This window comes from Triticum urartu, chromosome 1 (assembly GCF_003073215.2).
Source record: "Triticum urartu cultivar G1812 chromosome 1, Tu2.1, whole genome shotgun sequence".
NCBI classification, from domain to species: domain Eukaryota; kingdom Viridiplantae; phylum Streptophyta; class Magnoliopsida; order Poales; family Poaceae; genus Triticum; species Triticum urartu.
Window position 1 is genome coordinate 294,804,822 of NC_053022.1, and position 144,179 is coordinate 294,949,000.

At 46.1% G+C, this 144,179-nt stretch overlaps 1 protein-coding gene across 1 annotated transcript; it reads right to left on the reverse strand.

Annotated features, from left to right (window-relative positions):
- Positions 1–43,760: 43,760 nt before the first annotated feature.
- Positions 43,761–46,374, reverse strand: LOC125508559 (E3 ubiquitin-protein ligase WAV3-like). The gene has a single exon (XM_048673306.1). The coding sequence runs from the start codon at positions 46,303–46,305 to the stop codon at positions 44,299–44,301; it is 2,007 nt and encodes a 668-aa protein (XP_048529263.1). The 5' UTR covers positions 46,306–46,374; the 3' UTR covers positions 43,761–44,298.
- Between the last annotated feature and the right edge of the window lie 97,805 nt (positions 46,375–144,179).

A 144,179-nucleotide genomic window follows, 5' to 3' on the forward strand; every position in this document is an offset into this window, starting at 1 on the left:
CGACTTACTCTTATTATTCGCCTTGCTATGTGGGATGGTAAATCTGAGTGACTTACCTATAGTAGAGAGACGACGATCAAAACCTTGTTTAAGCCTTAGAATGGTATAGGTATTTTTCCCTTGTACAAGGCAGCTTTGCCAACTGTAGGTTATACGGTGAGGATCAACCAGACCCATTTCGTGCAGGAGAAACCCTAAATTGTTAACCACCATGAGATATCGATAGTTAGTTAGTATTGGCGCCAGACCCGTCGGCTAAGAAGACCCAATCTCAGAATAACCTTACCAAGAGAAAAGGACAGAAGAATTGAGGAAAAGGTTATGTCACTACCGGAAGAGCCCAGAGAAGGAATTATCCTTATGATCTGAGAAGACCGACACTGTAAAGAATAAGGATGGAGTATATGAGTTTTGATGGAACCGTAACCATGCTTCTAAGGGTGGTAGCACCCCGGACCCCGGTGATGATTGATGGATTTTGAGGAGACCCCCAAACCCTAACCTTTTCTTGCTAGCCTCTCCGAATCTCGAGGACGAGATTCATTTTAAGGGTGGTAGGTTTGTAACATCCCAAAAATTCTAAATTTTGGAATGTTATATTAAATAGATAGATTTGATTGATTGACTGAAAGTGAGTGAATTCGAACTTTTTGAAAGTTAAATGAGAGGGAATAAAAGGACTTTCCCAAACTTTCATTTTTTCATTTATGATCTTCGTGAATTCAAATTCTTTTCAAATACAAAACCCTAGAGAGAAGATGACATGACTTGTTCCATTTAAATAAATGAAAAGGGTGTTTGAAAAATATTTGAATTCCATTGGGAAATATTTTCCAATTCAGAAACTTTATGCAACTCAATGATTTTCATGAGAGAAGATAAAATGACTTCTTCAAATTATGAAATATGAGTTGGGAGTTTCAAAGATCACATTTAAAGTCCTTTTTGAATTTATTTTCAATTTGGAGTTGTTTGAGTTTTATTCAAATTATTTTTCTCCAAAAATAAAATATATGGAAAATAGGGTAACATGATTCCCTACATCAGAAAATTGGAGATAAATAAATTTGAAATCATTTTGGTATTTTAAAAATGTTTTTAATTGGATTTCAATAGGGCAGTAGCACTATTTGAATTATCTGAATTAGTGTGGATTTTACTTGGCATTATAAAAATGTCCATGTTGTAGAAAATCTTTTTCTGCAAATTTTGGTATATTATATGCCTATATAATACTTTTATTTCCTTTTGTTTTTATTTTGGAAAATGTTTTGAAAAAAAAATTCGACCGCGCGTCAACTAGGCCGGCCCGCCCTGAGCCAGCCAGGCCCAAGATCCCGCCGCCGCCTTCCTCCTCCCGTGCTCCACCGGGACTCGCCGGAGTCCGAGCGAGCCACGCCGCCGGCCGCCCCTTTCCCCAAGGAAAGCCGCAGCTCCTGGCCCTTTAAAAGGCCGAGGCCCCGGGCCCTCTCCTCCTCGCCGCTCGCGCCGCCTTGCCTCGCCCGCATCTCGCGACGCCGCTGCAGATCCGCCGCCACCGCCGCAGCGCCTCGCTGCGCCGCCGCCCGCTGCTGCTGCACAGCACGCCGCCCGCGCCGCCGCACCCCTTGCCAGCGCATCGCCGCCGCCGCCCCGCGCCGCCCTGCCTCGCCGCGCTCGCCGGAACCATCGCGCCGCCTCGCCTCGCTACCGCCGGAGTTGACCGCCGACGCCGGTTCGATCCACCGCCGACCCGCCTGAACCGTTAGGAACCGCCCGGTTCGCCCGGTTTTCTTTTAGTAGTTTTAGTTTTGGTTTTCGACTTAAAACTGTTTTGTTTTGTTTTACTTATTTAGAGTTCGTTCATTCGTTTATGTTTTTCAGTGAATAGATTCGTCAGATAGGTTCTGTTAGCAAGCGTCCGCTCGATAGGATTTTTCTTTTTATTTTAGTTTTCGGCCAGGGACCTATTCGTGATAATTTTCTTCACAGATTAGTCCATGTACTTCAATCGATCACAACTCTTTACTCGTTTGTCCAAATCCAACGAAACCAACGCCCACTTCTTCGTTATGATCCCCTCTATCCAGTAAAACAACTTAAACATGTTTTTGAAAAGTTTAAAATTTGAATTAGATCAGATTTGAATTCAAACTTCGTTTGATCATAACTTGAGTTCCGCAGCTCCGTTTGAGTTGATTCTTTTTGCAAATCGAAGCTCTTGACCTAAACTTTCTGATAAGGCCAAATTCACATAACTTTGGTACTGTTAGAAATTGTTTTATGTTGCAAGAGCTATTTGCTTGGTTTTGATGTTTTCCGAATCGACTTCTTCGATCTTTCTGGTCTTTTGAGTGATTGCTTATGTGTGGTTATTATTGCTTGATTATGATAGATTGACCGGAGTGTGACGAGTAGAGATATCAAGATTTTTGAGTGTGAATCATCTTCATCAACATTGCAGGCAAGTTCACACTTTGATCATATCCCTTTTCATACCCAGTTTTTATGCATTAGTCTCAACCCTCAAACATTGCATGAGTAGCATTGATAACATGTGGGTATTGGGAAGTAGTTGAGGTAGTACCTATTACCTATTTATTATCAAACCTTTGGGAGTTACTATTACGTTATGCTTATAGTGCCATGCTATGCTCGTAGACGTGGATTGGGTTTTGAGAGTATTCCTGACAGATGTGAGATTGTTAATTAATGGTTTACTTAAGGTGGCAACTTAAACACACATCTGGGTGGATTGAGGTACTTGGGTATTCCAGGATTGCCTGTCTATGCACCTGGGTAGACCAGGATTGCCTGTTTTTTTATGGACCGCCACCCAGGCTCAAAGGGATCATGAGATTTTTCATACTAGAAACTTCCGTGTGCAGCCACAAGCTATTATGGGCTCTAGCATAGTTGATTAAGTCGTGCGAACTCTTATAGGGTAGACTAGCATATGTAGGGGAAAGTAGGTGTAACGGTCTATCCATCGTAAGGTGCTAGCGCTTCTGAAAGACGTCTCGGTCATCCGTCTTCTCAAACACCATGTAGTGCGAGAAACCAAACGGAGGCGATCGAGTATTGTGGGGAAAAGTGCGCAAACCTCTGCAGAGTGTACAAACTAATCATGATTAGCCGTGTCCCCGGTTATGGACGTCTTGAGTATCTAGTACCTGGATTATCATGTGAATCTCATCACGTTACTTTAAATGAATATTGTTGGGTTTTAATGATGATGCTTAATTGGGATTGAGAATGCTGTCAACCATTCTCAATGTTTAACAACCACCATGATAGTTAAATAAAATTTATTCCTTTGCAGTAGGGAAATTGGCTTTTCGCAAAAACCTTATAACCCTAGAGCCTTTCCACCAGCCAAATATGCATGTAGTGATAGCCATTGTTCATCATTTCTCTATGGTGTGAATTTGCCACTACATTCAATGTACTGACCCTTTGTGGCTGCAACGTCTCATGTTGCAGGATTTCTTACGACGAGTAAGCGATACGTTAGGGTTATGATTTCTACACTCAACTTTGCCATTGGTGTTGATGGGAATCCACAACCTTGTTACTTCCGCTGTTTGGATTGAGGTAATAGTATTTACATTACTTTTACATGTGATTTACCTCTGTTATAAATCCTCGAGTACTGTGTGTGTCAGCATACCGATCCAGGGATGACACTTAAGCACAGAGACTTGATCCATTCGGGTCGGGTCGCGACAAGGAGCTAGTCGACGGCTTGATGAAGCTACTCAAGATCAGCAATGCCTCGATTGACAAGGCGACCAGTCTCGTCGAGCAACTCATGGGTGACAATGCGAAGCTCCTCAAGTTGCTCACCGAGAAGGAGGAGGCGGCCGCCGACTGGAAGATGCTGCATGGGCAGAGCAGTGGGTCGGAGATGACACTGAAAGCGTTCGTCGAGGAAGTGATTGGTGGCTTGAGGAAGCTCCGAATCAAGCACGAGCAGGAGGTGGAGGAATCCATGGCTGCTTTCAAGCAAAGTCGTGAGGAATTGAATAAGGAGCTGGAGGATTTCGTCGCCCGGCGATCCATCGAGGAGTAGAGACAGTAGCGACCTAGATCGTTGTCTGCAATTTCCTTCTTCTCTTGCCCCCCTGTCTTCCGGGTTTTGCCGCATGTGACATTTTAAATTATACGGAATATGTAAGACAATTATTGTCTGCGCCATTGTAAATTTGTTGTCGTATTATCCGTTGCCATTTTATTTGTGGTCGTATTATCCGTTGCCCTATGTGGCAATTTAAATTAGGGTGGAATACGAGTTGAAAACACGAACAAAGCAAATGCTTCCATGGGATCACAAGCAAACACCCTCCGTCCAGGCATTTTAATTAACCCATTAATGGAGAAGTTGTGAGCGAGGCGGGCGGCAGCTGGTGCATGGAGGTCAAAGAGCTCACTTCCCGGTGAGCATGGGCAGCCTTGCTGCTCACACGTGTCCCGTCGAACCTGCGAGGTGGACAGGATGCACGCGTCCCATCGAGCCTGCACGGCAGACTGCTCGCATGCGTCCCGTCGAGCCTGCATGGCGGACTTCTCGCGCTCATCCCGTCTAATCAAACAGTTGCACGCACGCCACCGAGTATGGTTAATTTTTGACACGGTTAATATAATACAACCATTTGTGATATTAACATGTCAGCTTTTTGTTTCAAAAAGGACTTCGTTGGCTACTAATGTGTGCGCCTCTTCTCAAACTGGACGATTTTTATTACCACGGCATATATGTGCCATGTCATGAAACCATGCCAAGTTTCATGTTTTTTGGGTGAGTTTTTTATTTACTGGGATTTAAAAACCAAGATTCTCAATGTTTCAGGACGACGACAAGTTTGTAATTCATTCCCATTCCTTAAATGAGACCTAAACATGCACCCAATGACACATGTATGATTTCCCACCCATTTTGCTTCAATGGAGCAAGTGCTTGTAGTTCAAATTTGAATTATGGACTACATTAAATGCGTAGAAAACTTATTAATTAGTAATATATAAACAATGGCCAAACAAACCCAGAACAGTTTCAAATTTCAGCCCGACACTCTTGTTATTCTATGTTGCCTATAGAAAACAAAGTTCAAGGCGAGAAGAGGCAGCGACTATCGTTTCGCCCACAAGAGGGGCATGTTTCCCTACCGGAACCATGAGGGTTGCGACAGGCTCCGGTTTGTAAGAGGCTTGTAATATAGCTTCGCCCAAATTGGACAATTATATGTACCATATAGTGACACCATGCCAAGTTTCATGATTTCCTAGTGAGTTTTGGATTTACAGAGATTTAAAAACCGAGATTCACAATGTTTGTGGCCAAGCCAGGACGGCGAGACAGTTGAATTTGTTCCATGGGACCTAAACATGCACTCCAAGGAAACATGTACGTTTTTTCTAGCCATTTTGGTGCACTGGAGCATGCATTTGTAGTTCGGATTTGAATAATGGACATTAAATTGCCTAGAAAACTCAATTAATAAATAAAAAGGTCAAATGAACCCTGAATAATTTCAAAGTTCAGTGTGAATCTCCCGTTGTTCCGTGTCGCATGTAGAAGAAAATACGAGGCTAGAAGAGGGAGTGATTATCGTTTGGCCCACAAGGGGACACGTTTCCCTATCGAAACCACGAGGGTTCTTGTGACAGGCTCCGGTTTGTAAGAGGTTTGTAATAAAGCTTGGACCAAATTGGCAATTTTTTTACCACGACATATATGTGCCATGACGTGACACCATGCCACCTTTGATGACTTTTTGGTGAGTTTAGGATTTACGAGGATTTAAAAACTGAGATTCCAAATGTTTGAGGACGAGCCAGGACGCGGGTACGGTTGTAATTCATTCCCATTCCTGGCATGGGACCTAAACATGCACCCAAGGACACATGTATAAATTTTCTAGCCATTTTGGTGAACTAGAGCATGTATTTGAAGTTTAGATTTGAATTATGGACATTAAATGCCTAGGAAACTCAATTAGTGTATAAAAAGACCAAACAAACCCTGAATAAGTTTAAATTTCAGCACGGATATCATGTCGTTCCATGTTGCCCGTAGAAGAAAATACAAGGCGAAGAGAGGCAGTGATTACGTTTTGCCCGCAAGGGAGACACGTTTCCCTATCGGAACCATGAGGCTTCTTTGAGAAAAGTTCGGGTTTGTAAGAGGCTTGTAATAAAACTTGCGCCACAATGGACGAAAAAATTCATCAACATATAAGTGCCATGTCGTGACACCATGCTAGGTTTCACGATTTTCATCTTAGTTTTGGATTTACGGGGATTTAAAAACTGAGATTCTTCTCACAAAATAATTTCAAATAGCACATGGTTCACTCACGAAAGCCGATATTCAATGAAAACTTCATGGAAACCATATTTTAAAGTTTCATAAAAATCTGGAAAAAAAATGTGGGGTGTTAAGAAGGTGATGTTTTATCACAACACAAAATTTCAAGTTAAAAAACATTACGAGATGCGAGCTATGAAAAAGACAAAATCAGCATTGAATAGTTACTATTCAACACTTATTTTGCCTTTTTCATAGCTCACATCTCGTAATGTGTTTCAACTTGAAATTTTGTGTGGCAATAAAACATCATCCTCTTAACATCCCACATTTTTTTCAAAAAAAAAATCAAACTTCAAAACATCTTTTTCTCGTGGTTTTCACCGGTTTACACCGAATGTTGGTTTCCGTATGATATTCTCCCCCCTGCTACGCGCGCGATCTGAGTCGTGCGTTCTGATTGGCCAGAATCCAAACCCCACGGATCGTACATGTGCACCATTGGATGCTCCCAGATCGAACGGCGACCCTGAGCCCTTTCGACAGCACATGCAGTACATGGGTAAGCATTGTGCGCATGCGTCGTGCTAGCTCACGCTTCCTTATCTACTAGGTTTTCAATACAGGCTACCATTTCTCGCCACTCCTCTCATCGGTTTCCCGCCTCTTCTGCCATCGTTTTCCCGCTACCAGTGTCAGTGCTCATTGAAGGTTTGAGTCATATATGCATGATGTAGATGTTCGTTTAATTCTTATAGTTCATCTCATCCAAAAACAATTAGTTTTATAAAAAAATCTATTTTAAGATTCATTGAATTGTGCATTGTAAAGGTAAAAACAAAAAGTGACAATTCATTTAGAAAAAAAAGTTTGGGCGATTAAGATATGGAAGATTCTAGAGAAGAAAGGGGAAGTGCTTGTGTTTTGAGGTTTGTGCATTATGCTTAAGTTCAACCATCGAGTCTTCTAGATTGTACATGTGGCAGAATCTAGTGGAATGTAGATGATATCCAACGGCGAGTAGTGCTCGGATTTGCCATCTCTGTACCGTCGCATTGGCTTCATCCGACCAACTTTCAAAGTTATTCGCACACTATATAGGTGTATAGATGTATAGATACATATAGATGTGTCCCATGCTAGACCAAATAAAGTTTGAGCGCATGCGTGGGATGACCCCCCCCCCCCCCCCCCCCCCGCCTCCTCGAAGTTGGGAAACTGACATCGTACGTATTGAACCAGACTTGGAGTCGGGTACGGTGTTCGGTTTGTAATGTAGTTGGTGCCCCATCGAAGTTGTGCATTTGGGATTTAAACACATCATACACCACCATACCCATACATATTTTCGGGCCACATGCAGTATATACGGGGTCTTCTAATCGACCACGTCTCCCTTGTGTGGTTTTTTGTGACGACATGCATATCTGTGGGCTCCCCGAGTGTATATATATCATCGCTTTGACCGATAATGAGGGGTATGTGTTGGCCATGAATGGATTCCTCCTAGTTCGTGTTAGGGTCGGTCACCATCACATGTCGCTCAACCAAAGCTCGAGCTCATGCATTGTCAGGATTCCCTCCCACATGCTCGGATTGCTGGGTTCGACCTACATCAAACCCTGCGTATCTTGTCCTTAACTACCTTGCCTTCATGGTTGTTGTCTGTATCGAGAGGTAGGCACCACATCTAAATTGTACATTATTCTATATTGAAAACACACATCACCCCTTCCCAACGTACATCATTTTGGGCCGCATGCAAGAGGTGCTGGTTTTGTGGTCCCTCTCGTGCGATTTTTATGATGGTTCAATCTATTGGCCCAAGCGGTTTACCGATAACAACAAATGTCGTTTGACCAAACGATAGATTCATTGGTCCGTCTTATGGTAGGTCATGGCGACATGCATGTATGACCAAAGTATCGATCATTACGTGCATCCGCCCCACTAACGCAAAGTGGGAGGTGGTGGGCCAAGCATCCTAGCTAGGTATGATATATATATATCCAAGGGTGATTTCGGGTTTACGAGGCAGGTGCCACCAAAGTTATGCATTGTGTATTTAAAGTTTTAAACATCCCCAATATTCCTACATATATTTGGCCACTTCCGGGTGGTTCTTGACTTCTGGCCCCTCTCATCGATCTTCGACGACGCGCCCAACCGTGGGCCCGCATGGTCAAAATTGTGCATTGGAATTTTGAACATCATAGACCATCCTTTTCACTCATATATATTGGGGCCACATGCTCATGTGGCTGTCTTCAGACCCTCTCTAACGTTATTTTTTGCTGCAAAGACTCTGATGACGCTCAACGGACACGGGTATAATATCTTAACCGTGTGCGATACAAGTGCGCTGTGAATCATCACGCCTGTGCAAGCGCGAGCAAAGGTGGAGGTACTGGCTCAACCGTGTGCGATGCAAGTGCGCTGTAAAATCACCACGACCACGCAAGCGCGAGCAAAGGGTGGAGGTACTGGCTTAACCGTGTGCGATGCAAGTGCGCTGTAAAACCACCACTTGTGCAAGCTAAAGGTAGGTAAGTTTATTTGGAAACTAGGACGAACTGTGTGCGATAGACCAGCTAGCTAGAAATATAAAAACAAACTACCCGCCTTGAGCATTGCAAAAATTGGCGGTTCCACGCTAGTTTTCCTTATTATCATACACACATATTGTTATTGGACCGTGCGCGATCTTGGGCACTCCCGCCTCGCATCAATTCCTTTACCCAAATTTTAGTAGACGTCGTACTTCAACCGTCGCCCACACTCCTCCAGCACCGACCTTAGAGTAAAATTGCAGTAGCTGAGGCATTTGAACCGTCGCCCTCCCTCATCAACCACCATATCCACCCACCATTACTAAAATTTTCAGTAGCTGTGGCATATCCTCAAACACCAACCCCCCTCCACATTCCTCCACCCGCCCCCTCCCCCCCCCCCACCCGAACCCTAGCTCGCTGCCGCCGGCGCCGCCGCCAACCCCTGTCGGTCTGCCCGTTCCTCCTAGCTTAGATAATAAATTTAGGTTACCCATCGATTCCCATACCGTCGCCCCACTCCCCTGAGTTTTTAGATGAGGCCTGCAGTGTCCCTCCCTGCCAGATCCACATCCCCTGTGATACGTCTCCAACGTATCTATAATTTTTGATTGTTCCATGCTATTATATTATCTGTTTTGGATGCTAATGGGCTTATTTATACACTTCTATATAATTTTTGGGACTAACCTACTAACCCAAGGCCCAGTGCAAATTGCTGTTTTTTTGCCTATTTCAGTGTTTCGCAGAAAAGGGATATCAAACGGAATCTAAATGGAATAAAACCTTCAGGAGAGTTATTTTTGGAACAAACATGATCCAGGGGACTTGGAGTGGACGTCAAGAAATAAACGAGGAGGCCACGAGGCAGAGAGGCGCGCCTGCCCCCTGGGCGCGCCCCCACCCTCATGGGCCCCTCGTAGCTCCACCGACCTACTTCTTCCTCCTATATATATATATATATATATATATATCCATATACCCCGAAAACATCCAGGAGCACCATGAAACCCTATTTCCACCGTCGCAACCTTCTGTACCCAAGAGATCCCATTTCGGGGCCTTTTTCGGAGCTCCGTCGGAGGGGGAATCAATCACGGAGGGCTTCTACATCAACACCATAGCCTTTCTGATGATGTGTGAGTAGTTTACCTCAGACCTTCAGGTCCATAGTTATTAGCTAGATGGCTTCTTCTCTCTCTTTGGATCTCAATACAATGTTCTCCTCAATCTTCTTGGAGATCTATTCGATGTAACTCTTTTTGAGGTGTGTTTGTCGAGATCCGATGAATTGTGAGTTTATGATCAAGTTTATCTACGAACAATATTTGATTCTTCTCTGAAATCTTTTATGTATGATTGGTTATCTTTGCAAGTCTCTTCGAATTATCAGTTTGGTTTGGCCTACTAGATTGATCTTTCTTGCAATGGGAGAAGTGCTTAGCTTTGGGTTCAATCTTGCGGTGTCCTTTCCTAGTGACAGCAGGGGCAGCAAGGTACGTATTGTATTGTTGCCATCGAGGATAAAAAGATGGGGTTTATATCATATTGCTTGAGTTTATCCCTCTACATCATGTCATCTTGCCTAATGTGTTACTCTGTTCTTATGAACTTAATACTCTAGATGCGTGATGGATAACGGTCGATGTGTGGAGTAAGAGTAGTAGATGCAGAATCGTTTCGGTCTAGTTGTCACGGACGTGATGCCTATATACATGATCATGCCTAGATATTCTCATAATTATGCGCTTTTCTATCAATTGCTCGACAGTAATTTGTTCGCGCACCGTAATACTTATGCTATCTTGAGAGAAGCCACTAGTGAAACCTATGGCCCCCGGTCTATTCTCTATTATATTAATCTCTCGTCAACTAGCTATTTCTGGGACCGTTTATTTTGCAATCTTTATATTCCAATCAATATCATAAAAATATTTATCTTATTATTATCTCTATCAGAGCTCACTCTCGTAAGTGACCGTGAAGGGATTGACAACCCCTTTATCGCGTTGGTTGCGAGGTTCTTATTTTTTTGTGCAGGTACGAGGGACTTGCGTGTAGTCTCCTACTGGATTGACACCTTGGTTCTAAAAACTGAGGGAAATACTTACGCTACTTTGCTGCATCACCCTTTCCTCTTCAAGGGAAAACCAACGCAGTGCTCAAGAGGTAGCAAGAAGGATTTCTGGCGCCGTTGCCGGGGAGATCTACGCACAAGTCAAGACATACCAAGTACCCATCACAAACTCTTATCCCTCGCATTACATTATTTTCCATTTGCCTCTCATTTTCCTCTCCCTCACTTCACCCTTCCCGTTTTATTCGCCCTCTTTTTCCGTTCCCCTTCTCTTTTCTAGTTCGTCTCTTTTTTGCTTGCTTCTTGTGTGCTTGTGTTTTAGATTGTTTGCTGCGATGGCCTTACCAAAAAGTTTTGATCCTCACCTTAGAAGGTTGGAAGAAATTGAAAACAATGTTAGAAGTTTTATGTCCTTGCAGTTTGAGCATAATAATTTCTTTAGAAACGAGCTTAAAGAATAGAAAAGTTTTATGGGGTACATGAATAAAGAGCTTGATGATATGTCTAAAGAATTTTATGGTCTGAAATCTCAGTTCGCTCATTTTGAAAACTTAATAGCCCAAATTTCGGATAAGCAGGTCACCTTAGTTAATAAGATGGCCGCCAAAATGGAAGAACTTGATGATAATAAGTATGAAGATCTAAAAGTGATTGTTGTGTCCCCTATTAAATCTTTGTTTTGCAATCTTGATAATGATGGGACAGGAGATGAGTCAACTTTAGTTAAAAGGCGTCCCAATGATTCGAAGTTTCTAGATCTTGATGCTAAAATTGGTAAAAGTGGGATTGGAGAGGTCAAAACTTTACATAGCAATGAACCCACTATTTTGGATTTCAAGGAATTTAATTATGATAATTGTTCTTTAATATATTGTATTTCCTTATTGCAATCCGTGCTAAATTCTCCGCATGCTTATAATCAAAATAAAGCTTTTACCAAACATATCGTTGATGCTTTAATGCAATCTTATGAAGAAAAGCTTGAATTGGAGGTTTTCATCCCTAGAAAACTTTATGATGAGTGGGAACCCACTATTAAAATTAAATTAAAGATCATGAATGCTACGCTTTATGTGATTTGGGTGCTAGCGTTTCCACGATTCCAAAAACTTTGTGTGATGTGTTAGGTCTCCGTGAATTTGATGATTGTTCCTTAAATTTGCACCTTGTGGATTCCACTATTAAGAAACCTATGGGAAGAATTAATGATGTTCTTATTGTTGCAAATAGGAATTATGTGCCCATAGATTTCATTGTTCTTTATATATATTGCAATCCTACATGTCCCATTATTCTTGGTAGGCCTTTCCTTAGAACGATTGGTGCAATTATTGATATGAAAGAAGGAAATATTAGATTCCAATTTCCTTTAAGGAAAGGCATGGAACACTTTCCTAGAAAGAAAATTAAATTACCTTATGAATCTATTATGAGAGCCACTTATGGCTTGCATACCAAAGATGATAATACCTAGATCTATCCTTGCTTTTATGCCTAGCTAGGGGCGTTAAACGATAGCGCTTGTTGGGAGGCAACCCAATTTTATTTTTGTTTCTTGCTTTTTAGTTCTGTTTAGTAATAAATAATTCATCTAGCCTCTGTTTAGATGTGGTTTTATGCTTTTAATTAGTGTTTGTGCCAAGTAGAACCTTTGTGAAGACTTGGGGAAAGTCTTTGCGATCTTGCTGTAAAAAATAGAAACTTTAGCGCTCACGAGATTTGCTGCCATTTTTTTACTGGAGAGTGCGATTAGGTTGATTATTTTGGCAGACGATTAATAGATAAATTCCTCACGTCCAGCAATTTATTTCAGAATTTTTGGGGTTGCAGAAGTATTCGAAACCTACAGATTACTACAGACTGTTTTGTTTTTGATAGATTCTGTTTTCCGTGTGTTGTTTACTTATTTTGATGCATCTATGGCTAGTATCGGAGGTTATGAACCATAGAGAAGTTGGAATACAGTAGGTTTAACACCAAAATAAATAAAGAATGAGTTCATTATAGTACCTTAAGTGGTGGTTTGTTTTCTTATACTAACGGAGCTCATGAGATTTTCTGTTTAAGTTTTGTGTTGTGAAGTTTTCAAGTTTTGGGTAATGATTTGATGGATTATGGAATAAGGAGTGGCAAGAGCCTAAGCTTGGGGATGCACAAGGCACCCCAAGGTAAAATTCAAGGACAACCAAAAGCCTAAGCTTGGGGATGCCCCAGAAGAAATCCCCTCTTCCATCTTCTTCTATCGATAACTTTACTTGAGGCTATATTTTTGTTCACCACATGATATGTGTTTTGCTTGGAGCGTCTTGTATGATTTTAGTCTTTGCTTTTTAGTTTACCACAATCATCCTTGATGTACACACCTTTTTGGAGAGACACACTTGAATTGGAATTTATTAGAATACTCTATGTGCTTCACTTATATCTTTTGAGCTAGATAATTTTGCTCTAGTGCTTCACTTATATCTTTTTAGAGCACGATGGTGGTTTTGTTTTATAGAAATTATTGATCTCTCATGCTTCACTTATATTATTTTGAGAGTCCTTTAGAACAGCTTGGTAATTTTTTTTGGTTATGAAATTAGTCCTAATATGATAGGCATCCAAGATGGGTATAATAAAAACTATCATAAAAGGTGCATTGAGTACTAGGAGAAGTTTGATACTTGATAATTTTTTTGAGATATAAAGATGGTGATATTAGAGTTGTGCTAGTTGAGTAGTTGTGAATTTGAGAAATTCTTGTGTTGAAGATTGCAAGTCCCGTAGCATGCACGTATGGTAACCGTTGTGTAACAAATTTAAAACATGAGGTGTTATTTGATTGTCCTCCTTATGAGTGGCGGTCGGGGACGAGCGATGGTCTTTCCCTACCAATATATCCCCCTAGGAGCATGCGCATAGTGCTTGGTTTTTGATGACTTGTAGATTTTTGCAATAAGTATGTGAGTTCTTTATGACTAATGTTGAGTCCATGGATTATACGCACTCTCACCCTTCCATCATTGCTAGCCTCTTCAGTACCGTGCATTGCCCTTTCTCACCTTGAGAGTTGGTGCAAACTTCGCCGGTGCATCCAAACCACGCGATATGATACACTCCGTCACATGTAAGCCTCCTTATACCTTACTCAAAACAGCCACCATACCTACATATTATGGCATTTCCATAGCCATTCCGAGATATATTGCCATGCAACTTTCCACCGTTTCATTCATGACAGCTACATCATTGTCATATTGCTTTGCATGATCATGTAGTTGACATCGTATTTGTGGCAAAGCTACCATGCATAATTTATCATACATGTCACTATTGATTCATTGCCCTTCCCGGTACACCGCCGGAGGCATTCATATAGAGTCATATTTTGTTCTAGTATCGAGTTGTAATCATTGAGTTGTAAAGAAATAGAAGTGTGATGATCATCATTAATAGAGCATTGTCACAAATAAAAAAGGGAGAAAGGCCAAAAAAAGAAAGGCCCAAAAAAAAGAAAAATAAAGAAAAAGGGACAATGCTACTATCCTCTCTTTTCCACACTTGTGCTTCAAAGTAGCACCTTGATCTTTATGATAGAGAGTCTCTTGTTTTGTCACTTTCATATACTAGTGGGAATTTTTCATTATAGAACTTGGCTTGTATATTCCAACAATGGGCTTCCTCAAATGCCCTAGGTCTTCGTGAGCAAGCAAGTTGGATGCACACCCACTTAGTTTCTTTTGTTGAGCTTTCATACATTTATAGCTCTAGTGCATCCGTTGCATGGCAATCCCTACTCCTTGCATTGACATCAATTGATGGGCATCTCCCTAGCACGTTGATTAGCCTCGTCGATGTGAGACTTTCTCCTCTTTTTTGTCTTCTCCACATAACCCCCTATCATTATTCTATTCCACCCATAGTGCTATATCCATGGCTCACGCTCATGTATTGCGTGAAAGTTGAAAAAAGTTTGAGATTACTAAAGTATGAAACAATTGCTTGGCTTGTCATCGGCGTTGTGCATGATGAGAGCATTCTTGTGTGACGAAAATGGAGCATGACCAAACTATATGATTTTGTAGGGATGAATTTTCTTTTGCCATGTTATTTTGAGAAGACATGATTACTTAGTTAGTATGTTTGAAGTATTATTATTTTTATGTCAATATTTAACTTTTGTCTTGAATCTCTCGGATCTGAACATTCATGCCACAATAAAGAAAATTACATTGAGAATTATGCCAGGTAGCATTCCACATCCAAAATTCTGTTTTTATCATTTACCTACTCGAGGATGAGCAGGAATTAAGCTTGGGGATGCTTGATACGTCTCCAACGTATCTATAATTTTTGATTGTTCCATGCTATTATATTATCTGTTTTGGATGTTAATGGGCTTATTTATACACTTTTATATTATTTTTGGGACTGGCCTACTAACCCAAGGCCCAGTGCAAATTGCTGTTTTTTTGCCTATTTCAGTGTTTCGCAGAAAAGGAATATCAAAGGGAATCAAAACAGAATAAAGGAGCTGTTTGGAATACAGCCGACGAGCGCCCTACCAATTCTTTGGCGTTGACTAGCAAGACGGGCAGCCGTTTGGATTGGAACCGCGGCGGCAGATTCCTTTGCTAATTTTTTGGCGAGCCCGCTATTAGCGGGGCAGACTGGGGCGTGATCCAAACAGCCCCAAAACCTTTGGGAGAGTTATTTTTGGAACAAACGTGATCCAGGGGACTTGGAGTGGACGTCAAGAAATCAACGAGGAGACCACGAGGCAGGGAGGCGCGCCTGCCCCCCCTGGGCGCGCCCCCACCCTCGTGGGTCCCTCGTAGCTCCACCGACCTACTTCTTCCTCCTAAATATATCCATATACCCCGAAAACATCCAGGAGCACCACGAAACCCTATTTCCACCGCCGCAACCTTCTGTACCCAAGAGATCCCATCTTGGGGCCTTTTCTGGTGCTCCGCCGGAGGGGGAATCAATCACGGAGGGCTTCTACATCAACACCATAGCCTCTCCGATGATATGTGAGTAGTTTACCTCATACCTTCGGATCCATAGTTATTAGCTGGATGGCTTCTTCTCTCTCTCTTTGGATCTCAATAAAGTGTTCTCCTCAATCTTCTTGGAGATCTATTCGATGTCACTCTTTTTGCGGTGTGTTTGTCGAGATCCGATGAATTGTGGGTTTATGATCAAGTTTATCTATGAACAATATTTGATTCTTCTCTGAAATCTTTTATGTATGATTGGTTATCTTTGCAAGTCTCTTCGAATTATCATTTTGGTTTGGCCTACTAAATTGATCTTTCTTGCAATGGGAGAAGTGCTTAGCTTTGGGTTCAATCTTGTGGTGTCCTTTCCCAGTGACAGCAGGGGCAGGAAGGCACGTATTGTATTGTTGCCATCGAGGATAAAAAGATGGGGTTTATATCATATTGCCTGAGTTTATCCCTCTACATCATGTCATCTTGCCTAATGTGTTACTCTGTTCTTATGAACTTAATACTCTAGATGCATGCTGGATAGCGGTCGATGTGTGGAGTAATAGTAGTAGATGCAGAATCGTTTCGGTCTACTTGTCATGGACGTGATGGCTATATACATGACCATGCCTAGATATTCTCATAATTATGCACTTTTCTATCAATTGCTTGACAGTAATTTGTTCACCCGCCATAATACTTACGCTATCTTGAGAGAAGCCACTAGTGAAACCTATGGCCCCTGGGTCTATTCTCTATTATATTAATCTCCTGTCAACTAGCTATTTCTGGCACTGTTTATTTTGCAATTTTTATATTCCAATCTATATCATAAAAATACCAAAAATATTTATCTTATTATTATTTTCTCTATCAGATCTCACTCTCGTAAGTGACCGTGAAGGGATTGACAACCCCTTTATCGCCTTGGTTGCGAGGTTCTTATTTGTTTGTGCAGGTACAAGGGACTTGCGTGTAGTTTCCTACTGGACTGATACCTTGGTTCTCAAAAACTAAGGGAAATACTTACGCTACTTTGCTGCATCACCCTTTCCTCTTTAAGGGAAAACCAACGCAGTGCTCAAGAGGTAGCACCCTGCTCTAGAATGTTGCAGCCTAAGCCCGACCATGTATCCCGAGGAGCCCGACGAGAGTTTGGCCAAGAAGAGGTTTATCATGGCCTCTCCGACGGACGTTGGCGAGGTGGCCGCCGTTCGCCTCGACATGTCGATCTCGGAGCAACACGTCACTGCGGAAGCCGACGAAGAGGTTGACTACATCGCCATGCCGAAGGCTTCATGTCAGCGGGCTAGCATATTACTGTATCTTGGGAAAGCTGGCTACGACATCAAGCTCATCCACATCGACGGCTTCACGCAGGCCATGTCACAGGTTAAGTGGTTCATCCCCAACCCCTCTGGTTCAACCGCCACCGATCTCTTCGACGGCCCTGCGGCTGATTTCCTCCGCCAAGCGGTCAAGGATTTGCGAGCTTTATACGCCATCGAACCTATTTTGTCATTTCTGATGGACACGTTCTATGGCGGCGGCTTGGGATCCTCAATTGCCAAGTCAGATCTCATCGACCACGACCATGAGGAGGGCACCCACGAAGGTTCTTCCAAGGTGAAACGGCCCATCTGTGACATCAGAGAGCGCACCATGGGTCTGTGCTCTTCCAACTGGAAGGATCCCATCCATGAAATGTGAGGCAACATTCTATCAGCAAATCTTACCTTTTCTATCTTGCCAACCCGTACCCTTTGTTGTAGTAGCATTTGCCATGCGGTGCTTTAACTGTGCCGTGTTTAATTATTTCAGTTATACAAAAATGTATTGTTCAATAGGGCTATGTGATGTTTAAGTATGAATTGTCCACTTCAGTTTCATGAATGGCTATATTTGGTTATTTATAGTGAGTAGGTGCCTTGTTTATCTGTATTTGGTTGTTAGGTTCGTTTGAGTGAGCATTTTTTCAGTTATCAAGCAGATGCCTTGTTTATATGTATTTGGTTCTTAGTTTGGTTGCAGTGAGCATTTGTCTAGTTATCAAGTAAATGCCTTGTTTATCTGTATTTGGTTGTTAGGTTGCTTTTTTTAGCATTTGTACAGTTATCAAGCAGATGCCTTGTTTATCTGTATTTCGTTGTTAGGTTGCTTTTTTTAGCATTTGTCCAGTTATCAAGCAAATGCCTTGTTTATCTTTATCTACTTGTTAGGTTGGTTGCAGTGAGCATTTGTCTAGTTTTCAAGCATATGCCCTGTTTATCTGTATTTGCTTGTTAGGTTGGTTGCAGTGAGACTCTGTCCAGTTTTCAATGGCTATATTTGGTTATTATACTGGTCATTTATGCCTTGTTTATTTCAGTCATTCACAATGTGTTGTTCATTACGTGCAAGTCGGAACTGTGCAGCTCGACTACATCAATACCAGTTTGAACAGCTATATTTGGTTCCAGTTATTCTTGGTGTAGTTAACACATGCCCTTTATTTCAGTTTTACACATTTATCCAGTGTGATGTTTAAGCATTACCTACGTTCTATTCATTTTCAACAATACCAGTTTGAATTGTGATATTTGATGGTTGATAAGCTTGCTGTCGGTAACATTGCCTTCCATTTTATATCTGCTTTAATAGCATGCTGAAACCAACACATACAAGCTATCATTTGGAGATGATGTTATTTACCTTTGCTATATTTGTTTGGTGTTAAGGTTGATGTACTTATCATGCCTTTCCACTAATGCAGGACAACAACGGGAGTGGCCACCATTTTCCACCGAGGTTAGCTTCATCCCTCGGCTTGTACTCCCCCCATCATTCCATAATGTGGTGCATATAGATCCAGGCCTGGACACTTGTTAGCTTCTAATAGTGATTTGTTGCTTGTAGGTACATATGCCCTTGGCAAGGATCCACGCATCGACCCTTTTTGCGTATGGGGCAATGAGATATTCATGAACAAGCATCAAGTGAGGAAACTGATAAGGATTATTAGCAAAAAGATGCAAATGGTGGCAAGCAAATTATTTGTTTATGCTCTATCCAACACAACAGTGAGCTGTAGGATGGTAACTACAAACTCTGCAGCCTTCTCTTTTTACTGCCCATAATGAGTTGTTAGACAACAATGTCTGAATCTTTTTCGTTCCCAATGGTTCTCGAAGCAGTTCACTCAAGATTACCTCGTAAAGTACATGATTGGTGTACATGCAATGAAGGTTAAAGTATTTCATCCAGACTACAATGAGCATCGAGAAGTCGTAATGAAGACAATGAAGGATGGACGGGCAGCCATCACAAGGGGTTGGCCTAGAGTCGTGCACGCATTAAGCATGGAGGAGGGCACAATATATGTGGGCATTCCGCTTCACCATCTACAGCAACCAGAATGTCTTTCGCCTCTCTCTTTACAGTCTTTAGTACAACTGTTGTTCATCATTCTTTACTTGGTGCTTCTGTAGTTCTTCAGTATATGTACTTGTGCATCGAATTATGCATTCGTGGTTGAACCTATATTTGTAATAAATATGGTTGGATATGAAATAAGTGATTGCCTACTTTCAGATTCAAAACATGTGATTTTTAAATTAGGGATTACACTGCACACGGTTTGCGAAAACAAAACGTCTGCGATAGACGTGGAGATCAGAAACGTTTCTAGGATCCACTACGTGTGCGATCAATCTCCACTGCACACACGACATCCTCTTGAAACTGTTTGCGTTAGCCCACCTTGGGCAAACGTTTACCACATAAAAACTGTGGGTGATGGACAACCTTTGCCACATAGTTTCTTCTACAGACCGTGTGTGATGCATTCAATAATGCAAACGATAAAATTGTTAATATCGTGTGCAATGGCAACGCTATCACAAACGATTTAACGGGAAAAATTGTGTGTGATGTACTAGTGAACGGAAACATTTTCCTTGGAATGACTGTGTGGGATGTACATATGAACGGAAACGTTTAGCGGGGACTGGCTGTATGGGATGTACTTGCGACCGGAAACAATTTCGCCTGTATAGTTGTACTTTTTAGCTCTACTATATGTATTTCTGTATTTGAGCGCTTGCCAATCGCACACGAACTCATTTTGTCGAGCGTGTGTGCCAGGAGGGCCATATCCCTGACGGTTTCTGGGTCGTGTGGGAAGGACCCCCTATCACCATCACCCACTAGGCGACGGTTCCAAATGCCATCGCGGAAAGGGGTTTAAAACCGTTTGTATAGCACCGACGCGTACTAGTGCCGGTTTCAATGTCTATTAAGCATGTTGCAATTAACAGTCCAATCCATTTTTAAACAGTTGTATTTCAATGGCTACAAACTTACAAAACATGACTTAGGATGTTGTTAAGCCTGTTGCAATTAACAGTTGTATTCATTTTTTAATCTATCCATTTGCTACCATGCGACTCTCCGCAATGAAGATATACTAGAGATGCTGCCCATTTGCTATTTTTGGTGGATGCTAACCCTGTTCTACTTAACATGCCTGTCCATGTACTTACGCAGGGTCATAACGGTCGATGATGTTGTTTACCGTCGAGGTTAGCTGCATCCCATGTCTTACAATATTTCACATCATTTGTGCAATTGCAGTTTAACTTCTACCATTTACTGGTTGCTTGTAGGTACACATGTTAGTGTCACTGATCCACGCTTCGACCCAGAGGAACAGCTCGCCTCCGCCACCGCTGACTTTGGGCGGGCTCTGGCCAAGATGAAGTGCCCCAGCAACCACCTCTCAGGACTTACCAAGTATGTACTCACCAGTTCAATCTTACCAATACCAGTTGCAATTAATGGCTATGTTTTGTACGGTCGATGTAGTTATGCCTAACACGTTTTAGCCATTTCCCTACCTTTTTATAGACAACTTGGCCATTATCTGCTCTAGCAGCACCTGCCCTGTGATGTTTAACTCTGTCAATTGCATTTTTATCAGTACCGGTTTCAATGGCCATTAAGCCTGTTGCAATTAACAGTTGTATCCATTTTTAAAGAGTTGTATTTCAATGGCTACAAACTTACAAAACATGAATTAGGATGTTGTTAAGCCTGTTGCAATTAATAGTTGTATCCATTTTTTAATCCGTCCCTTTGCTACCGTGCTACTCTTTCGCAATGAAGATATCACTACAGATGTTGCCGTTTTATTACCATTTGCTATTTTTGGTGGATGTTAATCATGTTGTAGTTAACATTTGCTTTCCATGTACTTACATAGGGCTACAATGGGCGATGTTGTTGTTTGCCGTCGAGGTTAGATGCATCCCATGTCTTATACACCATCTATTCCTAAATAAAAGTATTTTTAGAGATTCCAATATAGACTACATAAGGAGCAAAATGAGTGAATCTAGATTCTAATCTAAACTATATCTATAATTCTATATACATCCGTATGTAGTTCATATTGAAATCTAAAAAGAGTACTTGTACATAGGAACATAGGTAGTTGTATTTTACATCATTTGTGCAATCTCAGTTTAGCTTCTAACATTTACTGGTTGCTTGTAGGTACATATATGAGCGGTACTAATCTACGCTTCGATCCCTTTTGCGTATGGGGCAATGAGATATTCATGAACAAGCGTCAAGTCAGGAAACTAAGAAATATTGTTAGGCGAAAGAAACGGGTGATTGGAATTAAGCTCTTTATTTACACTTTGTCGAAGACAACAGTGAACTTTAGGATGGTAAGTAATGTGTTGCCTTTTCCCCCTGCCCACAACAAGTTACTCTATTATACCTCTGTATCTGATATTGTTCTCTTTTCAGTGGTTTCCGAAGCTATTTACTGCTGATTAGCTTGCAAACTACATGACCGGAGTGGAGGCAACTAAGGTTAAAGTATATAATTCATACTACCATGATAATGCTCTAGAAGTCTTCCTGAAGGCGGTGAAGGATGGGCGGGCTATCGTCAAAAAGGGTTGGACAAAAGTGGTTTGTGCCTATGGCATGCAGGAAGGCACATTATGGGCATTCCGCTTCTTCAACACTGTCGGCAGTCAAAATGATTTACACTTGTCTCTTCACCTTTATCGCCTTTAAATATTGTGGTTCATCATAGTTAATTGCTGCATAATCCTGTAACTGTTGAACATACTGTACTGGCAATTTTATTTATGGATTCATTGTTGAACCATTGTGCTAAGAATTTAAATTGCGCGTTTGATATTTCAAAATTTCCAATTCAAATAATAAATTACAAGCAAAAATAAAAAGAGAACAGACGGTCATGGAACTTTGCAAACGGTTCTGGCAGTAAAAGCGTTTGTGATGGATAGCCCAATGCCACATAGTTTTCTACATCAAATCGTGTGTGATGTAGTTCATAAAAGCAAATAGTTAACCAAGGCAGAGCGTGTGTGATAGTTACACCTTTCACACACGAGCGTATACATAAAATTGTGTGGGATGTACATACGAACGGAAACGTTTTCCCTAGATTGACTGTGTGGGATGTACATAAGAATGGGAATGTATTCCTTGAATTGACTGTGTGTGATATACATACGAACGGAAATGTTTTTCTGGGATTCACCATGTGGGATGTACATACGAACGGAAATGATTGGGTTTCGATGCCTCGCCCGATCGCACACGGCCCTTGCTTGTGTCCCAGGAGGGCCTATCGTCGACAATTTCTGGGTCATGTGGGAAGACCCCCCTATCTCCCACGCTCACTTGGCGATGGTTCCAAATACCGTCGCGGAAAGGAGTTAAAAACCTTTTGTATAGCACCGATGCGTACTAGTGCTAGGCCTTGTTTTCAAGCATTGCAATACCGTTTTTGCTCACTTTTTTTACTAGTTACCTTGCTGTTTTATTTTTTTCAGATTACAAAAACCTATATCTACTATACATATTACACTTGTATCACCATCTCTTTGCTGAACTAGTGCACCCATACAATTTACCATTGTATTGGGTGTGTTGGGGACATAGGAGGCTCTTTGTTATTTGGTTGCAGGGTTGTTTGAGAGAGACCATCTTCATCCTACGCCTCCCACGGATTGATAAACCTTGGCTCATCCACTTGAGGGAAAATTGCTATTGTCCTACAAAACTCTGCGCTTGGAGGCCCAACACGAGTCTACAAGAAGAAGGTTGCGTAGTAGATATCAGTCAGCGGCTCCTCCTTGCCATGTGCTGGTGATTGTGGCGACGGGCCCATGTGATGAAGAGAATGCTCCGTCATTATCTCGATCTGCCGGTTGAATTCTTCGTCTGTCACTGGCGGCAATGGCTGGTCCTCGTCGGAGGAGGAGATGACAGTCTCCTCCTTGCTGAAGGATCCAGACTTCTTGTATGTCGATGGGCCCGCAGAGCGAGGGCGGTGGCGCCAAGAACCATCAGATGAAGAACTTCCACCGCCTCCACCTACTGGCGCGGAGAACTCGGGCTTCGGCATCGTCACTGGGCTCGGGGAGGAGGAAGGGCCCAGGGAGGGGAGGGGAGTGTTACTCTGTGCGTCGTCGGTGTACGACTTAAATAGTCACGGCTAGGCCAAATGAAGGGGTGGTCAGCCTGCCTCATTGTGCACAGCAGTTGCAGTTGGTTTCTTGGGACACGTTGTCTGCATTGAAGCGGCGACGCCCGAGAGGTCACATCCGTCAGCATCGCCCTCTCGTCCGGTCAAATCATGGGCATCAATGCTGGGCGCTACATGCTCTGGGCTGGCATGAATGCGGAGCGGCAAGCGGCATGGGCGTGCAATGAAAAAGCGCTGGAGAGGCGGGTGGTGTTTTTTGGTGGACCAGGGTAGTTAGACGTGGGGGTGGCAACGGTCCGGGTACTCACGGAGCCCCTCACTTTGTCTCCGTTTTGCTGGGAAAAACACGCCCGAACCAGCAAGCGGACCGATATAGACCCACGTTGGATGGCAGAACATGTCTAGACCGCTCGGTTCAAATGTATCGAACGGTTTGAGGGTCGGTGTTGGATACGTCCTTGCATTGTCTTTCTTGACACCAACCTAGTAACCTACTCGGAGGAGTTAATTAAGCATAGACATCTCATAGAGGGACCCAGACTGAGATCAAGTGACATGCCATGGGCATTTCATCGATAAGCAATCATTGGTACAGCGAGGTGCGATTCAAATGGTTTTTAACCCCTTTCCGCGGAGGCATTCGGAACCGTCACCTAGTGAGTGACTGCGATAGGAGGGTCCTTCCCACACGACCCAGAAACCGTCGGGGATATGCCCTCCTGGCACACACGCTCGGCAAAATAAGGTCATGTGCGACCGGCGAGCAACCAAATACGGTTATGTGTACCGTAGTGCTAAAAATACAATTAGATAGGCGAAATCATTTCCAGTCGTAAGTAAATCTCACACAGTCAGTCCCCGCTAAACGTTTCCGTTCGTATATACATCCCACACAGTCTCTCCAAGGAAAACGTTTGTGCAAGGTGGCCTAACGCAAACAGTTTTCAAGAGAATGTCGTGTGTGATTGTTCATTGATCCAACACGGTTTATTCCTAGAAACTGTGTGTGTTCCCTGAGGTCATCGCCCATAGTGTTTTCTCAATAACCGTTTGCAATAGGAAAACCCAATTAGCAGGCTAATTGCCCTATTATTAATAATCCATTTATTAATCTAATTGACATTCATATTAAGCACATAATATATTTCATTTCCATATTAAGGAAGCGGGATTTCATAATTGAAATACATCCTAGTACAACATGATATAGCTTCAGCACTCAGCTACCCCATTACACAACTGCACCAGCACCAAGTTTCACATGCAACATCTAGAACCTTTCGAAATTAGCATCATAGACGGTACATAGACAGATGCATCTCATCTGGAAAACTGCTGAAGCGGAAGGTGAATATTGAGCCTTCATTCATGTTGAAGGTCTTTACAACTTTACGCCAGTGCCTATGGATGATTGACCGTCCATCCTTCATCCTCTTTAGGAACACTTCAATATTAAACAGTGGGTGTTGTATGAAAACCTTTCTCGCCTCCTGACAATAGAGGTGGTTTGAGAGGTAATCATCAATGAACTGCTTTGGATAGGCCTGAAAATAAGGATGTGCATAAATATCTTCTCTATATTGGAAATGGGGCAAAGGAATAAAAAAGGCAATGTATAAAAGTTAGTACCTTCTTGTAGTGAACTGATATCTTCTTCATTGTGCAAACAAAGATTTTGTTGTTTTTTGTCGCTAATTTCTTTATCCTAACAATCTTTCTGAGTTTCTTGACTTGATTGATATTCATGGACAACTCATTTCCCCATATGCAAAAAGGGTCAAACAATGGCCCAAAACCTCTGGCAGAAGGACCTACATGTGCAAGACCAAATTGTTAAAAACCTAAATATTAGAATGGTTCCTGTAATTGCACAATAGTGTGCTATTAGACAATGAACCATGCACGTGCTAACCTTGATTGTAAACCTCAGTGCTTCCCATTGTTTTCCTGCAACACATATATATAAGGTAGTTAGTCATCATGTTAAGTAAGGGTTCGCGTGCTTATCAGTAAAATATGTTGATGAAAAATAAGCACATTGCAGATTCATCATATTAATTCAAGCCACATGGAAAAATAATTTATCCAAACCAAGAATGATTAAGAACTAGAAAATATAGCACTTGTATATGTTTCTCATGTATTAAGTGCAGCCAAATTCGATTTATTCCTCACATGCACAACAATACAGAATTCTACCCACGACAATTGGACATCGCATTGCAGAATTGAACCAAACAGTTAACTAAACACCACAACAAATGAACCAAACGTTAACTGAGCACCACATTGCACAATATAACATGCTCCTAATAGAAGATCAGACAGTTAACCAAACCAAGCATGCTTAACAACTTGGAAATATAGCAGTTGTATTTGTTTCCCATGTATTTAGTACATCCAAATTCGATTTATTTCTCACGTGGTATACAATAACCGAATGCACCCACAACAATTGAACATTGCATTGCAGAATTGAACCAAACAGTTAACTAAACACCACAACAAATGAACCAAACATTAACTGAGCACCACATTGCACAATATAATATACTCCTAATAGAAGATCAGACAGTTAACCAAACCAAGCATGCTTAACAACTTGGAAATATAGCAATTGTATTTGTTTCTCATGTATTTAGTACAACCAAATTTGATTTATTTCTCACATGGTATACAATAACAGAATGCACCCACAACAATTGAACATTGCATTGCAGAATTGAACCAAACAGTTAACTAAACACCACAACAAATGAACCAAACGTTAACTGAGCACCACATTGAATAATGTATAACCAAACCAAGCATGCTTGACAACTTGGAAATATAGCAATTGTATTTGTTTCTCATGTATTTTGTAAAGATAAATTCGATTTATTTCTCATATGGAAGACAATACAAAATTGCAGCCTGAAGAATTGAACATCACATTTGTAGAATTGAACCAAATAGTTAACTAAAGACGACAACTAATTATCCAAATAGTTAATAAGTGAGCACCACATTGCATGACATATAGAACATATACACTAGAGCAACAGATTGCATGGTAAAATTAGATAGAACAATTCAGTAGAATTTGTTAAGGAAAGGCAGGAGCAACACACGCAACGGGTAAACCAAGCATGCTTAACCGGCGTAGCTAGAAAAAGGCAAGGTGCTCCTCCAAGATCTGGGGATCGGCACGAATGGCAGCCATCGCGACCTCATCCGCGCGTGCGGCCGCGATTTGCTTCTCCGCTGCCAAATGCTCCTTGAGCTCCTGGCTATATTGCATGCACCATGGCTTAGGGCGGCGCTTATTTGGTGGAGGGGTCGGTGATTTGGGTGGAAGGTGTCGCACCGGCGGTCGGGGCATGTGGGATGTGGAAGGAGGAGGAGGATGGGGGTCGGGTGTGGATTACCTGCCTGGATAGACGAGGTCGAGCAGCGTGAAGGAGGGTCACCGGCGAGGAGGCGGTGCTGCAAGCAAGGAGTGAAGGTTTCAACTTGAAAAGGAAGGTGGAAACAGGGGAAATGTGGCTTTGATAAGGGGGTGGGGGCAGGGAGGTAGATATTTCTGCGGAAGCCTAAAATTTGGAATCGATTCAGCGAAAAAACTGGCGCGCAAAGTGTTATCAGACACGGTCCCTTATTCAGAACTATGTACGATATGTGAATATCACAAATGTTTCAGATAGCTTAACCTGTGTGTGATGAGTTTGAACGTCAAAAAATTTGGTTCGAATTTCCCTGGTTACAGTGGTCATCTACGTCATTGCATAATTTGGGTACACAAAGGAGACTACAGCACACCCACACTTCTTAATCGAGCAAGTTCAACAATTAAACAGAGCTAGTTGACCTAAACATTACTCTAACAAATTAATGACCGGCGCTCTTAATTAAACAAAACAAAGAGTACTACTATGGCTGGTTCTCATCGATCTCCGTCGCCTCCTCCATGTCTAGCTCGCGCCCGACGATCTCCTGGGGAAGAAGGGGCTCCATGGCATCCATCGTACCATACTCGGCAAGCATCTCGTCATCCGCATCCACCATATATTTGGAATAGGCCGCCATGAGCTGGGCATGGGCGGCCGCGATCTGGGCTTTAGCGGGCTCCGTCATGGCAAGGTATGCCACGTAGGAACGGACGGTTGTTCGAATGCTCTCGGTGATTGCCAACTCTTCGGCCGTGGGTTGCCGACCGTTGTTGGAGAAGCTTCTTTCGATTTGTGAGGTGACCACCATGAGCTGGGTGTGGGCGGCCTCCATCAGGGCTAAGGCCGCCGCCGCAGAACGGATAGCTGCTGTGCCACTCTCGCCAGTTGCTATCCCCGAGGCAGATGTTGTTGCCGCCGCCTGGGAAGCAACAACGGCCGTTTGGGCTGCCTTGGCTGCCCAGTCGCAGATTGCGGTCGCCCTCACGAAGCTTGTTAGCACGCTCCTGGCGGCTGCGGCTGTGCTCCCGTCGGAGTGGGCCGCCAAAGTTGCCCTCACGACGCGGGTCCACGTCCCCATCTTTCACCGGCGATGATTGAACAATGAAATGATATTTGGGTAGCAAGCTAGTGTGCTTGACACGCCGGCTGTGGACTATAGCCGTCGCACCTTCTCGTCTAAGTCGTATGCGTACTATACTCCGACAGTGCTCCAAGATATTTTGTGCTATATCTCACACGGTTGGTGATAATAAACTGTGTGCGGTCTACTTGATTTTTTGTCTTGATTTGAATTATATAATGGGGCCACAGCTGCAATGGACGATGTTTGAATTGTTAGAACTTTTATCTGCAGTGAACATGCAACTATAGGTGTATCGTCAAAAAATTGGAATTATTCAGGGTTCGTTTCGACATTTTTATACATTAACTGTGTTTTCTAGGCATTTCACGTGCACAATTCAAATTTAAACTACATGCACATGCTCCGGTGCACCAACAGGGGTTGAAAAAACAAATCTGTGTCCTTGGGTGCATGCTTAGGTCCCGTGCAAGAAATGAGGATGAATTCCAAACACCACAGCACTGTTGATTGCCTGCAAAATGTTGAGGTACTTTGTTTTTAAATTCTAGTAAATCCAAAACTCGTATGAAATTCATGAAACTTGGCATGCTATCATGGAGCGGCATCAACATGTCGTGCTAAAACTTTTGTCCCATTTGGGGCAGGTTTGGGTATAAACTTCTCACAAACCAGATATTCTCACAACAAGCCTGATGGTTTCGGTATGGAATGTGCCACCTTTGGGGACAAAACGATATCCGTTGCCTCTTATCGCCTTCAAAAAATTTATAGTGTCAACATAGAATAACAGGAGTGTTGTGTTAAATTTTGGAATTATTTAGGGTTTGTTTGGACGTTTTTATACATTAACTGGGTTTTCTAGGCATTTTAGGTGCACAATTCAAATTTCAACTACATGCACATGCTCTGGTGCACCAACATGTGTTGAAAAATCAAATTTGTGTCCTTGGGTGCATGCTTAGGTCCCATGAAAGAAATGTGGATGAATTTCAAACACCAGGGCACTGTTGATTGCCGACAAAATGTTGAGATACTTTGTTTTTAAATTCTATTAAATCCAAAACTCGTCTGAAATTCATGAAACTTGGCATGCTATCATGGAGCGGCATCAACATGCCATGGTAAAAAAATTGTCCCATTTGGGGTAGGTTTGGGTATAATCTTCTCACAAACCAGAGATTCTCACAACAAGCCTGATGGTTTCGGTATGGAACGTGCCACCTTTGGAGACGAAACGATATCCGTTGCCTCTTATTGCTTTCAAAAAATTCCTAGTGTCAACATAGAACAATGGGAGTGTTATGTTAAATTTTCGAATTTTTGGGGTTTGTTTGGTTATTTTTATATATTAACTGGGTTTTCTAGGCATTTTATGTGCATAATTCAAATTTGAACTACATGCACATGCTCCAGTGCATATAAATTGGTTGAAAAAAATCAAATATGTGTCCTTGGGTGCATGCTTAGGTCCCATGCAAGAAATGGGAATGAATTTCAAACACCAGGGCATTGTTGATTGCCGGCAAAATGTTGAGATACTTTGTTTTTAAATTCTAGTAAATCGAAAACTCGTCTGAAATTCATGAAACTTGGCATGCTATCATGGAATGGCACCCGACATGCTGTGGTATTTTTCTTATAAATTTTGAGAGAAGGCGCACTCGAATAACAGCCATCAAAGGCATTTAGAAAAATAGCCGCCGCTTTAATATCTCAAACATTTGTATAATTTAAATTGTGTGTGTTCTGTTAACCATTCACGTGACACCACGTGTCTTGGTTTTAATGGCTATATGAGGTGCCGTGCGGACAGCTGCTTGACTAAATGGGAGGCGTGGGAGCGCAGTCCGGTGCGCAGGCTGGCCGAGAGGCGTGCAAGCTGTCCTCCAATGCGCAGGCTCACCGGGAAGTGTGCGAGTTGTACGCTATGCAGGCTCACTGGGAAGCGAGCACTTTGACTTCCATGGCCGCCCGCCTTCCTCTCCATTAATGGCGCCCGAGTCGCTGTTTAATACGGGCGGCCTTACTGTTCGCCTCTCATTCTCCTCCCTCTCGCAGACCTCCACCAACGCCATGGTGCAGAATGATCATCTGCCACTAGTCTTCAAGTTTGGTGAAGTCAATTCTGAGCCGGAGGAGATATAAAATAAGGAGGAATGGGGCCTCATGGACATGGCCCAGAACGAGCTGGCCGCGGCGGTTGCTGCCCCAGCTCCCATCCCCGCGCCCGCGCCAGCGGCCATTCCCGTAGCATTCAGGGGCTGGTTGCCGAGCACTATCATAGAGCTGGAAGCCGTGGGTGTCAGCGAGGTCTCCGCGGACTCGTGCGAGCTCATGTACATGCCAGCGCCAGTGCTCGTGCCCATGCGCGCCCCTCCACCCACCGCGGTGCCAGTCCCCGTGCGTTTGGCTGCACCCGCCGCGCCCGCGCCCGTGCGCGCCCCTGCACCCACCGCGGCGCCGGTCCCCGTGCGTTTGGCTACACCCGCCGCGCTCGTGCCAGTGCGCGTGCCCCCCTCAACGGCATGGGACGCCGCCATGGACCGCTACCTCTCAGCGCCGCCAATTGCCGTCCTCCCCCCCCCCCAACAACGGCGTCTTGAAGGACAACAATAACAGCGACAGCGACGGCGTGGCACGCCACCTCCGCCGCCACCGGAAATAGTTTTTTTGGGTTTCATAATGTATCTCGAATTCTCAATCATATGAAAGCTATGGTCTTCCCCCTTAAGTCAAGGGAAAATTCGCAGCGCTGGATTTGTGCATCCCTTCAATGCAAACGGACGTTTTGGATGACCCGTGTGCAACCACGTAGAAACAATTTGGTAAGATTTGCATATGTCATATTGGGTATGTTGCCATTTGTTAAATTGGAAATATTGACATTTGTTGATCTAGTAACATTGTCATTTCTCAACCTTGTAACACTGCGATTTGTCAAAATATACAGCTAAAAATCACTAGTACTATTTAATTTTTTCAACTAAGATCACTAGCACTGTTCATATGCAAATGCACCATTCATTACATACAACAAGCCATCAACACACAACAACAACGAGGATACATGCTGGATTATAGATTATTTCCAACAGAGCATTCTAGTAAATACTAAAGTTTTTCTCACACAACAAATAACAAGCAATGAAATGAACTTCAGCTCGACCAATCCTCGGCGTTGGAAACGCTTTCTTTGAACCATAGGTAAGCCTCTGGGAAGGGTTTAAACCATAGTGTGCTATTGTCAATCTCGAGACCAACGCATGACTGATCATCCAGGCTGAAGCGGCCTATATCAGGATGCATGTTGTGATAGCCACGGTAGGGAACAATAGCAATGTCCAAGGTATAAGATGCGGTTGCTTCTCATAAATGGTAGTAACGTTGTGTCAACAACAGCTGGATCACCTTTCACCGTCATTGGATAATTTTGTTCAAGGAAGAGCGAGTTTTGTCCAAGACTATCAATACTGAACCAGGGAGAAGGTGTTGGTGCTAGCACACTAGTATCCATCCCGAATACCCTTCAACAGATGTTGGAATAGGTCCGGAGAGTGCGACCATGGGAGACAACACCTGCTTCCTTAGTAACATCAGCAGTGCCCTGTATACAGACAGGAAGAGGCGATCCATCGGAATAAGTTGCCAGGCGCCACTGAGTATATAGGTCCTGCTCGTCCTCATGCTCGTGATCATCACCATCGTCATCTCCCCCTTGGTTATAAATTTTTTCAAGTATAGGTGGTGGAATGTTCACATGACCTTGGAAACACAAGAAGGTTAATTAGTAAAGGGAAACTAGCTAACCCGCATGCATGTGGATGAAACAATTATAATTACAGTGGAAGACAAATGTACCGAAAGTATCAGGATTCCATGCAAAAACAGTGCCACCAGTGGTGGCACCAAACACAAGAGCCTCGTATTGAATTGCATCAGAGTACTCATCCGTGTACAAAAATTGATTTTTGAGCAATATCCATTGAGGCGTGGAAGTAAGGACGGCAACAAGCTTGTCGAAGATAGAAACAACTTCATAGTTCTTGTAATCACAAGATCGGTTGGGAACTCGACAAATTGCTATCTTCCGTAGACGACAATCACCATGACCGTATTTGAACGTACGTAGATGATCTGTGTGCTCAACCTCAGGGCAGCCTGTGATTTTTGAAAGTGGAACTCGGTGATGAGTGTACACATTCACAAGTTCCCACTCGCAGTTATACCCAATATAAACAACTCAATCTCCATTTGCGCCTGCCCAAGCCTTACCCTCAAGCGACGGCATCTTAACATCACATGTATCATTATCAAGCGGCATCAACTTGCACAAGACGAGACTTCCGTCATCCCCACGCCGGCGACCAGCGTCATGCAAAGAAGATGGGGGAGATCAAAGCGCTCCTGAACCCTTGGGTTCTTTGCAATGATGTTATTTGTTGATTGGAGAATGGACTTGAACGAATCTGCCATGCTAGCCGAGGTGATGACGTTGCACCGATCAATGAGTTCCTCCACCACGTCATCTTTCAGATTGGGACAAGAATAACAGGGTCGTTTTCGGCCTATTCCCTCCATGGAGAAGACGATCAAACAATGACAGAAGGAAGGGTGAAGGCAAATGGAGGGAGGAAAGCGTGCGACAGCAGTTCCAAATCGAGAGGAAAAGGCGAAGAAGCGGTGGACGGTTGCCACGATACATGAAGAGGCTAGTGGGGAGCGAACGGTTGCCACAGAGGTCACACACTAATGACAAGGCCGAGTGAACTGCATGCCATATATCACACACACCTTGATCTGGCTGACCGTTTCTTTTGTGTTGCCTAATCACAAACAGTTCATCCGTGTGAACCGTATGATATATATCGCACACACCTTCATCTGGCTGCCTGTTTCTTTTGTTCCTCCTCATCGCAAACAGTTAATTGAACTGAACTGTATGTCCTGCATCGCACAAGCAACTAAAGTCCGAACCGTGTTTGATGCATCCGACATCGCAAACGTTCTGCACCTTTTTTGACGGGTTTCTTATACCACCGTTTGCGATTATTGCATCGCACACAGTTTCGTCGAAGGGCCTCTGATCGTAGTGTCGCGTTAGCAGTATCCTGCAATACTGAGTACTGTAACATGCCCTCCTTTTTCAGCCATCCGATTGAGAATCAAAGGCCAGATCAATGCAAATAGTCCCCGTGCTACAGTACATGAATAGTGCCCGTGCTACAGAGTCATTGCTACAGGATGCCAAACAGGAAAAACCCTATTTGACGCATTTTGCATCAAACACCTAGCGAGCTATTTGGGCCGGCCATCCGTAGCCTACGTACAACTTTCATTGTACCGTTTTAAGGAACCTTCTAGATGATTCCCAGCCGGTTTTTACTGGTTTTGGGAACCTTCCAAAAGGTTCCTGGGCCTTTCTTTTCCTATCTATTTTCGTTTTTCTTTGTCTGTCCTTTTACCTTTTTTCGGTTCTTTTTAATTTCTTTCATTTTAACCAAATTTTTAGAAACTCACAAATGTTCGTGTTTCTTAAAATTTCTTCAATTTTTTAGATCTTGTTCCTGTATTTAAACTTTGTTCAGAAATTCCATAAAAGCTCAGTATTTCAAAATTTGTTCACTTCTTTACAAAAAATGTTCGAAAATTTGAAAAAGATTAAAAATTCAAAAAATTTAGTATTCCCGAATGTTTTCACTTATTTTAAAAAAATGTTTGAAAATTTGAACAAATTTAAAATATTCCAAAAAATATTTTTTGTAGTTTTGTTCACAAATTCAAAAAATGTTTGAGAATTACAGAAAATGTTCCTATTTTCAAATTTAGTTCTCAAGTTCAAAAATGTTCAATCAAAAAAAAAGAATCACAGATTCAATTTTTGGGGAATTTCATAAAATATTTGATTTTTCTAGAAAATGTTCATGTTTTTAAATTTGTTCAGAAATTCAGAAATGTTTATGTTTTTATATATTTTTCGCACATTTAAAAATATTTTGGGCAATTTTCATAAAATTTTTATGTTTTTCAAAAAAATGTTCATGTTTTCAAAATTTGTTCTCAAAATCAAAATTGTTCATGTTTTCATAATTATTTCAAAAATTAGAAAAATGTTTGGGTTTCCCTTTTTTGTTCAAGTTTTGGGGAAAATGTTCACATTTTCATAAAGTTATTAGTACTTTTGAAAAATGTACTCATTTTCAATTTTGTGCCTTTTTTTCAAAAAATGTTTGAGATTTCGAAATAATGTTCGAGACTTACAGATTTTGTTTGACTTTCAAAAAATGTTTAGACAACAAAAATTCCGTTCAAAATTTCAAAAAAGATTAAATCTTTCGCTGCCTGCACCTTATATAAACTGAGCTGCCAGATTTAGACAACAAAATTTATGTATTATGGTGGGTAGGGACGTTGTTCACTTACATTAGATCGTGTGTTCGATCCTACTCATTCACATTTTTTTGGGAGTTGTTCTTTATGTTTTGCCGCTGCAGCTTGTTTCTTTACTAGTCGCGTTGTTATATGTACACAAAAGTGACCGTGTCGCACTGGCTAGTAGCTTTAGCATCCTGATGCAGAACGCGTCACATAGGACATCCCTGCCAAACAGTACACGACTAACAGCGTTTTCTGCTACAGTATGTGATCTGGGCTATTGATTTTCGACCCAACGACCATGTTACGGTGTACATGCTATGAACATGTCACCGGATAGCGAAAGCTATAGTTTTACGAAAACACTAACGCTCATATGTGTGGCAACATTGCAACTCGTCCACACGGTTGAATTATCATCCGGTTAAATTTGCATAAATCTTGACACACCGAGGCAGTTTTCGCGTGACACGTAGGACAAGGCCGGTGTATGGACATTGAAGAGGTCACCCACACGCCCAACAACACGTGGTTGCCAGCTGCGCTGCGTGGGCGAACTAGTGTCAGCCCACACAGCCACACGACAGTCGTACGTTGTTGAATGGCAACTGCAGTTGCGTGTACATGGCAACTAGGCAAACACACATGGTAACTATGATTCGTTTGCTAGACGGCAACTGCAGTTGCGCGTACGTGATAACTACATCTGCCATCCCGGATGGCAACTAAATCGTCATCCCATGGATACCTAATGTAGCCGCGCCAGGACGTGTGGGCATATTTGCTTCGTGCCACACACGCGGGGTGAGATTGAGTAGTACTTGTTGAACGTGTGGCACGAAGTAGCTGCGTCCACACGTGTGGGCAATTCTACTGTTCGCCCACACACGGCCCGTGTGAGCTACTCCTACTCATGCCACACACGGTATGTGGGTGAATGCTTATTATGCCACACGTGTGATGCATATCGGCGTCTTAGTTTTATAGTCTTGCTAAGTCTCGGTCGATGCTATATCCATGACATCTTATGTTGAGATCCGTGAAAAAAAATTGATTTTTTGTTTTCTTTTACATGTTATATGTCACTTTACTGTTAACAAGTCAGAGTCATGGTGCCACCGGGAGAACCCTGGTCGTCCTGATCGACCGGCAAGGTGAAGATGCTGGATGGCGCCACCGGCGTCGAGCGGGTCAGCTCCTCGACGGCCTCGGGCAGGAGCAACTGTGACCGATGCAGCATGTCCAACATACCGGGCGCCTAGTAGGTGTGGGTGAGGCCGGCGAGAACCCCCGAATCGCCGCCGCTTGCCGTGACGCACTGCCACGGGTGAGCGTTCAGGGCGGCCAGTATGTACGCGCGGCCGGACCGCTTGTACCGTTGCCTTGTCCCCAACCTGTCCTGGAACTCCCTCAGCTCGGCGACCAGCGCTAGAGTCGGCGCGTCCACCGACAACAACGCTCATGACTCAAGCTCCACACGGCGCCCTTCCAAGATCATTGCTGCGTGCACGAAGTCGCCTAGCTCCACGGCGTTCCACGCCATGGCCATGCCCTCCATGGCGCTGATGCGGTGCCGCTCACGCTCGACCTCGACTGACATCGGAGATGGGCTCACCGGATGCCGAGGGCGATGGACGATCACCGTGTCACCTTCTATGCAGACAGTCTCCATGGTGACCGCGACCCGGTAGGTGCAGCTCGGCACGAGCAGAGCAGAGTCTTTTCCATGCGTGGTTGGGACGTGTACTGTGACCAGAATGTCCCTCTCCTCTCCGGCGTAAAGGTCGCCGACGTCGACGAACCCGCCACGCTTGTGACCGTCTACAGTGCTCGCGTAGCCGCCGGACGCGACGCAGGTGAGCAGCACGCCTTGCTCCGCGCAGTGGAAGCTCAGCCGTGTCTCCTGCGCCACCACGCTGCGCAGGCCACCGATGTACCGACCAACCACGTCCGGGATCTCTCCCACCGTGTCGATGGAGGAGAACGTGCCGCCGGACATCTCAGCGATGCCGCGCATCACCGCAGAGTCCTGGTACGCACCCAAGCCGAAGGCGTGGACCCGCACGTGGTGCCCTGACCCCGGGCAGATGGAGCGCGGGACGAGCGCGTCGTAGACCAGGCTTGGCCGACCGCATTGCCACGTCGCGGCTTCACGGCCGCCTAGGCCGTCGGAGAGAAGGAGGACGCTGCATGCGGGGTTCCTGACCTGCCGGTCCCCCATCACCCACGCTGCTTTCCGCAGAGCCTCGGCGACATTCGAGACGCCGCCGGCAACAGGGAGTCCGTCGGCGAGGGCCTGGAACGAATGCCGCCGCCCAGCCGCGGTCATCTTCCGAAATGGGAAGAGGCTCCAAGCCGAATGTCGGAAGGCGATGACAGAGAGCCGGTCGTTCGGGCCAAGGCTCTTGATCACGAAGCTCAGGACGCGCGTCAAGAGCGCGAGCTTATTGCCCGCCATGCTGCCGCTCAGGTCGAGCACCGCCAGAATGTCGATCGCCGCCCCGGTGTGTGAGCTCGCAGACGGTGCCGGCGGACGCGGAGCCTTCAGGTGGATCAGGATGTCAAACTTCTCCGATGTCACGCTCCGCTGAATGTATGGGAATTCAGCGAACGACACGACCTCAACACCAGAAGCCCCAACTGCGTCCTCCTCTCGTCTTCCACTCGTAGTCTTAGATTCGAAAACGCTCAAATCCGGCGCACAGGAGACGGGAAGCTGATCATCGGGCCAATCCAGTGGAGTAGCATCCGCTTTGGCTGGGAGAGGTAGATGCTTCCAGACGGCACGGCATATGGGACAGGCACGGTTGCCATGCTGCACGTTGGATGAGATACATCGAAAATGGAACTTGTGGGAGCATTCCGCGGTGAACAACGCATGGCCGTGCCCCGGCCTCATGCCACCCAGGCAAATCGCGCATAGCTCCTGAAATCAACAAGATCACACCGAAATTATTTACTGTTGTATGGTTCAACAGCCCAATTCCAACTTGTGCATATTTGGTTTTAAGAACACACAAATTAGATAGCCGGAATCGGTTGGAATGGGTACATCACTGATACTTCTTTTTTCTGACAGGTACATCACTGATACTTGAAATATTTTTTTTTCAAAAAAGAGAATGACACCGGCCTCTGCATCAAGCGATGCACTGATACTTGAAATATGGATTATAGGCAGCTTGCGACAAAAAGGATTATATGCACGACACGATGTGGAAAAATTATCACAATACTATTTTCAGTAACAGATGAAGAACCGTATCAATCAAACCGAAATTTTATTACTATTCTTGATTTTAGGTGTGAATTTTCTTTTGTTTCTCCAAGCTTTTCATACAATTTCAAATCACTGGAATTGTAAGTTATCGACCTACAGGATCGACAACAACAAAATGGCAGTATACTTTTTCATGATGAATACGTATAAACAAATGGAATTATAAGCATTCCAAATTGCAGACGGGCATACAGATCCTCTCATGTGTGGGATAAAAGCTGACTCGATACTGATCAATGTCTAAATTTTCCTGAGATTTCTTACATTTGATCAGAAACTTTCTCTCGCGTCGATGTCCAGTTGAAATCCCAAAAAGTTCTGCACATTTCACATCCTATCTAATCTGTGTCGACAACAAGAACAATGCGATCCTATCCAATCCATTCACTTACGAAGATCGTACACTTCTAACGGAAAACAGAATTAAGGTCATACCGTTGAGCTCCGACTCCCGGACCTCGACACCGCCTGTTTGCACACCGACACAGGGGACAGAGCATCCGGCGACTCGTCGTCCTCCAGCAGTGCCCCCGTAGTGCCACCCGCACGTTGCGCCCGTGAGGGGATGCAGAGCCTTGCAGCCAAGGCGCGCCAAGCGTGCTCCCACGCCACCGCCATATCTCCAACAAGAACAGATCAAGGCTCCATCACAAGCATCGTGTTTTCTGCATAGGTCTCGTCGGGTTTGGGCTGGTTGAATCGGTCCGCTGGTCGTGGAGAGAAATCCTTGGTTTTCGTTTGGTTTTCGGGGAGTGTGTGCCAGCAAGCAACACCGGGAGGAGGCGCGGCCCAGCCGCGCCAAGAAGCCCAACCCAAGGTACACGGGCCCAGAATGGGCCACGGCCAGGCAGCACTCTACTTAACCCTGGAGCGACGACTGGAACGGCATCCAGTGGATCAGGAACGACTTGGCGACGGCTACCTACTTTCCTTTCCCGAACCCTAGTTCATCCCTGTTTTTCCTCATTCGAGCATCGCTCCTGTAATCGATTGTAATAGCTACTACTTCAGAGAGCATAATAGATCGATCCCCCGACCTTGAACCTATCATCTGGTATTAGAGACACCAACCACCACCCCTTTTTGCTCTGCCCTGGCGCATCTCATCGTGACGCGCGGTCTCCGCCAAGCTCGTGAAGCCATGGATCCCAGCATCTCTGCCTTCCTCACCCGCTTCGAGACCAAGATCGAGGCCACCCATCGATGGCCTCACCAAGGCGCAACAAACCACAGCGACGAAGATCGACGATCTGCTAAGCTGGCGCCTGGATCTCGAGCGCCGCATCGCGGATCTCAGCGACGCAGTGGCTGCCATACAGGCGGCGCCACAGCCACCACTGATGGCGCTGGAAGACCAGCAACCGCGCACCTCTATGCTGCAGCCGCCGGGCGACCACATCGGCACCTCGACAGGCACGGCAGGCAACACCCAAGGGCCTAATGGCCACGGCGTCACCATCAACCCTCGGGGGCCCTCGGCGGTGCTCATTCCGGCGCCGCCGCCGCCCCCGGCATCTGGTCACTATGATTCCCTGATCCCTTCGTGTGTGGCCCTGTCTTCGTTTGCTCATGCAAGTCAGTTGCTTTCGGGATTGGGTCAAGCCCACCCATCGATCACCTTTCCTCAGTTCTCTGGCGAAAATCCAAACCTCTGGAAAACATTGTGTGAACAATATTTTTGGATGTTTGGAATATTGCCATCTTTTTGGGTCTCTATGGCGGCTCTCAATTTTTCCGGTCCGGCTTCAATCTGGCTTCAGTCGATTCAAAAACGGATCGATGAGTTGGACTGGGAGTCCTTCACATCTCTCTTATGCACACGTTTCGGGCGAGATCGGCATCAAATGTTGATCCGACAGTTTTACACTGTCCGCCAAACCACCACTGTGTCGAATTACATTGAACAATTTGAATTGATCATTAATCATTTGAGCTCATATTCGGATTCTATTCACCCATTTTACTTTCTCACCCGTTTTGTCGAGGGCCTGTGGAAGGATATTCGCGCCGTCGTGCTGGTCCAGCGACCACCTGATCTGGACACGGCATGTGCGTTCGCGTTGCTGCAAGAAGTGGCGGAAGGAGCATTCGGGTCTCTTCCGCGACCACCAGAACTAGGGGCATGCTCGGCCATGCCCCTCCCGCTGCCACCAACACCTCCCATGCGCCTTGTACCTGCTGCTCCCGCGACGGATCGACGAGGGACCGAGGCGGTGCACGCCGATATGGCGAAACTCAAGACCCTGCGCGACTACCACCGAGCGCGCCGCTTATGCTTCAAGTGTGGCGAACGATGGGGACACGATCATGTGTGCCCCACATCCGTGCAGCTCCACGTCGTGGAGGAGCTGCTGGAACTCTTCGGCATCGACGACATCATCGACTCCTCACCCACGGCCCCAATAACTGAGACAGTGATGGCGATCTCGTGCCAGGCCCTTTTCGGTGGTGTCTCCACAAAGGCATTCCAACTACACGCGTGGATTCAAGGCCAGGAAGTGCTCATCAATCACACGCTCGCCGCAAAGCTGTCAGGAGCGCGAACTCTACCACGCGCTTGCAAGGTCTGTGTAGCTGATGAGGGCGAGCTCGCCTATGTCTCTGAACTGCCAACTTGTGCATGATGCACCCAAGGCAGTGAATTCATCACAGATATGAAGATCCTGGCGCTCGGCACTTACGATGCCATCCTGGGGATGGACTGGCTGGAAGCAAGCAGACCGATGACAGTTGACTAGCATGCGAAACTCATTGAGATCAAAAACCCCGACGGTGTCACTCGTCTGCAAGGTCATGAAGCCCAATCTTCAGAATGTTCAGTGATCAACGCATTGCAATTGCAGAATCTGTGCAGAATAGGAGCTATTACACATATGGTGTATGTGTGTGCACCCTCCACAGAGGAGGACAACCCAAATGCAGTACCAGACAGCATACATCAAGTAGTCGATGATTTTTCTGTGACTTTTAGTGAACCGGTGGGATTGCCTCCACGGCGTGACTGTGATCACAAGATACCACCGATCCCAGGAGCTCAACCTATCAACATACGACCTTACCGTCATAAGCCTGACCATAAAGATGAGATTGACGCTCAGGTTGCAGAATTGCTTTGTCAAGGAGTGATCCAGAAAAGCTCCAGCCCATTTTCTTCTCCAGTGATCTTGGTGAAAAAGAAGGATGGCACGTGGCGGATGTGCGTAGACTACAGACATCTGGATGCAATCACAACAGTGGCTAAGTTCCCGGTGCCCGTAATTGAAGAGCTTTTGGATGAGTTACATGGAGCATTTTGGTTCTCGAGATTGGATCTTAGGTCAGGATACCATCAAATATAGCTGGCACCAGGCGAGGGGTACAAAGCAGCGTTCCAAACCCATTCAGGTCACTACGAATTCAAGGTGGTCTCCTTTGGGTTGGCTGGGGGTCCGGCCACATTCAACAGGGGACTCCATACCGCACTCCAACCCCTACTCTGCCACTGTGTGTTGCTGTTCTTCGACGACATTCTCATTTTCAGCAAAACTCTGCAGGATCATGCCAGTCATCTACGACAAGTGTTCCAACTGCTGCAGCGAGATCAGTGGAAAGTAAAACTCTCTAAGTGCGAGTTTGGTCAAAAGAAACTTTCCTACCTTGGCCATGTCATTAGTGAGAAAGGCGTGGCCACAGAACCCAGTAAAGTTCAGGCAGTCAGTGCATGGGCAACTCCAACTGACACAAAAGGGGTGCGTAGCTTTTTGGGATTGGCTGGCTATTACAGGCGTTTCGTGAGGAACTTTGGTGTGATCGCTCGACCTCTTTTCAACCTCTTAAAAAAGGGGGTACCCTTCATCTGGACGAGCAACACGGACACAGCCTTTCAGTTGCTCAAGCAGCAGTTAATCTCAGCCCCGGTTCTGGCCTTACCTAACTTCGAGGAATAGTTCATTGTAGAAATGGATGCTAGTGACAAAGGAATTGGAGCTGTTCTGCAACAGAAAGGACATCCCATCGCCTTCATGAGCAAAGCCCTATCACCAAGATATCAAGGGCTGACAACTTATGAAAAAGAGTTCTTGGCAGTCATCATGGCAGTGGACCAATGGAGATTGTATCTACAACATGCAGAATTTGTGATATACATAGATCATAAGAGCTTGGTCCATCTGGAGCAGCAAAGACTCACCACTCCCTGGCAACAAAAAGCTTTTACTAAGTTCCTGGGTCTTCGGTATAAAATCAGGTACAAAAGGGCTCTAAAACACGGCCGCAGATGCCTTATCTCGCGCCAATCCCTCTGCCATGCTATCTGCTCCGACAGTATGCCAACCTACATGGTTGGAAGACGTCAACAACAGTTATAACAGCAATCCCCAGGCCCGGCGTTTGCTCGAGCAGCTAGCTGTATGACTAGACCCCAAAGGACGGTTTACTCTGCAACAGGGCATCATTCGCTTCCGAGGGCGCATCTGGCTGGGTGGATCGACAGCAATGCAACAACAAATCATTGGAGCCTTCCATGATAGCTGACTGGGGGGAGGGGGGCACTCGGGCTATCCACTTACATATCGCAAGATTCGGCACCTGTTCGCCTGGCCTAAAATGAAAACACATGTGCAGCAGTATGTGCAATGCTGCTCGGTCTGCCAACAAGCAAAACCAGATAGAGCAGCTTCTCCAGGCCTCTTGCAACCTCTGCCAATGCCGAAAGAGCCCTGGGATCTTATCACTATGGATTTCGTGGATGGACTGCCGCAATCTGGAAAGCACAATTGTCTTTGGGTGATCGTGGATAAACGCACCAGATATGCACATTTCTTGCCCTTAGCCCACCCGTATACAGCATCCAAGGTGGCGCAACTCTACATGACTCAATCCTACAAGATACATGGGTTGCCAGGAGCCATTGTCTCGGACAGAGATCCGGTCTTCACCAGTCACTTTGGCAAGAGTTGTTCAAGTATGCAGGCACAGAGCTTCGGCTGAGCACAGTAAAACACCCTCAAACAGATGGGCAAACGGAACGCGTGAACCAGTGCGTTGAAACCTTCTTGCGCTGCTTCACACATGCATGCCCCCGGTGCTGGAGTTATTGGATCCCACTGGCTCAGTTTTGGTACGACTCCTCACACCATTCGGCCATCGGCATGTCACCCTTCAAGGCCATGTTTGGCCACGAGCCCAAGTACTGGGGCATATCAGCATCCACTTCATGCTCAGTACCTTTCTTATCGGCCTGGCTGGGAGAGCGCGCAATCATGCAGAATTTGGTGCAGCAACATCTTCATCGTGCCAAGAACTACATGAAGATACACGCTGATCAGAAGCGCTCTTTCCGCGAGTTCGAGGTGGGCGATCAGGTTTATCTGAAACTTGAACCTTACATTCAGACATCCATTGCTCCCCGGGCAAACCACAAACTATCCTTCAAATTCTACGGGCCATTCCCCATCATCGAGAAGATCAACGCAGTGGCCTACAAACTACAACTGCCACCACAGGCCACGGTGCACCCCGTGTTTCACGTGTCCCAGCTTCGCCGAGCTTTGTCGCCGGGTATGACAGTTCAGTCTGAACTTCCTTACAACACTAACGATTTGGCTGTGCCTAGTGAGATCCTACAATCTAAATGGCGCCGCAAGAATGAGGACATGATCGAGCAAGTCAAGGTCAGATGGACTGGCGCCTCCAACCTGGACGACACTTGGGAAGATCGGCAAGCACTGCAGGCTCGCTTTCCCCACGCAGCGGCTTGGGGTCAAGCCGCCACTCAAGGAGAAGGGGATGTTAGCAACCCTAACAGTGCGGACCCGCGAGCCAACAAGCAACACCAGGAGGAGGCGCGGCCCAACCGCGCCAAGAAGCCCAACCCAAGGTACACGGGCCTAGAATGGGCCACGGCCAGGCAGCACTCTACTTAACCTGGAGCGACGACTGGAACGGCATCCAGTGGATCAGGAACAACCTGGCGGCGGCTACCTACTTTCCTTTCCCGAACCCTAGTTCATCCCTCTTATTCCCCATTCGAGCATAGCTCCTGTAATCGATTGTAATAGCTACTACTTCAAAGAGCATAATAGATCGACCCCCCTACCTTGAACCTATCAGAGTGGTGGTGTGAGAGCGCGAGAAGGGTGAAAGTAGGGGAGAAATGCATGGGAGGAGGGAGACGGGGAGGGTGTTTTACTTGTTCCCAACCATGCAGCAAATCTGCTGATGAATAGATTTTATTGACTCAAAATCAAAATCAAGAAAGGGGATATAAACACAGTAAACACGTATCCAACTTCTACATGACGAAGATTCGCACAACCAACAAAAATGCGCACACAACAAAAAATTAAGCCCGCAAAGAGCGAACCATACAAGATCGAAGCTCTGCCTACACACATAAAAAAACCTCCGAAGAAATCAATACAGTGGTTGACGAACTACAACAACGAACCTCCGCACTAACCATTTCTTGGCATCGAAAAAGACAATGAGGGAGATTCTTGGGCAACAACACCTCTTGAAATGGGAACGACGCCCAATCATCACCGTCATCACTCCAACCATCAAAGATCGCCGATGCTCTGATTGCCAGTGCATATTTCGCCCCATCGGGTCAAATTTGTATACTTCATTATTATATATACTAGTATCTTTTTTTAAGTTTGTGAACGAAAGAATCACATGCAATCAAAGTTTGTGGACTGTAGAGAGAAGCTCTCCGATCAAAGGTCAATCCTGATCCTCTACCTCGGTGGGTTCAGTAGTGTGCGCTCCTTCGCCGCTCCTTACTCCTCTGCTGCGACAGCGCCGTCATTTCCCGCGATCTCCGCGATCGGTCCAGCATGTCCATCATCGCCGGCGTCACGTACGAGTACGACGCCGTGGCGCCCGTCGTAGATATTACCGTCGTGCCAAGGTCCGCCTCTGCCCTGCGGCGCGTCGTCCCGCTGTCGCCAGACATCTGCCGCGATGTCGCACGCTGCTGCGCGTGCGAGCTCAGCCCTGCCAGCATGTACGCGCGCCCGGACAGCTCGTACCGCCGCCGGTCCGCCACGCGGGTGCTCATCTCCTGTAGATCTCGGGACAACTCTACGCACATGGAGTCCCCCGCTCGGGCCGCCGCGGAGCGCGCCACGGCTCGCTGCCCGCTCTGGAGTATCTCGGCCGCCTCCTCGTGAGCGCCCCGCTCTGCCGCCGCACGAGCCGCGGCGATGCCGTCCGTCGCCGCCAACCGGACGCGCTCCCGCTCGACCTCCGCGCAGCGCTCCAGGCTCACCGCCCACGAGGGCCTCAGCACCAGTGCGTCCTCGCCGTCCACGTTCGTTGGCCGTCCAGTCACCATGTCTCGGTAAGCGCAGCTGACTTGCATCAGGTGGGTGACATCCGTGGTGGATCGGGCCCTCGGCACGTCCATGAGCAGCAAGAAGCGCCTCTCCTCGTCGGCGTACAGCTCGCCGACGTCGATGGAGGCGGAGCGGCCATCCACGTTGATGTGGCTCCTGTAGCAACCAGAGTTGACCGACCGGACGCGCACCCCCGATTGCGGGCACGCGATGTCAACGCGCAATTCCTGCACGGCGACCGAGAGGAGCCCCCCGATGCATTGAGCGAATGCGTCCTGGATGTCCGCCTCGTTCTCGATGAACGAGAACGTGCCGCCGGTGGCCTCGGCGATGGTATGCATCGCCGCCGCGTCGTGGTCGGTGCCGAACCCAAACGTGTGGACAGGCGCGGACCGGTTGCCGGCTCCGGTGTACATGAAGGAAGGAGGCACGAGCGCGTCGTAGTTGGCGTCACGGCCGCGCCTGGGCACGGTGTACGTGTCCTGCCCGTCCGACAGAAGTATCACGCTCGCGACGGCGTTCCTGTGGAGGCGGTCGTCCAGCACCTTGGCGGCCTTGCGCAGGGCGGCTCCGATGTTAGTGCCGCCGCCCGCCGCGAGGGACTGCACGGCGCGCTTCGCCAGGTCCTTCCCGCCGTCCGACTCCGACATGCGCGCGAGCCGCATCAAGCGGTTGGCGCCGGACGAGAAGGACACGACGCAGAGGCGGTCCGCAGGGCCGAGGCTGTCGACGACGAAGCCCATGGCCTGCTTCAGCAGCGCCAGCTTGCTCCCCACCATGCTGCCGCTTACGTCGAGCACGGTCACCAGGTCGATTGGCGCCCGCGCGCGCGGCGGGGCCCCTCCGGTGGCGGCGCCACTAGTCCCCGGAGCCCTGGCGTGCACGAGCACGGCGAAGTTCTCGTGGGGCGCGTCCCGTGCCAGAGACGAGTACTCGCAGTGCGTGCTGAGCGCCACCGCCAATGACCCGCTGGACGTCGCACTCGCGGCACCATACTGCCGGTCGCCGAGAGGCCGAGGCGCCCGGAGCACCGGGTCGTCGTCGTCAAAGACGCGTGGCTCCATGGGCCGGAAGAACGGCTGTGCCGGCGCGCGCGACGCTGGCGGCGGCTGTGACGGCGTGGAGCTCTTGGAGGAGCGGAAGGACGGCAGGTCGCGGCATCGCGCGCTGCAGAGCGGGCAGGCTTGGCGGCTGCTGGCGAGGCTCCCGGAGACACAGCGGTAGTGGAACTGGTGGGAGCAATCGGCCGTGAAGCCGCTGCCGCCGCCACCGCCACGGCACATGTCGCCGTTGCAGATGGCGCAGGTGCTGCTGTTGCTCTCCATTGCCGCCCCTGGCTTGGCTATGGGCCTCTGACCGCAGGCAGAGGAAATTGTGGTGAGAGAGGTTTGACAAATAATACAGGATGACAGCGATTGCATTATTGCTGACTGCGTTCCCGCACGCTCCGTGTTGAACACGATTTAAATTGATACTCCCTCCATTCCACCGCCGAATAAGAATTCCAGTGCTGATTTCGCTGACGTGGTAAGTGGTACTGAATCAGCTCAGCTGCATGCCCCCTTCTTTTGACCGGTACTACGGCCGGCGGGCAACGTGCCGGCCTGAACCGATATCGTAGTACTAACACAAGACCAAACCGCCAAAGCTGGTCCGGTGCCCTCGGGGGCAAGCAACCTGCACCGGCTGGTGGCGATTGGGCGCTCTTCGACGTAGAGGGGGCAATGGCGGTTTCTGATCCGTCCCCTTCGGCGGGCGGTTCTTCCTCGGCAGATCGCTCGGCGGATCGTGTGGAGGAGATGATGAAAATGCTTCGGCTGACGGCAGTCGAGGCGCGTCCTGTGGTTTTGGATGACGAGGATGAGACCGATCTAGTGACAACGTCTTTGTCGCTGAATTTGGTACTCAGGTGGACGGAACCAGGGTGATCGATGGCTCGCCGTGGTGGTGGGCAAGCATGATGTTCTGCTCAAGCTCTTTGATCTAAACATCCAACCTCTTCAAGCCAAGTTTGATCGGTTGGCCATATGGACCCGGATTATGAACCTGCCACCAAGGTTGATGAAAGCTAAGCTTGGTATGGAACCTGCCAGGCCCATTGGTGATATTGGTAAGGTGGATGGTGATGCTGACGGTTGCTGTTGGGGTGGATACATGCGGGTTAGGGTTGAGATCGCCATCCAAGAACCGTTGGTCCGCTATGTGACTGTGAGTTCGGTCAGGCTCCAATCGACGGACACCTATTCCGTGATGTATGAGAGACTGCCTTTTCACTGCTTTTCGTGTGGGATCCTCGACCACTCTTTGTTCTTGTGCCCTAACCCCGGCATGAGGGATGCGAATGGAGACTTACCATATGTGGCGAAGAAGCTCTGCGTTTCAGATGAGGGTCACAAAAAGTCTGATGGTTCGAAATCATCTACCGCCTCTTCCACTGCTGGGACGGATGACAAGTCGGGCGGCTCCCGTTCGGCCTCATGTGGTCGGGCTACTGCGGGTGTGCCTCGGGCTTCCAATGCAGCGGACGGCGAGGTCTCCTCTCCTCTCAAACGGGCTAGTCGAGGCCGCGGTCGTGCGCCCTCCTCCCGTGGGCGAGGGAGGGGAAGGTCGACTGCCACGAGCAGGGAGCTTTTCTCTGGTGGTCAGGAGAAGAACGACACTTCTGGGTAGAAGCGGAAATCGGCCAAGTCACTCCCATCGGGTTCGGCCCAGGATCAGGAACTAGTTGATGCCAACTCTCTAGCCCGGGTCTTGACTTCAGATCCTCTGCCTGCTGCTTCTGGTGTGGAGCAGGTCACTGATACGGAGTCCAACAAGAAACAACGTACAACTGCGAGGCAGCCCCGCCAGACGCAATGAGTATCATCTGCTAGAACTGTCGAGGCCTGGGGTCGGACTCGACAGTTGGCGAGCTTCGCTGGCTTGTGAAGCTCTACCGACCCTCCCTCCTCTTTCTTTCAGAGACAAAGATGAGGGATTTGAAAGTAAAGAATTTCATGTGGTCTTTGGGTTATTCTGGTTGTTTTGTTATCAGCGGCGAGGGGCTCAGTGGGGGCCTTGCTCTCTTCTCGTCACATACAGCGGCAGTGACAGTTAGGGCTGCCAATAAGCAGTGTATAGATGTCAAGGTCCAGCTGGAGGAGGTGTGCCTTGGTGGGCTTCTTTTGTCTATGGGGAACCAAGGAGAGAGGAACAAGTTCACTTTTGGGAGCTCCTTCGACATATGCATCCTTCCTGGACGGGTCCTTGGGTTTGTTGTGGTGATTTTAGCGAAGTTCTTATTCAGGATGAACACTGTGGTCCTAGGGAGCGGTTGTACTTGCAAATGGCTGCCTTTCGGGATTGTTTGATGGATTGTGGACTATCTGATTTGGGTTACTCGGGTCCGAAGTTCACTTGGTGCAATAAGCAAGATCCCAACAACAATGTCCGTTGAAGTTTAGACCATGTTTTGGCTAACAGTGCCTTCACTAGTCTCTTTAATGATTACAGTGTGGAGAATGTCATTGCCACTACTTCTGATCACTACCTAATCCTGATTTATCTGGATCGTGTGTCCCAACAGCGCCGCTCGGCACCGGTACAACATGGTTTCAGATTTGAAGCGATGTGGCTGCGAGCTTCTGATTATAAAGAGACCCTCGAACAAGCATGGTCTGCTGGCAGAGATGGCCTTTCTTCTTTGAGTTCGACATGGGCAAATTTAAAAATTGTGGATGGCTCTCTGCGTTCATGGAGCAAGGAATCTTTTGGCTCCATCCGCAAGAATATTGGGAAGATGGAGCATCGTCTGGCTTCTATTAGGGCTTCTCCGCCTTCCCCAGCATCTTTATCAGAAGAGAAACACATTGAGAGCCAACTTTGCGAGCTGTTTGAACGGGAGGAATTATGGAAAGGCAGCGTTCACGGGTGGATTGGCTAAAGTCAGGGGATCGTAACACTAAGTTCTTCCAGGCCAGAGCGCCGGCTAGACGAAGAATTAACAAGATCCATTCATTTCTCCGGGAGGATGGTTCAGTTTGTAACTCTCAAGGGCAGATCAAGGGAATGGTGTAGTCCTTCTATGAAGATCTCTTCACGTCGGAACCACGTCCGGCTGCTGAGGAGGTTTTACAAGCTATTCCAAACAAGGTGTCTAGTGAGATGAATGCGGATCTGTGCAAGCCTTATTCTAATGACAAAATCAAGACGACGTTGTTTCAAATGGGTCCAACCAAGGCCCCCGGACCTGACGGTTTTCCATCCCTCTTTTACCAGACACGTTGGGATTTCTTGGGGGAGGACATTTGTCAAGCGGTTCATGGTTTTTTGGAGGGGAGGCCGATTCCGGAGGGCTTTTGTGATTCGGTCATCGTTCTAATTCCGAAGACTATCAAGCCCAAACACTTAAAGAACTTCCGCCCTATCAGCCTTTGCAATGTTCTCTACAAAATCGCATCCAAAGTCTTAGCTAACAGGTTGAAGGCCATTCTGCCTGTGGTGGTGTCTGAGACTCATAGTGCTTTTGTTCCTGGCAAGCTGATCACGGATAATACTCTGATTGCGTATGAATGCCTTCACACCATCAGGAAACAATGAGTGATGAAACATTTCTTTGCTCTCAAGATCGACATGATGAAGGCCTATGATCGTGTGGAGTTGAGCTATCTCCATCAATGCTTGACTAAGCTGGGTTTTGCTTCTTCCTGGATTGAGACTGTGATGCGTTGTGTGACAAATGTTCAGTATGCAGTCAAAGTCAATGGGGAGCTAACTCAACCGGTGATTCCATCTCGTGGCATTCGGCAAGGGGACCCGATCAGCCCTTATATCTTTCTCTTATGCACCGAAGGTCTATCTAGTCTGCTATTCCAAAAGGAGGCTTGTGGTGAGCTACATGGGATTCGAAACGACCGTCATGGCCCGTCTATCTCACACCTCCTTTTCGCGGATGATAGCTTTTTCTTTGCTAAGAGTGATCCTCAGAGTGTGGCATCATTGGAGGCGACCCTCAGTTCATATTGTGCGGGTTCGGGGCAAGCAATTAATAGAGATAAGTCAACGGTGTTCTTTGGTAATCATTGTCCTGCTGGGGTCAAGGATCGTGTGAAGAATCGGTTGGGTATAAGCAATGCGACTTTTCATGGCTCTTACTTGGGTATGCCAACAGAGGTGGGCACCTCTCCTACAAGCACTTTCAAGTTTCTCACAGATAAAGCATGGCAGAATATCTTTGGCTGGTCGGACCGGCCTATGTCCAGGGCAGGGACTGAGACTTTACAAAAATCCAAGAGTCAAGCGATTCTCACTTTCATCTCTAGTTGTGTCCACTTACCGGTAGCGATATGCGAGAAGTTCTGGTAGATTGTGTCTGATCAATGGTGGGGTTGTGAGGATGGTAAGAAGAAGATGCATGGGCGCCCTTGGGATTGGCCTTCCACAGCAAAAGCACTCGGAGGCATGGAGTTCAGGGATTTGGTTCTCTTTAACCATGTGATGCTCGGTAAATAGGGCTAGCGCCTCTTGATGGACCCTGGATCATTGTGTGCGCAGGTCTTAAAAGGGAGGTATTTTCCGTTCTGTGACTTTTGGAATGTATCTGCTCCCTGCTCGGCCTTGGCCACTTGGCGGGCCATTCTTCATGGTCGTGCTGTGCTTAAGAAGGGGTGAAATGGGGGCTCGGGGATGGAAGGAGCACACATATACTCACTGACCACTGGATACCTTCTACTCCTTCGGCTTTGCTGCAACCCTTGGCTCCAATTCCTGCTTCGGCTACTGTTCACTGCTTGTTTGATGAGGAGAATGAATGCTGGAATGAGGAAAAACGGTGAGAGCCTTCTTCCCTGATGAGGTAGCTAATGATATCCTCAGAATTCATATCAACTGGGAGGGAGGGCCGGATTTTGCTCGGTGGCCTTTTACCAACTTTGGAGAATATACTGTCCGTTCGGCCTATAACATGGCGAGGATGAGCTGTTTCTTGTCTGACCGTAATGCTAATGGCGGGGATCAATCCTCGAACTGGCCTTTGGAGGAAAGATTGTGGAAGAAACTGTGGAACGTTCAGGCTCCAAATAAGATGAAAATTGTGCTTTGGAGGCTGGCTCACGATTGCTTGCCTTCGGGTGCACAAATGCTGCGGTGTCAGATCCCGACGAGGACAGACTATTTTTTCTATGGGCGTCCGGAGAGCATAGTGTAACGCCCACGATGCGGCTATATCTCACACGTGTCGAAGCACGACTTAGAGGCATAACCGCATTGTAAGCAATGTCGCAAGTGAGGTAATCTTCACACAACCCATGTAATAAATAAGGGAAAGAGATACATAGTTGGCTTACACTCGCCACGTCACACAAATGCATAAATATCATTACATCCATCCAGATACACTCAAGGTCCGACTACGGAACCAAAATAAAGAACAACCCCAAATGCGACAAAGTCCCCGATCGCCCCAACTGGGCACCACTACTGATCGTCTAGAAAGGAAACATAGTATCGTCGTGAGTCCTCATCGAACTCCCACTTGAGCTCGGTCGCATCACCTGGAGCGGTATCATCGGTCCCTGCATCTGGTTTTGGAAGTAATCTGTGAGTCACGGGGACTCAGCAATCTCACACCCTCGCGATCAAGACTATTTAAGCTTATAGGAAGGGTAAAAGGTATGAGGTGGAGCTGCAGCAAGCACTAGCATATTTGGTGGCTAACGTATGCAAATGAGAGCGAGAAGAGAAGGCAAAGGCACGATCGATGAACTATGATCAAGAAGTGATCCTAGAACAACCTATGTTCAAGCATAACCCGAGACCGTGTTCTCTTCCCAGAATCCGCCGAAAAGGGACCATCACGGCCACACACTCTGTTGATTCATTCTAATTAAGTTAAGTTTAAGGTTTTCTACAACCGGACATTAACAAATTCCCATCTGCCCATGACTACGGGCACGGCTTTCAAAAGTCACAAGCTCTCACAGTCAACGAAGGATATTCCTTCTCCTAAGATAATCCGATCAGACTCGGAATCCCGGTTACAAGACATCTCGACAATGGTAAAACTAAACCAGCAAAGCCACCCGAATATGCCGACAAATCCCAATAGGAGCTGCACATATCTCGTTCTCAGGGCACACCGGATTGTCCAAACTTCCGGTAGGCCAGCCTAGAGTTGCCCCTGGTGGCCACCGGCGGCTGACAAGTGGGACCAACACTTAGAGGAGCACTGGCCCCAGGGGGTTTAAAATAAAGATGACCCTTGAGTCCGCGGAACCCAAGGGAAAAAGAGGCTAGGTGGCAAATGGTAAAACCAATGTTGGGCATTGCTGGAAGAGTTTTATTCAAGGCGAACTGTCAAGGGGTTCCCATTATAACCCAACCGTGTAAGGAATGCAAAATCAAGGAACATAACACTGGTATGACGGAAACTAGGGCGGCAAGAGTGGAACAAAACACTAGGCATAAGGCCGAGCCTTCCACCCTTTACCAAGTGTATAGATGCATTAAAAATAGACAAGATATAATAATGATATCCCAACAATAAACATGTTCCAACAAGGAACAAACTCCAATCTACACCTGCAACTAGCAATGCTATAAGAGGGGCTGAGCAAAGCGGTAACATAGCCAAACAACGGTTTGCTAGGACAAGGTGGGTTAGAGGTTTGACATGGCAATATGGGAGGCATGATAAGCAAGTGGTAGGTATCATAGCATAGGCATAGCAAAAGAGCGAGCATCTAGCAAGCAAAGATAGAAGTGATTTCGAGGGTATGGTCATCTTGCCTGCAAAGTTCTCCGAGTTGACGTAAGCTTGATCCTCGCAAGCGTACTCAAAGGGTTTCTCGTTCACGTACTCATCTCCCGGCTCTACCCAAGCAAGAACACAAGCAAAGGGAGACACAATCAACCACGTGCAATGCACAAACAACATGATGCAAAACATGGCATGATATGCGGGATGTGATATGCGATGCATATGCATGTTTCCGAAAGGAAAGATTGAACCTAGCCTCAACTTGGAAAACCAAGAGTGCTACTGGAAAGAGGAGTTGATTTCGGTCGAAATCGATATTAAGATCACCGGAATCAGATGCACGGTTTGCAAATGGCAAGCAAAACAAATATGTCACCGATCTGCGATTAACAGCACGAGGCCACCTAAATGCATCAAGAACAACAAACTACAACACTCTAACATAGCAACAAAATACATGGCAGGGATCCACTCAATATGCTTGACAAAAGATGAACACTGATCTACGGCTAATTCACTCAATAGCAAGTTCAAACTAGCATGGCAAAAGTGCAAAAGATATTAGGTTTCAGACTAAGTGAAAATAACATGCCAGGAATTCAACATCAGGAAGCAATGTTTAGAGCAAGAAAACAACATGCTACAGGAACATATCATGGCAAAGCAAAGCATGGCATGAAGCTACTCAAAGCATACAACAAAAGTCCCTTACTGACCATAAGCCAAAAGGGATCAGAAAATACAATGGCAACCATGTGAATATAGCAATTATCATTAACAGATTCAGACTTAGTGAAAAACTGGAACATGGCAAAACAGATATTAAGTAGGCATGTTTACGAGCTCGATGCACTCACCACAAGGCATTGCATGACAAACTAAGCATACACCCAACAAGTAGACATGGCATAGAAGCTAAACATGGCAAGAAGAACAACATAGCATGCATGGATCAACAACAACAAGCTCGGCAAAATTGCTTAACATGTAAATAATCTGCCAGGAACATTTTATAGCAAAAGTAGAGCTCGATTGAGTCAAGCTAGGGTGCTTCATAATTGCAAACAAAGACATGGATGGATAGAGCACCACAATATCTACAAAACATCCTTACTGATCATGCTCAAAAGAGGCACGGATCACTCTGTAGCAACATGAATACATGGCATAAACATATTGACAGGACAAAGACTTAGAATATTTCTAAGTCCCTAAAATCAGCAACATTACGAGAGCTACTTTGCATGCTTGTGCTAGTCATCACAGAGATCACAAAAATACATGGCATACACCCGTGTAAAGATGGCATGGCATACTTCAAAATATATGTAGAGCTCAAGTTCATAGGAGGCACACATCAATCATGGCAAAAATGACAAATGTCCAATTACTGATATGAAACTGAAACTAACAGAAACTAGCACTTTTCCAACAGCATTTAGGGCATCAAGATGAGCTCAAATGAACATGATGCAATGAGATGGAATGAAGTACTCATCGAGAATAACATTTCGATATGCTACACGCCCAAAACGGAGCCACAGTTGCAGAGATATGATGCGATGAAATATGCAAAAAAAATAACTAGGGTTAGGGAAAAATTAGGTCAACCCTCAGATCCAGATCCAGATCCAGCACGCGAACCGAGGAGATCGACGGAGTTCACTGTTCGCCGGAGTTCGAGGCCGAGGCGGCGGGAGTTCACGCCGGAGCTCTCCGAGGCGGCGAGGCGCGGGCCGGACGGCGAGGTGGGGCGGCGTGGCGCAGGCTGGTCGCGGCGGTTGAGGCGGAGGGCGGCGCGGCGGTGCGTTCGCCGGCTTGGGGCGGTCGCCGGTGATGGCGCGCGGCGGGGTCGGGCGATGGCTTGCCGGCGCGGGAAGGAGACGGGGCGGCGCGGCTCCCAGGCGGCGCAGGGCGCGCCGAGCGGGCTCGGGGGCTCGGTTCGGGCTCCGGTGGGCCGCGCGGTCAGCGGAGGCGGTGGCGACAGGTGGCGGATCCCGATTGGTGGTGGCGATGTGTCCGACGGCGATCGGACGTGTCCGGTCGCGTGGAGGGGAAGAGGACTAGGTCTAGGGTTGGAAATGACCCGAAATTTTTGGAGGGGGGCTATATTTATAGGTAGGAGGAGCCAGGAAGCTCCTAATTGAGCACGGTTTTAGGCCACGCGATCGTGATCAAATGCTCTAGATGATGGAAGGGGTTTAGGTGGGTTTTGGGCCACTTTGGAGAGGTGTTGGGCTGCAACACACACGAGGCCTTTTCGGTCCCTCGGTTAACCGTTGGAGTATCAAACAAAGTCCAAATGGCACGAAACTTGACAGGCGGTCTACCGGTAGTAAACCAAGGCCGCTTGGCAAGTCTCGCTCCAATCCGGAAATGTTTAATACCCGCACACGAAAAGAGGTAGAAAGGGACACCAGAGGACATAGGAGCGCCGGAATGCAAAACGGACAACGGGGAAAATGCTCGGATGCATGAGACGAACACGTATGCAAATTCAATGCACATGATGACATGATATGAGATGCATGACAAAGACAAAACAACACGAAGACAAAAACCCAACAACGAGGAAATATCATAACTTAGTGCCGGAAATGGCAAGAGTTGGAATACATATATGGCAAGTTACATACGGGGTGTTACACATAGAGCATGCCCTACTGTTTTGTGTTCACGCCCGTGCAGTTTGGGATGAGATCAAGGCTGCTTTTGGGATCAAATTGTTTCGCTCATCTTTCAGCTCTCCCAAGCAATGGCTGTTCGACTTGCTCGTGTGCGGCTCCAATCAAGACATATCCATGATCATAGTGGCTTTGTGGCACATTTGGGAAGCCAGGAATTCTGCCCGGAATGAGCCAGCGGCTCCTCCTCCGAAACGCACAGCAGCGAGGGCGCGGGCTTACGCGGAGATGATCTTTCAGCACATCTTCAAACCTGGGCATGCAGCTCCTCTGGTATCACCGGCTTCTAGCTCTGGGTGGTCTCCTCCTCCGCCAGGTACAATGCTTCTATATTCAGATGCCGCAGTTGCCTTGGAGCGGAACTCGTCGGTGGTGGGTGTTGTGGTGCAGGACCACACTGGCCAGTGTGTGGCGGCGGCCTCTGAACCTCTACCTGGTGTCTCCTCCCCGGAACTAGCTGAAGCGCTGTCTCTTCGCCGGGTTGTTCTGTTGGCTCGTCAGGAGAATTACTCGCATGTGATCTTCCATTCTGATTGCCTGTCGGTGATCCAAAGGCTGCGATCTTCGGCCCGGGACCGGTCCATGGTGCGATCGATCATTTCTGACATCAAGGCGTCCTGTGGAGCTCTGTCATCTGTGTCATTCCTGCATGTTCGTCGACACCGTGTTGTCTTAGCTCATGTTCTAGCTAGGTCTAGTTTGAACTCTTTGAGTCTTTGTTTTTATCACTCTGCTCCGAGTTGCATCCAGGAGACTCTTTGTAATATGTTTGCAGGTTAATAAAGGCCGACGTTTCTCTAAAAAATGCCAAAGCTGTAATAAGTGACATAAGAGCATCTCCAGTCGGGCCTCTCATACCAGTCTCAAACGCCCGGACAGGTTGTCCGGTCATAGACCGGTTAATGAAAATTGACCCAAACGGGTCTCTTAAACCATGAACAAACGCCCGGGCAAACTGGTACATGCCTCATATCCAGTCCAAATATAGGGCTGACATGGGACGGCTCGGGCACGCCTGGGCACGTCCGTCTGACTGGCCCGACCCACCACCGGCCCACATCCGTTCCACAAAAAACCCCAATCCGGGCGCCTCGCTCCGAACCCTAGCTCACTCCCCCGCTCTGTCCTCTCCTTTCCCTCTCCGATTCTGATCCCATCCACTAGGATATCCAGCTCCGACAGCAACTCCGGCTCTGAGCTCGACTACGAGGAGGAGATGGCCCTCCGCATTGTGCTGAGTGGTCCAAGGTGGAGACTGGCGGCAGCTCCGGATCTGGAGCATCGCCGCAGCTCCTATGCTGGTGCAGCGCAGACGTCGGACTGGACCCTCCCGGCCCGCGTGCAGTGACGCCAGGATAGCATAGTCCGCACCGCCCCCGCGCTATCTCCTTCCCCCGCCATCCACCACCACGGGACGGAGGCGCACCCCAACGAGGACGGGCGTCTCCTCGCATGGGTCTACCGCCGGTCCCTCACGACGGCGGAGACGCACGCTCGCTGCCTCCGACAGAAGAACGCCAAGGCACTCTGGCTTGCTATTGAGCGGTCGAAGCGCGAGGCAAAGGAGGCAGCGACGAAGAAGGCTCGGGTCGCCAGGTTGAAGCGGGAACAGGATAGGGCAGTCTGTCCGATGAAGGGGCTCGTCGTCCTCTCCGATTCCGATGACAGCGACGACGATAGGTGCACCTCCTCGTCGGACGACCAAGACCCTCTCCCAGCCGCGGACGCATACAGTTGCGCTGGCACTGGAAGGGCAAAGGCCCCGCGAGGAAGTTTTGATTCCGCCCCCTCCTCAATGCTTATATCGTTTTTAGTTGTAGAAGTTTAAGAACTTGTCCGATGAGGAACTATGATCTTTTGGATGTGGCGAAGTTTATTAATGTTCGTTTGCAGCCGATCTTGTGTTCCATTGAAGTCGATTTTATTGTCCATCGTTTGATCATGTAGAGTAGATCAACGTTGCATGTATAGTATGGATATAAGGCGCCGGATATGAGTTAGGCGGATAGAGTGACAAATATGAGGCGTGCCCGATCAGTGCATGCGGACGCATCCGGGCGCGTCCGCGGGCGTTTGAGGGACCAGATATGTCCATCTACTTCCAATCTTTAACCGCTGGCAGCGAGCCCATGGGATATCCCTCCTTCCATCTGCTGCTCTAGCGGCAGGGAGGTGTGGAGATCCCTGGTGCTTCAGCATCGGCTTGTAGATAGTTTAGGAATAGTTTTCGCGGCGGCGTGGCTTCGATGGCGGCGACAGCGACACTCAGACGAATAAATTTGCCTCGACTTCCCCCATCTCGGTGGTGCTCTCCTAGGCAACGCCGGCAGGTCGATGGCTCATGTTCCTCTCTGGTTAGTCGAATTAGCGAGGTTAGTTTTTTCTCATGTGGGTCGGCGGTTGTTGTTCCAATCAGGAGTGGCGATGGCGATCTATGCGAGAGGATGATTGTTCCGGTGCTGGGTTGGCGGACAGCGGCAGGCAGCCTTGCTGCTCTTCTTCGACTTCATCGGATGAAGACGGCGGTGCTAAAGTCTGGCGGGTGGCACGGAGATGCCCCCCAGCCGACGTGCTACATTGGACTTTGTTTTACCATTCACCGTGGACGTGTTCTTTGGCTCACAAAGTGACTGGTGGCGATGGCGCTCCTTCGGATTTGGTTGTGATGGATTTTGGAAATATGCCCTAGAGGCAATAATAAAATGGTTATTATTATATTTCCTTGTTCATGATAATTGTCTATTGTTCATGCTATAATTGTATTAATCAGAAACCGTAATACATGTGTGAATAAATAGACCATAATATGTCCCTAGTAAGCCTCTAGTTGACTAGCTCGTTGATCAATAGATGGTTGTGGTTTCCTGACCATGGACATTGGATGTCATTGATAAAGGGATCACATCACTAGGAGAATGATGTGATGGACAAGACCAAATCCTAAGCATAGCACAAGATCGTGTAGTTCATTTTGCTAGAGCTTTTCTAATGTCAAGTATCATTTCCTTAGACCATGAGATTGTGCAACTCTCGGATACCGTAGGAATGCTTTGGGTGTATCAAACGTCACAACGTAACTGGGTGACTATGAAGGTGCACTACAGGTGTCTCTGAAAGTATCTGTTGGGTTGGCACGAATTGAGACTGGGATTTGTCACTCCATGTGATGGAGAGGTATCTTTGGGCCCACTCGGTAATGCATCATCATAATGAGCTCAATGTGACTAATGAGTTAGCCACGGGATCATGCGTTACGGAACGAGTAAAGAGACTTGCCGGTAACGAGATTGAACAAGGTATAGGGATACCGACGATCGAATCTCGGGCAAGTAACATACCGATAGACAAAGGGAATTGTATACGGGATTGATTGAATCCCCGACATCATGGTTCATCCGATGAGATCATCATGGAACATGTGGGAGCCAATATGGGTATCCAGATCCCACTATTGGTTATTGGCCGGAGAGGTGTCTCGGTCATGTATGCATGGTTCCCGAACCCGTAGGGTCTACACACTTAAGGTTCGGTGACGCTAGAGTTGTAATGGGAATAGTATGTGGTTACCGAAGGTAGTTCGGAGTCCCATATGAGATCCCGGACGTCATGAGGAGTTCTGGAATGGTCCGAAGGTGAAGATCGATATATTGGATGAAGGGTATTGGAGTTCGGAAGTGTTCCGAGGGCACCAGGCTATGGCCAACATGACCGAAAGGTGTTTCGGGAGCCCCGTCAAGTGTTGCAGGGCCTCATGGGCCAAGGGGAGGGGCAAACCATCCCACTAAGGGGCTGTGCGCCCCCACACCCTTTCCCACGTTACTTGGGGAGGTGGGGCGCCTCCACCTGGCTTAGGAGGCAAGCGTCCACCTGCTTGGCTTGGGGGGCAAGTCTCCCTAGGGTTTCCCTAGGGAGATCCAATCTACCCTAGGCGCCGCCCCTAGGGGAAACCCTAGGGCGCCTCCCCCTCTCCCCTTCCCCCTATATATAGTGAGGGGTGGGAGGGCAGCCACACCCTTCCCCTGGCGCAGCCCTCCCCTTCTCCAACTCCTCCTCCTCTTCCGTAGTGCTTGGCGAAGCCCTACCGGAGAACCACAAGCTCCTCCATCACCACGCCGTCGTGCTGCTGGAGTTCTCCCTCAACTACTCCTCTCCCCTTGCTGGATCAAGAAGGAGGAGATGTGCCCGGGCTATACGTGTGTTGAACACGGAGGCGCCGTCCGTTCGGCGCTAGATCGGATCTTCCGTGATTTGAATCGCCGCGAGTACGACTCCATCAACCGCGTTATTGTAACGCTTTCGCTTAGCGATCTTCAAGGGTATGAAGATGCACTCCCTCTCTCTCGTTGCTAGCATCTCCTAGATTGATCTTGGTGACACGTAGGAAAATTTTGAATTATTACTATGTTCTCCAACAGTGGCATCAGAGCTAGGTCTACGTGTAGATTCTATGCACGAGTAGAACGCAAAGTAGTTGTGGGCGATGATTTGTTCAATTTTCTTACGGTTACTAGTCTTATCTTGATTCGGCGGCATTATGGGATGAAGCGGCCCAGACCGACCTTACACGTACGCTTACGTGAGACTGGTTCCACCGACAGACATGCACTTGATGCATAAGATGGCTAGCGGGTATCTGTCTCTCCCACTTTAGTCAGATCGGATTCGATGAAGATGGTCCTTATGAAGGGTAAATAGCAATTGGCATATCATTGTTGTGGCTTTTGCATAGGTAAGAAACGTTCTTGCTAGAAACCCATAGCAGCCACGTAAAACATGCAACAACAATTAGAGGACGTCTAACTTGTTTTTGCAGGGTATGCTATGTGATGTGATATGGCCAAAAGGATGTGATGAATTATATATATGTGATGTATGAGATTGATCATGTTCTTGTAATAGGATTCACGACTTGCATGTCGATGAGTATGACAACCGACAGGATCCATAGGAGTTGTCTTAATTTATTGTATGACCTGCATGTCAATGAAAAATTCCATGTAATTACTTTACTTTATTGCTAACCGTTAGCCATAGTAGTAGAAGTAATAGTTGGTGAGAAAACTTCATGAAGACACGATGATGGAGATCATGGTTTCATGCCGGTGATGAAGGTGATCATGCCGTGCCTCGAAGAAGGAGATCAAAAGGCGCAAGATGATATTGGCCATATTATGTCACTTTATGATTTGCGTGTGATGTTTATCATGTTTGCATCTTATTTGCTTAGAACGACGGTAGCATAAATAAGATGATCCCTCACAAAAAAATTCAAGGAAGTGTTTCCCCTAACTGTGCACCGTTGCAAAGGATCGTTGTTTTGAAGCACCACATGATGATCGGGTGTGATATATTCAAACGTTCGCATATAACGAGTGTAAGCCAGATTTACACATGTGAAACACTTAGGTTGACTTGACGAGCCTAGCATGTACAGACATGGCCGCAGAACACAAGAGACCTAAAGGTCGAATATGAGTCGTATAGTAGATGCGATCAACATGGAGATGTTCACCATTGATGACTAGTCCGTCTCACGTGATGATCGGGCACGGCCTAGTCGATTCAGATCATGTATCACTTAGATGAATAGAGGGATGTCTATCTAAGTGGGAGTTCATTAAATAATTTGATTAGATGAACTTAATTATCATGAACCTAGTCTAAATTGTCTTTGCAAATTATGTTGTGGATTAATAGCTCGCGCTTTAGCTCCTTGTTTTAATACATTCCTAGAGAAAGACTAAGTTGAAAGATATTGTAAGCAATTGTGTAGACTTGGGCCGTAGTCTGAGGATTGTCCTCACTGCTACACAGAAGGCTTCTGTCCTTGATGCACCGCTCGGTGTGCCAACCCCTCTGGCGTCGTCTGTGGATGTTGTGAACATATGGTAGACACGTTCTGATGACTACCTGATAGTTTAGTGTGCCATGCTTTACGGCTTAGAGTCGGGGCTCCAAAAGCATTTTGAACGCCATGGAACATTTGAGATGTTCCAAGAGCTGAAATTGGTATTTGAGGATCATGCTCGTGTTGAGAGGTTTGAGACTTGTGACAAGATCTTTGCCTACAAGATGGAGGAGAATAGCTCAGCCAGTGAGCATGTGCTCAGAATGTCTGTGTACTTCAATCACTTGAATCAAGTGGGAGTTAATCTTCTAGATAAGAGAGTGATTGACAAAAGTTCTCCAGTCACTATCACCAAGCTGCTAGAGTTTTGTGATGAACTATAACATGCAAGGGAAGATGATCCTGGAGCTGTTCGTCGTGCTTAAGGCCATAAAGGTAGAAATCAAGAAGGAGCATCAAGTGTTGATGGTTAACAAGACCACTGGTTTCAAAGAAGGGCAAGGGCAAGAAGGGAAACTTCATGAATGGCAAGCCAGTTGCCGCTCTAGTGAAGAAACCCAAGAACCCAAACCCGAGACAACGTTCTTCTATTAGGGGAACAGTCACTGGTAGCGGAACTGCCTCAAATACTTGGTAGATAAGAAGGCTGGAAACTTCAACAAAAGTATATTTTATATATGTGTGTTATTGATGTGTACCTTACTAGTACTCCTAGTAGCACCTGGGTATTAGATACTGGTTCAGTTGCTAATATTGGTAACTTGAAACAAAAGCTACGGAATTAACGGAGACTAGCTAAGGGCGAGGTGACGATGTGTGTTGGAAGTGTTTCCAAGGTTGATGTGATCACCATCGCACGCTCCCTCTACCTTCGGTATTAGTGTTGAACCTAGATAAATGTTGTTTGCATTGGTGTCTGCGTTGAGCATGAACATGATTAGATCATGTTTATTGCAATACAGTTATTCATTTAAGTCAAAGAATAATGGTTATTCTGTTTACATGAATAATACCTTCTATGGTCATGCACCCAATGTGAATGGTTTATTGAATCCTGGTCATAGTTATACACATGTTCATAACATTGATGCCAAAAGATGTAGAGTTGATAATGATAGGACCACTTTCATGTGGCACTGCCGCTTAGGTCATATTGGTGTAAAGCGCATGAAAGAACCTCCATGCTAATGGACTTTTGAAGTCACTTGATTTTAACTCACTTGACACATGCGAACCATGCCTCTTTAGCAAGATGACTAAAACCCCGTTCTTTGGAACAATGGAATGGGCAAGTGACTTGTTGGAAATCATACATGCTGATGTGTGCAGTCCGATGAGTGTTGACACACATAGTTGATATCATTATTTTCTCACCTTCATCGAATAATTGAGTAGATATGGGTATATTTACTTAATGAAGCATAAGTATGAAACATTTGAAAAGTTCAAGCAATTTCAGAGTGAAGTTGAGAATCATCATAACAAGAAGATCAAGTTCTTACGATCTGATCAAGAGGAGAGTATCTGAGTTATGAGTTTGGCAATCACTAAAGACAAGGTGGAATCGTTTCTTTATTGATGCCACATGGAACACCATAGCGTAATGGTGTGTCTGAACGTCGTAATCGCACCCTATTGGATATGGTGCGATCTATGATGTATCTTACCGATATACGGCTATCATTTTGGGGTTATGCATTAGTGGCAATTACATTCACTTTAAATAGGGCACCATCTAAGTCTGTGGAGACGACACCGTATGAACTATGGTTTGGCAAGAAACCTAAGTTGTTGTTTCTTAAGGTTTGGGGCTATGATGCTTATGTCGATAGGCTTCGGCTAGAAAAGCTTGAACCCAAAGCGTAAAATTGTGTCTTCATAGAATACCCAAACAAGACGATTGGGTATACCTTCTATCTCAGATCTGAGGGCAAAGTGTTTGTCGCCAGGAACAGGTCCTTTCTCGAGAAAGAGTTTCTCTCGAAAGAATTGAGTGGGAGGAAGATAGAACTTGATGAGGTTGTTGAACCTTCACTTCAACCAGAGAGTAGCGCATCACAGAAAGATGTTTCTGTGGAACCTACATTAGTTGAAGAGAAAGCTAATGATGATGATCATGGAGCTTCAGATCAAATTACTATCAAACCTCGTCGGCCGACAAGGGTGTGTACAACTTCTCAGTAGTAACCCTGTCTTAAAGGTCATGTTGTTGGAAAACAATGAACCTATGAGTTGTGAAGAAGCAATGGTGGGCCCGTATTCCAACAAATGGATGGAAGCCATGAAATTCGAGATAGGATCCATGTATGAGAACAAAGTATGGACTTTGGTGGACTTGCCCGATGATCGGCAAGCCATTGAGAATAAATGGATCTTTAATAAGAAGACAAACGCTGATGGTAATGTCACCATTTATGAAGCTCGACTTGTCTCAAAGAGGTTTCCGACAAGTTCAAGGAGTTGTTTGTGACGAGACTTTCTCAATCATAGCGATGCTAAAGTCTGTTAAAATTGTGTTAGCAGTTACTGCATTTTTCGTTTACGAAATCTGGCAGATGGATGTCAAAACAAAGTTTCCTTGACGGTTTCCGTGAGGAAAGGCTGTATATGATACAACCAGAAGGTTTTGTTAATCCTAAGGATGCTAAAAGGTATGCAAACTCCATCGATCCTTCTATGTACTGGAGCAAGCGTCTCGAAGTTGGAACATACGCTTTGATGAGGTGATCAAAGCTTTCTGGGTTTATACAAAGTTTGCAAGAAACTTGTATTTACAAGAAAGTGAGTGGGAGCACTACAACATTTCTGATAGGTATATGTGGATGAAATATTGTTGATCGGAACTGATGTAGAATTTCTGGAAAGCATAAAGGGTTGTTTGAATGGAGTTTTTTGAAGGAAGACCTGTGTAAAACTGCTTACATGTTGGGTATCAAGATCTATAGACATAGATCAAGACGCCTGATAAGACTTTCACAGAGCACATACCTTGACATGATCTTGAAGGAGTTCAAGATGGATCAGTCAAAGAAGGAGTTCTTGCCTGAGTTGTAAGATGTGAAGTTAAGACTTGAAGCTCGACCACGGCAGAAGAAAGAGAAAGGACGAAAGTCGTCCCCTATGCCTTAGCCATAGGCTCTATACGATATGCCATGTTGTGTACCACAATGTGCCTTGCCACGTGTCTGGCAAGGGGGTATAAGAGTGATCCAGGAGTGGATCATTGGACAATGGTCAAAATTGTCCTTGGGAATAAGGAAATGTTTCTCAATTATGGAGGTGATGAAGAATTCGGCGTAAAGGGTTACGTCAGTGCAAGCTTTAACACCTATCCGGATGACTCTGAGTAGCAAACCGGATACGTATAGTGGAGCAACCATTTGGAATAGATCCAAGTGGAGCATAGTAGCAACATCTACAATATGAAATAGATATTTGCGAAGAACACACGGATCTGAATGTTGCTTACCCGTTGACTAAAACCTCTCTCGTAAGCACAACATGATCAAACCCTAGAACTCACTGAGTGTTAATCACATGATGATGTGAACTAGATTATAGACTCTACTAAACTCTTGGGTGTTAATCACATGGTGATGTGAACTAGATTATTGACTCTAGTAAACTCTTCGGGTGTTAGTCACATGGCGATGTGAACTATGAGTGTTAATCACATAACGATGTGAACTAGATTATTGACTCTAGTGCAAGTGAGAGACTGTTGGAAATATGCCCTAGAGGCAATAATAAAATGGTTATTATTATATTTCCTTGTTCATGATAATTGTCTATTGTTCATGCTATAATTGTATTAAACGGAAACCGTAATACATGTGTGAATACATAGACCATAATATGTCCCTAGTAAGCCTCTAGTTGACTAGCTCGTTGATCAATAGATGGTTGTGGTTTCCTGACCATGGACATTGGATGTCGTTGATAACGGGATCACATCATTAGGAGAATGATGTGATGGACAAGACCCAATCCTAAGCATAGCACAAGATCGTGTAGTTCGTTTTGCTAGAGCTTTTCTAATGTCAAGTATCGTTTCCTTAGACCATGAGATTGTGCAACTCCCGGATACCGTAGGAATGCTTTGGGTGTATCAAACATCACAACGTAACTGGGTGACTATAAAGGTGCACTACAGGTGTCTCTAAAAGTGTCTGTTGGGTTGGCACGAATCGAGACTGGGATTTGTCACTCCGTGTGACAGAGAGGTATCTCTGGGCCCACTCGGTAATGCATCATCATAATGAGCTCAATGTGACTAATGAGTTAGCCATAGGATCACGTGTTACGAAACGAGTAAAGAGACTTGCCGGTAACGAGATTGAACAAGGTATAGGGATACCGACGATCGAATCTCAGGCAAGTAACATACTGATAGACAAAGGGAATTGTATACGGGATTGATTGAATCCCCGACACCGTGCTTCATCCGATGAGATCACCGTGAAACATGTGGGAGCCAATATGGGTATCCAGATCCCGCTATTGGTTATTGGCCGGAGAGGTGTCTCGGTCATGTATGCATGGTTCCCGAACCCATAGGGTCTACACACTTAAGGTTCGGTGACACTAGAGTTGTAATGGGAATAGTATGTGGTTACCGAAGGTAGTTCGGAGTCCCGGATGAGATCCCGAACGTCACAGGAGTTCCGGAATGGTCTGGAGGTGAAGATCAATATATTGGACGAAGGGTATTGGAGTCTGGAAGTGTTTCGGTGGTACGAGGCTATGGCCAGCATGACCGAAAGGTGTTTTGGGAGCCCCGACAAGTGTTGCAGGGCCTCATGGGCCAAGGGGAGGGGGCAAACCAACCCACTAAGGGGATTTGCACCCCCACACCCTTTCCCATGTTACTTGGGGAGGTGGGGTGCCTCCACCTGCTTGGCTTGGGGGGCAAGTCTCCCTAGGGTTTCCCTAGGGAGATCCAATCTTCCCTAGCCGCTGCCCCCTAGGGGAAACCCTAGGGCGCCTCCCCCTCTCCGCTTCCCCCTATATATAGTGAGGGGGTGGGAGGGCAGCCACACCCTTCCCCTGGCGCAGCCCTCCCCTTCTCCAACTCCTCCTCCTCTTCCGTAGTGCTTGGCGAAGCCCTACCGGAGAACCACGATCTTCAAGGGTATGAAGATGCACTCCCCCTCTCTTGTTGCTAGCATCTCCTAGATTGATCTTGGTGACACGTAAGAGAATTTTGAATTATTACTACATTCCCCAACAATGGATCATCATCTTCTTCCACTCTGGCGGTATTTTGTCGACGGTGGGTGACAATGGTAGATGGTTGCTTTTCCATGCAGAGGGATCTCCAAGGACTTGATTGTATTATTTTTTATTTTGGGGTCCTTTCTACAATTTTATCGGGACAAATGTCCTTTTCAATTTGTCTTTGTTGAGTGTACGTGTGGTGTTGTAACCATATATTCTTATCATGAACACGTAGCAACCTTTTCTCAAAAAAAGTTTAACAAATCCAGACCCCTATATATGGCCCTATTTTAATAGTTTGGATTGCTTGCCACATGGATCTGTGGTAATCTGTCTGGCAAGACCCGATTTGTAACCACAACCTTCAATACATCAATTCATGCAAACATCCACGTCAAACATCACAAACAAACAAAGAGTAGCGCACACAAATACAAATTATTCATACCTAAAAATACATAATATAACACCATAGTTGCATCAATGTCATTCATACCACAGGTGCATAATGAAGCATAAAAAGCATAGTCTAACACCACAGGTGCATCAGCATCATTCATACGATGCCAACGAGCCCAAGAACATCAAATTCTGACTTTTTTTAAAACAGAACTCCAACTTAATTCATTTGTAATAAGTAGTACATCATTTGTGAGGAACATTACAATTTCGTTTAAAGGCTCCTCAAACCAATCAGAAGTCAAAGAAAATCTAGCTAATCTAGCAAGCTCATGAGCTACTTTATTTGCTTCCCTATTACAACACTCAAATCTAGCAGTAACGAAATCACACGCATAATGAAAACAGTCTTCGAAGATTGCTGCCGCTACACCCGCCAACTGCCCTCCGTCATTTTTAGAATCAATCGCCTCCATATTATCCAAATTTACGTGAATGCGATTGCATCCCGCCCTTTGCGCCAATGTTAGACCAAATTTGAGAGCTCTAGCCTCCGCCATCAGCATATCTGTGCAAAAATTGTTGGAAATATGCCCTAGAGGTAATACTAAATTGGTCATTATCATATTTCCCTGTTCATGATAAACGTCTATTATCCATGAGAGAATTGTATTGATCGGAAACTTAGATACATGTGTGGATGCATAGACAACACCGTGTCCCTAGTGAGCCTCTACTAGACTAGCTCGTTGATCAAAAGATGGTTAAGGTTTCCTAACCATAGACATGTGTTGTCACTTGATAACGGTATCACATCATTAGGAGAATGATGTGATGGACAAGATGTTGGGGAACGCAGTAATTTCAAAAAAAATCGTACGCACATGCAAGATTGATCTAGGTGATGCATAGCAACAAGAGGGGAGAGTGTTGTCCACGTACCCTCGTAGACCGTAAGTGGAAGCATTATGACAACATAGTTGATGTAGTCATACGTCTTCACGATCCGACCGATCCTAGCACCGAAGGTACGTCACCTCCGTGATCTGCACACGTTCAGCTCGGTGATGTCCCACGAACTCTAGATCCAGCTGAGGTCGAGGGAGAGCTTCGTCAGCATGACGACATGATGACGGTGATGATAAGTTACCGACGCAGGGCTTCGCCTAAGCTCTACAACGATATAACCGAGGTGGAAATCTGTGGAGGGGGGCACCGCACACGGCTAAACAATCAACTTGTGTGTCTATGGGGTGCCCCTCCCCCGTATATAAAGGAGTCGAGGAGGGGGAGGGCCGGCCCTCTCATGGAACGCCCAAGGGGGGAGTCCTACTCCCGGTGGGAGTAGGATTCCCCCTTCCCTAGTTGGAGTAGGAGAGGAAGGAAGGGGGAGAGAGAGGGAAGGAAGGGGGGGAGGCCCCCCACCCAATTTGGATTGGGCTTGGGGGGCATGCCCTCCACCTTGGCCGCCTCCTCCTCTCTCCCACTAAGGCCAAATAAGGCCCATACACTCCCCGGGGGGTTCCGCTAACCCCCCGGTACTCCGGTAAATGCCCGAACTCACCCAGAACCATTCTGATGTCCAAACATAGCCTTCCAATATATCTATCTTTATGTCTCTACCATTTCGAGACTCCTCATCATGTCTGTGATCACATCCGAGACTCCGAAAAACCTTCAGTACATCAAAACACATAAACTCATAATACCGATTATCATCGAACGTTAAGCATGCGGACCCTACTGGTTCGAGAACTATGTAGACATGACCGAGACTCATCTCCGCTCAATAACCAATAGCGGAATTTGGATGCTCATATTGGTTCCTACATATTCTACGAAGATCTTTATCGGTCAAACCGCATAACAACATACGTTGTTCCTTTTGTCATCGGTATGTTACTTGCCCGAGATTTGATCATCGGTATCTCAATACCTAGTTCAATCTCGTTACCGACAAGTCTCTTTACTCGTTCCGTAATGCATCATCCCGCAACTAACTCATTAGTCACATTGCTTGCAAGGCTTATAGTGATGTGCATTACCGAGAGGGTCCAGAGATACCTCTCCGAGAATCGGAGTGACAAATCCTAATATCGATCTATGCCAACTCAACAAACACCATAGGAGACACCTGTAGAGCATATTTATAATCACCCAGTTACGTTGTGACGTTTGATAGCACACTAAGTGTTCCTTCGGTATTCGGGATTTGCATAATCTCATAGTCATAGGAACATGTATAAGTCATGAAGAAAGTAATAGCAATAAACTAAATGATCATAGTGCTAAGCTAACGGATGGGTCTAGTCCATCACATCATTCTCTAATGATGTGATCCCGTTCATCAAATGACAACACATGTCCGTGGCTAGGAAACTTAACCATCTTTGATTAACGAGCTAGTCAAGTAGATGCACACTAGGGACACTCTATTTGTCTATGTATTCACACATGTACTAAGTTTCCGGTTAATACAATTCTAGCATGAATAATAAACATTTATCATGATATAAGGAAATATAAATAAAAACTTTATTATTGCCTCTAGGGCATATTTCCTTCAGTCTCCCACTTGCACTAGAGTCAATAATCTAGTTCACATCGTCTTGTGTTTTCACACCAATAGTTCACATCTTTATGTGATTAGTTCGCATCTTCATGTGACTAATATCCAAAGGGTTTACTAGAGTCAATAATCTAGTTCACATCGCTATGTGATTAACACCCAAAGAGTGATCATGTTTTGCTTGTGAGAGAAGTTTAGTCTACGGGTCTGCAACATTCAGATCCGTGTGTATTTTGCAAATTTCTATGTCCACAATACTCTACACGGAGCTACTCTAGTTAATTGCTCCCACTTTCAATATATATCTAGATCGATACTTAGAGTCATCTAGATTGGTGTAAAAAGCTTGCATTAATGTAACTCTTTACGACAAACTCTTTTATCACCTCCATAACCGAGAAATATTTCCTTAGTCCTCTAAGGATAATTTTGACCGTTGTCCAATGATCTACTCCTAGATCACTATTGTACTCCCTTGCCAAAATCATGCTAATGTATACAATAGGTCTGGTACACAACATAATATACTTTATAGAACCTATGACTGAGGCATAGGGAATGGCTTTTCATTCCCTTTCTATTTTCTGCTGTGGCCGGGTTTTGAGTCTTTACTCAATTTCACACCTTACAACTCAGGCAAGAAATCCTTCTTTGACTGATCCATTTTGAACTCTGAAAGTGCGTTATATCGACTAGAGGGGGGTGAATAGGCGATTTTTATGACAGTCTTCAAAACGTGGAAGTTTTGAAGACAAACGATAGAAATAAACCTATTACCATGCAGCGGAAGGTAGACTACACTAGGCAAACCATAGTCAAGTATTCAATGAAGTGAAAGCACAATGACTAATAGCAGCTAGGTAGTAAGGATCAGGTAGGAAGATATTATGAAGCCAATCAGAACAAGCAGTCACTCAGTGAAGACAAAAGATAGTGCAATCATACAATGACTTCACAAGGACCAACAGTAAGTAAAGGGAAGGGAAGGATGAAACCAGTGACTCATTGAAGCCAATGATTTGCTGGACCAATTCCAGTTGCTGTGACAACTGTACGTCTGGTTAGGGCGGCTAGGTATTTAAACCTGAGGACACACAGTCCCGGACACCCAGTCCTGAACACGCAGCTCAGGACACCCAGTCCTCAACGTATTCCCCTTGAGCTAAGGTCACACAGACCTCGCCCAATCACTCCGGTAAGTCTTCAAGGTAGACTCCCAAGCCTTCACAGACTTCGTTCACCAGTGATCCACAATGACTCTTGGATGCTCAGAACGCGATGCCTAACCGGCTGGAGGATTCAGTCCTCAAGTGCAATAAGTCTTCAGATCACACAGATATGAAGACTTAAGTGATGCCTAGCACTCTTTGGCTCTGGGTGGTTAGGGCTTTATCCTGGCAAGGAATTCTCTCTCAAAGGCTTCGAGGTGGGTTGCTCTCAAACGACAAAAGCCATACTCTAACTCTGAGCAGCCAACCGTTTATGGTTGTAGGGGGTGGGCTATTTATAGCCACTAGGCAACCCGACCTGATTTGTCCGAAATGACCCTGGGTCACTAAGGAACTGACACGTGTTCCAACAGTCAGATTTCAAACACACACGGCAACTTTACTTGGGCTACAAGCAAAGCTGACTTGTCCGACTCTGGACAAGATTTGCTCTCATAGTCTTCACTCGAAGACATAGGTTTTGGTTAAGCATCACTTCAGCCATTCTGACTGTTTCTCTTGGACCCCACTTAACAGTACGGTGGTTCCTATGACTCAATAAAGAAGAAGAAGAACTATGAAAGATCTGAGTCTTCGAGCTCCATAGGCTTCATGCGATGTCTTCTCTTGTCATAGTCTTCAATGTGAATATCTTCACATACCACCTTTGACATCAATGTCTTCATACATTTTTAGGGGTCATCTCTGGTAGGAAAACTGAATCAATGAGGGACTTCTACCTGTGTTATCCTGCAATTCTCACAAACACATTAGTCCCTCAACTAGGTTTGTCGTCAATACTCCAAAACCAACTAGGGGTGGCACTAGATGCACTTACAATCTCCCCCTTTTTGGTGATTGATGACAAACTAGTTGAAGTTTTCAACGAGGAATTTAATATGTGAAATTGTAAAGGATAAGGAATTGTCTTCATAAGTTGCAAGGGCTCCCCCTGAAGATGTGCATATAAGTAATTTGCTTTTGGAATGCAAATGCACATGGCAGGTTGTACTCGTGGAGATTCTCTTCAACTTATGATGACAATTTATTATGCATGTGAAGGTATGTGAAAATAATGACATGCATAATGGAAAATGGACGTCTGCAAAATGATCTAAGTGCGGAATTTATCGTCGCACATGCGGAATTTATCATCGCATCACAAAGTAGCAAATAAGTAGCAGACAACCATCAAGTTTAGGTGTTACAACTCAAAGAACCAAATGTATCAAAACGAGAGTTGTAAACACTAGGCAAAATATAAAGCAACCGCCCATGTGGACCCGCTTGAAGACTATCAAACTCATATGCTTCTCCCCCTTTTGTCAGTAAGGACCAAAAAGGTTGAAGACATAGAGCATCTACTCGTTCCCATGAAGAGTAGGTGAAGCAGCAGGGTCGTCGGTGGTGTTCGGCGGTGCAGAAGAAGTGGGAGCAGTGTCGAAGCATGCTGAAGGAGGGGGCGGTGAAGTAGCATCGTCTTCGTCCTCGATCACTCTGGCATTCACAGTTGCCGCAGAGGAAGAGAACTCAAAGTCTTCAAGAGATGGAGTTCGTCGCAGCACTGTCCTTCGAGGAGGTGTGGAGTCAAACTTGAAGCGTTCAGAGAAGCCATCCTCTTGAAGATCATCTTCAGAGCACATAAGCGTCAGCCCTTTCCATGTGCGTCGAGAGGTTTCATGGGCAACAAAGGCATTCTTGGTGGCAAGATTGCGAATGCGGTTAACATCCACCAAGAGGCTTTGCATTTGGCGCTTCAGCCAGTCATGATGCCTATCCTGTTTCTGATGAAGAGCCACCAGAAGCTCTCGGTCATTGAGAACACGAGATCGCTTCTTGGGTCGTTGGGCAATAGTGCTTTCGGTGGCTTCAGTGAGGGCACGATGAGGTGCACGTGTAGTTCCAGCCAGAGGATAAACACGAGTGACTACTTCAACTCCTTCAATGTTCTGAGAGAAACTTTGATGCTCCGCATTCTGAAGACTAAGAGGCTCCTTGGCAGGCTCAGGATAAATGGCTTCAACGGACATATCCACATCAGGTAGAAAGATCCGATGATTGCGAGCAGATGGCTGATATGAGATAGCGGAGTGGAGTTTAATCAGCCGCATTATCCATGGAGCGTAGAACTTCAAGCCAAAGAGATCAGAGCCTGATGCAGCAAGTTGGCGGATGAAGAAGTCTTGGGCATTGAAGCATTTGCCATGAAGAATATAGAAGACCAAAGTCTTCATTGCACCTTCCATCTTGGCATGTGGAGAATGTCCTTTGATGGGCCAAAGAGTTCGCCTTATGATGTGATAGATAGTCCTTGGCAGATACTCAAGGTCTTCAACAAAGAACTCCTTAGGCTATGTAGCATCTTGTGGCAAGGGCTTCATCATACTGAGCATCTGACTCATGTTTGGTTCAGGCTTCTGAAAGATGCTCTCCATAGCTTCACTGTGAAGCTGACAGCCAGGTTCGTAGAGATCGCCAGGAGTGGGCAGACCAATGAGCTCAATGATATCAAAGGCTTTGGCTTCGTGATGAACATTTCCTGTCATCCACTCCAGGACCCAAGTCTTCGGATCTCTGTTGTACCCACGGATGTGAAGTGTGGCATAGAATTGGAAGAGCAACTCTTCATTCCAATGCTCTTGGTCAGTGATAAACGGCAACAATCCAACCTCTTTGAAGCAATCCAGAGCTTCTTCCAGACAGGGCAGACCAGCTATTGCTTCGGTGTCAAGACGCTTATGTGGGAAGATGCGACCTTGATTGTACAGAATGCAGGAGTAATAGCTTCGTTGCGGATAGCTCCAGAACCTATCAGAAGATATTCTTTCCCTTGAGTAGGGGTTCTTGGAGCTATTGAAGAAAGTGTTATCTGCTTTGAAGCCGTTGACATTGAAGGATCCAGGTGCTGATGCAGGACCTGGAAACCTGGGCAACCTTGGAATTGGCTTCTGTACCTGAGGCCTATGCTCAACATGATAGTCAAACTGAGGACCAGTAGCAGGCGCAGGAACAGAAGCAGTAGCATCATTGGCTTCGCTGACTTCTGGTTCTTGGGTTGGTGTAGGCTCCACATTTGCTTCAGCCATGACTGCGTCAGTGGATTCATTGGTGTTGGTGGTGGCAGCCTCAAGATTTTCTACCTCCAGTTGATGAGCTGGAGAGTCGGGCACAGACACGTTCTCCACAAGAACAGCTTCGTCAGTAGTTTGGGGAGTGGGGACATGTTCTTCTTCTTGGGTGTCATTGGCTGATGCAGCCGGAATGTCTTCAGCAGCTTTAGCTTCAGACTCGGAGACTGGAGGCCTTGGTCCTTTGCGAAGCCTGCGTAACACTGGCGACGCCTGTGTAGATGGAGTTGGCTGGGCCTCAAAGTCATCTTCTTCTTGTGCTTGTGGGTGATCAGCCCATGTTGTATCCTGAGCAATTGGCGTCAAGGGACGACCAATGCTGATGAGTTCGCTGTGCGTAAGCACAGGCGATGATACCTGTTGGTGCTCGATCTGAGGAAGGACTACATTATCTTCAACATTGTCATGGTGACCAATGTCTTCAGCAGTGGTAGGATTAGCTGCTGGAAAGTCTTTAGTTGCGTGAGCCTTTGTGAAAGCAGGCTCATGGACAGTCAGTTGGCGCTCTTGAAGTTCAGTGGCAGGGCGAACCATGGAGATGGGTTCAACAATTAAGGGCTCTGTGGGAGCAGCCCGTTCCTTCTTGGTCTTCCGCTTCTTCTTGGAGGGAGCAGCATCAGAGGCTTCAGAATGTTTTCTCTTTCTGGCTTCAGCCTCAGCAGTCCTCGTCTTCTTCAGTTCTGAAGCGGTTGACCTGGCTTTTGGCTTCGAGCCAGTCATGCTAGTTGGGAAGACAATGGGATATGCTTCCTGCCTTGGTGCGTTGGGTTCGGCCACAGTGGGCTTCTTCTTCTGCTTAGCAGCCATCCTGGGATCAATGCTCGGACGCCCAAGGGCCTTGCGCTTCTCAGCCTCGTTGTAGCCTTGCACACACTTGTCAGCCAGGCTCTTCATGCGCTCACGAGAACCCTGAGCTTCTGCACGTTTCTTGAGAAAGGCTTCTTTGAGCTCGTGCAACATAATCTTGAAGTTTTTCACCTCTTGCACGCTGAGCTTGGCTATATACTTCTTGAACTGAGCTTTCTCAAAGTCAATCTTTTGCTTCAGTTCGACGATGCGCTGAGCTAGAGTTAGCTCTGAAGCAATGGCGCCATGGAAGGCGACACTGAGGCCAATTGGAAGTTGCAGATCTTCGAAGACGAGGTTGGGCGTGTCAAACCACTCATCAATGAAGTTGTGGATGATTGCCACGTCAAAGATAGGCAGATCATTGAAGATTTCTGCTTCTTCTTTGCTCTTGATCAGTTGCTCAAGAGCGTCATCTGCAAGATCTTCATCACTGGACAGATCAATGGCATCGTTGCACAGAATAGCAGCAGCAGTCAGTTCTTGGCCGGTGTGTGGCAGAGGCATCTTGACTTTCTGGGGCATGGAGATGCGTGACAAATCTTCAGACTTCACACTATCTTCAAGAGGTGCAGTAGCCAGTGGTTTCGCCTGTGAGATTTTTGGTGCAGAGGCAGGCTTTGAAGCTTTAGGCTGCTTCAACTTCTTTGGCTTCGGCGCTGCAGGCGCTTCATCTGATTCAACGTCATCTGCAGGCTCATTCACGGCTGTCCCTTGAACCATGATATGAGTGATGAGACCTTCTAAGTTGTAGAAGGGCCGAAGAAGATTGGGTTCAGCTTCGCGAGTTCCATCGGCACGGGGAGCAGAGGGACCAGGGTTGAAGTCTAATCCCAAATACTTCTTGTTCTGCTTCGCTGAGTTCTTGGCAAACTGGAAGTTGCGCTTGAACAGATTGTCGTCACGACACCATAGCAGTGACGATGGGTGTGCATCTGCAGGCTGTGGCCCACGGACCATGCAGGGATAGAAGCCTTGTTCAATGGCTTCTTCTCTAGACCTGGGTTGAAGATTCTTGTATAGGATGTCTCCCCACGGTCGCTTGATGGCATTTTTCTCAGCATATTCCTGGGTCACAAACCGGTATTTGAACCATTGTTCTGCACAATATCTTCGAATCCATTGGATTCGGGTCTTGCGCTGATTGTAATCCTCTTCAGGATCTGTCTTGTAAAGCTCTGAGAGGTCATCAGGCAAATCTCTTGATGTTCCCCCACGACGCTGTCTGCCACCCTTCCTTACTGATTTCTCTGCAGCCATGAACTTCAAACTGAATGGCTTCAACACGTTCAAAGGCTTCAAAGGCTTTCGCTTGCTGGACAAACAGGAACTGGCTTTGGGAGAATTTATATGATACTGTAAGAATTCTGCAAATGAATGCAGACTATGAGAACCAAGGGATTCTCCCACGGACATGTACCTGTGATAGCATTAAGGTGCGAGGGAAGGGGAAGAGGTCATATGCATTCTCAGAAGATTTTGAAGATAAATCAGTTTAGAAGACATTGACCTCATCGTGCGAAGACATTCACTCATAGATAAGGAGTTGGTTCCAGATTTGTACGAATCCACGGATCAGTACAAGTGAGGAATCTAACTACTTTGTGAAGCATAAGTGAATATACTAGGCATATCATGAGATGCAGTATGAAGTGGATCCAACATGTGTGAACAAAAACCACTTGTGGTAGAAAGTGACGAATCTATAGGATCAAAGGGGCCGTAAAAAGGAGGTTTTTATTTACCACACAAGGAACTGCTAGACGGAGTGGAAGAGGAGGCCGAGCAGTTCGATCGTCCGTGCCCTAACTTGGCGACGGAGGACACCTACGGTGACGGCGGAGAAGACGATGTCCGTGGTCGGCGTGAAGACGGCGTCGGAGAGGTTGCGGCAGCTAAGCGCTTCGTCACCGGCATCGTCGAGGGCTAGCGGTGGCGCTAGGGTTCGTGCGAGAGTGGAAGAAGAGATAATGACTGTGGTGTGGCATGTATTTATAGGGACAGGGGCGGCTCAGTGTTCTTACACAGGTGCCCCTGGCGATTCACATCTGAGGAACATGTGGCCATCATGCAGCATATCGGAGGTTGTTCTACGTCCCACGCACGCCTGGATTGTCGGGTGGTCGTTCCCACTTCTCCAGGTTTCAGGTGAAGGAATTAGCATTGAAAGCGGACTTAATGTTTGTCTCTGTATCTTCTGCTGACAAGGATGCAGAGAAGACATTTGACAGTTTCAAAAGAATGCATATGATTTGGAGAGATAGAGTTTGAGATAGAAAGCATAGAGAGGTTAGGGTCCGATCACATTCACTTAGTTCAAAAGATTCAACAAGAAGACATAGCTATAAGTGAATGTTGTAGAGGACAGAACACTAGTATATATATATATATATAATCAACATAGTGACGATAATCATGAAGACATGTGGAGATTGAAGCCAAACCAAATGTGAAGACATAGCAAATGTAACGCCATGAGTGAAACACTTCAAACAGAACATTTGGTGGTGGCGTTACCCACCATATAGGAAGTATTAGACCCAGACACGGCGCACAATTATCGTGGCGCTCCGAAGTCAAATTCCTCATTAATGTATTCACACTTAGAATGCATGTCTTCATTGATTGAAGATATACTTTACTTCGTGTGTTGCACATCTAAGTCATCAATATGCATAAGTGTTAGGATGTGTGCCTGATCACAGGACATTTGAGGATTCCAAGATATTTAGCTCACACCGTAACTTGCAAAATCTCTTCTCATCCAAGGGCTTGGTGAAGATATCTGCCAATTGCTCTTCAGTGTTGACGTGTAAGATATCAATATCTTCCTTCACAACATGATCTCTGAGAAAGTGATGATGAATCTCAATGTGCTTTGTCTTCGAGTGCTGAACTGGGTTGTTGGCAATCTTGATGGTGCTTTCATTGTCGCAGTAGAGTGGCACTTGCTTCAGATGAATGCCATAGTCTTTGAGTGTTTGCTTCATCCACAGAAGCTGAGCGCAGCAAGATCCAGCAGCAATGTATTCAGATTCAGCAGTGGAGAGAGATACACAGTTCTACTTCTTTGAAGACCAACATACAAGTGATCGTCCCAGAAAATAACATGTGCCTGATGTAGACTTGCAATCCACCTTGTCACCAGCATAATCAGCATCTGAGAATCCAACTAGATCAAACTCTGAGCCCTTTGGATACCATAATCCTAGAGTTGGGGTGTAAGCTAAATATCGAAGAATTCGCTTCACAGCTAAGTGATGCGATTCCTTTGGTGCCTCTTGAAATCGAGCACACATGCAAACACTAAGCATAATATCTGTCCTAGATGCACATAGATAAAGTAAAGAACCAATCATGGAGTGGTATACCTTTTGATCGAACTCTTTACCATTGTCGTCGGGACCCAGATGATGTTTGGCTGGCATTGGCGTCGTGAAGCCTTTGCAGTCTTGCATACCGAACTTCTTCAGGCAATCTTTGAGATGCTTCTCTTGATATATAGAGATGTCGTTGCGTTGCTGTCGTATTTGAAGACCAAGGAAGAACTTCAGCTCTCCCATCATCGACATCTGGTATTGCTCTTGCATCATATATCCAAATTCTTCACTGTATTTCTGATTGGTGCAGCCGAAGATAATGTCATCCACATATATTTGGCACACAAACAGTTCACCATCATATGTCTTCATGAAGAGAGTGGGGTCGAGGGAACCAGGTGTGAAGCCTTTGCTCTTCAGGAAGTGTTTGAGTGTGTCATACCAAGCCCGAGGGGCTTGTTTGAGGCCATACAGTGCCTTGTTGAGCTTGTATACCATGTCAGGATGTTTTGGATCTTCAAAGCCAGGCGGTTGTGCAACATACACTTCTTCAATCTTGCCATTGAGAAATGCGCTCTTCACATCCATTTGATATAGAAGTATGTTATGATGATTTGCATAGGCCAGCAGTATGCGTATGGCTTCAAGTCGAGCCACGGGAGCAAATGTTTCATCGAAGTCAATCCCTTCCACTTGACTATATCCTTGAGCAACGAGACGAGCTTTGTTTCTGACAACTTGACCATGCTCATCTTGCTTGTTGCGGTATATCCATTTGGTGCCTATTATATTGTTCTTCCGAGGATCAGGACGCTTAACCAGTTCCCATACATTATTCAGCTCAAACTGTTGAAGCTCTTCTTGCATAGCTTGAATCCATTCAGGTTCCATGAAGGCTTCTTCAACTTTCTTGGATTCTGTTATTGAGACGAATGCGAAGTGTCCACAGAAATTTGCTAGCTGTGTTGCCCTTGAACGAGTAAGCGGACCAGGTGCATTGATGCTATCAATTATTCTCTCAATCTGCACTTCATTGGCAACACGAGGATGTACAGAGCGAAGATTTTGCTCTTGCCGATCATTGTCATTGTTAGAGGGATTGTCTTCAGGTTGAGCATTGTCTTCAGGTTGATCAGGTGCAGAGATGATAAGTTCCTCTTCAGGTTGAGCTTCAGAGGGTATGATTTCTCCAGTTCCCATAAGTTTGATCGATTCACTGGATGGAACTTCATCTAGCACATTTGGCAGTTGCTCTCTTTGTGAACCGTTAGTCTCATCGAACCGCACATCCACTGTTTCAACCACTTTATAATGAAAGAGATTGAAGACTCTGTAGGAGTGCGAATCCTTTCCATATCCAAGAATAAAACCCTCATGTGCTTTTGGTGCAAATTTTGAAGTGTGATGTGGATCCTTGATCCAGCACCTGGCGCCAAATACTCCGAAGTAACTGACATTTGGCTTCTTGCCAGTAATGTGATTGGTACACCCACTATCAATACTCCATTCTGAAGCCGCTGGTGTCGTACCCTACGGTGCAGTTAGGGGGATAGGCTTCACGAAGAGAATTGTGAAGCAAAAACATTTGACGAACCAGTGGGTTATGAAAGCTTAGATCGAGATTTGGACTGATAGGGCGAGTAGCAAGCGATTCAGGAACGAAGTACATAATAAGACCATTTGGGCATTTGATCTTGCGCCCTACAAGATGTTGAAGGTCCCCAGCAATAGCGTCAGACAATTTTTGTTTTCTGCTGGAGACCCTTCCCTACAAAAGAGAGTTAAGCTTTCTTAGCCACCCACATCTTCAAGGGTGGCTTCGAAGCAATGAGTCTAAGTGTAGCATCTGAGAACTTTGGCTTTGCAGCCCTAGCGAAAAGTCTTGCAGGAGGACAATAGTATTCATAAGAATAAGCAGAATAGTTCTTGGTCTTATGAACATGGCGGTTTGATGAACCGCGCTCATATTCATAGGCCTGAGTATGGCTTCCCTGCAAAACATTTGCGTTAGTTTGACTCCGGTGAGTCCTCTGTCTGTATGAAGCCTTTGGACCGTATGAAGCCTGTGGTCTGGGGTTTGTCTTCTTCACCTGTGGTGTCATGATGACATTCACAGGAAGATGCTCCAAACACTTTTTGGGCACCCAGATCTTCTTCATAGACGGTCCATTCCTGCAGTTAGTACCAATATACCTGGCAAACACTTTACCATTCTGATTCTTAAACAGTTTATAGTTTGCATCAAAGGATTCATCAATGACAATGGGGTTAGCACAAGTGAAGACAGATAGAGTGGATGGATCTGCTGAAGGTTCCTTTGCAGCAACCCATGTGGTTTTGGGGTACTGCTCAGGTTTCCACTAAGAGCCATCAACATTCAATTTCCTTACGAACCCAACACCCTCTTTCCTAGGGTTTCGGTTCAGGATCTGCCTTTTGAGGACATCACATAGTGTCTGATGCCCTTTGAGACTTTTGTACATCCCTGTTTCAAGCAATGTCTTCAACCTAGCATTCTCATCAGCAATAGCAGTGGTATCCTCAGCAGAGGGGTTAGTTCCCACATCAACAGTTGAAGATATTGCAATAGTAGCAGCAGTAGAACATTCAGCAACAGAAGTAGCATTATCACGCTCAAGGCATTTAAGACATGGTGGTTCAAATCCTTCCTGAGCTGAACTGATTTGTTCGGCGCGAAGCGACTCATTTTCTTTTTGAAGATCTTCATGAGCCACTCTCAATTTCTCAAGATCTTGCTTCCTTTGAAGATAATCATAGGAAAGCCTTTCATGAGCTGTTGAGAGCGTTTCATGACGACTTTCAAGTTCCTCATACTTAACATGAAGATTTTTTATGTCTTCAATTAAGGACTGAGATCGAGTCATTTCAGCGTCTAACAGATCATCGCTTTTGTCTAACAGTTTTTGAATGCATTCCATGGTTTTCTGTTGTTTAGTTGCAATTTTAGCGAGTGTTTTGTAGCCGGGTTTGGAACCACAATCAGAGTCATCGTCACTAGATGTTTGATAGTGAGTAGTGCGTGTGTTTACCTTGGCTCCGTGTGCCATGAAGCAGTAGGTAGGAGCAGAGTAGTCCTTGTCATTTGCATTGGTGTCGGTGATGGAGTCATTGTCTTCAGTGTTGAAGATGGGCTTGGCAACGTATGCTATAGCCAGACTCGCAACGCCAGAATTGGACTCCTCCTCGGACTCCACCTCCGCCTCCTCAGAAGCGGACTCCTCCTCTAAATCCATTTCCTTGCCAACAAACACACGTGCCTTGCCAGATGAGCTCTTCTTGTGTGATGAAGACTTTGAGGAGGACTTGGAAGAAGACTTTGAGTATTTCTTCTTTTTCTTGTCATCAGAATCATACTCCTTGCTCTTATTTTTCTTCTTGTTCTCAATGTCCCACTGCAGACACTCAGAGATGTAGTGGCCAGGTTTCTTGCACTTGTGGCATGTTTTCTTCTTGTAGTCATGAGCAGAAGCTTCATCATTCCTTGAGCTTGATCGTGAAGACTTTCTGAAGCCTATCTTCTTGGTGAATTTTTGGAACTTCTTCACAAGCATAGCAAGCTCCTTTCCAATGTATTCAGGATCATCAAAACTGCTGTCAGATTCTTCTTCAGATGAGGAGACAACTTTTGCCTTCAAGGCACGAGTTCGCCCATAGTTGGGACCGTAGATATCTCTTTTCTCAGAAAGCTGAAACTCATGTGTGTTGAGCCTCTCAAGTATGTCAGATGGATCGAGTGTCTTGAAATCAGGACGTTCTTGAATCATCAGGGCTAGGGTGTCAAACGAACTGTCAAGTGATCTCAGGAGTGTCTTGACGACTTCATGGTTGGTGATCTCAGTAGCGTCGAGGGCTTGAAGCTCATTTATGATGTCAGTGAGTCGATCAAACGTGAGCTGGACATTCTCATTGTCATTTCTCTTGAAGCGGTTTAAGAGGTTGCGAAGGACACTGATTCTCTGATCTCTCTGGGTTGAGACGCCTTCGTTGACCTTGGAGATCCAGTCCCAGACTAGCTTAGATGTTTCCAAAGCACTCACGCGGCCATACTGTCCTTTGGTCAGATGACCACAAATGATATTCTTGGCAGTAGAGTCCAGTTGAATGAACTTCTTGACGTCAACGGCAGTGACACCTTCTCCAGCCTTGGGAACGCCGTTCTTGACGACATACCATAGGTCGACGTCAATGGCTTCAAGATGCATGCGCATCTTATTCTTCCAGTAGGGATATTCAGTTCCATCGAAGACGGGGCACGCAACGGGGACTTTAATTATCCCTGCAGTCGACATAGCTAAAACTCCAGGTGGTTAAACCGAATCACACAGAACAAGGGAGTACCTTGCTCTGATACCAATTGAAAGTGCGTTATATCGACTAGAGGGGGGTGAATAGGCGATTTTTATGACAGTCTTCAAAACATGGAAGTTTCGAAGACAAATGATAGAAATAAACCTATTACCATGCAGCGGATGGTAGACTACACTAGGCAAACCATAGTCAAGTATTCAATGAAGTGAAAGCACAATGACTAATAGCAGCTAGGTAGTAAGGATCAGGTAGGAAGATATTATGAAGCCAATCAGAACAAGCAGTCACTCAGTGAAGACAAAAGATAGTGCAATCATACAATGACTTCACAAGGACCAACAGTAAGTAAAGGGAAGGGAAGGATGAAACCAGTGACTCGTTGAAGACAATGATTTGTTGGACCAGTTCCAGTTGCTGTGACAACTGTACGTCTGGTTAGGGCGGCTAGGTATTTAAACTGAGGACACACAGTCCCGGACACCCAGTCCTGAACACGCAGCTCATGACACCCAGTCCTCACCGTATTCCCCTTGAGCTAAGGTCACACAGACCTCGCCCAATCACTCTGGTAAGTCTTCAAGGTAGACTCCCAAACCTTCATAGACTTTGTTCACCGGCGATCCACAATGACTCTTGGATGCTCAGAACGCGACGCCTAACCGGCTGGAGGATTCACAGTCCTCAAGTGTAATAAGTCTTCAGATCACACAGACAGGAAGACTTAAGTGATGCCTAGAAATCTTTGGCTCTGGGTGGTTAGGGCTTTATCCTCGCAAGGAATTCTCTCTCAAAGGCTTCAAGGTGGGTTGCTCTCAAACGACAAAAGCCGTACTCTAACTCTGAGCTGCCAACCGTTTATGGTTGTAGGGGGTGGGCTATTTATAGCCACTAGGCAACCCGACCTGATTTGTCCGAAATGACCATGGGCCACTAAGGAACTGACACGTGTTCCAACGGTCAGATTTCAAACACACACGACAACTTTACTTGGGCTACAAGCAAAGCTGACTTGTCCGACTCTGGACAAGATTTGCTCTCATAGTCTTCACTCGAAGACATAGGTTTTGGTTAAGCATCACTTCAGTCATTCTGACTGTTTCTCTTGGACCCCACTTAACAGTACGGTGGTTCCTATGACTCAATAAAGAAGAAGAAGAACTACGAAAGATCTGAGTCTTCGAGCTCCATAGGCTTCATGCGATGTCTTCTCTTGTCATAGTCTTCAATGTGAATATCTTCACATACCACCTTTGACATCAATGTCTTCATACATTTTTAGGGGTCATCTCTGGTAGGAAAACCGAATCAATGAGGGACTTCTACCTGTGTTATCCTGCAATTCTCACAAACACATTAGTCCCTCAACTAGGTTTGTCGTCAATACTCCAAAACCAACTAGGGGTGGCACTAGATGCACTTACAAACTCCTTCAAAATCTTATCAAGGTATGTACTCATCGAAAGTCTTAACAAGCGTCTTGATCTATCTTTATAGATCTTGATGCCCAATATGTAAGTAGCTTTACAGGTAATTCTTTCTTTGAAAAACTCCTTTCAAATTCTCCTTTATGCTTTCCAAAAAATTCTACATCATTTCCAATCGACAATATGCCATTCACATATACTTATCAAAAAGGTTGTAGTGCTCCCACTCACTTCCTTGTAAATACAGGCTTCACCGCATGTCTGTATAAAACTATATGCTTTGATCAACTCATCAAAGTGTATATTCCAACTGTGAGATTTTTGCACCAGTCCATAGATGGATTGCTAGAGCTTGCACACTTTGTTAACACCTTTAGGATTGACAAAACCTTCTGGTTGCATCATATACAACTATTTTTTTGATAAATTCATTAAGGAATGTAGTTTTGATATCCATTTGCCAGATTTCATAAAATGCGGCAAGTGCTAACATGATTCACACAGAATTTTAAGCATCGATACGAGTGAGAAAATCTCATCGTAGTCAACACCTTGAACTTGTCAAAAACCTTTTGCGACAATTCGAGCTTTGTAGATAGTAACACTACTATCAGTGCCCGTCTTCCTCTTGAAGATCCATTTATTCTGAATGGCTCACCCATCATCGGGCAAGTCAATCAAAGTCCATACTTTGTTCTCATAGACGGATCCCATCTCAGATTTCATGGCCTTAAGCCATTTCACGGAATCTGGGCTCATCATGCTTCCTCATAGTTCGTAGGTTCGTCATGGTCAAGTAACATGACTTCCAGAACAGGATTACCGTACCATTCTGGTGCGGAACTTACTCTGATTGACCTACGAGGTTTGGTAGTAATTTGATCTGAAGTTTCATGATCATCATCATTAACTTGCCCACTAATTGGTGTAGGCATCACTGGAACTGATTTCTGTGATGAACTACTTTCCAATTTGGGAGAAGGTACAGTTACCTCATCAAGTTCTACTTTCCTCCCACTCACATCTTTCGAGAGAAACTCCTTCTCTAGAAAGGATCCACTCTTAGCAATGAAGATCTTGCCTTCAGATCTGTGATAGAAGGTGTACCCAACAGTTTCTTTTGGGTATCCTATGAAGACACACTTCTCTGATTTGGATTTAAGCTTATCAGGCTGAAACTTTTTCACATAAGCATCGCAACCCCAAACTTTAAGAAACGACAGCTTAGGTTTCTTGCTAAACCATGGTTCATACGGTGTCCTCTCAATGGATTTTTAGATGGTGCCCTATTTAACATGAATGCAGCTGTCTCTAATGCATAACCCCAAAACGATAGTGGTAAATCGGTAAGAGACATCATAGATCGCACCATATCTAATAAAGTACGGTTATGATGTTCGAACACACCATTATGCTGTCGTGTTCCAGGTGGCGTGAGTTGTGAAACTATTCGACATTGTTTCAACTGAAGGCCAAACTCGTAACTCAAATATTTCATCTCCGCGATCAGATCGTAGAAACTTTATTTTCTTGTTACGATGATTCTCCACTTCACTCTGAAATTCTATGAACTTTTCAAACGTTTCAGACTTGTGTTTCATTAAGTAGATATACTCATATCTGCTCAAATCATCTGTGAAGGTTAGAAAATAACGATACCCGCCGCGAGCCTCAACACTCATCGGGCCGCATACATCGGTATGTATTATTTCCAACAAGTCAGTGGCTCGCTCCATTTGTTCTGGAGAACGGAGTCTTAGTCATCTTGCCCATGAGGCATGGTTCGCAAGCATCAAATGATTCATAATCAAGTGATTCCAAAAGTCTATCCGCATGGAGTTTCTTCATGTGCATTACACCAATATGACCTAAACGACAGTGCCACAAGTATGTTGCACTATCATTATCAACTTTGCATCTTTTGGCATCAATATTATGAATATGTGTATTACCATGATCGAGATTCAATAAACCATTCACCTTGGGTGTATGACCACAGAAGGTTTTATTCATGTAAACAAAATAACAATTATTCTTTGACTTAAATGAATAACCATATTGCAATAAACACGATCCAATCATATTATGCTCAACGCAAATACCAAACAACATTTATTTTAGGTTCAACACTAATCCCGAAGGTAAAGGGAGTGTGCAATGGTGATCTTATCAACCTTGGAATTACTTCCAACACACATCGTCACCTCGCCCTCAACTAGTCTCTGTTCATTTTGTAACTCCTGTTTCAAGTTACTAATCATAGCAATTGAACCGGTATCAAATAACCAGGGGCTACTATGAACACTAGTAAAGTACACATCAATAACATGTATATCATCTATACTTTTGTTCACTTTGCCATCCTTCTTATCTGCCAAGTATTTAGGGGAGTTCCGCTTCAAGTGACAATTTCCTTTGCAGTAGAAGCACTCAGTTTCAGGCTTGGGTCTAGCTTTGGGCTTCTTCATGGGAGTGGCAACTTGCTTGCCATTCTTCTTGAAGTTCCCTTTCTTTCCCTTGCCCTTTTACTTGAAACTATTGGTCTTGTCAACCATCAACACTTGATGCTTTTCTTGATTTCTACCTTCGCCGATTTCAGCATCGCGAAGAACTCGGGAATCGTTTTACGTCATCCCTTGCATATTATAGTTCATCACTAAGTTCCAGTAACTTGGTGATAGTGACTAGAGAACTATGTCAATCACTATGTTATCTGGAAGATTAACTCCCACTTGATTCAAGCAATTGTAGTACCCAGACAATCTGAGCACATGCTCACTGGTTGAGCTATTCTCCTCCATCTTGTAGGCAAAGTACTTTGTCAGAGGTCTTATACCTCTTGACACGGGCATGAGTCTGAAATACCAATTTTAGTTCTTGGAACATCTCATATGCTCCATGGCATTCAAAATGTTTTTGACATCCCGGTTCTAAGCCGTAAAGCATGGTGCACTAAACTATCAAGTAGTCGTCATACCGAGCTTTACCAAACGTTCATAACGTCTGTATATACTCCTGGAATAGGTCCGTCGCCTAGCGGTGCATCAAGGACATAATTCTTCTGTGCAGCAATGAGGATAATCCTCAGATCACAGAGCTAGTCCGCATCATTGCTACTAACATCTTTCAACATAGTTTTCTCTAGGAACATATCATAAATAAAATGGGGGAAGCTATACGCGAGCAATTGATCTACAACATAGATATGCAAATACTATCAGGTACTAAGTTCATGATAAATTAAAGTTCAATTAATCATATTACTTAAGAACTCCCACTTAGATAGACATCCCTCTAATCATCTAAGTGATCACGTGATCCATATCAACTAAACCATGTCCGATCATCACGTAAGATGGAGTAGTTTTCAATGGTTAACATCACTATGTTGATCATATCTACTATATGATTAACGCTCGACCTGTCGGTCTCAGTGTTCCGAGGCCATATCTGCATATGCTAGGCTCGTCAAGTTTAACCCGAGTATTCTGCGTGTGCAAAATTGGCTTGCACCCGTTATATGTGAACGTAGAGCTTATCACAACTGATCATCACGTGGTGTCTCGGCACGATGAACTGTCGCAACGGTGCATACTCAGGGAGAACACTTGTACCTTAAAATTTAGTGAGAGATCATCTTATATTGCTACGCCGTACTAAGCAAAATAAGATGCATAAAAGATAAACATCACATGCAATAAAAATAAGTGACATGATATGGCCATCATCATCTTGTGCCTTTGATGTCCATCTCCAAAGTACCGTCATGATATCCATCGTCACTAGCATGACACCATGATCTCCATCATCTTGATCTCTATCAACATGTCGTCACATGGTCGTCTCACCAACTATTGCTTTTGCAACTATTGCTATCGCATAGCAATAAAGTAAAGCAATTGTATGACACTTGCATCTTATGCAATAAAGAGACAACCATAAGGCTCCTGCCAGTTGCCGATAACTTTAACAAAACATGATCATCTCATACAACAATTTATATCTCATCACGTCTTGACCATACCACATCACAACATGCCCTGCAAAAACAAGTTAGACGTCCTCTACTTTGTTGTTGCAAGTTTTACGTGGCTGCTACGGGCTTCTAGCAAGAACCGTTCTTACCTATGCATCAAAACCACAACGTAGTATAGTGATTGCTTTTTGATCTTTAGAAAGAACCCTGTTCATTGAAACCGATTCAACTAAAGTTGGAGAAACAGACACCCACTAGCCACCTGTGTGCGAAGCACGTCGGTAGAACCAGTCTCGCGTAAGCGTACTCGTAATGTCAGTCTGAGCCGCTTCATCCAACAATACCGCTGAATCAAGAATCAACTAGTGACGACAAGCAATATGTATATACCCACGCCCACACACTACAAAAAAGACACATCCATGACATTTTGGGCCGAACGAAATTTTTACCTGTCATACTTATGACACTTCTATGACGGTAATTGTGACAAAACCCGGTATCATCATAGATGTGGTGGGGTCCTATTTCTATGACAAAAAACCATGACAGAAAATGGGCTTTTCATCCTGGGCGGGCCAGAGACGCATCCGCATGACATTCTTTGGGCTGTCCATGACGAAAAAAACCTTGGTAGAAGCGAGGGTGAGGAAAATATCGGGGGAGTTCCCGGTTACGGTGGGTGGTCGAGGCCTTTCTCTCATACGTACGCGTGTGTGTGAGGCATTGCGCTCTAACTGAACCCGAGCGAGGCGTCGGGCTCTAACTAAACCCGAGCGATTGCACTGCAGGCTACTCTTTACTGAAGCCGAGCGATCGATCGATGGCTGTTAACTGAACCTAATCGAGCGATTCCTTCGCTACTGCTGCTAACTGAAGCCGATCGATGCTGCCTCTGGATGAACAGTGAGCGTTGTTGGGGGGTTTGGATGAACAGGAACCCGTGGTAGTAGAGGGTGTTGCCGCTGGATGAACAATACCCCGATCGATCGAGCCGGTGGATGAATAGGACCCCGTGGAGGGCTGGTTGAACAGTATCCAGTGGATGGCTGGTTGAACAGTAGCCGGTGGAGGGCTGGATGAATAGTAGCCCATGGAGGGGTGGTTGAACAGGACCCCCGTGGAGAGGGCTGGTTGAACAGTAGCCGGTGGAGGAGCGTGCGGTGGAGGCTGGATGAACAGGAGCCTGTGGATGAACAGTCGCAGGTGGAGGCTGGAGGAGGTCGAGGTGGATGAACAGTAGCCCGTGGAGCTAGAGGAGGTCGACGGTGGAGATGAACAGTATCCCGTGGAGTCCCGTTTTGCGGTACGCCACACCCCTCCCGATGAACAGGACCCCGGTTTTGACCGTAGCGCTCCAACACAAGTACGTTTCCTCCGTTTTGTGGTACGCCACACCCCTCCCGGTCAACAGGACCCCCTTTCGACCGTAGGAGGTCCAAGAGAAGTCCGTTTCCTCCGTTTTGTGGTACGCCAGACCCCTCCCGATGAAGAGGATCCCGTTTTGACCGTGGTCGGTCGAACACAAGGCCGTTTCCTCCGTTCTGCGGTACGCCAGGCCTCGTTTCCATCGGTTGTTCCGTCCAAGCTGGTTGGCTCCCGATGAACACAACGACGCATTCCATTCCGACCCAGCCGGTTGGCTCCCCATGAATACGACGACAACGCAGTTTCTCCGTTCCGACCCAACCATGTACACGAGCCCTGGCCGTACGTATGCGCGAGTAGGCATTGAGACCCCGCCCGTATGTACGTACGTGGCCATATTTACTTTCATGCACCCTCGCTGCTATACGTATGTGTACATGCTACGTGCGCGCCTCTACTACAACACGTGTGCGCCTCTACTACGACACATGCCCTTCCTTGCATGGCCACGGTTCATCGTTGCAGCCTGCAGACAGACCGATCGTATGTACGTACACGTTCGCGACCAGAATAACAATGCTACGTATGTTTCGTCCGGGTGGGTCCCGACTGTCAGGCACTTCATTGTGTGTGAAGATGTAGCTGGTGGGTCCCAACAGTCAGGGGGGGAACTTTTTTTTTGTGAAGTATGGCGGCCTGTCCGGTGGGTCCCTGCTGTCAGGTGGAGGAATCATTATTTTGCGCATAATAAGGAGGCACTTCCTTGCTGCGGCCGTGGACCCAACTGTCAGCCTCTCCATGCACAGTACTCTTCCGATGGAGGTCGTTCGTTAACCACATTGACCACGCTGCGCCGAGAGCACCAAGGCGGTGGACGATGGCGAGGCCTAGGAAGGGGACGACGCGGAGCCGGGGAAGATGCGGTAGTGGATGCCCACGCAGAGAGGAGTACGAGGGTTCACTGGTTCGGCTGCGGTGTGAGGCTGACATCGCCGCAGGGCCTAGCCAGCGGTGGGAGTAGTAGGGGGTGGTGAGGCCTCCACGTTAGCATAGCCGGCCACGGGAGGCAGGAGCAGGCGGCACAACCGGCACTGCTTTGGGCGGCTGGAGCAAGAAGACCAGAGGTTGAAGAAGCACTACAGCCGTTGGATGGACATTGTATGGTCACTAGAGCTAGAATCGTTCATATTGACTAAGTTGACAAAGCCCTCCGTCCCCGTCAACTTAGTAGGCACACATGTCAGCCTCCCACTATACTGGGTCCCAGCTAGCAGGGGGAGTATTCATTTTTTTGTGCGTAATAAGGAGGCACTTCCTTGCGTGCGAAGATATAGCTGGTGGGTCCGACCTGTCAGCGGGGGGAACATTTTTTCCACGAAATACAGAGGCCCTTCCGGTGGGTCCCAGATGTGTAACACCCTCGATGCAACTATATCTCCCACGTGTCGAGGCACGACTTAGAGGCATAATCGCATTGAAGGCATATGTCGCAAGTTAGGCAATCTTCACAACATCCCATGTAATATATATGTAATAAAAGGGGAGATAACATAGTTGGCTTACACTCACCACGTCAATAAAGTACATAAATAACATTACATCAACCAAACACTCATGGCCCGACTACGGCGCCAAAATAAAAGATAACCCAACATGCGACACGGTCCCGATCACCCCCAACTGGGCACCACTACTGATCATCAGGAAAGGAAACATAGTATCATTGAGAGTCTTCGTCGAACTCCCACTTGAGCTCAAACGCGTCACCTGGAGCGGAATCATCGGGCCCTGCATCTGGTGTAATAGTAATCTGTGAGCCACAGGGACTCAGCAATCTCGCACCCTCGCGATCAAGACTATTTAAGCTTATAGGTAAGGCAGGGTAAATATAGGTGGAGCTGCAGCAAGCGACTAGCAAAATATGGTGGCTAACTTATTCGCAAAAGAGAGCGAGAAGAGGAGGCAAAGCGCGAGCGATAAACTAGAGAGCAACCTGCGCAAACATTACTCCAACACCGTGTCCACTTCCCGGACTCCGCCGAGAAGAGGCCATCACGGTAACACACTTAGTTGATTCATTTTAATTAAGTTAAGGTTCAAGTTATCTACAACCGACATTAACAAATTCCCATCTGCCCATAACCGCGGGCACGGCTTTCGAAAGTTCAAATCCCTGCAGGGGAGTCCCAACTTAGCCCATGACAAGCTCTCACAGTCAACGAAGGAATAGACCTCGTCCCAAGACGTTCCGATCAGACTCGGTATCTCGGTTCTTCAAGACACTTCGACAGGTTAAAACAAGACCAGCAACACCGCCCGAATGTGCCGACAAATCCCGATAGGAGCTGCACATATCTCGTTCTCAGGGCACACTCAGATGAGCCAGATATGACGGAAACTAGGGCGGCAAGAGTGGAACAAAACACTAGGCGAGAGGCCGAGCCTTCCACCCTTTACCAAGTATATAGATGCATTAAGATAACAAGATAATATAATGATATCCCAACAAGTAAATAAAAGTTCCAACAAGGAACGGCCTCCAATCTTCACCTGCAACTAGCAACGCTATAAGAGGGGGCTGAGCAAAGCGGTAACATAGCCAATCAACGGTTTGCTAGGACATGGTGGGTTAGAGGTTTGACATGGCAATTTGGGAGGCTTGAAATCAAGTGGTAGGCATCATAGCATTGACATAGCAAAAGAGCGAGCAAACTAGCATAGCAAAGATAGTAGTGATTTCGAGGGTATGATCATCTTGCCTGCACAGTTATCAGAGTTGACTGGATCCTCGAAAGCAAACTCAACGGGCTCCTCGTTAGCGAAATCGTCTCCCGGCTCTACCCAAACAAGACAAACAAGCAACAAGGACACAATCAACCACGTGCAAGGATCAAACAATATGATGCAAGGATGGTATGCTATGCGGGACGCGATGTGGGATGCATATGCAAGATTTGACAAGGGATGCATGAATCTGGCCTCAACTTGGGAATCCAAGTGTGCCACTGGAAATATGAGATGAAATTGCTTGAAAACGATATAAAGAACGTTGGAATCGGAGCTACGGTTTGGAAATGGCAAGCGTTTCAAATATGACACCGGTCTGCGATTTACAGCAAGTAGCCATCTAAATGCAACGAGATGAACATGCTACAGCACACAAACATGACAAAAAAATACATGGAAGTGATGCATTCAAGATGCTTAACAAAAGTCTAGCACTGAGCTACGACCAATTCATCCATTAACAGGTTCAAACAAGCACGGCAAAAATGCATATGGTAAACATATTTCAGACTTGGTGAAATTAACACTTGTCTGGAATTTCAGATCAGGTAGCTCTCTTTGGAGCAACAAAATTACATGCTACAGGACCTGAACATGGCAAAGTAAAGCATGGCATGGAGCTACTCAAAGAGCTTAACAAAAGTCCCTTAGTGACCTTGAGCCAAAAGGGATCAGAAATACAATTGCAAGCATGTGAACATAGCAAAAGCAAAATCAGTTTTCAGACTTAGTGAAAACTGGCACATGCTGAAACATATCTCAAGTAGGCATGTTTACGAGCTCGATGCACTCCCCACGATGCAAGTCATGATAAGCTAAGCATACATCCATCAAGAATACACAAAATTCAAGCTAGACATGGCAAGAACAATAGCATATCATGCACGGATCAACTACAACATCATCGGCAAAATTGCAAATAAGTTGACAATCTGCCCAGATTCACGAAGTAGCAAAAGTGGAGCTCGATTGACTCAAGCTAGGGTGCTCCATAATTGCAAACAAAGACATGGATGGATAGAGCACTACAAGATTAACAAAACATCCTTACTGATCATCCTCAAAAGAGGCACGGATCACTAGGAAACAACATGAACATATGGCCATATGAGATAAACAGCTCAAGGACTTAGTGGAATTGCTAAGTCCCTGAAATCAGAATTACCAGGTGCCTCACTTGGCAAGCTTGTGCTAGTCACCACACACATCACAAAAATACATGGGTTGCACCTCTGGAAAGATGACAAAACCCTTAACAAAACATATGTAGAACTCAAGGGCATATCATGCACACAATAATCATGGCAAAAATGACAAAAAGCTAAATGGAGCAGCATATCTGACAATTATCTCAAGTGGCACTCTTCTAACAGCATTTCGTGCATCAAGATGAACTCAAATGAAAATGCTGCAATGGAATGAAATGATGTACTCTCTGGGATGAACAATTTGATATGCTATATGCCCAAAACGGAGCTACGGTTGCAGAGATATAGCGTGATGAAGAAGGGCACATGGATTAGGGACTTAGGGGAAAAAACGGGGTCAACCTTAAAATTTCAGATCTGGATCGGGGCACGCGGAACGAGGTCTGCCGGAGCACTGTTCGCCGGTGCCGGAGTTCGTCGGAGCCGGCGTGACGGCGGAGAGGCGGCGGGGTCGAGGCCGGTCGCCGGAGCGGGTTCCGGCCGGCGGGGGCGGCGGCTTGGCGAGGCGGGGAGGGAGCCGGGCGGCGAGCTGGTGTGGCGGCGGTGATGCACGGCGCCAGCGACGGGCGGCGATGGCGCCACGGTGGCGCGGCGACGCCAGACTGCGGGGCGAGGGGCGGTGCAGCGAGGCGCCCGGGAGGAGGAGGCGAGGCCCGGGCGCGGGACGGAGGGGGCCGGCCTTGGGCCCGGCGGGCCTCGGCGGCGGCGCGGGTAGGAGCCGCCACGTGGCGTGCCCTGGTTCGCCGCGGGTGGCGGCGGCGGCTTGTCCGGCCGGCACGGACGTGTCCGGCGCGGCGCGGTAGATTTTTTTTAGGGTTAGGGGTGGAGAGGACTCGGAATTTTTGGAGGAGGGGCTAGTTTTATAGGTAGAGGGAGCTAGGAGAGTCCAACTGAGGTGCGGTTTTCGGCCACGCGATCGTGATCGAACGATCTATATGATGGAGAAGGCTTAGGTGGGTTTTGGGCCAAATTGGAGGGGTGTTGGGCTGCAACACACACGAGGCCTTTTCGGTCCCTCGGTTAACCGTTGGAGTATGAAACGAAGTCCAAATGATACGAAACTTGACAGGCGGTCTACCGGTAGTAAACCAAGGCTGCTTGGCAAGTCTCGGTCCAATCCGGAAATGTTTAAACCCCACACACAAAAGAAAGCTAGAAATGACCACCGGAGGAGAACGAAGCGCCGGAATGCAAAACGGACAACGGGGAAAATGCTCGAATGCATGAGATGAACACGTATGCAAATGCAATGCACATGATGACATGATATGAGATGCATGACAAAGATAACAATGCACGGAGACAAAGACCCGAACCCGAGAAAATAAAATAACTTAACGCCGAAACGGCAAGAGTTGGAGTACAAATTGGGAAAGTTACATCCGGGGTGTTACAACACTCCACCACTACGAAAGGATCTCGTCCCGAGATCTAGGACTGAAAGAACGTCGGGTACTCAGAACGGAGGTGATCCTCGCATTCCCAGGTAGTTTCACGGTCGGAATGGTGTGACCACTTGACTTTGAGAAATTTGATTGACTTGTTGCGAGTCCTGCGTTCAGTCTCTTCAAGAATAGCAACTGGGTGCTCACGATAAGAGAGATCTTCTTGGAGCTCAATGTCCTCGAAGTTGACGGTGCGGTCAGGAGTCTTGAAGCACTTTCGGAGCTAAGAGACATGGAACACATCGTGAACATTTGCAAAGTTTGAAGGAAGCTCGAGTTGATAGGCAAGGTCGCCTCTCTTGCTCACAATCTTGAAAGGTCCCACGTATCTAGGGGCAAGCTTCCCTTTGATACCGAAGCAACGAGTACCTTTCATAGGAGAGACGCGGAGGTAAACATGATCTCCGATCTCGAAAGCCAAATCACGGTGCTTACTATCATAGTAGCTCTTCTGGTGGGATTGGGCTGCTTTGAGGTTATCACGAATGACTTTGCACATTTCCTCTGCCTCTGTGATTAAGTCATTACCCAAAAGCTGACATTCACCGGTTTCAGACCAGTTGAGAGGGGTACGACACTTCCTGCCATACATAATTTCAAATGGGGCCTTGCCCGAACTTGCTTGAAAACTGTTGTTGTAGGAGAATTTAGCATAAGGAAGACAATCCTCCCACTTCATGCCGAAGGAGATCACACAAGTCCTGAGCATATCTTCAAGAATCTGGTTTACACGCTCGACTTGACCGCTAGTTTGAGGATGGAAAGCTGTGCTGAAGCGGATGTTGGTGCCCATGGCCTTCTGAAAAGAATCCCAAAACTTGGATGTAAAGATGCTGCCACGGTCTGAAGAGATCACTTGTGGAATACCATGCAGAGAGACAATTCGAGAGGTATAGAGTTCCGCCAATTGAGCTGCAGTGATTGACTCTTTGATAGGCAGAAAGTGAGCCACTTTAGTGAGTTTGTCGATGACAACGAATATAGCATCATTGCCACACTTGGACTTTGGAAACCCAGTCACGAAGTCCATCTCAATGTGGTCAAACTTCCATTCTAGAATGGCAAGAGGTTGGAGGAGACCAGCTGGCCTTTGGTGTTCTGCCTTCACTCTTCTGCAGACATCACACTCATTCACGAATTGCGCAATCTCACGCTTCATTCGAGTCCACCAATAAGCTTGCTTGAGGTCCTGATACATCTTCGTGCTCCCAGGGTGGATGGAGAGGAGAGAATTGTGAGCCTCGTTCATGATCACTTTACGAAGGTCACCTTTGGGCACAACAATACGATCCTCGAAGAAGAGAGTATCCTTGTCATCAAGGCGGTAGCACTTGTACTTGGGTTGACTCTTGGCAATCCCAATCTTCACCTTTTTCACCATAGCATCAAGAAGCTGAGCTTGGCGAATCTGGTCTTCCAAGGTAGGAGAGACTAGAAGGTTGGCGAGGAAACCTTGAGGAACAACTTGCAGATTAAGTTTGCGGAAAGCTTCACAAAGCTCGGGTTGATAAGGCTTGAGAATCAGACTGTTGCAGTAAGCCTTTCTGCTCAAAGCGTCAGCAATCACATTGGCCTTGCCTGGAGTATACTCGATACTCGGATTATACTCTTGAATCATTTCGACCCATCGAGTTTGCCTGAGGTTGAGATTAGGCTGAGTGAAGATGTACTTGAGACTCTTGTGGTCAGTGAAAATGTCCACTTTTCTTCCCAATAAGAGATGTCTCCAAGTCAAAAGAGCATGCACAACTGCCGCCAACTCGAGATCATGAGTGGGGTAGTTATTCTCATTGGGCTTCAACTGGCGAGAGGTATAAGCCACAACTTTCTTCTCTTGCATCAACACTGCGCCAAGACCTTGGAGAGAGGCATCACAAAAGACCTCGTACGGTTTGGATTCATCAGGCGGAGTCAGAACTGGAGCAGTGATCAATTTCTCTTTCAAAGTGTTGAAAGCAATGTCACACTCCGGAGACCAAACGTACTTGACGTGCTTCTGGAGAAGATTTGAGAGAGGCTTCGCGATCTTAGAAAAGTTTTCAAAGAATCTTCGGCAATAGCTTGTGAGACCGAGGAAGCTACGAAGTTGCTTCACGTTCTGAGGAGGTTCCCAATTCACAATTGCAGACACCTTATCAGGATTCATGGCAATGCCCTTGGCAGAGATGATATGACCAAGATAAAGAACCTCATCGAGCCAAAATTCGCACTTGGAGAACTTGGCGTAGAACTGATGTTCCCTAAGCTTATCGAGCACCAAACGCAAATGCTTGGCATGATCTTCCTTGTTCTTCGAGAAAACCAGAATGTTGTCGAGATAGACCAAAACGAAGTCATTGGTGTAGGCGTTGAATATGAAGTTCATCATGCGAGAGAACGTCGGAGGAGCGCTGACGAGGCCAAAAGACATGACAGTGTATTCATATGAACCATAGCTTGTCCTGAAAGCCATCTTGGGAATATCTTGCTCACGGATTCGAATCTGATGATAACCCATACGGAGATCAAGCTTGGAGAATACTTGGGCACCTTTGAGTTGTTCGAACAGCTCGTTGATATTGGGAAGTGGATATTTGTTCTTGATGGTCTTCTTGTTCAATGGACGGTAATCCACACAAAGTCAGTCCGTTCCATCCTTCTTCTTCACAAAAGAACACCACAACTCCACGGAGAAGAACTAGGCCGGATGAGACCCATTCTCTCTTGAATATCGAGTTGCTTCTTCAGCTCCTTCAACTCTTCAGGTCCGAGCTTGTAAGGACGTTTGCACACAGGTTCCGTGCCAGGCTCAAGATCAATAACGAATTCAACTGGCCGGTGCGGAGCCATTCCTGGAAGCTCTTCTGGAAAGACGTCTTGATATTCGCAAACGACTGGAATTTGCGAGATGGCATCGAGTTCACCCTTCTCATTGAGAGAAAACAGACGGATGGTATTATCACGAGCGGCAAAGAAAGTTACATCCTCAGACGAATGAGTCAATTGAATCTGCCTGGCAGCACAATCAAGATGCGCCTTGTGCTTAGAAAGCCAATCCATTCCGAGAATAAGATCAATATCCGAGTTACCAAGAACCATCGGAGAAGAGAGAAACTTGTAGTCGCCCAACGTGATAGTAACATTTGGGGCAATAGCGCTAGCATTCATGAATTTACCCGGAGAAACAACAGATAACTGTCTAGGCAAATCTTGTAAAGGCAACTCATGCTTAGAAACAAATGGCCTCGAGATGAAACAATGCGATGCACCCGTGTCAAAAAGAACTTTTGCAGGAATATCGTTAACAGGAAGGTTACCCATGATCACATCTGGTGAGTCCTCTGCCTGAGCTGCATTCAGCAAGTTGACCTTGGCGGACTTGGTGTTATGCTTGACCACAGCTGTACTTGCCGATCTCACAGGAGGAGGAGGAGGAAGACGCCTCTGGTTGAAATACTTGTTGGCATAGTGACCCTTCTGTTAGCACTTGTTGCACGTGACCTCTGAAAGCGGACGGTGATACAGAGCACTCGATCTTGGAGGTTGAGACGAAGTCTTGTTCTGAAAGCCAGGGTTGGGTGGGTGGGAAGATCCACTGCGGCCTTTGCTCTTCTGCTGATACGGCTGACGGAACGGAGGAGGATGAAGCTAATACTTATGCTGCTTGGCCACTTGAGTAGAGGAAGAAGGAGTAACATCTCTGACTCGCTTCTTGTAAGCATCACACCTCAGTTGAGCAGCCTCTTGCTTCAATGCCATGTTGTAGAACTCATCGTATCTCAAGGGCTCGAAGAGGACAAGAGCTAGCTGAATTTCTTCTCTGAGACCACCCCTGAACTAGTATATCATGCTCTTCTCATCAGGTACGTCCTGCTTGGCAAAGCGGGCAAGCTTCTGAAACAACTTGTTGTAGTCATAGACAGACAAAGAGCCTTGCTTAAGGTTGCGGAGTTCCTCACGCTTGCTTTCAACCACACTCTGAGGAATATGATGAGCTCGAAAATCTTGACGGAATTCATCCCAAGTCATAACACGTCCACCTCTGGAATCCTTGTACTGCTGGAACCATTCTGCAGCTTGATCTTTGAGTTGGAAGGAAGCGAACTTGACAAAGTCCTCAGGCCTGACCTTACTGCACTCGAAATGCTTGCACAGATCCACAAGCCAATCGTCAGCATCGGTTGCCTCAACACAATTGCTGAAAGTCTTTGGACCATTAGCAAGGAACTGGTTGAGTGTAGCAAAGTGATTCTGATTATTGCCTTGGTTCTCTTGGTTGCCTTGATTGCGCTCTTGAAGAATTTGCATGATCAACTGTGTGTTTGCATTGGTTGCGGCCATCACAGCTTGCCATGCCTCTGGAGGAGGTGGAGGTGGTGGCGGATCAGGATTCGGAGTCGTGCGCATTGGAGGATCCATCCTGAAGAGGTTGACATCCATTAGCACATTGATAGACAAATATTGAAGCTGAATCCAACGGAATGAAAATTGCAACATATAGTCTTCACATCCGAACAAAATGAACGAATGCATTCCTCTTGAAATGGTCACATCTCCATAAATTGAGAAGCCACTTAGAATTAAGGTAGAGAAATAAATCAACAAGGTACGGATCAAGAACGAATACTCGGTAAGAAATCCCAATCTCAAACCAAATATCCATGGAAGAAGAACTAGAGCTACTAGAATTCCCACCTATGAAACTCCCGAACCTTTCCGGTTATGCAATCAGGTGTTGGGGATACAGGGGAAGCATAATATCTCACCCAAATCTAGCAAATCCTACATCCAGCTGTATCCATCCTTCAACACATAACCAAGAAAAACTTCGGAAACCATCTACCTCAACCTTCGAAAAGCATCCGTTATACAAGTTATGGCGATACCCCCGAACTCCTGCCCCAGTACTGGGTGGCGTCGAGGTTATCTCACCAACGAACTGCATAAAAGAGATTTTCGATGTCGGCGTACTAACCTCAGGTATTCCAGAACTGCAACGATAAAATTATGACGACAGCACCTCAGAGCTCAACTCCCCGGGACACTTCCACAAAACCCCTGACAGGAGGCACAAAGACAATGTTCTCATCATAACAACATCGGAACGATTCCAAGATACCCGCGTGATCCTAAAATTTTTTTTAGTGAAATTTGAGAAGAGAAGAGTCAAAACTCTACATCAGGATGCCTTACCAGAGCGATTCCAAGATACCCGCGTGATCCTAATTTTTTTTGTGAAGTACGGCCGCCTGTCCGGTGGGTCCCTGCTGTCAGGTGGAGGAATCATTATTTTGCGCATAATAAGGAGGCACTTCCTTGCTGTGGCCGTGGACCCAACTGTCAGCCTCTCCACGCACAGTACTCTTCCGATGGAGCTCGTTCGTTAACCACATTGACCACGCTGCACCGAGAGCACCAAGGCGGTGGACGATGGCGAGGCCTAGGAAGGGGACGACGCGGAGCCGGGGAAGATGCGGTAGTGGATGCCCACGCAGAGAGGAGTACGAGGGTTCACTGGTTCGGCTGCGGTGTGAGGCTGACATCGCCGCAGGGCCTAGCCAGCGGTGGGAGTAGTAGGGGGTGGTGAGGCCTCCATGTTAGCATAGCCGGCCACGGGAGGCAGGAGCAGGTGGCACAACCGGCACTGCTTTGGGCGGCTGGAGCAAGAAGACCAGAGGTTGAAGAAGCACTACAACCGTTGGATGGACATTGTATGGTCACTAGAGCTAGAATCGTTCATATTGACTAAGTTGACAAAGCCCTCCGTCCCCGTCAACTTAGTAGGCCCACATGTCAGCCTCCCACTATGCTGGGTCCCAGCTAGCAGGGGGAGTATTCATTTTTTTTGTGCGTAATAAGGAGGCACTTCCTTGCGTGCGAAGATATAGCTGGTGGGTCCGACCTGTCAGCGGGGGGAACATTTTTTCCGCGAAATACAGAGGCCCTTCCGGTGGGTCCCAGATACTACACATTGTGGGAGCTACGTTGATATAGAGGGTGCACAGCTCCGTGCTGAATCTCCGTATTAGCGTAACTTCCGTATACAGCGTTCAATGGCAATCTTCACAACATCCCATGTAATATATATGTAATAAAAGGGGAGATAACATAGTTGGCTTACACTCACCACGTCAATAAAGTACATAAATAACATTACATCAACCAAACACTCATGGCCCGACTACGGCGCCAAAATAAAAGATAACCCAACATGCGACACGGTCCCGATCACCCCCAACTGGGCACCACTACTGATCATCAGGAAAGGAAACATAGTATCGTTGAGAGTCTTCGTCGAACTCCCACTTGAGCTCAAACGCGTCACCTGGAGCGGAATCATCGGGCCCTGCATCTGGTGTAATAGTAATCTGTGAGCCACAGGGACTCAGCAATCTCGCACCCTCGCGATCAAGACTATTTAAGCTTATAGGTAAGGCAGGGTAAATATAGGTGGAGCTGCAGCAAGCGACTAGCAAAATATGGTGGCTAACTTATTCGCAAAAGAGAGCGAGAAGAGGAGGCAAAGCGCGAGCGATAAACTAGAGAGCAACCTGCGCAAACATTACTCCAACACCGTGTCCACTTCCCGGACTCCGCCGAGAAGAGGCCATCACGGTAACACACTTAGTTGATTCATTTTAATTAAGTTAAGGTTCAAGTTATCTACAACCGACATTAACAAATTCCCATCTGCCCATAACCGCGGGCACGGCTTTCGAAAGTTCAAATCCCTGCAGGGGAGTCCCAACTTAGCCCATGACAAGCTCTCACAGTCAACGAAGGAATAGACCTCGTCCCAAGACGTTCCGATCAGACTCGGTATCTCGGTTCTTCAAGACACTTCGACAGGTTAAAACAAGACCAGCAACACCGCCCGAATGTGCCGACAAATCCCGATAGGAGCTGCACATATCTCGTTCTCAGGGCACACTCAGATGAGCCAGATATGACGGAAACTAGGGCGGCAAGAGTGGAACAAAACACTAGGCGAGAGGCCGAGCCTTCCACCCTTTACCAAGTATATAGATGCATTAAGATAACAAGATAATATAATGATATCCCAACAAGTAAATAAAAGTTCCAACAAGGAACGGCCTCCAATCTTCACCTGCAACTAGCAACGCTATAAGAGGGGGCTGAGCAAAGCGGTAACATAGCCAATCAACGGTTTGCTAGGACATGGTGGGTTAGAGGTTTGACATGGCAATTTGGGAGGCTTGAAATCAAGTGGTAGGCATCGTAGCATTGGCATAGCAAAAGAGCGAGCAAACTAGCATAGCAAAGATAGTAGTGATTTCGAGGGTATGATCATCTTGCCTGCACAGTTGTCAGAGTTGACTGGATCCTCGAAAGCAAACTCAACGGGCTCCTCGTTAGCGAAATCGTCTCCCGGCTCTACCCAAACAAGACAAACAAGCAACAAGGACACAATCAACCACGTGCAAGGATCAAACAGTATGATGCAAGGATGGTATGCTATGCGGGACGCGATGCGGGATGCATATGCAAGATTTGACAAGGGATGCATGAATCTGGCCTCAACTTGGGAATCCAAGTGTGCCACTGGAAATATGAGATGAAATTGCTTGAAAACGATATAAAGAACGTTGGAATCGGAGCTACGGTTTGGAAATGGCAAGCGTTTCAAATATGACACCGGTCTGCGATTTACAGCAAGTAGCCATCTAAATGCAACGAGATGAACATGCTACAGCACACAAACATGACAACAAAATACATGGAAGTGATGCATTCAAGATGCTTAACAAAAGTCTAGCACTGAGCTACGACCAATTCATCCATTAACAGGTTCAAACAAGCACGGCAAAAATGCATATGGTAAACATATTTCAGACTTGGTGAAATTAACACTTGTCTGGAATTTCAGATCAGGTAGCTCTCTTTGGAGCAACAAAATTACATGCTACAGGACCTGAACATGGCAAAGTAAAGCATGGCATGGAGCTACTCAAAGAGCTTAACAAAAGTCCCTTAGTGACCTTGAGCCAAAAGGGATCAGAAATACAATTGCAAGCATGTGAACATAGCAAAAGCAAAATCAGTTTTCAGACTTAGTGAAAACTGGCACATGCTGAAACATATCTCAAGTAGGCATGTTTACGAGCTCGATGCACTCCCCACGATGCAAGTCATGATAAGCTAAGCATACATCCATCAAGAATACACAAAATTCAAGCTAGACATGGCAAGAACAATAGCATATCATGCACGGATCAACTACAACATCATCGGCAAAATTGCAAATAAGTTGACAATCTGCCCAGATTCACGAAGTAGCAAAAGCGGAGCTCGATTGACTCAAGGTAGGGTGCTCCATAATTGCAAACAAAGACATGGATGGATAGAGCACTACAAGATTAACAAAACATCCTTACTGATCATCCTCAAAAGAGGCACGGATCACTAGGAAACAACATGAACATATGGCCATATGAGATAAACAGCTCAAGGACTTAGTGGAATTGCTAAGTCCCTGAAATCAGAATTACCAGGTGCCTCACTTGGCAAGCTTTGTGCTAGTCACCACACACATCACAAAAATACATGGGTTGCACCTCTGGAAAGATGACAAAACCCTTAACAAAACATATGTAGAACTCAAGGGCATATCATGCACACAATAATCATGGCAAAAATGACAAAAAGCTAAATGGAGCAGCATATCTGACAATTATCTCAAGTGGCACTCTTCTAACAGCATTTCGGGCATCAAGATGAACTCAAATGAAAACACTGCAATGGAATGAAATGATGTACTCTCTGGGATGAACAATTTGATATGCTATATGCCCAAAACGGAGCTACGGTTGCAGAGATATAGCGTGATGAAGAAGGGCACATGGATTAGGGACTTAGGGGAAAAAAGGGGTCAACCTTAAAATTTCAGATCTGGATCGGGGCACGCGGAACGAGGTCTGCCGGAGCACTGCGGCGGCAGCGGCTTGTCCGGCCGGCACGGACATGTCCGGCGCGGCGCAGTAGATTTTTTTTAGGGTTAGGGGTGGAGAGGACCCGGAATTTTTGGAGGAGGGGCTAATTTTATAGGTAGAGGGAGCTAGGAGAGTCCAAATGAGGTGCGGTTTTCGGCCACACGATCGTGATCGAACGATCTAGATGATGGAGAATGCTTATGTGGGTTTTGGGCCAAATTGGAGGGGTGTTGGGCTGCAACACACACGAGGCCTTTTCGGTCCCTCGGTTAACCGTTGGAGTATCAAACGAAGTCCAAATGATACGAAACTTGACAGGCGGTCTACCGGTAGTAAACCAAGGCCGCTTGGCACGTCTCGGTTCAATCTGGAAATGTTTAAAGCCCACACACGAAAGAAAGCTAGAAATGACCACCGGAGGAGAACGAAGCGCCGGAATGCAAAACGGACAACGGGGAAAATGCTCGAATGCATGAGATGAACACGTATGCAAATGCAATGCACATGATGACATGATATGAGATGCATGACAAAGATAACAACGCACGGAGACAAAGACCCGAACCCGAGAAAATAAAATAACTTAACGCCGAAACGGCAAGAGTTGGAGTACAAATTGGGAAAGTTACATCCAGGGTGTTACAAGATGTTAGGTGGAGGAATCATTATTTTGCGCGTAATAAGGAGGCATTTCCTTGTGTGTGGCCGTGGACCCAGCTGTCAGCCTCTCCACGTACAGTCCACGTCCGATGGATGTCATTCATTGATCACGTTGACCACGGCACGCCGAGAGCACCAGGGCGGCGGACGACGGCGAGGCCTAGGAAGGGAACAACACGGAGCCGGGGAAGACTCGACAGTGGTTGCCCACGCGGTGGGGAGTACGAGGGTTTACTGGTCTGGCCGCCGTCACCGGAAAATAACAGGAGGTGTGGGTGAGTAGAGGAATGGCCCGACCAGCAATGGAGTAGGGTGGGGCGGTGCAGCCTGTACGGCAGCATAGCCGGCCACGGGAGGCGGGAGCAGGCAGTCCCACCGGCGCTGGTTTGGGCGGCTGGAGCAAGAAGATCAGATATTGAAGAAGCTGCACGACCGTTGGATTAACATCCAACGGTCACTGCTGCTAGAATCATTTGTGGACTAAGTTGACAAAGCCTTTCGTACACGTCAACCTAGTAGATCCACAAGTCAGCCTTCAAATCTGTCCCAAACATCATACAACCCAAAATTTCTAGCCAGATTCAAATTAATTTAAAAACTAAACATACCTTAATTTAAATCCAATGAAATTTTACCCGCACAAAAACAATGAAATTTAAAATATCAAAATCCGAAAGAAAAAAAAGTATTTTGGAACTAATTTCCTGTTTGCTGTATTTTTTCATTTTACACCCCATTTAATATTACTTATAGCCCACTTTTTAGTACTTATTGCCCATTTTCTGGGCAAAATGCATCCCTCCTCGTCTTGAAAGATTTCCGGCCCAGCAGGGCATAGAAACATAAGTAGGCCAACGTTGGTTATTCTTCAAAAAAAAATAGCTGTGCTAGCCATTTTTAGAAAGGAAAAAAAACAAACTCGGCTGGTCATGTGCTAGACGGGCCATAGCTCCTGAACAACCCAGTTGATACCCTTCTCCGTCCCGAAAAAACAAAATTACTGCGCGCGCCGCTGGGTCCCTACTATCATCCTCACCATGTACAGTCATCTCCTTATTCCTCTCGGTTTTTGACCATGTTGACAACACTGGAGGGCGGCGCCGTGGCGAGCGAACCAAGGCAGAGGACGATGGTGAGGCCTTGGATGGGAACGAACAGGAGCCAGGGAAGATGCGCAGAGTATTAGGGTGCGGTGTGGCCATTATGCGTGCGCGGCAGCACAGCCGGCCGTGGGAGGCGGGAGCAGGCGGTCCCGCCGACGCTGGTTTGGCTTTTGCGGCTGGAGGAAGAAGAGACTGAAGAAACACGACAGACGTTGAATGTCAATCCAACGGTCAAGGTTGGCACAATCGTTTGTTGACTAAGCTGACACCAAGTAGCATACTTTTTATATACTAGCACATATGCCCGTGTGTTGCAACGGGAGAGATATTTTTTTACGAGAAGCATCGGAGAGATAATTGATGTGTGCATCAAAACGGTCTCCATAGTGGTGGGGCTACAGAGCGAGGAGCTACGATGTTCTCACGGGTCATAATAGTGATGCGGTTGGTCGGAGTGGTGGCCACCACCCAACTTATGCCTTTTTTTCTTTGTGCTGCCACCGTGTCTAGGTTGTGGTTGCCTCCTCATTTTGTGGCAGCATAGCGACCTTCAGGGCATAATTGCTTCGACCACTCTCTCCTATGATGGCGTAACAGATATAGTACAAATTGCAGCGAATCCCATTTCATTGGTATAATCAACACATAACCAGGTAGTCCCTACTTTACCAGGGTTTATTCTCTGTAATTATTTCAGCGATCACTTGCCCACATATTTTTAGTTAGAGCCAAACCAACATATCCTCTTTTATTTTCATGTGTCCACAATTTCTTTTAATTGTATTCAACAAAAATATTCCTTTTTATTGTCAAATAGCATGTCGGATGCACAACAATTCAAGTCTGGCCAGGCAAGTGGCAGGCACCAAAACGACATGTGTGTGTAAGGCGCGAACGAAAATCCAAAACAACCATTGAGTTGAAGGATCAAACTCATGACCTCAAAAACTCGACCACGTGCTGCTAGCCACTCGAACAAACAACTCCTGCTAACAAATGGCCAGCGCGAATGTTTAATAATATACTATAGCGTACCATTCAAAACATTTTTTTCTCATCTTATTAACTTATCAAAAAATAAATTAATAATTATGATATCTCAAATATTCTTCGAAACATGAAAATTTATTGAAATTCATAAAAAATTAAAAAGATGAACCTTTTATAAGAAATGGAACAATTTGTGAAAATTAAATATGTTTTGAACATTGAAACAATTTTGAAAAACATGTTTTCTAACACAAGCATTACTTTTAATTTGTGAACGTTTCAATAAAAATAAATATATTTTTTAATTTGTATCATTTTCAAAATGCAATTTACTTTTAAAATATCGAACAATTTTAGAAAACATAAAAACAATTAAAATGCGAAAAATTTCTATAGTTTTCAATAAATTCTGGAATCGGAATAAATTCTGGAGATTTTATGAAAATAAATAAAAAACTAAAATTCTGAAAAATTGAATTTATGAAAAAAGGAAAAATCAAAAAGAAACTTGGAAGAGAAAAAAGAAAAAGGAAAGATAAAAGAAAAGGGAAAGAAAAGAAAAAGGAAAAAGAAGCAGAACAGAGAAAAAATAAAAACGGGTCGTCCCAATACTGGGCGCCATATGCGAAACTTCGTCTATTTTGTGCCCAGTGCGGTAAATAATGGTTCTCAGCTGCATGGACAGGAAATAAGTGGGCTGGGCCTCAGCGCGCGGCCACGTACGAAATTTTGGATAAAACTGTTTCCTTTATGGCAGATGGACATACAAAAAATTAGTACCACCTTGGATAGAACAAAAAAAATCGGTGGTGAACAGATGAAAAAATCGATGAAACACACCTTGCTTTATTAGTAGGTATAGATATAGATAGGAAGAAAAGAAAAACTAGGCTTGTTCGCGTGATAACATTCCCGAAACTGCGACCGTTCGATCTTGCGTCGCAACTAAAACTGCGAGGAAAATGCGTTCGTCTGCCATCCTCCTCCCAGGGGAACATTCACCACATAAGTGACTAGCACCCTTGGTTTTCAACCAAGAGGTTTGGGTTCAAGTCCCAGGAAATCTCAATTTTGTCCTCCTTCCTTCCTCGCAAAAAAGAAAGAAAATCAAAGACTTGAGAAGGCATACAGAACAAGCTAGTGTACCAGTAAAGAGACGTTGCTGAGTTTTAGAAAAAAGAGAGACGTGCTCCTGTACCTGGTTCGAATCCAAACCTAGACTATGAGTATATATGGTGCTATGCTACTCTGCAAGTAATTAAACTGACATATCCAATGTTCGCTTCTCCTCTTCTCTACTTACTCTGCCTAGCATCAGAAGCTCTGGCCGCAGCAACCATGTTCGCTGGGTGCTCGTCCACCCGCTCTTCAGCAGGCAACAACCAGATATGCGCCAAGTCTCCACCCGTATCATCGCCTGTGGGTCTCATCACACCCCCACCGGCACACGCACCGCAGCCAGTTGTTCATCGCAACCCGCTGCCGTTGGTGTGGCACCACTACTGCAAATCACGCAGAGTCATCCGTCGCATCTCAACCACAATCCTCAACCCTGGACGAGTCTTCTACAAATGCCCGAATCATGGGGTAATAATATGTTTAAGTGTTGTTCTGCTGCTTCCAGTTGCTGATATTTTTAATAGTTTGGTTTATGCTCTTCCAATTTGATTCGTGCAGAAAAGGGAAGATTCGTGTGATTTGTATTTCTAGGAAGTTGCTGATGTGGGGGAACACAACTACGCTAATTATTTGGTTAGCCAAGGAATCCCAATACCAGCAGGTTGGGGTGTTGGACAAGTAACTGAAGGAACGGCAGAAGAGGAAGATGAAGAGCAGAAGGTTAAAGATGCAGTTCCTCCGATCATGGCCAAGCAACAGCTGCTGAACGGCCTTGACATCAATGAGGAGATGAAAGAGCTTGTGAAGATAATGGGCAAAATCGATGTGCTCTCTAGGATGATTGTCTCTTTATTTGTAGTGTATGTAGCACTCGTGATGTATTCAGTGGCAAGCACTTTGCTGAAACTAGTAATGAATGAAACCTATGTAGCAGGCTGGGCGTAGTGTTGTGAACATCTAATGATTTCTATTAACAGAAATCGGGGGGTATCCCCTTTTGCTCATAAATAAATAAATAACATAGGCCCTTTTGGTAATAAATAAATAAATTCGCACATGCCCTGTTGTGTCAGCTTTGTTCCCATACGAAGACCTTGAGCAAATTGCAGTCCAACAACAAACTATGTCATCAAATTCAAGTTTCACATCCAAATATGAGTACAACTAAACAACATTGTCATCATGTTTTAGTCGTCATACAATCACCAAACACAAATGAACATACATAACAAGTGATGTTCTCACAACAAAATACTAAACAACACGTTCATCAGGTTTCAGTTGTCATAGCAAACACAATTTCACATAGTTGATAAAAAAACATTTTCTGACAGGCAAATACGACAAAAGCAATGTAATCATCATCCGAGCAGCAGCGTCAACATCTTCGCCATGTGTATCAGTCTGAATCGTAATTCCCCAGAGTGTCATATTCTTCTTCATCCTCAATGTCCTCGAACGTTGGCTTCTTCTTGATCAACTCTTGTATGTCCATAGCACGATAGGCAATCTTTTCGCCAGCGTCATTGACGTGATGGTTCTCAAAGATATTAGGAACATCTGTGGAATCTTGTACATCAGGAGCAGTGTAAGCATCATCGTGTTGTGCAACTTCATTAAATGAATTCCTCTGCTCAAACCTTTGCAATACTCTCCAGTCATCGCTACGTGCAAATGTGTCTTCCTGTGTTGCTTGATTTGCCAAAATAAAAGGCTCGTTGGTCTGGTACACCGCCTTGACATTGATGGATTTGAAATAATCATCAGCTCTGGGTTTTGCGATCCTGGAAAACAGGTTATACCAATGACAACACAATAGAACCACACACCGATGATCCTCGAAACTGGAGATATACTGCAACTGAACAATGACTGTTATGTTAGCATACATTTCAGTTGTCTTTATGCCGTATGTATCCATCCTCATGATGGCACTGTTTTGTGTCTTCCTGCCTTCGTCGTGTGCAAGGGTGTTCTAGCGCACATCTCCAACAACGCAAGATTCATAATGTCTTACCCGAGTATCAGGACCCATTGCTAGTGCGTAAAGGGCATCATCAACTGCCTGCCCATCCTCCCGCATCTTCTTAACCTATGGTTAGAAAATAGACAAGCTAATCATCTTATGTACTCAATATATTAAAAAAACTGACAGTGCAATTCAAAAGCTTACATGGCTCTTGAGACATTTTGCAAATCCTGCCATAACCAGTTTGTCAATATTTCTTGGATTTTGCGGCAGTAACTCCTTTTTGTAGATGCTGCACAACATAGTGATCACGTCAAACATCTAAATATATAAGAATGTGCCGGAAGTTTAGTAGATTATGATGTATAAGCTACAGTACTTAGCACTTACTTGATATAAGGTAGTATCTCAGGACAATTATTCAACAAATACCAAACCATTTTGCCCAAATCTTTAGGTTTGTCCTCTTGTCGACTCTTCCCTGTAACTCGAACAGAATAATCGAAAACATTGAGCCCGGGATTGTCTTCACCCACCTCTTTGCTAAGCTGATCAGCTGTTTCAATGTATTTTGAGAAGAATGTCAACGCTTCTGTAGCAATGTAGGCCTCTGCAATGGAACCCTCGGGTCTAGCTCTATTCCTAACATAGCCCTTGAAAGTGCCGAGCCGCCTTTCAGTAGGGTACATCCAGCCATACTCTACTGGACCTCTAATTAGTGCCTCATCAGGCAGATGAACAACCAAATGCACCATCACATCAAAGAAGGTTGTAGGATATATCTTCTCAAGGTCGCATAGGATAGTTGGTATCTTGACTCTAAGATGTTGCAAAGCATCTACCCTGATATTTGTACTGCAGAGTTCCTTGAAGAATTGTCCCAACTCTGCAACTACTCTGTATAAGTCTGGGCAGCCCAATCCTCTAAGGATAACAGGTATTACCCTTTGAATAGGACGTGGCAGTCATGAGCTTTCAACCCTTGTACCTTGTTTCCATCTGCACTAACTCTCCTTTCAGGGTTGGAAGCAAATCCATGTGGGATCTCACACGTAACAGGACCTCGCAGAATTCTTTTCTTTTTTGCCTTGTCCAAGACGTACACAGCTGGTGCCATATCCCGTGGTTTACCTTCATCTTGCACCTACAAATCCTTTCTGATACCCAGGTGTGTCAAATCAATCCTAGATTTTGAGGTATCTTTCGTCTTGCCTTCAATATTAAGAAGTGTGTCGATAATGCTGTCACATATATTTTTCTTGATGTGCATCACATCAAGATTATGCCATAGATCCAAATCTTTCCAATACTCCAAGTCCCACAAAGTGGACTTGCGGGTAAACAATAATCTCTCTTATGCCCTGCCACGCTTCCTTTTCCCGCTACAATTATCAGGATGGTTTCCTAGTGTAATATGCCTGACCTTCTCTAATTCCACTTGCAACTCATTGGCGGTGAGCCTCTTTGGAGCATCGTGGTTTTCATGCTTTGCATTGAACACATATCTTCGGTATTTTGTAGGACGCGGCTTGTCCTTGGCAAGGAAACGACGGTGTCCAATGTAACAGATCTTGCTAAGTATTGCGTATGACAACGGATTCCTGTCATAATGAACACATGCATTGTAACCATGTGTCGTTCACCCTGACATAGTTCCCAAAGCCGGATAATCATGGATGCACCAAATTATAACAGCACGCAGAAAGAAATCAATTGGTGGGCTGCTATATAGGTCTTGAGTGAGAACACCCCTCCATAGCTGTTAAAGTTCCTCCACAAGAGGCTCCATGAATAAATCAAAATCCTTTCCAGGACTTTTTGGACCTGGGATGAGCAAGGCCATCATGTAGTTTGATTCTTTGGTGTAGACATTTAGAGGCATGTTGTAAGGGATAACAAGCACTGGCCACACGCTATATGTGGCGCTCTGGTGGCCAAATGGGTTAAATCCATCTGAAGCTAAGCCAAGTCTAATGTTTCTCAGGTCAGCAACAAATTTTTTGTGTTTCTGATTGAAGCTTTTCCACTCACTACCATGTGATGGATGGCTCATTACATTCTGATCTCTGTACTCCTGGTTCCTAGAATGCCACAGTACATCCTCTCTTATTTCAGCATCATGAAACAACCTCTGCAATCTTGGTGTAATTGGAAAATGTCTCAAAACATTATGAGGAATCCTCTTCACATCATCGCCATCTTTCCATCTTGATGATTTGCATTTTGGGCATTCGCTTAAGTTGGCATAATCCTTCTGGAACAGAACACAATTATTCTTACAAACATGGATCATATCATATCCAATTCCAACTGCACAAAGGAAATTCTTTATTTTACTGTAGGTGTGTGTCAGCTCAGACGCATCTGGGAAAGCTTTGTGGAAAGCAGCCAACATCGCATCGAATGATTTGTTGGTTATCCGCTCAGATGTCTTCACCTGAAGAAAGGTGACCATAGCTGAGAATACTGACAACTTATTTCCTGGGGTGACAACCACGTTGCATTGTTCCAACATGCGGGCCCATTGTTTTTCTTCTGCAGGTGAAAGTTCACAAAATGCACGAGCATTTCGTAGCATTGTTTCAATGTTGGTCAAACTCACTGGCTCCGCCACCACCACCACCTCGCTCCTCCTCTTCCACCTGAGCATCAGGCAGATCAAGATGCTGATCTACTGCTTCCACGTAGTCAGTAACATTGACGTTCACAGATTCACCATGATAAACCCACCTAGTATATGTGACCAACATCCCATACAAGTGTAGATGATTTTGCACAGTTGACTGGGGTCTTGTAAGAATTCATACAACTGCTACACGGGCAGAGCACATCTGATTTCGGACCACCGTACTCAGCTCCGATAAAGTTCATGAAGTTTTCAACCCACTCGACATATGCAGCGGAGAATCTTTGAGCAGAAGTTATCCAAGTCATGTCCATCTGTTAGACATAAAAATTAGTTCTTCTACTAGATATTACAGGAAAAACATATATGCTTTTTTATGAAGTCCAGAAAAAAATATCTAGGTCGATGTCTAAAGCTATGCCAAGGTATTTGGACGAGCACATCTAAATAACAAAATATATTTAAAGCTAATTCAGCAAACAGATTTGAGTGCTAAATTATGGCAGGCTGTTTCAGCAGTCAATGAGGCCGAGCACACAGCCATCAAACTATCGAAGGCCATCGCAGCAACAAAGATCGAGTATAAAATGGTGTAGAGCTATTTCACCTAACAGATTGGCTACTAGACCATGACAATCTACGTCACAATAAATATATGGCAGGCTATTTTAGCAACTAATCGGGCTTGGCATGCCATCTCAGCTAAGCAGATTGAGTGCAGAACAGGGCAAGGAAGCTTCTTAAGCAGAGCATATTGACTGTAAACTACTTCGGCAAGCAGTGAGATTAACAATGTCTATCAGCTAACATTCAGCGCTACACCGACATGCACGGGGCCTCAGTCTAGAATGCGCATACCGTGGGAGAAGCTAACCGCCGTGTGTCTCCACATGAACGTTGCCAGCGGTGGCGGTGCTGACTGCCGTGCGCCTCCACAAGAACGTCGCCAGTGGTGGCAGCGCGGCTCGAGGATGGCAGTCTACGAGAGCGTACTGTTGGAGCGAGAGGATCTCCGTGCGTCCCCTCGACGAACCGCGGCGCCGATGTATCAGCGCGGCGAGGAGGGCGGCTTTGGCGGAGCGAATGGAGTGGAGGGGGACGGGGGGTGGGGAATATTATTGGCTAGTTGGCCGAAGGGCGGTTGAATTTGGGATTTGGGGGGATTTTTTTTGGGGGGGGGGGTCACGTGGTGGGCGGGGGGAGTTTGGCGCTTGGTCGGTTTCTCCAAGTGCAGTCCCACGTGTTAGTGAAGAGGCAAGCCGAAGCATGTTCCGTTTGCGTGAGCCGTGTGCAGGACCGAATGTGTGTGGGGTGCAATGCGACCGCGACAGGGGTGCTGTGAGTGTACCCCCTTTTTCCTTTTAAACTAGGTGCTTCGCCCCCTCAAAAAAAACTTAGTGCTTAGCGCGATCCATCGTACTACTACTAGTAATCCGGTAATCCCGACTAAAACGGTGCGGCCAGGTCTTTTCCCGCGCGATATGCTGGGAGGTTGGCTTAGTTGGTTTTTTGGACGAGTAATGCTACACCTACGTAATCCCAGTTACGTAGTTAACGTAATGTGAAATGTGTGAGCTGTTGATTGTAGATTGGGGGAGGGAGGGGCCCACCACCATGAAAATCAGGGAGGAGAGAGAGAGAGGCAATTTGCGTTAACCCTTTCGTAGGTTCCTGTAGATGTAGAAAGATGTGAAATGCGTGAATGTGTAGTGGACGTACTATTGGAGTGCCTAAGATAAATTGTGTATGTAGACCCTATGTGTTTATTTACTTCGCATGTTAGCTTTGTCTTGGTTCAATAAAAAGCAGAGTTGGTGATGATAGTGTGCCTGCCATCCTGCAATATAGGATGTCCGATCTATATCTAATGGACAGGAAGGAAACTATGACAATTTACCCGCACTCCTCTCCACATTTGCAGATAAGGCCTTCCTCGTTCATCCTTTTCTCCCACAAGATCTTGATGTTCCGTGCAACGCACATGCATCTTGCTAGTACTCCTACAATATATTATATTATTGTGAAAGTTCATATACACCGGCCGAGATTAATGCAAACACGACAGATTTTCATTACATTTCGAACTTTTATAGGACAGAAAAATAAAAGAAACCCGACCCTAAACCTATTCTTCGGCGGCGACCGACGTCCTCCATCTGCGATCTCCATGTACCGGGCGGGGTTCAAGACAAAGGTGCTGTCTTCAGCGAGGAAGAGTAGAACACGGGAGACGGACCGGCCAGTTGGCACACCATGCCCTGCCGCCTCCCATGCCCTACTCATCCTCAGAGGAGTCCCCGACCTCGGCCGTGCTGGACGTTGGATGGCGGCAAGTAGGACGCGTGGCTGACGGTGCTCCCGTCGTCGGCCACCATCGTGGCCACCGCTTTTGCGGTCGCGTCCGCGTCCGGCTACGCCGCTATTGCGTCGCGAGCGGTGACTTGAGCGAGGGCGGCGACATCGAGCTTCATCCCCGAAGATAAAGCTCTCCCACAGAGCGTTCGCGCTTGCGGTCTTGGCTGATGTGGTGCCAGGTAGCAGGACGATGCGCTATGGTGTGGAGGTTAGCTAGGCATTGCCACTTTAAGTAGCGCATTCCGATGAGGCCAAAGCGTCTGGGCGCATCATTAAGTCGTCGGAGTTTGTTCCTCAGGCACCGAGCCTATTAATGATGACATATGGGCGAACGGCATGAATGCTGGCAGCTGGCGCCGGCTGGGAACGCACCGCGCGACGGCGCGAGGGATGAGGGTTTTTGGTGTGCCAGGGTAGTCAGCTGGGGTCATGGCAACATTGGAGATGCCCTTTTCTCACATGCGACCCCACATGTCATTCAAAAAGCAAGATGACCCGGCATGGTCTCAGGTCCTGGGGATGCAGTTGGCCCCGCTACACCACTCCGCGGATGCGTCGCGACACGCGTGCACTTCGGCGCCCCATGCATCCTTGACGAGATGGGTGTTGATCTGCTGGTCGTGCCACGGCGCTAACATCACCCTTGGCACACTGAAACCGACCGTGTCCAGCGACGATGAGCGTGTCGCTCACCATGGTCGCCCTGTCCAGAGGCGGTGCTGGAGCTGCGCCACATTGCTGGCCCCCATGACCCACTTGAACGGTTGCCGGTGGCGAGGAGGTCGTGGGCCAGCTCCTCCATTGGACTAGTCTACGCCACGTCGTCTCGACAGGTGTGCCCCACATGTCGGTTTCCCTCTTTTCCCAGCCATATTTGAGCGTCAGTGCTCCGCGTTGCGCTCTAGGCGTAGAACAGGTGGTTTTTGTGCCCTGGTTCAAATGTGGTACTGTACCAAGTTGTTACCCTAGCCCCAAGTGTGGTGGTTTTGGGTACGGTGCCACCCTTTTCCTTTTCAAGTAATGAAGCGTAACACTTGATTAAGTAGCCAGATGGTGTGGTAAATGTATGTGAATGACTATTTGAAAGAATAATTGAGGTTTGCCCGGTCCGTGCCCGCATTTAGGGGTCCAACTTACCATGTTCCGGCAGTAGTAACTATACTAGTCCCTGCGTACTCCCTCTGTCTTTATTTACTCCGCATTTTAGCTTTGCTCAAATTCAAACTTTGTAAACTTTGACAAAGTTCATAGACAGAAATAATAACATATACAATAACAAATCAATACCATTAGATTCATTATTGAATATACTTTCACATCATATATATTTGCTATTGTAAATGTTCATATTTCTACTCTTACTAGCAAGATGCCCGTGCGTTGCACGTAACATCAAGATGCATTTGTATGACTAGTTTATCTTGTGAGAGAAAAGGATGAACGAGGGAAGGCCTTATTTGCAAATGTGGAGAGGTGTGTGGGTACCTTTTTGCAAAATTGCCACAGTTTCCTTCCTATCTGTCAGATATAAATCGGACAGCCTATATTGCAGGATGGCAGGCACACCATCATCACCAACTCTGTTTTTTTATAAGAGCCTGTCCGATTTATATCTAAGGATAGGAAGAAACTGTGGCACTTTTGCAAAAACATACCCACACCCCTCTCCACATTTGCAAATAAGGCCTTCCCTCATTCATCCTTTCTCCCACAAGATAAACTACTCATACAAATGCATCTTGATGTTCCGTGCAACGCACGAGCATCTTGCTAGTGTGCAGAAAAAGCAGAGTTGGTGATGATGGTGTGCTTGCCATCCTGCAATATAGGCTATCTAATCTATATCTAACGGATAGGATGGAAACTATGACAATTTACCCGCACTCCTCTCCACATTTGCAGATAAGGCCTTCCCTTGTTCATCCTTTTCTCCCACAAGATCTTGATGTTCCGTGCAAGGCACGGGCATCTTGCTAGTTTTCTATAAACTTGGTCAAATTTTATGAAGTTTGACTTTAGTCAAACCTAATATGCAGAGTAAATAAAAATAGAGGGAGTATCTTACTCCATGACCAAGACAGAAGGGAAAACGAGACAACTTTTTGTTTATTTGAGCCGTTCAAGTATAATAATGCGGCGTTGCTTATTTCTCATTCCTCTCCAACCCTCTTCTCCATCGATCATGCTGCCCTCCGGTCGAGTCCATCCTCCCGCATGCATCATTTGAACATTCTGACGAGTATCATTCGCTTGTATTTCCAATGTTGTAATTTGTACGACATGCATACAAACAAACGGTTCGTTTAAAGTTTCACTTTGCCTCCACTACGTGTCGCTTCCCATCTTAGTACTGACATCCCATTCGGTTCATGCCCCGACGCATCTTGACGAGATCGATTGATGTTTGAGAAATCAATTGTGTGTCGTGCAAGGAGATAAAGGTTTGGTCTGTTTCTATGATAGAATGATAGAAATGACCCGGGGGGGAGTCTGCGGGGATCAGAGGGAGTATATTGTATGTTCATAAGCGAAACGAATGTATTGTACCCGCCCTAGTCCTCTTTCAATCGATCTCTGGACCCCAGATGAAATCGAGAGAAAACGAGTGGGTGCATGTGTGGTACCTAAGGCAGATTCAAAATTTTGAACCGGTGATTATATCATCCGCAAATCATATATAAAGGGTATTCAATGTTCGTTTCGCTTTTGAGCGTACAATATACTCCCTCTGATCCTTTTTACTTTACATATAAGTTTTATGTGTAGTCAAAGTATCTCTACTTTGATCAAACGTACAAAAAAAGTATCAACATTCAACAACGCCCAATCAATATTGTTAGATTTGTGCGTAGTCCTAGATTTGTATTCAAACAGAGATGGTTTCCAATTTGTTTTCAACCACGTGAATGTGCTTGTTCTCGCGCATGCTCTTCCTACTAGGATTTCGCCACGTATAGCCAGTCCAATAGTAACTTTTTTAAGCTCCCTGTCCAATAGTACTAGTGGAGTACTGACAACATCTATAGTAGAGTATGCAATGCTCATAGTACTCCCTCCTTCCATTTATATAGGGCCTAAGAGCAAGTCTAATAAGGCCTAGTCAGCAGGCTATAAGACTTGTCATGTCATTAAAATCCTACTTGGAGGAGTGAGAAGAGAGGAGAGAGAGTGAAGCGGGCTCTTATATTCTACAGCCCAGCCATAACACATAGATCAAGAAAAAAAGTATGCATGCAACTCTCTTCCAATCATATACCTTGCTCATGCAAATATTAAATGCTTAGAGCCAACCTAATAGCCATTAAGAGCTAACTTACATGGCACTTTTGCCGACGTGAAGGAGAGAGATGTGAGACTAGCCACAATGGGAGTAACTTCAGCAGTAACTTCGAGTCCAACTCAACAAATTTGCTTATGTGGCAATGAGTTAATGAGGAGAGAGATAGTTTCAGTAACTTAGCTAGTTACTGTAACATCACATGTCCCAATGCAATATGAGTCTATAACCTAATAAATGAAGATTTGCATGTTACCACACTTATGTTACTACCCACTATGAAGGTAGTAACATAGTCTAGGGATATGTGTATGTTACTCTCCATTGTGGCTAGTCTGAAAAAGTAAGGGGAGTGAGCTCTCATGCAAGAGCCTAGCTATATACGCATTCCTAGGTAAATACAATAAATATGAAGAAAGAGATAGTAGAGAGGAGATGGAAAAAAGTACTAATACAATAGCCAACCTTTTATATTATTTTTTTGTGGGAAATAGCCAACCTTATAGCCCACACTATTGTATGAGTGTATATAGATGATGGCTATAGATGACATGTTAGTTCCTTATAGCCATCGGCTGGCTATATTATTAACCATGCTCTAATGCATTTTTAAAACCGCCTTTGACTATTGACAAGATTAATAGTACATGAGATGCATAATGTGAAAATTATATCATTGGAAGCTCCTTTCACATACGAATTTGACCGTATGCTTTGTGTAAGTTGCATGTCATATATTATTACTCTAACATTTGGTCAAAGTTAGCCTCGAAAAACGCATTAGGCCCTGTAGATGGAAGGAGGGAGTAGTAGTGGAAGTGGATCCTCTGACATAGGATCCCTGCCTTCACTACAAAAAAATACACTTCCGTGATGATACGTGTTTGTCACAGTAGGTCGCGTTTTTTTTCATGCATGTACATCCATGACAAATTTATGACAGAATCAAGATAGTCATACCTGTGCTGTCATAGAAGTGTTCCATGACATTACCAAAATTATCATCACGGAAGTGTCCACTTCCATGACGATAAATCGCGCGTCACAGAAGTGCTTTCGTCAAGGGTGACCGACACGTGGCATCCACCGTAACGGAACGCCGTTAAGCTATCGGGTCGGGTTTTGGATCCGATAACCCGTTAACAGCCCCGACCAATGGGAAATTTCCACGTGTAAAATTCTTATTGGCCGGACGAAACACGTGTCAGCTCGCCAGTGGGTCAGATAGGCGCCTATGATACGTCGACACGTGGCACGGCCCAACAGAGGCCCATTCCTGTGAAAAGGCTGGCCCGTTTGACTTGGTCAAAAGGTGGCGGGCTGGCCCATGGAAAGCCTGTTAACGGCATGTTCGCATATAGCCCAATTACAGCCTGCTAACCCAAGGCCCGTTACGCCCTATCCGAATTAGGCCCAGTAGCGTCATCTGGGCCATCCAATATGATTCCAGCCCGTTTTCACTTCTGGCCCATGACGTCTTTCGGCCCATATGAGGCCCTATGTAACTCTTGGCCTATTAATGGCCCGTGGTGAAACCGGCCCGTAATGAACAGTGTATCACTTTACACCCATTAACGGCCCGTGGTGAAACTGGCCCGTAATGAACAGTGTATCACTTTATACCCATTAATGACCCATTATTCCGTTGGGCCATTTCCAGCCCATGTTATCTTTCGGCCTTCTCAGAGCCCATTTATTCTTGGGCTCATTTCCAGCGTTCATTCACTTACGACCCGTTAATGTCATTTTCTGCTTGTGGGCCAAATTCAGCCCGTGGTTACAGTCGGCCCGTTTGTGGTCCGTTAATATGTTGGGCCGTTTTCATAGCGTCATCAAATAAGGCCTATTAATGATGGCCCATTACGGTCGGCCCATGAATGGACGATTCCAACTCTAGCCCGTTTACGGCCATAATGCGGCCTGTTATTGGCCCATGTTTGGCCAATCGATCATATGGCCCGTATAAGGCCCATTGATGATATGACCCGTAGAAGGCCCATTGTTTCTATGGCCCGTAGAAGGCCTACTGTTTCTAAGGCCCGTAGAAGGCCCACTGTTTCTATGGCCTGTAGGAGGCCCAGTGTCACTACAGTAAATATTAGCCCATGGTTATTGTGGCCTAGTTTTAAAAAATAGGTTATTGCAGCCACTAGTTAACCGCGGAAAAAGAACTGCAATGACTACAAGCAAACAAATAAACAGGACAACAAGGAAATAAATAAGCAAGCAACTAACGCTAGGCTATCACAGCTATTACACATATTACATCCACTGGGTATCAAAGTTCGCCACCAGTGCAAATATAGGGAACAAAGCAGCATATCATATACACTGGCCGTCAAAATTTGGCCACCAGTGCAAATAAACGCGGCAACAAAACAAGAGCATAACTGAAACAACTTCAGAAGAGCTCAAGAAACGTTATCCTGGGTGTCCACCATGCTGGCAATAAGCTTAGCAAGCTGATTAGCTTTGTCCTATTTGGCGCTAAAATCCTCCAACGCTTGCTGTTGCACCAGAAAGTATGCATATGAATGCTCCAGGGACTTCCGCAGTCCTTCCGCTTCTTGTCGCAGCACAGCTGATCGATGTCTTTCAGCTTGTAGTTGAGACTCAAGAAACCGAACTGATTCAGACAGTGAGTTTGAATAGCTTGTGCAAGCGGTAGTAGCCAGTAACTCCAACACTAAACCAAGACAGGATGTGTAACTATCCTGAACCTTATCTGCATTACTTCCTTTACCGTTGCTTAATAAGGCACTCTTCCCCAATATTCTGTCAGCATTCTAAAAGAAGAAACAAGCAGACACATAACAAGTTTAGCATATACTAGTATATGAAACTCATTTCGGTGAACCAGTTCATTAGTGAGGTGGACAGGATTAAACTACCAAGTCTTCTATTGCCAAGTACTAGTACATAATAAAAGCATTAAACAAACATATATCTATGTCCTATGGTAGCAATGGAATCTTAAATTAGAACAGTTATTCTTCAGGTTTAGGCAATTCTTCTACATGAACAGAGTACAGTAAGACGCAAGAATATAATACTTAAAAATAGAAAATGAGCTCATAGACCTTACCACATTCTTGGTTCGGGACCAGTACAGAACAAGGCATTCCTAGTCATCGTCCAGTAAATGTGTCTCAGGAGAACGTAAGGGAATTTGATGAGTTTCTTTGCCGTTGAAGTACGTTTTCTTCAGGTAATTCCGATACTGCCACCAAGCATTCTTGAAGATAGTAGAGGTATTAGCACAGGTTACCTCATCCTGAGTTTCCAAATCGGTCCTTCTCTATAGAGAAAAATGGGAAAATTTGTTGTATTATAACCATCATGGAGGTAGGATGTATGGGACGAAGCAAAGTAATTGCCATGAATAACATTACTTACACATAACTCCTGGACAAACACCTGCAACTGGCATTTTCCTTCATGTTCAGTATAATATTTCCAAGATGGGAAGATACGCACATACGATTTAACAACATCAAATGCGATAGATGCTAAACTACGACTAGCTGGTTGTGCTTCCTCCGCAGGAATAGGCATACTAACTGGTGGAGTTGGGGTTCGCCGTGATAGTACTGGCCCTTTGGGCACTGTAGCTGCCTTACTAACTGCTCTTGTTTGGGAGCTCTGTGGTGGAGATGGTGCTGTGTCAACAGGAACTGGGTTACTATTGGCTGGGGTTGGGGTTAGATTGGGTGAAGCTGGTTCTCTGTCCATCGTAGTAGGGGTACAATCTGCGAGAGTTTGGGTTATGTGTGGTCGGGCTGGTTCTTGTGCATGTACAACCGGGGTGCTATCTCCACCAAGAGGTAGCACTGTTTTATTTGAAGACCGTGTTTTTAGTCCGCTAGATACTGGCATCACCCGCTCCAATTCAAATGGCTGATAAATAGGAAACATAGTTGAATGTACAAACATTGTATGAGAGACAGATGCAATAGATAGTGTGGAAAAAAGAGGGCATGAAATAGTTGGCATGTATATTGTTTAACTAAAATGGATAGCATGACATATTTCACATATATGATGTCTATCTAAACTGGATAGCATAGCATAACATAATTCGGAGATATGATGAATAACTAAACAGGATCGCATGACATAATTCACCTACATGTTATCTAAGTAATCAGTATTGCATCATTTAATTCACATATGTGATTTATATGCTAAACAGAGGGCATCCGATATGATGTCTGAACTAAGAACATGGTGTTGAATATTGTGTATATGATGTCTAAACTATGCAATGCAAGACACCGTATGCATGATATGAGCAGTATAACCATGCCAAGTTAGAGCATACACCTCAGTGGGGGAATAGGACTAGTCATATGTCTCTGAATCCATCTCTAAGGAGCTATCGGGACCCAACAAGAGATCTGCTTCGACAGGTAGCACTGTCTGCTCTGAAGGCCTTGTTTTTACTCCAGAGTTTTCCATCTCCCACCCAAATGGCTGATTCACAGGAAGAGTAGTTTAATGTACAAACATTGTCGACAAATGGAAATGTAATGAAGAAAAGGATGGGCAAGATATCATTCAAATATATGATGCCTGGTTAAACAGGATGGCATTGCACATTTCACATATATTATGGCTGGCTAAAAGACATGAGACTACATAATTCCCATATATGATATAGAAACTAAACATGTGGCATTACAGAACATGTCTAAACTAAGCAGATGACATATATGATGTCAAAAGTACGCACTACAAGGCAACATATGCATGATATGACTAACATCATCATGTCAAGGTAGATCAAACACCTTGGGGGTAAATAGGAGTGGTCAGCGGCGTCCGAATCTGCCTCAGAACAGATATCTTCCTCTGGATTACAATCTGGAGAGGGATGGGGAGGGTTTGGCATTGAACCCACCATGGAGCGATGTCTGCATGACATTGTATTGTCGCGCAAAACTCTTCTCTTTTTCTCTACATGTTCAGCATGACTGTGTACAATATCTGACATGCATACGAAAAAATATGGTGAGATTATGTAAGGAGAGCATGCGGAAATTTAGAGTGATGGTAACAACCAGTGGATCGATGTTTTTCCGTTGAACCAAAATAGCCCTAATGGATCGACATGAATGTATAATAATAAGTGATGCAACAAGTGTACAACCTCTTTGCCGTAGCTGTGTCGACCTCAGCATCATTGGGTTGGTCGCTGAAGCAGTTGAGGCAGAGGTGGCTATCGGAGGTGTGGAGGAAGATCTGAGAAATCTGTAGACGGCGTCCAGGGCACTGCTCTGTTGTGATGGATCGTTCTGTCGTTGGAGTAGCTCCGGTGAGCCGTAAGACGTCAAGGCTGAAGTAGCACAAGACAGACATCATCAATCTCAAGTGGGATTCTAATAGCATCTCCAATAGATGATGTAAAATTAACATCACCAAAACCACCTGACTACAACAGATGAGGTAAAAACTATTGACTCTGAACTTAACTGTCGAAACTAAAATTTACTATGGAATCTGAATGCTACTGTTGAAACTGAACGCAATGGTAGCAGAGAGGCACTTGACATGTAGTTTAGGGAGGGCCTGCAGTTCATCTTCAACCTGCACCCCCTGAGCCGCCAGCCACCACCGGCCGAACCGCCGGCCCCAGCGCCGCCTCGCCGCCCCGAAACAACTCGCCACCGCCGCCCCGGCCAACCCTCTAGCCCCCCCGCCCCCACCCTGAACCCTAAGATAGATAGTGGGGTACCTCTCTGGCGAGCCCCCATCCCTGCTGCGGGTGGTTCTTCCTTAACTCCGGCGAGCCCCCCAACCCCTAAAAATCGACTGACCCAAAAGTCGATTCAGTCGACTGAAGTGTGGCTTAATCGAAGCAGATCAGCAGCACGAGCGAGGGGGAGAGCAGCAGCAGCAGCTTGGCGAGCGAGCGATCGAGTGAGAGCCAGAGCAGCAGTGCAGATCCGGCTGGTATGGCCGCCGCCGAAGGGGCCTCGCACTGGGGGAGAGCCGCCGTGGAGATGTCGCCCGCGGCGCCGGCTTCAAGGTAGCCGCTCCATGGGGGTGCGGGATGGAGCACCGTCGGCGCCGGGAGGTCAAGTTAAGGAGAAGGTGCGATGCGATGAGTGTATAACCTCTTTGGTGGCGCTGAGTAGGCCTCGGCTTCGTCCGAGGAGTCGGTGAGGATGTCGCGGTTCTGGTGGGGCAGGTTAAGGCGGCGCTGTGGGGATGGAGCAGCCACGATAGACGAGGCGATCGTCGGAGCAGCTCCTTGGAGGTGGAGGACAGGGCGGCTGAACCGGCGGGACGGCGAGATGGACGACAGATCCTCATCCGGGGAGGTGGACGAGGGACGTCAAGCTGTTGCGGTGGACGATGTCGTCGGGGAAGAGGCTCCGTCTGGGCAGCGGTGACATGGCGGACGGAGGAGGGTGGGGTTTCGCGGCTGGAGCGGAGAGGTTATGGCGGCCTGGGAGTTCGAATGACGAAAAGGGGGCGATGGGAGGGGGTGAAGCATGACTAAGGAATGCGCCTGTCCAAAATGTAGGGTGTGTTACAAAAGTACCCCCCACCGATTTGAACTAGCGGCCCTTTCGGCTCAGGTTTAGAAGGGGGATTTCGCGTGTCGGGATTTGGCAGCTAGAGGGAGTTTTCGCGTGTGTTGTAATTTCGGGATAGCAAGGCGCGGGTTGTGAAGGCGCCAGTTTTGGGAGCACGATATCTGAATTTTCGGGATATAATAAGACGCGGGTTGAATTTTAGGGACAAGCCTAACATGTAGTAATATTGTACTTGTACGTACCAAATCAATTCGCACTTCCCTCAACCAAAAAGAAAAGAAAAAAATAAAACTATTCACACCACACAAAGAGAGAGTCTTGCCCTGTTTTACTATACAAATGCTATTCAAAGCTACTCCCTCCTTCCATCTATATAGGGCCTAATGCGTTTTTCGATGCTAACTTTGACCAAATATTAGAGCAATGATATATGACATGCAACTTACACAAAGCACACCGTTAAATTCGTCTGTGAAAGGTTCTTTCAATGATATAATTTTCACATTGTGCATGTCATGTACTATTAATCTTGTCAATAGTCAAAGGCGGTCTTAAAAATCTCATCACGCCCTATATAGATGGAAGGAGGGAGTATGAATCCATGTTATGTCCGATTAATTTTTTTCGCTTGCTGTATAATGCATGTAACCTACTCATACCAACATTTTAGTGCATTCCAAATGTCTATACTACCGCTGCAATTCGAACTAAATTTGAATTCGTTTCTCTATTTCAATAAGAATCTACAATCATGATTGTTGCCAACTTCAACCATCATAGTTCCCTTGCTATCCGCCAGATATAAATCAGACGGCCTATAATGCAGGATGGCAGGCACACCATCGTCAACAGCTCCGTTTTTTTCTAAGAGCAGAGATAAAATATATTAAATGTAGTATAACATGTTCATAACCACACCATGTGTATCACCGCTATATATATTCACACATTCGTCGGTTTGAAACACTATGATAAATTCTTCAAACATCTGAATTCGCTTTTTATAATGAAGTATATATGATCTCTATTCGTCTTTTACACCCACACAACCCTCTTATCTTTGTAGCTAGCGCTAACTTTCTCTTGTGCATGCACACGCCCGCATCCCTCTCACCCTCCCTCAGCATTCTCTAGCTCCATCGCGCAAATTCGTCTTTTCACTTTAGGTCGTTCACCCACGGTGTGTGTAGGCCCCCCAGCTCCTTCTTTATGGCACACATCGATTGATATGCCTCTCTAGCCGGGTGTGCCTAGCACAAGCACAAGCTTCCCCTCTTCTCTTGTCACCGTCCAGGCCTCACTCCCACCACTCTTTTCATCGTTCTCGTACTCGCACACTCCTCCCCCTCGATATAGTATGCCTCTCGTACCACCTCCTACATGCATCCCTCTCTCTCTCTCTATCCTTCTCCTCGTGCCTCATTTCCTTCTAACACACACATGCATGTATACCGATCGATCTCCCAACATATACCTAGATCGACTTAAACTACCCCCCCATCGATCGACGTACCTCACAAGTTATGTCTCTCCTTTCTCTTACAAAGGGCGATTGATCTTCCTATGTAGTTACGTCTGCTTACCACAGCCACATCGTCCCCCCTCATCATTCGTGCATGCCTCCTAACCCGTCTCTCACACGCACGCGCACAGACAACAAGCAACCATCTCCTCTCTTATTGATATTACGGGCATGCCCTCCGTTTGTCTAGCAAGCCTATCCCACCATTTGTTAGAAGCAACTCCACTACCACCCCCTCCAACACTCTAGCTCTGTCTCTCTCCCAACCTTATTCATCTCCTGCACATATGCATGGATGCCGATAGATCTCCCTTAATACATGAGGCAGATCGATCTCCTTAATACATGAGGTAGGCCTCTCTCCTCCTCCACACATATACCAGCCATTGTACCTCTATAGTTAATTGGGCCTCCCTCTTCCCCCACCACACACTGATAGTCGAGCGCTGTAGGTAGGTATCCATGCCACAGAGACAAATTGCACATGTCCCATCTCATGTTCCAGGTGGCCAGCCACTCTATATCTTTGACGTGGGCACACACAAATTCGATGGCACTCTTTATCGATCACGCGCGCGCACACACACACATCATCCCTCTCTTCGATTCTATGGACACCTCAAGCCAATGATACCTCCACTCTCTTCTCATGGATCGCCCCCTCTATATATATGTTATATCCAGGACTCTATTTCACACACATTGCATATGTTAAATATTTTGATTGACCCCCCCCCCCCACAAAAAAACTCTCAAGAACCCACACACTATATCTCTCTAGGTTTGTATCTCTCTCACACAACCCCACGTAGGTGGTGTACGTATACAAGAAGAGAATAGGTGCACCGTGCACGTACTCATGCTTCGTGCCCAGCCACACCCGCACGGGTACACCGGTGGAGCTCATTTCTCCGCAGAAGCTGAATTTGTTTTTGAAACATCAAGTGGCTAGAGACTCGAAAACTTATTTGCCCATTAGTGACTTGTCAGGCCGGTGGATTTTAGTTTGTACGATAATGCTGCATCCACCTAAAGTAACGAAAGGTCTTATGTAAACTTCCTAGTAATTACCTCTTCGTAGGTGCAGCATTACTCCTAACATTTGTAATGTCAGTTTGAAACTTGTAATATTTCTGTGTCCTATTCCTGCGTTTTCAAAATCCTGCGAATCAAACAGGTCCTGAGTTGGTGATGATGTTGTGCCTCCCATCTTTCACCAATAGCCGTCGGATCTAGATCTGACGCATACAAACCAAGCTTCTCCATTTTTTCAAAAAGAAGCCCGCACTTGTTCCCTATTTACAAACAACTCCTTGTCTCTCACAATCAGCCTCATCTCCTCCCCACCACATCTAGGAGTAGAAGGCCATGGAAAAATCTGGCGCGATGGCCGCTGCCTGAGCCGTCCACCTCCAATCTTGGTGTTCCGTGCAATGCACGGGCATCTACGCACGGGAAATTATGTCGAACAGGGCTAGTTGTAAGCAGGCTAGCTCTACAGCCATGATGATAGTGACTGCAGACGATGAGGCTGACTATGGTATGCCGAACACGGCGCCTATACTCAGGTGTCATCTCCGGCGCAGGGTCTTGTCACTTCACTGTGAGGAGCAGCACATAATAATTTGACCAACGGGTAGTACAGTGCTAGTACTCCTACTACTACATTGGTAGTACTACTACTAGTAGTAGTAGCACCACCGTCTTGATTTAGGAGTACTACCACGTCCATCTGGATTTTAGTATTTGACTAGCAATATCTAGTAATGCATGTCACCAAGAATGTACTACTCCCTCTGTAAATAAATACATGGTGTTTTATTCCTATCGGCGAGAGAACTTAATGTTTTTTTGCTACTCCTAACTAGAGTACTAATAGGATTACATGCAATGAACTAAACACTGCATGTCATGTTTGGTAGTCTCAAGTCATTGAAAGCATGCACGGCCCACATCTCTCATTGGTTGATATGTCACGAAATAAGAAACAAGGAGGGAGTCAATGCACCGTGCCTAAGTATTTTGGGATTATTTGGTTTTCGTAAGGTGACTTACACAACATTTTTGTTTACATGCATTAACATTTTATTAGTTAAATCAAAGGTCAAAACTTGGCGCAAAATGCAAAGGGGACCAATAAACCAGTAAACATCAAACTTCTCTTGTTTGGCCCCAACTAGAGGTCCGGTGAGATGACTATACTGCACCGGCACGGAGGGGGACGCAACTTCATTGACTTACGGCAACTGCCTTTGGGTGAATGACACGTGGCCCCAGGGGGTGGCTGGCCCACCTATCATACAGCCAAAGGCAGGTGCAGTAGAGGGCCGAGGAGTAGTACGAAATCCTACGCACCTACGCACGCTAACCAAGGGTTGAGTGATCACTCGAATCGCAAGATCAGTTGACTAGAAGCTACGCTAGACCCATGGAGGCGATGAGCACGAGCATCAGCCGGCTGTGCCAGATGGTCCACGACGCCAGCCCACGGCCCGGCACCGAGGAACATCTCCATGTAGTATTGCTTGAGGCCGCCAGGGAGAGGGGCCGCTTGGATGACACCTTCGTCTCCTTGTTCTACGAGGTCCTTGTCGGTTTCCTCGACAAGTTCACCGTCGTCAAGAAGCTTGCGGACGACTTTGACGTAAGCCTCCAGCCGACGCGCCCAGGCTCTGCGATGCCCGCCACCCTCAATGGCCACTATGGTAACAACCTCTTCGACGCACTGGTGGCCCTGCGACTGCCCGCCGTCGCACCGGAGAATGTCCACCTTAAGGTCGCGCTCGCCGTGCAGCGCCTGGCGCAGCAAGACACCATCGACATAATCACCCACGTCTACGCGCAAATCGTCCACAAGGACTACTACATGCAAGAGGAGGACGATAGGACGCCGACCTTCTTGGAGCGCAGGGCAACCTTGGACGACACTGTTCAGAAGCACGTTGAGCTCGCCGCCAACGCCGCTCCTCCTCACACGTCGGTTGGTGACCCGACGCACTAGGGCGTGAGGATGTCGTTGAACGTTGATGGATCCATATGTATTTTTATCTTTCCGTCAAATCCATGTAGTAGTATATGATACTATAGTAATTGTCTTACCTTTCGCATCAACTTCATAATTTTCGTACGTACTCCATGCATGAACGGCGCCAGAACCAAACTTCTCATTACTCTAGTCAAAATCGTTATTTTCTATCTATGGTCGCGCCATGGAGCAGAACCAAAATTTACAAGTTAGGAGTTCAAAAGGAAAAGCCTGCCGTGTTCGCGTCGCACCCCCACACGGTTGGTCTGGCACGCCGCTCAAGCGGGAATGCGTGCGGTGTTGCATTTTCACTTACAAGTGGGACCGCAGTTGAGCAAACTGACTATCGGCAAACCCCCACCCCGCCACCGCGCGATGGCTGAGAAAACAGGAGGGAGAAGAGATGGATGTAGCATGGACTCCAAGAAAATTGGTGTCGGATGGGACTCGTGTGGGTGGCGTGTGCCGTACTACTAGACGTGAATGCTAGTTATGGCCCATGCCACCCCAGTATATCGAGCCTATATCGAGGTACTAGAACAAATTTCCTGCAGTCCGTGCTCAGCCCTCCTCTATCTCTCTTCTCAGCCAACCAGCAGACGCACGGAGCCCATCGTCTGTTTGCTCACATGCGGCCCCACATGTCAGTGAAAACGCAAGAGGACCCACTGAACCTGCACATCTTTCACCTCGACGTGCTGGTGATGAAAAACAAATCCAATAAAGATCTTCGGTGGCCGCTTTTGGAGTTACTCAAGAATAGTAAGATTCTATTTACAGTTTAACCCGAGATGCACATCTCGTGGCTTCAACTACCACTCTATTTTCTTTCATGACACGACCTGGATGCTGGATGTCCCACGTGTCGGCAAAAGGAGGAAGAACCCGACCAAATCTTACTACTCTTGAGTAACTCCAAAAGCGGCAAAAACATGGAGCAGAAGAACCTCCACAAAAGGCTCGTCGTCACTGTGCATAGCCTGAAAAAGCAGAAGCGGAAGCTCAAAACTGCGGAAGATGCACTCAGAATCAGACGGAGCAAAGTACGCAACACCGCAGACAAATATGCCGGCAGTCGCCGCACAAAAAGCTATCCAAAGCGAAAGCTACTGCCTGAATTTGACGAGGAGGCCTTAGAGCCCCCGCAGTCAAAAAATAGGAAAGCCATCCGGTCGGATGGACGACCGCATGGCCAGCATGGAGCGGCAAGCGGCACCGCACACCAGCCGGCACGCGATCCACCAAAGGATCCGCATCAAAAAGACGGCCCAGCCAGATCTATATATGGGCCAAGAAAGCAAGCTCTAGTAAGCAATGCAACACAACAAATATCCGAACATCACGGCACACCCAAATACAGGGGTGCCGCACACCCCCTATGTTTCGCCGATGAGGTGCTGGACCATGAATTTCCAGCGGGATTCAAGCTCGTAAACATAGAGGCGTACGACGGAACAACAAACCCTGGGGTCCGGATCGAGGATTATATCCTCCACATACACATGGCCAGAGGAGATGGCCTCCACGCCATAAAATACTTACCCCTCAAGCTTAAAGGGCCAGCCCGGCATTGGCTCAAAAGCCTTCCCGAAAACACCATTGGAAGTAGGGAAGAGCTTGAGGATGCTTTCCGGGCAAATTTTCAAGGGACCTATGTCCGCCCCCCGGATGCAGACGATCTCAGTCATATAACTCAACAGCCCGGAGAGTCAGCCCGGAAATTCTGGAACAGATTTCTTACTAAAAAGAATCAGATAGTCGACTGTCCGGACGCTGAAGCCCTAGCAGCTTTTAAGCACAACGTTCGAGACAAATGGCTCGCCAGACACCTCGGCCAAGAAAAGCCAAGAACAATGGTCGCATTAACAAGCCTCATGACCCACTTTTGTGCAGGAGAGGACAGCTGGTTGGTAAGATGTAGCACCAGCGACCCAAGTACATCCGAAGTTAGGGATGGAAACGGAAAACCCCGACGCAGCAAGGACCAGCGCCGTAATAAGGGAAACAGCCCAATGAGCACGGTGGTCAACGCCGGATTCAAAAGCTCGCAGCAGAATCAGAGAAATCCGCCCCTCAAGGATAACAGGGACGAGCTATCCAACTTAAACAAAATCTTGGACAAGATATGTCAAATACACAGTACTCCCGGGAAGCCTGCGAACCATACCCACAGAGATTGTTGGGTTTTCAAGCAAGCCGGCAAGCTCAACGCCGAACACAAGGGGCTCGACACACCAAGTGAGGACAACGATGAACCCCACAAGCAGAGCACCAGGAAACAAAAGGATTTCCCACAAGAAGTCAAAACAGTAAACTTACTTCACGTGACGAACAGAATGGCGCCACCAGAGATACGCGCCATACGGCCTATCCCAAAGGAGTCTCGCCAATGGTTGTTAAAACCAATCACCTTCGACCATCAGGATTACTCTAGAAGTATCCGGAACGCAAGCTGGACTGCCTTGGTATTAGATCCAATAATCGGCGGACTCCACTTTACAAATGTCCTGATGGACGGCGGCAGTGGTCTAAACCTGTTATACCAGGACACAATCCGCAACATGGGGATAGACCCAACAAAAATTCGCCATAGCAAAATCTCCTTTCAAGGGGTAACACCAGGCCCGGATGCCCGCTGTATGGGTTCTCTCCGGCTAGAAGTTATGTTCGGCTCCCCCGATAACTTCCGTCGCGAACAGCTAACTTTCCACATCGCCCCATTCTCAAGTAGCTATCAAGCACCGCTGGGACGCGAAGCTTTCGCCCGCTTTAACGCAATACTGCATTATGCATCTCTTACGCTTAAGATGCCCGGTCCACGAGGCATCATCTCATTAAAGGGAAAACACTGAGTGTTCCCCCACGCGGAAAACAGTGCGGCTGCCTTGACAGCCCCACAATAAAGTGGCTTCACCAGCCAAAGCATCTAAACAGGTCGTCAAGACCACAGACACGGCTAGACGAGTCCGGCATAAACATACAATTGATAAAGGCTTAATAGACGTATACCCCTGTACTAGGGGCTCCGCGCATATAAAACAAGAGACAATAAAGCTCAATTTTACCCATTTCGATTTATACTTCGTTTATTTAGCATAACTTATGTTCGGCACAATCTTTCTTTAACTAAGTTCCTCTATTTTACAAATGAACACCGTGCTACGCCAGTCCAAGATACGGCACAACGGAGACACAGGCGCAGATGTGCAGCAGGGACCCGTTCCAAGGATTCTTTTCAGATTAAGACCCTGCGTAAACCTTTTTTCCTGTCTCTTGTTGATACACATCCCCTTGTTTCTTGATATAACCAAGGAGGAGGCTGGCGTTTTGGCATGTGGCCACATCAGAATTTTGCGCGTACCTGGACACTAGGGGCTTATTACTAAGGGCATTATCCCGCCCGCCCTCATAAAGACCGAATACCTTAGGGAGTGTTCGGCGTCGAGAGTTTGGCCTTATATGCATCAGCTCTGAATCATGTCTTTGGTCAAATGTTGGGTTTGCCCGGCTCCTGTGTTTTGCTGCCTTATGTTCCGCTCTATCGGCTAAGGCAGCACCAGGAGAACTACTGCGATTGTGCCCCGGTTCGGCCAGGCGAGCACCTCAGTAGAGAAAGCCGAAAACTGACTATCATGATATAGCGTGAGACTGTTCAACCACTCGATGACTTACCGGAATCTTTAGTATTCCTCCGCATTAACGAAGGGCCGTTTCCCGGCCAGGCACATACGCGCCCCGAGTTCGGGCGAGCGCATGCACCACCAGGGGCTCTATAAGTAGCCTCACTGTCAAACTCCTATGGCTAAGTGAAAGTGATAAAGCATGATAGTCCGATTGCCTAGTTCGCTGTGCTATCACCTCCTTTGTAGGACCAAGACGTTGGATCAAGTGTGAAAATGCGCCTTCTGCGAACACCCCCGCATTATATTCGTGGGGGCTGAAGCCGACGACTGCCATCTTTCAGATTATATATACATATATGTTAAACGGCCGCACAGGAGGTATCATAATACTTGCAGGCACAAGTATAAAAAGCTTCTACAATTTATCAAAATATTGTTTTACAATAATACATGCTATTCGAATATAGTATCCTTCGAGCACTGAGTCTCTATTAAACGATCGCCTTGCAGAACTTCCTGAAAATAGCGCTCGGCAGGTACTCGGCTTCCATCCGAGTCCGGGGATGCAACAGCGGTGGCTTCCATTTCCGCCCAGTATGTCTTGACACGGGCAAGAGCCATCCGCGCACCCTCTATGCACGCTGACCGCTTCATCGCATTGATATGCGGCGCTGCACCAAGGAACTGCTGCACCAAGTTGAAATAAGTTTTCGGCTCTGGCCTCTCTGGCCACAGATGACTCACGACATACTTCATGGCGAGTCCGGACAACCTATTTAGCTCGGCCCATTCGGCCAAACGATCGGCTAATGACAGTGGACGCTCTGGATTGTAGAACTGCGACTAGAAGAGCTTTTCCACTTCGCAATCTTCTTGATCTCGGAAGTGCTCGGCCGCATCTGCGACACTCGCTGCTAAATCCAGATAGGTGTCTGCCGTACTCCACATCTGGTCTAACGGAGCATGTTTAGGATAACAGAACTTCCTCCGCAGCATAAAGGGCTTTCCAGCCGCGATTTCTCCGGCCTGACGCAGCTCCTCCCTCACAGCTCTCATCGCAGAGCGAGCATCCTTGGCATCGGCAACGGCCTTCTTCAGGTCCGTCTGTTCCGCCCGATGTTCTTTTTCAAGAAGCTTGCAACGGTCAGCAGCGTTCTTCAGCTTCATGGCCATCTCGGCCATTTCCTTCTTGCTTTGGCAGTGAGCAGCCTGTTCGGCTTTCAGCTCTTCAATTGCCTTTTCGGCAGCCGCATCACTTTTCCTGGCTTGCTCCTTGGCTCGGGCAAGTTCCGCCCGAAGATTCTCCATGGTAGCAGCACCATCTGCATCAAGTGCACACATTGTAAGATACTGGCATAAAGCTCCTCTTACCAGGCGCCGCCGAAGGAATTACATACCTTGTGCCTCGTCAAGCCGCTTGTTGACAAGCGCGATGTCGGCATCTGCCACGTCAAATTGCCGCTTTAGCTCGGCAAATCCATCAGTCCGGCTGGCCACCGGACACTTTGCCACCTACATATAAAGGTGGCATATTAGACCTGGGATTATGATCCTCTATGCGCCGTCACTTTTGACAACACACAGAGTCTCAGGGGCTACTATCTACACAAAAAGGGTACATTATTTCACGTACCTCAAAACCTGTCAGTAAACTCCTGACGGCCTCGTGCAATCCGCTCTCCGTGGATGAAATCCTCTCAATCACCGTACCCATCAATGCACGGTGCTCCTCTGAGATAGATGCTCGCCCTAGCAGATCCTTCAGCTCCTCCGACCGCGCACCAGATGGCGTCGGACTCGTCCGATGGCCCTTTTCGAAGGCCGGACGCGGAGGGCTTTGGGGGGCCATATGACTACCTTCCGGCCCTGCCGGATTCGGAGAAACCCTCCGTGACGATACCTCAGGGTCGCCTGCCTCGCAGGGTGGTACGGCAGGGGGAGGCGTTCCGCTCTCCATCATCTCCGGAAGAAGATCCCCCAAAGATGAGCTCTGCTGAGAAGGGCTAAGATCCGAGGTACAAGGTAAATTTTCGATTACTTTTCTCAGATATAAAGCAGGGATTTCTCTTGTTTCTTAAAAAGAAAACTCCTCTCTACTTACGGCTTGGTGGAGGGTTGATCCCCTTGAGGGCATAATTCGGCCGAAGTATCCGCCAGCACAGGACCCTCTGGCGAATATTTCTTCCCCCGCTTTAAGGCCATGGTCTCCGGGTCTTCTGAGGCGGTCCTCTTCTTCCCCTGAGGAGAGGAATTTTCTATTCCTCCCTTCCGGACAATCGCCTTTGAGGAGGCTGTAGCTTCCTTGTCCCCTCCCTCGCTTCCCTTTGAAGGCACAACCTCCAACATCCTGACTAGCACGGGACCCGGCATGGTCTCGGGGAGGGGGGGCGGACACCTGATTAGCTTTGCTTTCGCTACCCACTCATGTTTAAAGGACAGCTCTTTTAGGGGCAATTTTATGATAAGTATACGGATAGCGAGTCCGGGCACGAGGCTACTTACTTGAGTATTCGGACGATTGCATCTCAGACATGCATCCTCCGTAGAATCAGGACACACTACTTGTGGTCCGAAGAACAATTTGTACATCTCAACGAGCGTCATGCCAAGAAAATGTTGGAGAACTCGTGGTCCCTCCGGGTTGAATTCCCACAGGCGGAGGGGGCGACGTTTGCAGGGCAGAACTCGGCGAATTAACATAACCTGCGTCACCACGACCAGACTGATGTCTCTTTCTAGGAGATCTCGGATGTGGCCCTGCAACAGGGGCACGTCCTTTGCCGGCCCCCAGTCCAGACCCGTATTGACCCATGACACCGGTCGTGGTGGGGGACCCGAGTGAAAGGCAGGTGGCGCCACCCACTTAGGGGCCCTGGGAGCGGTAATATAAAACCACTCTCGTTGCCATAAGCTGGGCTCCTCTTGAAAAGAGCCCTTGGGCCATGGAGTACCAGCATTCTTGCTTATAAAAGCACCTCTGCACTCCACGTGTCGTCCCTCGATCATCTTCCGCTCTACTTTGAAGGTCTTGAGCCATAGTCCAAAGTGAGGAGTGATACGGAGGAAGGCTTCACACACGACGATGAATGAGGAAATATGGAGGATGGACTCCGGGGCTAAGTCATGAAATTCCAGCCCATAATAATACATGAGCCCCCTCACGAAGGGATCTGTCGGGAAGCCTAGCCCCCGAAGGAAGTAAGACATGAACACCACACTCTCACCGGGCTTGGGAGTGGGAATGGCCTGCCCTTGAGCAGGTAGCCTATGCGAGATTTCGCCGGTCAAGAACCTGGCCTCTCTCAACTTCAGCACGTCCTCCTCCGTGACGGAGGGGGGCATCCATCGGCCTCAAAGGTCGGAACCGGACATTGTCAAAGGTCCGAAGCGCCTGAAATCTAGAGCCTTGGGTGTTGGAACTTGAGGCAAAGGGCGAACTCGTTTGAGATTGAAAGAAAGGAGTAAGGCCTTGGTCTCTTTATAAGAGGTTGAATACCAAGGGCCTTCCCCATGACCGTTTGGGACTCGCCTTTGATCGAGAAAATGTACCAACGGGTACGGTTGGGTTACCCACGCCCGTATTGATGAGAATCCCGGAATAAGGGGACACGATATCTGCTTTAACAAGATGTGCCAAGGAAACCGCCTCGCTAAACGCGCTGAGGTGGGACAATAAAACGATTCGAATAAAGACTTGGTCGTGGTGTGATGTCACGCTACGGAATACGTCAGCATATTAGATTTGTGTAAATATTATTCACTCTATGGCAATATGTGGAAACTTATTTTGCAGAGCCGGACACTACCTTTGTGTTCAAAATCTTCTATGAAGTACTTGGAGGAGGAACCCGCCTTGCAATGCCGAAGACAATCTGGGCGCCAGACTCGTCGTCATTGAAGCCTGGTTCAGGGGCTACTGAGGGAGTCCTGGATTAGGGGGTGTCCGGATGACCGGACTATACCTTCGGCCGGACTCCTAGACTATGAAGATACAAGATTGAAGACTTTGTCCCGTGTCCGGAAGGGACTTTCCTTGGCGTGGAAGGCAAGCTTGGCGATACGGATATGTAGATCTCCTACCATTGTAACCGACTCTGTGTAACCCTAGCCCTCTCCGGTGTCTATATAAACCGGAGAGTTTTAGTCCGTAGGACGAACAACAATCATACCATAGGCTAGCTTCTAGGGTTTAGCCTCTCTGATCTCGTGGTAGATCTACTCTTGTACTACCCACATCATAAATATTAATCAAGCAGGACGTAGGGTTTTACCTCCATCAAGAGGGCCCGAACCTGGGTAAAACATCGTGTCCCCTACCTCCTGTTACCATCCGGCCTAGACGCATAGTTCGGGACCACCTACCCGAGATCCGCCGGTTTTGACACCTACAGCCATCGTCATCACCAACGCTCCTCTCATCGGGAGAGGGCAATCTCCATCAACATCTTCATCAGCACCATCTCCTCTCAAAACCCTAGTTCATCTCTTGTATCCAATTCTTGTCTCCATGTCCGGGATTGGTACTAGTAGGTTGCTAGTAGTGTTAATTAGTCCTTGTAGTTGACGCTAGTTGGTTTATTTGGTGGAAGATCATATGTTCAGATCCTATATGCATATTAATACCCCTCTGATTATGAACATGATTATGCTTTGTGAGTAGTTACGTTTGTTCCCGAGGACATGGGAGAAGTCTTGCTATTAGTAGTCATGTGAATTTGGTATTTGTTCGATATTTTGATGAGATGTATGTTGTCTCTCCTCTAGTGGTGTTATGTGAACATCGACTACATAACACTTCACCATTATTTGGGCCTAGAGGAAGGCATTGGGAAGTAATAAGTAGATGATGGGTTGGTAGAGTGACAGAAGCTTAAACCCTAGTTTATGCGTTGCTTCGTAAGGGGCTGATTTGGATCCATATGTTTCATGTTGTGGTTAGGTTTACCTTAATACTTTTGTTGTAGTTGTGGATGCTTGCAATAGAGGTTAATCATAAGTGGGATGTTTGTCCAAGTAAGGACAGCACCCAAGCACCGGTCCACCCACATACCAAATTATCAAAGTACCGAACGCGAATCATGTGAACGTGATGAAAACTAGCTTAACGATATTCCCATGTGTCCTCGGGAGCGCTTTTCTCTATATTAGAGTTTGTACAGGCTTGTCCTTTGCTACAAAAAGGATTGGGCCACCTTGCTGTACTTTATTTACTTTTGTTACTTGTTGCTCGTTACAAATTATCCTATCACATAACTATCTGTTACCACTTATTTCAGTACTTGCAGAGAATACCTTGCTGGAAACTGCTTATCATTTCCTTCTGCTCCTCGTTGGGTTCGACACTCTTACTAATCGAAAGGACTATGATAGATCCCCTATACTTGTGGGTCATCACATAACAACGAGAGGGGGGAGTGTTGTCCATGTACCCTCGTAGACTATAAGCGGAAGCGTTATGACAACATGGTTGATGTAGTCGTACGTCTTCACGATCTGACCGATCCTAGCACCGAAGGTACGGCACCTCCGCGATCTGCACACGTTCAGCTCGGTGACGTCCCACGAACTCTAGATCCAGCTGAGGTCGAGGGAGAGTTTCGTCAGCACGACGGCGTGATGATGGTGATGATGAATTTACAGACATAGGACTTCGCCTAATCTCTACAACAATATGACCGAGGTGGAAATCTGTGGAGGGGGGAGCATCGCACACGGCTAAATAATCAACTTGTGTGTCTATGGGGTGCCCCTGCCCTCGTATATAAAGGAGTGGAGGAGGGGGAGGGCCGGCCCTCTCATGGCGCGCCCAAGGGGGAGTCCTACTCTCGGTGGGAGTAGGATTCCCGCTTCCCTAGTTGGAGTAGGGGGGGGGGGGGGGGGGGGGGGGGGGGGGGGGGGGGGGGGGGCGGCCCCCCAACCAATTCGGATTGGGCTTGGGGGGCACACCCTCCACCTTGGCCGCCTCCTCCTCCCTCCCACTAAGTCCCAATAAGGCCCATACACTCCCCGGGGGGTTCCGGTAACCCCCCAGTACTCCGTCAAATGCCCGAACTCACCCGGAACCATTCCGATGTCCAAACATAGCCTTCCAATATATCAATCTTTATGTCTCGACCATTTTGACACCCCTCGTCATGTCTGTGATCACATCCGGGACTCCGAACAACCTTCGGTATATCAAAACACATAAACTCATAATACCAATCGTCATCGAACGTTAAGCGTGCGGACCCTACAGGTTCGAGAACTATGTAGACATGACCGAGACTCATCTCCGGTCAATAACCAATAGCAGAACCTGGATGCTCATATTGGTTCCTACATATTCTACGAATATCTTTATCAGTCAAACCGCGTAACAACATACGTTGTTCCTTTTGTCATCGGTATGTTACTTGCCCGAGATTTAATCGCCGGTATCTCAATACCTAGTTCAATCTCATTACCGGGAAGTCGCTTTACTCGTTCTGTAATGCATCATCCCACAACTAACTCATTAGTCACATTGCTTGCAAGGCTTATAGTGATGCGCATTATCGAGAGGGCCCAGAGATACCTCTCCGACAATCGGAGCGACAAATCCTAATCTCGATCTATGCCGAATCAACGAACACCATAGGAGACACCTATAGAGCATCTTTATAATCACCCAGTTACGTTGTGACGTTTGATACCACACTAAGTGTTCCTCCAGTATTCGGGAGTTGCATAATCTCATAGTCATAGGAACATGTATAAGTCATGAAGAAAGTAATAGCAATAAACTAAACGATCATAGTGCTAAGCTAACGGATGGGTCTAGTCCATCACATCATTCTCTAATGATGTCATCCCGTTCATCAAATGACAACACATGTCCATGGCTAGGAAACTTAACCATCTTTGATTAACGAGCTAGTCAAGTAGATGCATACTAGGGACACTCTGTTTGTCTATGTATTCACACATGTACTAAGTTTCCGGTTAATACAATTCTAGCATGAATAATAAACATTTATCATGATATAAGGAAATATAAATAACAACTTTATTATTGCCTCTAGGGTATATTTCCTTCACAAGACCCAACCGTTAGCATAGCATATGATCATTCAGTTTATTGCTACTGCTTTCTTAATGTCAAATACATGTTTCTTCGACCATGAGATCATGCAACTCCAGGACTCCGGAGGAATGCCTTGTGTGCCATCAAACATCACAATGTAACTAGGTGATCATAAAGGTGCTCTATAGGTATCTCTGAAGGTGCTTGTTGATTTGGTGTGAATTAAGATTGGGATTTGTCACTCCGTATGACAGAGAGGTATCTCTGGGCCCTCTCGATAATACAACATCACAAGAAGCTTGCAAGCAAAGTGACTAAGGAGTTAGTTAAAAGATGATGTATTGTGGAACGAGTAAATAGAGTTGTCCGTAATTAGGTTGAACTAGGTATGGAGATACCGACGATCAAAACTCGGGCAAGTAACATACCGACAGACAAAGGGAACTATGTATGTTGTCATAAAGGTTCGACCAATAAAGATCTTCGTAGAATATGTAGGAACCAATATGGGCATATAGGTACCGCTATTGGTTATTGACCGGAGAAGCGTCTCGGTCATGTCTACATCATTCTCGATCCCGTAGGGTCCGCACGCTTAACGTTTGTTGACGATATAGTATTATATGAGTTATGTATGTTTGTGACCGAATGTTGTTCGGAGTCCCGGATGAGATCAAGGACATGAAGAGGAGCTCTGGAATGGTCCGGTGGTAAAGATTGATATATATGATGATAGTATTCGATCTCAGAAGGGTTCCGGAATACATCGGATAATTATCGGATCACCGAAAGGGGTTCCGAAAGGCCACGGGAAGTTGCTGGGCCAAGGGGTAAAGCCCACGAGGCTTTACGTTGGTGCACAAAGAAGTTGTATGGAAGGCAGGGGCTAGACGCCAGGGTTCATGGCATCTACCCCCGGGATAAACCCTAGAGTCGGTGGCATCTACGTAAACGCCGGGAACTGTGGCGTTTAGCCCTCGAGTTCGAGAAGGACTCTTGCCTTGCATGCCAAACCAACTTTGAGGAGGCTCTTTCTCCAAGAAACGACCCCAAGGCTCAACATGTAAATAGAGGGGCAGGGCTAGCACCCGGAACACATCAACATTCACCAAGCCATCATGATAAAGCAAGCAATCCAACACACGAGCACACAAAAAGCAAATGAAGAAGACAAACGGAAGAAGGTCGAAGAAGAGGCGAATCTTTTCGGAAATCGTTTTAGAAGTGGGGGAGAGGAAAACGAGAGGCGAATGCCAAATAATGTAATGCGAGGGATGAGAGTTTATGATGGGTACTTGGTATGTCTCCGTTTGGCGTAGATCTCCCGGGCAACGGCGCCAGAAATTGGCAAGTTGATGGGAGACAAATCTTGACTTGACTTGGCGTAAATCTCACCGGCAATGGCGCCAGAAATTCTTCCTGCTACCTCTTGAGCTTGCATTGGTTTTTCCGTTGAAGAGGAAAGGGTGATGCAACAAAGTAGAGTAAGTATTTCCCTTAGTTTTGAGAACCAAGGTATCAATCCAGTAGGAGACAACGCGACAAGCCACCCAATACCTGCACAAACAAACACCAACTTGCACCCAACGCGATAAAGGGGTTGTCAATCCCTTCATGGTTATTTGCAAAGTGAGATCTGATATATATATGGATAAACGGTAAAGTAATAGTTTTGGTATTTTTGGTTTATGGAAAGGAAAGTAAAAGATTGCAAAGAAAGTAAATCGGAAACTAAAATTATAGATCAAAAACTTATATGATGGAAAATAGACCCGAGGGTCATAGGTTTCACTAGAGGCTTCTCTCAAGATAGAAATTATTACATGGATGAACAAATTACTGTCGAGCAATTGATAGAAAAGCGCAAAGTTATGACGATATCTAAGGCAATGATCATGAATATAGGCATCACGTCCATGTCAAGTACACCGAAACGAGTCTGCATCTACTACTATTACTCCACACATCGACCGACTCCCGCCTGCATCTAGAGTATTAAGTTCACAAGAACAGAGTAATGCATTAAGTAAGATGACATGATGTAGCGGAATTAACTCAAGCAATATGATGAAAACCCCATCTTGTTATCCTCGATGGCAACAATACAATACGTGTCGGTTCCCCTTTTGTCACTAGGATCGAGCGCCGCAAGATTGAACCCAAAGCTAAGCACTTCTCCCATTGCAAGAAAAACCAATCTAGTTGGCCAAACCAAATCGATAGTTCGAAGAGACTTGCAAAGATATCAAATCATGCATATAAGAATTCAGAGGAGATTCAAATAATATTCATAGATAAGCTGATCATAAATCCTCAATTCATCGGATCTCGGCAAACACGCCGCAAAAGAGTATTACATCGAATAGATCTCCAAGAACATTGAGGAGAACATGGTATTCAGAATAAAAGAGAGAGAAGAAGCCAACTAGCTACTAGCTATGGACCCGTAGGTCTGTGTAAACTACTCACGCTTCATCGGAGAGGCAATGGTGTTTATATAGAAGCCCTCCATGATCGAATCCCCCTCCGATAGGATGCCAGAAAAGGTCCCTAGATGGGATCTCACGGGTACAGAAGGTTGCGGCGATGGAAAAATGCTTTCGTGGCTCCCTTGGAAGTTTTGGGGTATATGAGAATATATAGGAGGAAGATCTAGGTGAGGGGGTCACCGAGGGGTCCACAAGGTCGGGGGCCGCACCCTACCCCCTAGGCGCGCCCTCCACCCTTGTGGCCGCCTCGTGGTTCTTCTGACTTGCACTCAAAGTCTCCTGGGTGTCTTCTGGTCGAAGAAAAATCATTGCGAAAGTTTTATTCCGTTTGGACTCCGTTTGATATTCGTTTTCTGCGAAACTCTAAAACAAGGAAAAACATAAACTGGCACTGGGCTCTAGGTTAATAGGTCAGTCCCAAAAATCATATAAAATAGCATATAAATTCATGTAAAACATCCAAAACAGACAAAATAATAGCATGGAACAATCAAAAATTATAGATATGTTGGAGACGTATCAAGCATCCCCAAGCTTAATTCCTGCTCGTCCTCGAGTAGGTAAATGATAAAAACAGAATTTTTGATGTGGAATGCTACCTAACATATTTATCCATGTAATTCTCTTTATTGTGGCATGAATGTTCAGATCCGTAAGATTCAAAACAAAAGTTTAATATTGACATAAAAACAATAATACTTCAAGCATACTAACAAAATAATTATGTCTTCTCAAAATAACATGGCCAAAGAAAGCTTATCCCTGCAAAATCATATAGTCTAGCTATGCTCCATCTTCATCACACAGAATATTTAAATCATGCACAACCCCGATGACAAGCCAAGCGATTGTTTCATACTTTTGATGTTCTCAAACCTTTTCAACTTTCACGCGATACAAGAGCGTGAGCCATGGAGATAGCGCTATAGGTGGAATAGACAGTGGTTGTGGAGAAGAAAAACTGAAGGAGATAGTCTCACATCAACTAGGCGTATCAACGGGCTATGGAGATGCCCATTAATAGATATCAATGTGAGTGAGTAGGGATTGCCATGCAACGGGTGCACTAGAGCTATAAGTTTATGAAAGCTCAAATAGAAAACTGAGTGGGTGTGCATCCAACTCGCCTGCTCACAAAGACCTAGGGCATTTTGAGGAAGCCCATAATTTGAATATACAAGCCAAGTTCTATAATGAAAATTCCCACTAGTATATGAAAGTGATATCACAGGAGACTCTCTATCATGAAGATCATGGTGATACTTTGAAGCACAAGTGTGGTAAAAGGATAGTAGCATTGCCACTTCTCTCTTTCATCTCTTTTTTTGGTTGGGCCTTCTCTCATTTTTGGCCTCTTTTTTTCGTCTGGAGTCTCATCCCGTCTTGTGGGGGAATCATAGTCTCCATCATCCTTTCCTCACATGGGACAATGCTCTAATAATTAAGATCATCACACTTTTATTTACTTACAACTCAAAAATTACAACTCAATACTTAGAACAAAATATGACTATGTGAATGCCTCCAGCTATGTACAGGGATGTGCAATGAATCAAGAGCGACATGTATAAAAAATGATGAATGGTGGCTTTGCCAGAAATACGATGTCAACTACATGATCTTGCAAAGCAATATGACAATGATGGAACGTGTCATAACAAACGGAACGGTGGAAAGTTGCATGGCAATATATCTTGAAATGGCTATGGAAATGCCATAATAGGTAGGTATGGTGGCTGTTTTGAGGAAGGATATGTGCTGGGTTTATGGTACCGGCAAAAGTTGTGCGGTACTAGAGAGGCTAGCAATGGCGGAAATGTGAGAGTGCGTATAATCCACGGACTCAACATTAGTCATAAAGAACTCACATACTTATTGCAAAAATCTATTAGTCATCATAACAAAGTACTACGCACATGCTCCTAGGGGGATATATTGATAGGAAAAGACCATCGCTCGTCCCCGACCGCCACTCATAAGGAAGACAATAAATAAATAAACCATGCTCCGACTTCATCACATAACGGTTCATCATACATGCACGCTACGGGACTCACAAACTCTAACACAAGTATTTCTCAAATTCACAACTACTCACTAGCATGAATCTAATATCACCATCTTCATATCTCAAAACAATCATAAGGAATCAAACTTCTCATAGTATTCAATGCACTCTATATGAAAGTTTTTATTATATCCCTCTTGGATGCCTATCATATTAGGACTAATTTTATAACCAAAGCAAATTACCATGTTGTTCTAAAGGCTCTCAAAATAATGTAAGTGAAGTACGAGAGTTCATTAATTTATATAAAATAAAACCACTATCGTGCTCTAAAGAGATATAAGTGAAACACCAGAGCAAATTTGCCTAGCTCAAAAGATATAAGTGAAGCACATAGAGTATTCTAATAAATCACGATTCATGCGTGTCTCCCAAAAGGTGTGTACAGCAAGGATGATTGTGGCAAACTAAAAATCAAATACTCAAATCATACAAGACGCTCCAAGCAAAACACATATCAT

Coding starts and splice junctions, on each gene's coding strand:
- LOC125508559 (XM_048673306.1), bottom strand. CDS start 46,305: ATGCAATCGCTGTCATCCTGTATTATTTGTCAAACCTCTCTCACCACA.